Source organism: Necator americanus, chromosome I (genome assembly GCF_031761385.1).
Source record: "Necator americanus strain Aroian chromosome I, whole genome shotgun sequence".
NCBI classification, from domain to species: Eukaryota; Metazoa; Nematoda; class Chromadorea; order Rhabditida; family Ancylostomatidae; genus Necator; species Necator americanus.
The window spans coordinates 31,410,499-31,523,075 of NC_087371.1; the positions used below are offsets into that span (position 1 = coordinate 31,410,499).

The window sequence follows — 112,577 nt, forward strand, 5'->3', positions numbered from 1 at the left end:
CGTTTTACTGGAATTCGTTGTCGTTGAGGTTTTCGAACGCGTGTTGGCCTGTACGATTCATTAGTACGTTATTATTTATATTTAGAAATATTAGACATTTTAAGACACACTATATAAGTTCATTATTTATATATTATTACTTATTATTCATTTTTAGCGGATGTAGTGTAGCGGTTAGATGTTCCGCTTCCTGCACGACCGCTCGAAGGCTCGAATCCGCCCCAGTGCTCACCAAGCCTTTCATCCCTCCGAGTTCCGGATAAATTGGGGTCAGACTTGTCTGGGAGGATAAAAACACTGAATTGACACAAACAATGAAATGAACGTGGGGGCGCATCCCAAGCGGATTGATTAACGCTAGACACTTCATCCTTTTATCCTTTTATTATTTATATTTTTAAACATTCAATATGAGGTAATTCATAAAATAGATGTATAGCCTCACTCATGCATAATCAGGAATAAATAAAAAAAAATACCAAAAAAAAAACGGAGAATCTCGACTAAAAAAGTCCTGTCACCGGAAACAATCACTCTTATGGGTGTTTCTATTCGAATGAACAAAACTAGCGCTCCAGTTCCACTTCAAAGAATGAAAAAGTAATAAAAAGAAAAAAGTGAAATTAGCAAAAAAGAAAATTAAAAAGCACCCAGTCGAATGTGTCAAAGAAACCTTAAAAAAAAGTCGAAAACTGGTCCTATTGACATCCGGAAACTATGAAGTCTTCTCTTAAGTCAACAGCCAAGTTTTTCAATCCAGTCCAAGAAAACCTGGATCAAAAATTCTTTTATTAGGCCATAGGTTTTTTATTGATTAGCTTTCATTGAAGGCGATCATGAAAAGAGAATAATAATACGTGAAAATAAAGAGAATACGTGAAAAATCTGTTATAATTCGTTGGAAAAAAAAACGAACATAAGCTGGTACTTATGTAACAATAACCCTTCCTTTCCCCCCACCCAAATTACAAATTACACTTTTCTGGACGTGTATGTTTCTTACATTTATTCTTCCTTGGTAATCAATAAACAAATAAACTATACGAATAATCTATGGAAGATCTGCGGGAAACTGAAATTTATGATGGCAAGTAGCCACTGCTACATCGCTCACAATGGAAATTTCATTTCTGATACGTATTGATCGTATGAGGAAATTGTAACGATCGCAGCAATCAGGGATGGTATGGATGAGTTCTGTGATTTTAAGAGATCCTCACTGTCAACGATAACGAAGTGTTAGAACTACAACCATAACGTACAAATGCTAGTCATGTTATTCTGATCGGCCACAACAGGAAGAAAACATCCGGGAAGTCTTTTGAAAAAAAAATAGCCGGAAAAAAATAGTTCCTGGTCAACAGTGCTGGAGCGGGAGGAGGAGGAGCCGAGCAAACGATGCGATAGCACTCCACTTAAGCCACACACACAGAGACACGATCGAGATCACGAGCCCAACAGAAGCTGGACCTCCTCCGCACTGGACTTCCACGGGGGATTGCAGAAGCTGGATTTAGTCAAGTTAAAAGCATCACCCCACGAATCTGGGGTGGTACGGATTCCCGGTGGAGTATTCGTATACGGGATCGAGGATTATTGAGAGCAGGGTGATTCCGTCCATTTCTTCATAATTGCCGTAAAAAAACGGCTCGGAAGATGTGACGCGTGCAGAAAGCTGGCGCGCTCCAATCGAACTCGTCGTAGAAAATAGCGCCCGGGAACGCTCGAAGCCGCATCTTCCGGGCCGTTTTTTTTTACGGGGATTAGGAAGAAATGAGCGGTATCGCACCCGTTTCTGCAATCCACAATCCCGCATAGTCTTTGACCATCGAAAATCCATATCACGTCAGATTCGTGGGGTGATGCCTTTAACCTGATCTTGCGTCATCAGACTTCCACTTGTTTCGATCTATTCAAAACTACCTGCGTCGTAAGGTACTCAATTCAGATGAGATTCAGGTTCAGTAAAATTAACACCTTATCTATGTTTTTGCCCGATAAAGACATCTTTCCATTAGCGAGGATTTTTGAAGTCCACTGAAGGACTGAAAGGCAGAAGATTATCGAACAATACGGACAATTGAATGGTGTCTGTTCTTTATTTCTTCTTTATATGATTAAATGACCTTTGAGAAACATTTTAGAAATGCACGTGATGACTTCCGACAACATAATGGGATGTTGAACTTAAAAAAGAACTGGAAGTGTTCAAGAAATTGAACATGAGAAATTGGATCATAAATCGAAAGAGAAGGGTAATTTGCAGAAATTCTTCTCTCAAGGATCACAGCTGTGGGCAACGAATGAAAGTTCAAAGAAATTCAAACATAACTGATACCTAGTGTGTTCTGCGCACTATCGCTATGGAGTTGGCTGGAGATGCGTGCGTCAGTTATAGTCGGGTCAAAACGACATGAAGCACGGTGCAGTTGCGTAAGCGGTTGCGCTCGAAGCGATGCGGTGGAGTGCAGCGGTTAGGATCGAGTGAGGACCCCTGCTAATACCGTTGCTTTGCTGGAGCTGGAGTTCACGATGGTCCCACCTCGACATCTATGCACTATTTCGACGGCGCTGCCTCGAGCGCAACCGCTTACGCAACTGCGCCGTGCTTCATGTCGTTTTGACTCAACTGTTTTGTGTTTTGCTAAGAGCTGCTTGTCCAGTGTAAAAATATATCTCTGCCTGACTTAACCTAGATGACATCGAATGCGTTCCACCGGATGAACGCCACGCATCTCTCGGTATGGAAGCTTTCTCCCTCTGTCTCTCTGTCTCTCTCTCTCTCTCTCTGACTGTCTGTCTGTCTGTCCGTTTGCCTGTTTGTGCAAAATAGAATTTTTTCTTTGTACTTTCCCACTGTAATTGAAAAACGTCTCTGAGAGAAAGGGTAGAGGCTAAAATGAAAGGATGGGTCGTTTCGCCTCTACCTAGACGATCCACGCATTAGATTAGCATCTCTTGAGACTCCTCAGTAGGGAAAGGATGTTAATCCAGAAGAAAATTATTAGTAAAGCAGAATCAAATAAACATTAACATAGAAAAACTAATTAGAGAAAATAGAACACAGGTAATGGAAAAAAATAGAACTACCAACCTTGCTAAAACTATTCTGCTATAATAAGTTGAAGAAGAGAAAAGGTAATGGAGGAAGGAGTCCGAGTCGAAGAAGACACTTTGCCCGAACGCAATCGAGCTTATACAGCATCGACTACAGGTTACTGCGATTTATGTCTCGTAACCGCAGTGCTGTGTAACATGACAGTTTTCTTCATCAAATACTGCAACAATGGAAAAATTCAACGGTCGTATGTCACCGAACTTTCCTAGTGAGACATTTCAGCAACCTTGAAAGTCTTGGATTGCTATCTTATCGCTCAATGGAGGGATTTTCTACCAACCTAGCTAAAACTATTCTGGTGAAATAAGTTGTTATGGTTGGATTGCTATGAAGATCTCTATTTCTCATGAAGCAATCTACATGGAATTTTCCTTCTGAAAACCAAGTGGTGAATAATTATCATAATAATCACAATCTCCACTTATAATCCAGTCATTGGTAATTGAAAATCGCAAAAATTAGTGCTTATCAATTGCCCATGACTTCTTGCCGTTCGTAACACTCTGTGAGCTATAAGATTTTCCCACATGCAGTTCCTTAACGTTATCCAGACACCAGTACTTAAGCATACTCCACAGCGCGTAGATCTCATTCGCCTTGGTGACAATCTATAAGAACGCGGTGGTTCAGCAGCCCCGTTAGACTCGGTGAAACTGGTCAGTTTGTTTTCCTGTTTGGAGTTCTTGCGTGGTGTACTTGAAACGATATCGAGGTTTGGCAAGGAGAGTAAAGGAGTTTGAGAGGTATGCATGGCATCAAAGACCTTAGACCTTTTTCAGGCATTTGATAAAGACGAGTTTGTCGAAACGTCAGGCCATCAATAAAAGTTTCACCTAAACCTCGTTGTCAAAACAAGAAAACATAATAAAGAAAGATAAAGAAACAATCACATATTTTTCAATTGTGAATTTCAGGTGGAGTATTCGTATACGGGATGTTGGATTATAAAGAGGGGTGTGATTCCGTCCATTCCTTCCTAATTGCCGTAAAAAACGGCCCGGAAGATGCGGCGCATGCACAAGATTGGCGCGCTCCAATCGAACTCCTTTTGGAAAATAGTGCGAAGAAACACTCAAAGCCGTATCTTCCGGGCCGTTTTCTACGACAATTAGGAAGAAATGAACGGAATCACCTTCCTCCCCATAATCTATGACCCCGTACACGAATACTCCACCGGAAATCCGTGCCACTCCAAATTCGTGGGGTGATGCCTTTAACGGGTTCAGCGCAGCGTCCCTTTGGTAAAGTTGTTCGTCCCATTGGTCCCTCTCGTAAAAGGTCCCATTGCATCGGCTCAGTCGATACTCGGTCGATCCGACACCATTCAGAGCCAATCAAGCTTCACCGCTTCGGGTACCATTAGTTCTCACTACAGGATAGGTACCTTTACGATTCAGAATTGAAATTTAATCCATTTTATGCATCGCAAACCTGATCTGATCTGATCAATGCCAAAAAAATTACTTTTGTTTTTAATGAGGACAAGAACCGCTGCGAAGGCAAACTGCGGTGAATCTCATAACTTCATCTCAACTATGTTTAATTTCTATGCCTATGACAAAGGTGTTAATCAATCCGCCTGGGATACTCCACGCGTTCGCTTCAACTTAGAATTATTTGAGGTTTACGAACGCGTGAAAGTGTTTTCTGATGTGCTTTAAAGCAGTCAATATAAAAACTGTGAACAGAAAATGTTTTCCTCTGAATAAAAACAGTATTGATAGGTTTGTTTGTCACAATCACATCTGAGAAACTGCGATACTAGGGACGTGTGTGGACAAAAACTACTAAAGTACGTAGAAGAAAAAACACAACTAACACATAAAAAGCATGGATGTACGTTTTGGGAGAAGAGAGTTCATGTGGTGGGAAAGCTATTCACATGGCAAACATATCGAAGAAAAAAGTTTCAAGTTCTCGTTTTGGAAATTGATTGAGAGCCATCAAATTACCAAACAGGATCATACCGATCACAAAAAATTCCCATAATACTGTTCGAGACTAGGCAAGGAACGAGAAAGTGAGGGAGGAGGTAAAGCGTGATTGGTAAGGGGAGGCACTCAGTCGCGCTCTTATTTCTGGAAGTAAAAAACTAAATCAGTCCGGACCCTAAAACTTAAACATTAGTCCTAGAAGATCCATGACTTGCACGTTAAAGCTACAAAGAGAAGAAAGAAGATAGAGGATCCAGAGATAAGACTGCGATTGAGTGGCAGCGTTCCCAACCCGAAATTTTCTCCGAAAGAGGTAGTGCAGTAGCACTATCACCACCGCAAGGTCGTTTTTCGGCTTTGTGTAAGAAAACCTAACTGTTTCATCGTTTACAGTTGATAATTTGGTATAATATTTGTCCTGAATAATAAGGATAATGAGATGGTAACGCGGTTCGCTCTTGCAAGTCATTGGGTCTCATAGACGATCATAATCCTTTGCAGTACAATAGTGTACAACAGTGCTTTACAGTCGAATGCGTCAGCTTATCCCGATGCCTTATTGATTTTCTTGAGATGCAGATTAGCAAGATTGGTAAGGATCTTTATTAACAACTAGCGTTTCGATGTTATCGTCTTCTTCAGAGCGCGGAAAACCAACCACATCAGTAATTTATCCTCTCAAGCGCCTCATCACCCTCCAGAAAGCATTCAAACGACAAATGAACTCAAAAGAAACAGCACATCGGCTTGTACAGTAGAGCCAAAACAACATGAAGCACAGTGCAGTTGCGTAAGCAGTTGCGCTAGAAGCGGTGCGGTGGAGCGTAGCGGTTAGGATCGAGTGAGGACCCCTGGCACAGTTCATTGCTGCAGTTCGCGATGGTCCAACCTCGCTTCCAACCGCTATATTCACATAGTCGCTTCGAACGCAACCGCTTACGCAACTGCACCGTGCTTCATGCCTTTCCGACCCAACTATACATACCTCATTAGCTAGTCGGATCAAAACAAGATGAGTCAGGAGTATAGTTACGCTACACTTGCGTACGCGCTCGAAACGGCGCGACGGAGGCAGCAGTTGGAGCGGAGTTGGGACCGTCGCGGACTGCAGTGGGTGGTGCCGGCAAGGGTTTCACCACGCTCCTAGCCGCTACGCTCCACCGAAACGCTTCGAGAGAAGCCGCGTACGCCATTGCGTACGCGGCTTCATGTCGTTTTCAACCTACTATAAATCTGATAACGCAACACACCACCACGTACCACAACTATAAGTGAAGTCAATAAAAAGCTACGTATTCAACATGCCAAGATTCAAGGACAGTCGAACATGGACACAATCTCAAAGCAGTTCTAAAGCAGTTGCATGTGCCTTGATATTCATCCTCTATCCTTTTTTAAATGTAACGGAAACCACACAAAAAAAGGAGCAGTTGCACGTTACATTCCAGAGTGTCAAAGACTGATCGAACCCGTCAACGTCTGAAGTGTGGAAAAAGCAACAAGTGTGCCGCAACCCAGGTGCAGATAGATTCACCAGTTTCGAATGACCGACTGTACCGCACTGTATTTAGTTGCATTCATGACTGTTGTTCGAAGGTTATTCTCATCGCGTTAATCACATTCCACTGCGCAACCAATGCGTTTTCGATATCGTTATCCATGCAGGTGAATTGGTTGTTTCATCCTTGACCCTCTTGACTCAAAAATTTCTGCTCTATTCATACCATTGGTAGTGTAGAAAAATGATGCATTCAAGAAAATCGGGGAATAGAGAGGAAAAAGAGGTATGGGGCGATAACGCCGAAACGTTAGCCGTAATAAAGTTAGTTAACAATCCTGGCTTTTGCTTAAATTTGACTATCGACAAGGAGAGAAATGCTATCCTTTAGTAGAAAAAAACCAGAGTTAACCGTTCTAGCCTCCTTTGATCGTTTCAAAATAGGAGTCGAACTATAGGGCGGTTCATTTACTGATTTGTGCTACACATTGGAAAAAACGCTTGAGGTTGGAGTTCCTGAAATCTTGTTAGCAGCGATCATCATAACGCAGTTATGAAGTTATCGTCGCTATGTCCATTTATTATTCAAGGAGTGAAGAAATTTCAAAAGGGAGTTTCGGCTGCTAATGCAAAAATCTAGTACGATATCATCCTTCTTAAAGACATCACCTCACGAATCTGTGGGCCCGCGCACAGTGCGCTCCAATCGAACTCCTTGTGGAAAATAGCGCGCCGGAACGCCCGAAGACGTATCTTCCGGGTCGTTTTTTACGCGAATTAGCAAGGAATGGACGGAATCACCCTTCCCTCCATAATCTACGATCCCGTGTACGAATATTCCACCTGAAATCCAGATATCACCTCAGATTCGTGGGGTGATGCCTTTAAATAGTAGCATTCCATATTTTTTTCATATTAGGCCACCTGTAAGAAAAGTCTAGCGTGAGGATTCTAAAAAAATGAATCCAAAATAAAAACCGTTCACAGATGGTAGAGCGGAATTGAACAAATATGTAGACATTTTCATTTGAAATGCGAATTTAGCGAACGAGAGGCTCTTGTGGGGACAACTGGGAACCACTTTATGTCTACTTTGGACTATTTCTTACATTTACTTAAGGTGACTAAACAGAACGAGTTTTCAACAATCGAATCAACAATCAACAGTGAAACAGGATCTTTGAGTTTTGCATTAGGTTTTATTTATTCAAATTGATATAGAAAGTGCAGATTATTCGGTAAAATTCATAACAAGTATTATATTGCAGTGCAATGTCACATATAATAGAAACCAGGGATTTTTCCAGCAACTGGGGGAACCGTTAAAAAATACGCATTACTTTGGCGATCTCTTTCAAAGTAAATCTTTCTCTTATCTCTTTTTTTTTGAGTATCTCTAACTATTTTTCGACGAGTGAAAAGCGAACTGACGCCGTAGGCTGTGATGTACGAAAAAAGCAAATTAAGCACACATTATCGGGTAACGGAAAATAAGGAGAAGAAATAGATCCTTTCAACCATCTCAAAGATATGTCATAGCCATGTCGAACTGTAACGTGCTGTTATAATGACCTATGCTGACTTCGTTTGAGAAACATCACGCCTACTGCCAAAAATTAAAGTTAAAATTTTGGAATAGAATGGCTGTCAAGTTGATTCAGTCGAGTAGCCAAATGTCCTGCGGTGTAGCCGAAAAAAGGCTGTTTAGATAAGTGTTTTGACAAACTCAAATTTATATTTATAAATTTAAATTTTTATACATTTTTTTTAAAATTTATATTAAACAAATTTATGGGCGAGTGTAGTGTAGCGGCTAGAGGTTCCGCCTTCTGCACGATCGATCGGAGGTTCGAATCCGCTCTAGTGCTCACCAAGCCTTTCATCCCTTCGGGGTCGATAAATTGGTCCCAGATTTGTCTGGGAGGATAAAAACACTAACTTGACCCGTTGGCTAGCCACTGCAAGTCATTGTAGAGGCCAGTTACACGTTCGTAAACCCCCAAACGATTCTGAATTGAAGGGAACGTGGGGGCGCATCCCAAGCGGATTGATTGACGCCAGAAACTTCATCCTTTTATCCTTTATATTCAACAAATTTATGTAGATATAATATTCACATGGAGCCCAGGCTAAAGAGTAAAAGATAAAGTGCAGAATGTTGGTCAATCCATATGAGGATACACCATCGCATCGACTTCAATTCAGAATCATTTGAGATTTAGGAACGCGCAACTCCCCTGTGAATGGCCTGCTGGGCAAACGATGTGATCAAGTAAAAATTTCCACCTTCCCATACACGTCTGGTACTTTTTCAATCACAGAGGAAGAGCGTACGTTAAATATCCTGATATTTGCTCGTCCTTGCTTCTTTATGGAATAAGACTTCATACAATTCTATAACTCCTTTCCACTTTTTACAGCGTTTTGTCGCTTCATTTCAATCTATTCTATGCATCTAATGAGTATGAACAGTTAAGTGTTATGGGTAACGAACAGACGTTTCCGTGTCTTCGAGATACACCTTCTAGAGCAATAAATGCAAGCGAGGAATTCTTCACGCTGCAGCAGGCGTTGCATGCCAACTTTGCTCAGCTAACTGTGACAAAATAAATCATTAAAAAGCAAGAAAGGAAAAGATGGAGTATAGCAACGACAAACGAGAGTTTTTCATACATTCTACTTTTTAGCCTTCTGGATACACAGCGTTACATCATACGGGTACTTATGACCGACCCTGAACGAAAAGTGTGGAAAAAGCAGTGGAACGTAGTTTTCAGAGACACCTGCCACAGACGTCGTCGTCAGTTTAGTGTGACTACTCTGTTTGCTCAAAGAGATACGATACACTTCGTCTGAAGACTCCGACTATTTGGGTGTTTCTTGACCTTCTTTTTCCGATACACTGAGGTTTGAGAACCTCTTTCCGGTCGTTTTTGTTCCAAGAAGAAAAAACTATTCTTTATTAGTTGCCACTAATAAAGAATAGTTTTTTGACTACATTCATATAATTTGTTGCTGGTAGTTGTTGCGCGTCAACGTTGCGTTCATCATCGTATACTAGATCGATTTTCTGCTTATGATTTCCCGTCTGGGCAAATGATTCATTTATTTGTAATCCAAACATCATATTTGAAAAGTGGTTTTCCGTAAACTCTTTAAATTCTCTGATTTTCTTCCGAGCAAAGAACATGGCAACGCTGCGGCAATTACAGATTTTGTATCACTAACTTGAAATCCGCTGTTGAGGCAAATAAGATCTCAGAATGGCCCTTAAAGGCATCACTCCACGAAACTGAAGTGGTACGGATTTCAGGGGAGTATTCTTATAAGGGATAGCAGATTATGGAGAGCACAGTGATTCCGTCCATTTCTTCCTAATTGCCGTAAAAAACGGCTCGGAAGATTCGGCTTCGGGCGTTCTGGCGCACTATTTTCTACAAGGAGTTCGACTGGAGCGCGCCAACCTTGTGCGGCGCCGCCGGGCCGCTTTTTTACGGCAATTAGGAAGAAAAGGACGGAATCACCCTCCTCTCCATAATCTACTATCCCTTATGAGAATGCTCCACCTGAAATCTGCAACACCTCAGATTCGTGGGGTGATGCGTTTAACATCATGGATCATCACACTCGAGGATTTGCTCAGGATCGAAGTAGCAAAGCAATATTGCGAAAAGGAAGCGTATTGTGGCTGTGATCCATCCAACCTTGCATTCTCTCGCCCCAAACCTCCCTATCCGTCTTCGAAAGAAATAAAGTGGAAGCGCTAATTGTCACACCGTTAAGATTACGACGGTTTTTTTTTTACAAAAAAGAAGGATAATCGTACAGGTGTTTCACCTGTTTGGGGCACGTCGGCGCGTTGGAACTTAACTCAGAATCCTAGATGTTCATTTACTTATTTGAATTGTAGATGAGTCGGTAGGAGGTTCCGCTGTGACTAGAAACCGCTCTAGTGTCAACCAAGCCTTTCATCCTTCCGGGATCGACAAATTCGTATTAGACCTATCTGAGAGAATAAAAATCACTGATTTGATACATCGCCTGGGCCTCGCAAGTCATTCTATAAGCTAGACACGTGCACGTAAACCTCAAACGATTCTGAATTGAAGTGAGGGCCGTGGCGCTCGCATGATGACATCAGCAGAGTAACTGAACAGGAAGGGTCCCGCCACTACCCCCTGTCTTGCTCCAGTTACAATTACAATTAAAAAATGTTGTACATCCGACTGGTGTTCGAACTGCAGCGGTTGCTCCCTGATTCATGTTATCAAATTAGTGAATAAACTTTCCTGGTACTCCTTCAACACGAAGTGCGTTGAAAAGGGAGGCCCTATGAGCAAAGTCCAAACCGGCTTCGAAGTCCAAAAAGGCCAAGTGCATTGCGTTTGAATACCGGTGCCACATTTCGATTACTCTCCTGACGATGATCCCTCGCTTAGTGAAATCCTGAGAACCAATATCGACTCCATAATATTTATTGAGGAAACTAATTTGGAACCTACTGAGCGTTTCAGTTCTACATTATCTAACATTGGCCTGTAACAAACTAAAATGCACCTAAACAAGCAAAAAAACATCCTTAAAAAAAGACCTTTTTTTTCTTGGCGGAGCTGGATTGAAGAAATTCGATTCGTTAGGAAAATTAATTGATTAAAAAGAAAATAAAAAGACTGAAGGAAGATGAATAGGTGAGGAGATTGATTCCTACACAGAAGAAATGTTACATGCCTAAACAAAAACCTGCACCACTGGTCTAAAAGCGATCATCCAATTAGTAGAACTGACTTTTAAATTAATGTAAAAAAAAACAACTAAGTGCGGAGGTAGTCAAAGGGAATTCCCGTACCGTAATCAGAAGTTTGAAGATCTTCGAGATCCAACGAATTCATGTAACGTCACGACTTCTGAAAACTGACGTACAGCGTGAGAAAGCAAGGACGGGATAGCCGTGTCGTCTTGTAGAATGCGCGCGGCTAATCGAATTTGATACAGATGCTGATTTCTCATCGCTCTCAACATTTGTGCAATGAAGTGTGTGAATAGGAGCAGTAATGGTACATCTTCTCATCATAAAAAAAAACGTGATGTACAATTTCAAAGAACGTGCAAAGCGGACAGGAGCAAAAACCTTTCCTGCACCTACCGTAGTCATCTGCGGGGGAGAAAAATCTTCGAGAAAGGGATATCCATAAGGGAATCTCTGTGCGCGTTCTTATAGGATGTGCTATAGGTGTTCAAATCTTCAGAAACATATATGTACGTACAGTATTCCTTCACCAGCATTTTACTAACAAAGTAAAGGTCATCAAGAAAAGACTTACTTGACTTACTTGAAAAAAAAAACGTTGAGTCACTTTTAATCCTTGTATAAATCAGCGAAAAACGTTCCTACACGTTCAATGTCGTGCTATCAAGACGATCACAGTTTCAAAACCGTTTCTTTAAAGTCAACGTTCTGGAATTTCTTTTTTTTTCTTGCCTTGAGTTCTTGCCACCGAATATGTGCTTAGAGTTCAGGACCACGTTCCAAGGACTTCGACAACAAAAACATGCAAAACTGTTGTTCACAAATTAAAGGATTAAATCAAATCAATCAATCAATCAAAATTAAAGGAAAAATTAATAACAGTAAGGAAAAATTAATTAAGTTAAAGGATTAAAAGGTAGTTTTAAAGAGGAAGTAAAAATAAAAAATAAAAAAATAAATATTTTAGAATAAAAATGTAAAAAAAACATGAGAAAAATAAAGCTATACCGCTAGTTTTCGATAAAGAAAGATCGAAAATTAGTTGAGACCCGTGAAATTCCGTCACACCTCTGACGACGAGAGAATTGGAGACGTTAAATCGCATTAAGCAGATTTAATTACTACGTACCGATGTGGAGAATGTAAATAACTGTTTTATTGATTATTTCGTCAACTGTGAAGAGTGAAGAGTAACTTCATTGGGGCTAGGTTTAAATTCTCTCACGTGCTCCTGACGCAACAGAATTCTGGATTTTTAGGGACCTTTGGCGCGTTTACGCTACGACACTTGCGCTACACGTTCCTAACTCCCACTTACGTACTATACTGGTGGGAAGCCAACACCGAAAATTTCCTTTAAACAAATTAAAAATTAGGCAAATTAATAATAATGAACCTATTCTTCACTTTATTTAATATTTTAGTAATTAATACAGTAATAAATCTACTCTTTACTTTATTTAATACTTTAATAATTAGTATAGTAATAAATCTACTCTTTACTTTTATTTAATACTTTAAAGACTAATTTAAATATTAAATACTTAGATCACACTTTCCTGGGTGCACTTTACTACATACGGTTTCTTTTCTTTTTTTCTTTCTTTCTTTTTTTTTTTGAAATCTGCTTATGTGTTACTACTAATTTATCTCTTAATTATTTAATTATGAAAGTTAAAATTCATAGAGAAGAACTGTGTTCTTCCTCTCTGATGTCCTTCAACGCATTAGTTCGTGAAAAGTGAAATTCATGAAATTCCAGCGCCGAATAACCAGAACATCGTAGTAATAAAAACAAAAGGTCACATCTTAAATGATTTAGAACATCAAAATCATTTCCTGATCAACCTAACCCTAACCAAATGTCCGAATGTAGTTAATAATTCATAATTGTGAGAAAAAATGTCTGTAACTTCAATTTAATTTAATATCAAATTTAATGCATGTAATTATAACTCTGACGAAAAAAACTGTCTGTGATGCAAAGTCCAACCTCCAACCACATCTCTTTTCTTTATATACAAATATAGAAACAGAGAAAAAATTATTTGCAATTTTTAATTTTTTAACCAGAAAAGTCGGAAATTTGATGAGACATACATGGGTAATTCCTCAAATAATGTACTTTCCCTGTGGACCATGAACAAACATTTTAGCGATGACATGAGTCACATGAAATTTTAATTTTAAACATATTGAAATCAAAACAAAAAAAATGTAGTGTGAAAACAAAAAAAAACGTTGTCCTTCTTGCGGTGATGTTTTTCAGGTTTGTGAACGATACAGAACGTTCTCAAATTCATGCAATTTTCTCTATAATTTCTATGTTACAGCTCCTAAACGTATAAGAAAACTAAGGGGAACGGTAAAAGAGTACTTTCAAACCTCTCACCCCTTTCAATGGCTTTTCGATTTGTCATTTTCGGATTTTTCGGTCATAGAACAGATGTGGGAGCATAAAGGATAAAAAAAAATAAAAGGATGAAGTGCGTGACGTTGATGAATCCCTATGGGGATGAACAACATAACTTCAAAAGTTTTGGAAAAATCGTTTTGAAAATATTTAAAACAACTGTAACCAGTTCTTTTAAATAAGAAATAAATGAGGTAAGCACTGTATACAAATTCTATTTCCAAACCTTGTGATAAAAATGCCACAGTATGAATCCATTCAACATGTCGATTTTATTGATTTCGACTTATTTTAGCTTTAGAAATTCGCCTATTGAGTTATTACATTCAGTTGAATTATTATTTATTTATTATATTTATTTACTTATTTATTACTCATTTATCATTGATTTTATTTATTTTTTCATTTACTTATTATATTCTGATTGCGACAGCGAAAACCACTCTGCACAAAAATATGATTTTATGGTTCTGCTGATTTTTATGTGATTTTTTCTGAGACGAGTGATGTAATAATGAAAGTCCTTAACAGATAATAAACAAATTGTCATTATTCGATTTGCTTGGGAAGCACCAGCAGGTTTCACTTAAATTCACACTCATTTGAGGTTTATGGACAAGTGTCTGCCCCAAGCAATGAGTTTTGGGGACTAGCTGATGAATCAAGATATCTTTATCCGCTCAGGCACGAGCTTAGCACCAGTTCATTGACCCCGAACAGATGGAAAGCTTTACCGGTCTACGCCCTACGGCGGTTTTGGATCATCGACTGTGTTTTTCCCAGTGGAACCTCCTACTGTCAGTCCTCTTTAAATAGTATTTCAAACGTCAACAAAAAAAAAATCCGAAAAAAACTTGGCAATTTGGTTCGATGATTCCTGAGCAAAATCGGATACATCGAGTAATATGAGATTTTTGACGTCATTTGAGGAAATTTTGTTTCTTTAAATAACATCAAAACCTTCGCATTAATCAATTCTTTCGTTCAAAAAGCATTTTTATTCTAGAGATTCAGAAGAGTAAATTTGTCACTCAACAAGAGAATCACTCATGCAACAAAACATTGACGGAGGTGTAGAAAATGTATTAAAAAGTTTCTTTGCTTCTATTTTACAAAAAAAAAGCGACATCGCTTTCGCTCGCGATAACCCCGGAAAAGTCCGCCGAGACTCTTGTGATATCTATGTGCGCAGTGGCGCGATTGCTGCATTGCAGGAAACAAAAACGTTATTGTCATCGGAAGTTACTACGTTATCCACCGGTACGATGCTGATGAGAGGAAAGTAGGAGGCTGCGCTATAGATGTAAGGAATGACTACAGCAACAGCTTGGTTGAAGAAATTCGCTAACGCCCGTTAAGATGTGCAGATGAATGGCTGCAGCATCGTAGAGGATTCAAGGATTTGAAGGCATCACCCCACGAATCTGAGGTGGTACGGATTTTAGGTGGATTATTCTTATACGGGATAGTAGATTATGAAGAGGTGGGGAAGGGGAGGGGGGGATTCCGTCCATTTCTTCCTAATTGCCGTAGAAAACGGCCCGGAAGATGCGGCGCATGCACAAGGCTGGCGCGCTCCAATCGAACCCATTGCAGAAAATAGTGCGCCGGAACGCTCGAAGCCGTATCTTCCGGGGAGTTTTCTACGGGAATTAGGGAAAAGTGAACGGAATCATCCTCCTCCCCATAATCTACGACCCGGTATACGAATACTTCACCGGGAATCAGTACCACTCCAGATTCGTGGGGTGATGCCTTTAATGAGGTGGCCTTTTATGATGAGCTTAATGCGTACCTTAAGGAACCCAGCCAGAAGGCAGTCGCTGTCGGAATCACGAACAGAAAGATAGAACCTGATACAACGATGTGTGTAGGAAAATAGTACTGTTGCACAAAGTACACGTTGGACAACGGTAACCGCCTGGTTGACTCATATGAACAAGATGAGTTTCGCCATCGCTTGCACGTTCGAGAGAAATTCTCGACGCTTCACATGCGTATATAGTCAACATATCCAGAATGGTGCAAAAGTACGGGGCTACTTCTTCTAATGAAGGAGGACTTTGCCTTCGTATCAACGGAGACAAAGTTTATGCATAATTTTGGATACGTTGCCAGCAGTAATAGACTTCAGCAAGAGAGAAGGAAGCCACAACGAAAACTGCAGCAAGTTCGCGAAAAGAAATGTGTATAAAAGTGGAAGGAGGAGTTTAAGAACATATGGGAGGACTTCGAGAAAACTCTATGCCTAACAAGAACGTATAACGGCAAGATGAAGAGGTGTTCGCCAACCATCAAAGTAGTCCCTGTCAGTAAGGTAACTCTGAAGACAACTTTCAGCAACTTTGTAAACAGGGACCTCTATCGGCTTTACCCTGAAAAATCGTGCATGTCTAACGACCGACATAGCAAGTGAGGGCTCGCCGACCGAATCAGACGTTCTGACCTGTATTCCAAGTGATAAAATGTGGAAAGTCTCGTAGAGAAAAAAGAGTCAGCGTAGATGTGCTAAAATCTCTTCCTCTACCTGAGGTTTTTGAGAGAACGAAAATCATCAAGAAAAACATGGATGGAAGCGATATGAATCGTCAGGAAACACCATCATAATTTTCTTCTACAAAAAGTTTCCCCACTACAGATCTTACGAACTATCGAGAAAGTCCGCTGTTAAGTGTTACGCACAACGTTTTGGAGAGGACTATCCTGGTACGACTTACCAAGCATCGCCAAGAAACGCACGACGAGCAAGCTGACATTTGGCCTGGCCGATCTGTGACTAACTACCGCATTCTCAATTTCGTAAAGAAAAGACCAAAGTGTGGGAGCAGTTCACGACTTTTTTCAAATCTATGTATAGGTAAATGTTGTCACAGTCCTAGCACCATCACGACGCCTCTTGACCTATCTTGAGCGCCTATGCCGCTCACGGACCAGCAGGATGAAGTGCACGGAAGGAAACTGCTTAGATGGCTCTTTGGCTACTTTTCTTCTAGAGTCTGACACAATGAATACTTTTACGGGGAATATCGATGTGGTATAGCGGGGAATGACACACGGAAAACATCAACATCTTGGATTCTCATTAAAACTGACAACAGAAAATCGTCTTCGCTTTTTCGGTCCACTACTTATGAGGAGACCACCATACTACATTTTGACGTCCTATAGCTTCAAATATATCCACCCATTTTTACTAATAACCAATAGAAAAAGCATACTTTACAGTTTTGTTGATGGTATTGCAAGTTCTGTTTTGATTCACCAATTGGCAATGTGGTAACTAGGATGAAGGATGACGTTTCTGGCGTTAATCAATCCGCTTGGGATCCGCCACCACGTTCATTTCAACTCAGAATCGTTTGAGGTTTACGAATATGTAACTGGTCTATACAATGATTTGCTGGGTCAAATCAGTGCTTTTATCCTCCCAGACAATTCTGGTACCAATTTATCCACCCCGGAGGGATGAAAGGTTTGGTGAGCGCTAGCACGGATTCGAACCTCCGATCGATCGGGCAGGAAGCGGAACTTCTAACCGCTACACCACATCCGCAGTGTGGTAACTATTTACAAAATGGTAACGAATCAACAGAAAACATTTCATGTCTTGAGATTGAAAAATAAAAAGACAGAATTCGTCACCACAGTGCAGCGTTCCGAATTCCGAAGACAGTGCAACACACACAGCCACCAACTCATCGACGCATTCTGCGATGGTCTTGACAGTTTAGGGAAACGGGATGCCTCTGCCGGAAAGAAAAAAGCGACTACCTCGTCTCCGAGGGGTCTCCTAAGGTTATCTCCAAAGTCTCCAGTCGACCTTACAGTTTTTTCTGATTTTTCTCTTTGGAGATACGTGAACGACAATGTGCACGTACCACCTTTTCCCACAACTTATACCTGAACTTCAGGATCGCACTGCTGCGGTAGTGATCGTTAGCGGGAACATACTTGAAGGTACATATATGAACTGAACTTGACCACAGTATAGACATGGGTCATGAAACACGAGGAGATCACATAGAACATTTGTAATAATGTATAAAAAACTTGAAAATGTGTTCTTTCACACTAAGTCTCAGTCGCTACTTTTTGTGTAATATTTTGTAAAGTAAATTCATTCAAAACCCGATGAATCATTTCATCCTCTGTTTGCCCGACATCTTCTGAAAAGTCTCCCCTATTCGCTCTCACATGGTCAAAAGGGGAACCATGGTGAAAGAAGACTTGAGGATCTCAGTAATAGTAAATTGGTAGTTTAGGAGAAAAGTTAGGATTCGAAAAATGTGGAATAGCGAAGAATAGAATGATTCTGTGCAAGCTCTCACTGAAGATCGGAAAAGGTGGGCAGAGCTTTGCCCAGGAGCGACATACCGTCATAATTGCGTCACCCGACAACGCTTAGCTCAAAAGAAGTCCCCGCTAAAATATTCAGTGGGCAAAAATTCGCGGGAATGTGAACATTTTTTCAAACTTAAGAAATAAAAAAGAAATAAAAAGTCTTTGTAAGACGACAATATCATTCTACAGAGAATTTTCCGCTTTACAGCAAAGTACTGCTCTGATTTTATATTTTATCAATTCTTCTCTTTTCTCTTCTCTCTTTCTTCATTAAAATAGACCGTCAAGTAGACAAAATGAAGCTTTCCTAAACTCTTTTTTTTTTGCTTATTTAAAATTACTTTAAGTCCCAAATCGTCAAAACTGCCAGTGATGTTTGTGCTTTGTATGAAGTAAGTCATGGAAAAATTTCAAAAATAACAGAAATGTGTTCTTTTTGAAACACAGCAGAAAAAATAAAAAAAACACATGATGAAGAACAATATGAGGCATCGAAAACCTATTGAATGATGGATGGAAAATGTCGAGCAAGATAGGTAGATAGAGCACATTAGCAAATAAGCTGTTTTTTATCTTCAAAAAAATTGAAAGAATTTTCTTTTCCGAAACCAAGACTAGTGAATGACCGATGTGTGATTCAATTTCAATGCCAAAAATCTCATTTTTGAGGGAGGCAAGCAGGTTGCGGTATTTCCAAGCATTTTTTCCCCCGCTCCATACACAGTACCAATCTTATCCTCAGTAGCTTTGACCGAATGGAAAAAAGAGAGAAAGCGAATGTTGCTGAAAATGCCTACATTTGTGTTTTCAACACTTCATTCTAATTATCTATGGATAAATTGTGGATAGAGTGCCTGGCCTTAATCAATCCGCTTGGGACCCGCCACCACGTTCACTTCACTTCAGAATCGTTTGAGTTCCAGGAACATGTAACTGTCCTATACAATGACTTGCGGAGCCAGCCGATGGGTCAAGTCAGTGTTTTTATCCTCCCAGACCAGTCTGGTACCAATTTCCCGACTCCGGAGGGATGAAAGCTTAGTTGGCACTAGGGCGGTTTCGAACCTCCGATCGATTGTGCCGCAGTCACCACGGAACCTCCTACCGATTGCGTCGCATCGCACGAAGCACCTTAGTAGTGGAAGGAATTCTCCATGTCAGTTTGTTACTACTGTTACTGTTACTTTTATTCCTGTAGGCGCTTTAAAGTTCGAAGCATCTAACGCAATTGCGTATCAGTTTGATTGCGTTAGCATTAAAGTTTTCGCACAAGTTGAGAGCTGTTTCGAGAAGGGATCCGCTACGACCTCCATGTGGACTGTTTGGATTTTCCTACGTCTTCTTTCGGGAACTACTATTGTAGAAGAATTGACAGAGCTGAGGTAGGGGTTAGGGTGGGGCTTTAGCACTCGAGTATTTCCTCCGAGGATAAGGTAAAACAGTTAATTTCCTTTTATTTACATTCAGGAGACCCTCAAACCCCACCTCCACAGCGATCTGGACGGTCTAGCCTAAGCTTAATAGGCCCACAACCACTAAGTGGAATTTAAAGGCATCACCCCACAGATTTGGGATGGTGCGGGTTTCAGATGGGTAATGCCTAGACGGGGTCGTAGATTATGCAGAGCAGGGTGATTCCGTCCATTTTTTTTCCTAATTCCCGTAAAAACGGCCCAGAAGATACGGCTTTGAGCGTTCTGGCGTCGTATTTTCTACAACAACTTCGACTGGAGCGCGCTAGCTTTGTGCCGCATCTTCCGAGCTGTTTTTTACGCCAATTAGCAAGAAATGGACGGGACTACCCCCTCCTCCCCCTCCCCGTAATCTATACGAATACTCCACCTGAAATCCGTACCACCTCAGATTCTTGGGGTGATGCCTTTAATATGAGGCCTTTTTAGGAGGTCACTTTCCTTCTCAAGTCCCCTATAACTGACAGTAACTCTTATCAGCCTTGGGTTTAATTGTATCGTGCTAACACGTTCGTAAGCAGTGATGAAAACGGAAGTAAGCAGAACTGTAATACAGTATTCATTCTTTTTCCGACAATCGTTTAACATTTTCTCCTGCCGGGATCAATATTTCAGTCAAAAACTGGAAGTAACGTATGTTTGATTCCATTCAGCCGAAATCCCAATTAGATCTCAAACATTCCTATTGAGCTAGGAAAGTTCCACTTATTTTTACTTTATTTTTATTTTTACTTTCACCACAGTCTTTCCCTGTGAACAGAATTTGATGCCATCACTGATCGCTTTGCAGAGAAACACATTAATGAACATGGATATATGTCGAGTAGAACTGTATCAAATTCAGGATACGTTCGTTCTATTTGATAGGAATATAGAATTGAAGACTTATATAACATTGAATTCTAACAAAGTTTTCACTTAAAACTACATTTTATGATTATTATTTCATAATATGAAAAATTCTTTCGAATTTTTTTCTCTCAAACAGAAAACACGAAAATCAAAAATACTTAATAATATCTGGATAATATATATCTATTAGATTACTACTGTTGACTTACTAATAATATATCACACTTATATCAAATATTTGAGTAAAACAAAATCAGAAAAAAACTGTAAATTTGTAAATCCGAAAGATGATAAACTATTTCCAAGGAAGAAAAAAGAGGACATCGAAGAACACCGGATACGATATGATCTACCGCTTTTGTTCGCAAATCACCCGCTGACATTTTAGAATTCATATAAAATGAGATTAATCGGTTTGCGGAAATTCTGCTAACGTCGCCTCTTGCGTTGAAAATTTAGTCAAATTTTCTATCCATGAACTAAATTTATAAAGAAATTCCTTGAGAAAAACCACTTATGAGAATTCCTTATGAAAAAAAAAATTTCAATCAGCACTAAAAAGGCACTAAAAATCATCTATTATCCCTTATAAGAATACTCCACCTGAAATCTGCACCATCTCAGATTCGTGGGGTGATGCTTCTAAGGAGTGTTAACTCAAATGAAAAATCTGAACGGAACGGAATAATCCTAAGAGATGACAGCAGTAAAATAATCCTTTAAACTTGAACTCATTCAAAAGACGAGAAATGAGCGCGCGATGGAAAAAAACCGGTGGGCATAGCAGTTATTGCATTCGAACACAGTTATCAAATTAAGTAGTTTTCGGTTTTTTTTCCTACTGTACAGCACGTGTTCCCGTGTCTATTTACAGTATCATATAATCGTTTATTGGTATCTGTATTGAGTTGAGGGAATCCGCAAATTGCGTTCTGCAAGTTCCAAATGACGATTGCGGAACGGAACCGGCGATTGCATTAACAAATTGGGTGTGGATTCCGGAGAAAAAAAAATCAGCGTTCCTTCTCACAACGATAACCGATCCCGATTTGTAATACGCTGCCATAATCGACAGTAATTGCAAATTCCTTAGCAAATTCCTTAGGATCGTAGCGGTCGGTCGAGGCGCGCGCGCAGTAATCGTTTATCATCTGTCATTTTGCTTGCTTTCTAGGAGATGGGTGACCTTGGCCTTAGTCATACCTACACCTAGTGTTAGGAAAGGAAAGAACGGTGATGTCCAGGATATTTCTAGTTAAAAAATGCAAAATATTATCGAAATATGTTGTTTTAAACGATAAAAGATTAAAAAGCATCCAATTTCTAAAGTAGGAGAAGGATTCGAACATAAACATCCACAACAACAGGCGAAACAGAAACGCAACTCACCGGGCAGCGTCATGGCAGCGATCCACAGACATGAAACACCACGACCGCCGGCAAACACGACCTTTTAGAGATAATTATCAATCGCGCTTCTAATGCGAATTTGCGAATCGCCATTCACCACTGATTCGTCATGATACTCGAATAGAATACGCGACGACACTATCGTATCGTATCGTATACGCCTACCGATCGGTACGTACCAGGAAGGGGAATTTTTTTGAAGCTGGCACGGAGAATGGAAGGAAAGGGAAAGACGAAGCACTTGGGGAACACAATTTCTTCCCTAGACAAAGACGAACAACCCAGATTAGTATCTTTCTTAGATAAAGTGTTTTTGTGTCTGACGTCAATCAATCAGCTTAGGATCCGCCACCACGTTCACTTCAATTCAATTCAGAATCGGATCGAATCAGAATTTGAGGTTTACGAACCTAAAATACGATTTCTTGCGCACTAGCTGATGTGTCAAGTCAGCGTTTTTAACTATCCAGACACGTCTGACACGAATTTATCGACCCCGCAACGATGAACGACTTGGCTGGCTCGCGGTGGAAGTCGAACCATCGATCGATCGTGCAGACAGCGGAACCTCGTACCGGCTGCGCTGCACCCGCCCTTATCTTAGATACGGAGACGAAATTCATTGACTTTAATCATCATTCTCCTTCTCAATCACGTCCACATTCATTTCATTTCATTTCGTTACATACTTATCACCATTTTATGGATATTTTTTTATTTTTAAACTTGTTTTTACACTTTTTTTCATACTTGTTACTATTTTATCGATATTTTTAACTTCTAAACTTATTTTTACACTTTTTTTTCATGCATATTCATAACTGTAGTTCTCTAGAAATCCTCCAACTGAAAATTACAACCAGAAATAAGAAAGAAGAAATAAAAATTCTAAAATGTTTCTTAGGAAGCACTGTAATTGTACCAATAATTATCGTTATTAAAAATAAATCACGGAATTTGCACAAAAGTAAAAGAAGTACTGTAGAAGTAGAATCAAAGTATTTATAGGAGTACTCTGACGAGAACACAATCTTCCACATTTCTTAGAAATTCTCTTTTTTCCAGCAACTGGTGAAATTATCTACAGAAAACATAGGGATAAATAATATTAAGCAATTGATAAATAATTCATGGATAATAAACAACAAATATATGTATAATAAATATAATCTAATAAATAAATGTGTGTATAGTATATATATGTGACGTGTTGACGCGTTTCCGCCACGAAAAGGTTTAGTGAAATGAAAAGAAAATGAGTTTGCCGATTTTTTCTTAACTATCCTGACATAGACAAATGTGTTTTTTTTTTCTTTTTGGTGCACTATTTGTGTATGCGAATAAATAAATGAATAAATATAATATAATATAGATAGATATAATAGATATAATATAATATAAATATGTATATATAATAAATATATGTAACAAATAAATGAATTATGATGCAATGAAACAAGAGACGGAGGTAGTTTAGCAAGTTATAATACAAGGAGAAAAAGAGAAATACGATTTTTCCAACGCTGACGCTAATCGTAGAATTGTTTATTGAGAAACCAACACACAGATTGCCCCAACGTTGATGAGTATCCCCGAAAGGAAAAAAAAGAAATTACACCCTAAATTGCACCTTGAATGATTTCTTTAAATGCACTCTGGCGTCTATTTAAAATAGTGCAAAGCAAAAAAAAATCCAAATGCAAGAATAGTTGGTGATAAAAGAGAATTAAATTCAAAGGACGGCCGCCGTACCTGTTCGGGCCAAAATTCGACGGTTTACGCTTAAAAAAATACGGGATTATACGCAGGGTCGACGCATTGAAAAAATGCACGAAAATTTTTTGCGCCTCAGAGCCGTAACTCATTTCGAAAGCTGCATGAAATCATACGTTTTGAACTGCAACTATTTCTTTTATTTATTTATTTTTTTGAAAACTCTAATGGATTTCCTCTAACACAATCCTGTGGTTTTGGAAAACTTCATTGCAATTTTTAGTTGAATTCACTTAACAGAAGCTCATAGCAGAATTTTTTGGAATGAGAAGAAAATGATTCGAAAAAAAAAATAAAACGATAATAATATTTAAACAAATTAAAATTATGGAAAAATGGAATTTTTCTCAATAAAAAATAAAAAAAATAGAATTTCATGAGCATCTATGCAAGTAAAACTTAAATCCAGTAATCAGGATGTCATTAAAGCGTGACGCCGCCAAATGGAAATGTAAGGAAAGATCTCGAGCAAGAACGTAGTACAATAAATGTGTATTTAGAACGTGTCCATTAAAAAATAGGACACCAAGGAGTAGGAAAAAAACAACAGAAGGGCATTTTAAGGTATGCGCACTGTTTTCTTACACAGAAATACGTGAGTCATTACGCTTATCCACATTAGATCGTCGCAAAAATTATCTCTGTACCTCTTTTTTGGGACTTCAGCGAAAAAAAATGTATTAGACTCAGTACAATAAATAGTCATATAGAATGGGACCCGTTGAACAAAAATAGGACATTGAAGAAAAAAAGAAAAAATAAGTAAAAAAGCATGAAATATAAGTAATACAAAAAATAAAATAATATAAAAAACATAAAAAGGCATTTCAAAAAATGTGTGCACCATTTTTACACAGAATTACACGTGATTCACTACCTCACTGTGGATCATCACGTAAATTATAACACTGTACTTTTTTTTGGGCCGCTTCAGCGGTAGTGCATTTCTCTAATTTCTGCCTCCTTTGGAAAAAAAAAACAAAATAGACCCCGGACTGCTTTACGAGGATACGTGAACTCGGATAAGCGAATCCCAAAAGCAGCGACATCTGGAAAAATGTAGTTAGGATGGGACCCTTAGTGGCGAACTTATTTCTCGGCGCTCTTACTGATTTTTTTCTCCTAGTAACTTTAACTTACATGTCATAGATCCTCTTAGACTAATGCTTGGATCTTAGAGCTCCGATTGATCTAATTATTTATCTCGAGAAATGTGGGCCCCATTGAGTTGCCCCACCAACTACATTTTACACGCGACATCCGTCAGAAAAGTGCTTCCGTTATTCCACTTCTTCCGAACGTTTTCATCCACGACCGCCCCCTTCTAGCACGTGGAATGGTGACCGTTTAGCGCTGCACTACGGAAATAAGAAGTGAATATAGGCCGAACATTGCGGAATTCCGGATCACACAAGACAAAGACGCACATTACTGTGTTTGGCTCAAAATGAAGTGTAGACAAGCAAACAACTAGGTTCCGGAACGCTAAGATCGCGTGCGAAGCTTCTACCAACTCGGAAAAAAGCTCCGGCCACAAACGTCGTCGCAGTGTCGAAAACACACTCGGGGCCCCTATTGGAGATGACGCTTCGATAAGTACTGTCACTCAAAGCTACTGATTGCGTATTTACATATATTGTTGTGTAAACAAAGCATGATCTATCATGATAAAATTGCGGAAAAGGTGAACTTGAAGGCATCACCCAACGAATCTGAGGTGGTACGGATTTCGGGTTGGAGTATTCTTATACGGGATCGTAGATTATGAGGAGGGGGGGGTGATTCCGTCCATTCGTACTAAGTTGCCGTAAAAAACGGCCCGGAAGATGTGGCGCACTTTAATCGAACTCGTTCTAGAAAATAGTGCGCCGGAACGCTCGAAGCCGTATCTTCCGGGCCGTTTCTACGGCAATTAGAAAGAAATGAACGGAATCACCCCCTCTCCATAATCTACGACCCCGTATACGAATACTGTACCGGAAATCCGCACCACTCCAGATTCGTGGGATGATGCCTTTAAGAAAAAGATGTCAATTTGAAAGCACAAGAATTTTTCGGATTGCTTTTCCTTTGTAGTGGGAAAAAGTAAGATCTGTCTATAACAAAAATTCTCCTTTACCTTTTGTTAGGAGCGATGTATTGAAGATACCGATAAATTAAAGGATAAAGGACAAAGTCAGTGGCGCATCAATCCACTTGGGGCCCGCCAACGCGTTTTACTGGAATTCGTAATTGCTGAGGTTTGGAACGGGGTCGATCTATACAATTAATTACGGGACCAACCGATGATTAAGTCAGTGATTTTATCCTCTCAGACAGGTCTCGTACCAATTTATCGACCCCGGAGCCGCGATGAAAGTCTTGGTTTGCACTAGGCCGGTTTCGAACCATCGATCACGTGGCTACGATGGACCTCTAACCGACTACGCCATACCCGACATTGATGTCAATAAATTACATTTATAAATTTTGATCGATATATATTTCTAAATATCGATCGTCGATATATTTCTATTTCTATTATCATAAGGATGTGCGTTCTTAGATGTATCTTGGACGACTGTTACTAAAACAATTCTGGACGCTTTCGCTGAATTTACATCTTTTCACTTTTCATCTTGGGAACCACCAATGGGTTTTCGTTACTTTTAAACACAACGATAAAATAAATAAAATAATAAATAATAACAAATAATAATAGGTAATAAAATGTACTGATCCTCTCCGCCTGGATCATTTATTATCCACAGCAAACTCCAGCACAGTTAATCAGAACGACCTGACTTCTAGTGCAATTGCGGAAGCGGTTGCGCACTGAGCGGCGCGATGGCATCAGCTCCGCAAATCAATTGAAGGACGAGACTCCCTCCGTGGTGCTCTTCCCGCAACTGCACCACAAATCAAGTGATTCTGACCCGTCTTTACTCTTGTTGTTTGAGGTTCGCAACGAATCAGAAGGAAAAGCGTCGTACTCTTCGAAGAAAAAAGAAAAATGTGCTACACGCCGCTCCCACACCTTAACTTTTTATTCACAGCACTTTTTTTTGCTAATCAACCGTAGACTTCGCTTTCTTAAATTTTGCGTATTTCGTGCTCCACGACTCACACCGCTATACAATTACTTGGGAAAAATCAATAATTAGAAAATAGTAGCTGGAATTAATCAATTAGAATTATCGATAGGCACAGAATGTGCTTATTATTTTTAAAATTGTCTATAAAAAGAATAAAGGTCAGCAAGGTATCACGAAATTGATGATAAAGGAATCTCTAGGCGCTATAGATGGGTTTTCGACGAATCGCAGACGGGGGCGGGGCGCAATGGTGGCGCATTGGAGCAGAAACCGTCGTAAGAAACAGCGTTCCGGGGTCGTCCGTTTACACTGATACAGGGAGAGATGAACGAAATCACCCCCTTCCCCACAATCTACGAGCCGCTTGAAACCTGTACCACACCAGATTCGTGGGGTGATGCCTTTAATTTCGTCAATATTTTCGTTTATTATAGAAACAGCTTTTGGGGACGAGGAAACATCGGTAATACTTCTACAGCATGAATGAATGAAGTCTTCAGGTTCACTGCCGACTACTACTGTGACCATTTCCAACGGAGATGAGAATACGTGCTGAACTGCCTAGAAATTCCCCATATTTTAACCATATTGCATCGAAAGTCAGTCATTACACTCTCGGATAGGATTTTTCTTGGGAACACCTAAAGATTTGTTTCAAAAGGGTCGAAAAATCGTGAGTTGGGGAGAAATTTCTGCAAAAAAAAAGTCAGAACCGAGCGTCGGGATTAAAGTGAAGGAGTAGATCTCTTGCTACGAATACGCGAGCAACGAGATGCGCGTGGATTTCGTCGGGAAAACATCCACTCAACGGTGGCCGACCTGATTGCTTTTCCGTCTACTATGTTGTCCACTCATCGTAAAAAATAGATCTATCCTAATATAATAAGATCTAATATAATATATAATAATATAATATATAATAAAAATCTAATATATTAATATCTAATATATTTATAATAAAAAATAAAAAAATAGATCCAAAAATCGCATCGAAATCATTTGTTCAACGTTCACAATCAATACATCAACAGCTATATTATATTATATATTATTATATTATTATATCATATTACTGAAATCGCTGATACAATGACTTTCTTCCGTGTTCACAATATTTTTACCGTCGAATTGGTGTTTTACGCTGACTTTTTCTGATTTATCGCCCAACTAGAGGATTTTGAGAAGGATTTCCAACTAGGACCACCCGTGTTTTCTACCAATCCTCAATTCTGTTAGATAAAGAGCATACCGTAAACGGTATCACCCCTGAGGGCATCTGAGGTGGTACGGATTTCAGCTGGAGTATTCGTATTCGGGATCGGCCCGGAAAATGTGGCGCGTGCACACAGCTGTCGCGCTCCAATCGAACTCGTTCTAGAAAATAGTGCGCCGGAACGCTCGAAGGCGTATCTTCCGGGCCGTTTTCTAGGATTATTAGGAATTAGGAAGAAATGAACGGAATCACCCTTCTCTCTCAATAATCAACGTCCCCGTATACGAATACTCCACCGGAAAACCGTACCATCCCAGATTCGTGGAGTGATCCCTTTAATTCACGTGAGTTCTTGATATCTGATCATTTAGACCGAAAAACCCGAAAGGGAAGAAGATCTCATCTTAATAGGAAATAACTGGTTCCATCTCGGGCATCGATGAAAACAAAAACAAATCAATTTGTGAAAATAACATTTTGTCAGGTGTGATCACTTACCGGACTTATAATGGAATCTCCGCCACGTTATGAAACGAAGACGAAAAGGACGGCAGCATCTACGTTTCGACCGCAATAAGCAATAAATCGATGACATGAAGTTTACTAGAACAACATAATGCATTGTTTGAATAAAATTATTATTTAAGAAGCGAAAACTACTCCGAAGTGAAAAATCTATATTATATATCATTATTATAATACCAAAATCTTAAAAAAAAAACAAAGCTGATAATTGTTAGGATCCAGAACTTCATAAGAACTTCATATCTCCAAAAGCTTTTTTTTTTCTTTAATAGATCCCCGATATCCTAAAAGATTCTTAGGTGAAAAGAACTGTTTAGAGTGCATATAGTAGAAACTGAAAAAGTCCTTTATATTTAGAAATCAAGCAGCCGCCCTCTACGATCACACCACTTAACCTTAAAGACTACCCGTTTAAGCAAAATCGGTTGGAAGAGATAGGTTTCTCCTAAGAGTTTCATCTCCTAAGCAAAATCACTTTGAAATCCCAATCCATAGCTAAAAGCTGGAAAATATTCACCCCTACATACATATCATTTACAAGTTCAAATTTCCGTGCGACAAAAGATAAATTTAAGAAAATATTTGTTTGTTGTTTACGAATCGTACCGATACTATCACCTTATAAAAAGGCAAAAACAAACCTAACAGTTGTTAGAACCCAAAACTTCATAAATATCTCAGGAAGTCTTTTTTTTTCTTCAATAGATCCTAAAAAACTGTAAAGGTGAAAAGAATCGTATAGAGTGGATATAGCAAAATCTGAAAAATCGTTTTTCGCACCACTCAACCTTAAAGACTATCCGTTTAGGCAAAATCGATCCAAGGTGATACGTTTCTGCTCAGAGATTCATCTGCTAAATAAAATCACATTGAAATCCCAATCGATAGTTAAGAAATGCAAATTATTCGCCCTCATATCGTCTTAAAACTTCACATTTCTGTGCAAGAAAGATAAATTTTGGAAAAAAAAATTTGTTTTTTGTTTGTCAATCGTACCGATACTATCACATGATTTAAAGGTAACATGCCACGAATCTGACGTGGTGAGGGAATCCGCGGGAGAAACTAGAGTTAGGATTGTAGATTATGGGATTAACGATGGTTGTCCTCACCTCTTCCTGATCGACGTAAGAAACCGCGTGGAAGACGACGTTTCCTTAAAGGCATCACCCCACGAATCTGTGGTGTTGCAGATTTCAGGTGGAGTATTCGTATACGGGATGGGAGACTACGGATAGGGGGGTGAATCCGTCCATTTCTTCCTAATTCCCGTAAAAAACGGCCCGAAAGATACGGGTCCAGGAGTTTTGGCGCACTATTTTCTACAAGGGGTTCGATTGGAGCGCGCCAGCCTTGTGAGGCACCGCATATTCCGGGCCGTTTTTTACGGCAATTAGCAAGAAATGGACGGAATTACCCCCCTCTCCGTAGTCTATCATCCTGTATACGAATACTAATCCTGAAACGTGCACCACCTCAGATTCGTGGGGTGATGCCTTTAAGACGATTTCAATTGCAAGGCGCCACCGCTGCGCACGCGCCGCATCCATGTGCGATCGATTCAGGATCAGTGATGTCTTATCACCAGCCTATTCAAGTAAAACCAATGAATAGGCTGCTAAGAAGACCGGAACGTGTCTATAGAACAGCGTTCTAACGTAGCTCGTAGGAACAAAAGCGGTTCTCATGCCGTTTCCTACGATGATGAGGGTAAGATGAGTGGAACCACCCCTGATCCAGCAATCTACAGTCCCATCTTTAGGTTTTCCCGCGGAATCCCTCACCACATCAGATTCGTGGTATGCTGCGTTTAACCCGAATTATAGATGTTCCCATCGTGACTTCACAATCTATAGCAATTTAGGTTTTATTCCGATCTACTCCAAGTCACATCCGAACCTTTTCTATCCACAACAAAGTCAAATCCTAGACAGCTTCCTTTCCTCGACGAAACCACACCATATTTTATGCCATTCAGTAAAAGAATTCTTAGAAGAGAGCAGAAATGAACTGAGAAAAATTCGAAAATATCAACAAAGTTAATCAAACAAAAAAGAAATCGTATTGCTTCATGTGAGTTGTACACGAGGTTGTTAATTGATTTTAGTGACCAACTTTTCAGCAGATCATCTTCTTCAGAGCCAGAAATCGGCGATTCAATTCAGAATCTAAACGATCAAAACTTTTCACAACTAGATACAACACCGCTACTAACTTGTGTCCCAGAATCCGTCGCAAACCGTCGGAATTCTTGGAAGTGGTCAAAATTAAATCTTGAAAGTGCCATTCGGAAATAAATGAGCTGCTGATTTCAAATATACTTCGAGAATTTACTTTTGACAAATGTGTGGCCTGAAAATGGGCAAAGTTTCCTCAAGCCTCGTTAATTACTTTCTATTACCTCTGCAATCCTGCCATTGGTATATCCCGCGGATACATCTCCATGGAAGGAAAGGGTGTTCATAGGATTTCCGCTTATTTCTCGAAATTGGACAAAATGTTTATTACATCCGTAATAGTAGTAAAACTCTAAGCCTACTTTTTCAAACCCCAACGTAGTGAATATTCTAAAAAGGAAGATTCTAGATTCGCAACAGCAGTGATCGTCGTGATCAATCATTCGCTTTCGTGATCGACCGCTAACTGGTCGCGATGTTAGTGATTGAAAAAGTAGGCTTAAAGTTCGTTTATTGAGAGCTAGTTTAAATTCTGAAGTGAATCGGCCATTTCAGGCACTGAAGAAGGCGATTTGCCGAGGCGTTAACCAATAAATCAATTAAGAAGCTCATATACAACTCATTGACGATCAATACGACATCCTACAATGCCGAGGTTGATTGGAAGTCAAATATATCGACTGCTTCGAGAAAAAGGATCGACAAAAAGTAGTACTTCAGAGGAGAGAAGCCAGGCTGTGGCAGAAGCACCACGAGAGATTGACGCAGCGAAACGTTGAGCGACTCGTGTACCACGTGGAAGTGGAAGAAACTGGACGTTTCTGTAGATCCTGACTGTTTCATAGGTTAAAGGATAAGAAGGATAAAGTCACTGGCAGTCACAGTCAAGTATCAATACACGTGGGATGCGCCAACGCGTTTTACTGGAATTCGCAATCGTTGAGGTTTTTCTTCTTTTTTTTTTGGAACGCGTAAGTTTTCATAGGTTATCGGAGAATTTTCCAACCTCAGAAAAGAACTTTTTTTTGGCGGCCAACGGCTAACAAAAGCAAAACAATAAACAGTCAGCGGACGGACGTTTCAAAACAGTTCGGAATGGAAAAAGATGGTGAAATTGGCATAATATACACAACCCTTTGAAAGCGTTTTCGAAAACCAGCGACCAACGTGATGTTGTCCAGGATTTCCCCCTTATATCATTACATTCGTGTTTCTTTTCAACGAATATTCTCCGGTGAACAATGGTGAAAAAAAAATCCACTCTGATTCCTTCGAATTTTTCCCTCCATGGATTAATTTCAGGTTGGTCCTGCTCTTTCATCAACATATGTGCATATTTATTCCGCTATCGATAGTGTTACTGTAGAATGTCATTGAGATTCCAGCACTTTCTCTTCCCTTGTCTGAGTTTCTAAAATCAACAGAAAATTATGCATTCATCCACAGCGAACATTTAGTTCGACAGCAATTCCATTGATTTCCCGAATGAACGATTAGATGCACACTATGTGACGCATTTCTACAGAATAATCACTAATGGTCAATACACTTCGTTATGCCCTCGCTTCGGAGCCACGTATAAAGATCTGATTGCTGCCTGGCCTTGCTTTCGCTAAGCAAGAACAAGATTAGACATCTAAGTACACGTGTTGGGAGAATATAACTATAAAATTACAACTAATCATATAACTTTTACACGGCGGTAGTTTCCCAAATGTTGCAAAAAAAAAGTGCTGTCATCCGGCGCACCATCAGTGTCCAGACCTTGATTGGCCAAATGCCCGAGAGCAACACGGAATTTTCAGCTCCAAATCCGTCCCAACGTGAGGATACGATTCGATTCGTCGAAAATCCGTCCGGACCCCCGATAGGCGATTCATTTCATTCAGCGAATCGCAGGCGGGGGAGGGGCACAAAGGTGGCGCGTTGCAATAGAGGACATCGTAAGGAATCGCATTCCAAACCCATCTGTTTACAGTGCTGCAGGGATGCAGGGACAGGGATGAGCAGAATCACCCTCTTCCTCACATTCTACGACTCCGTGTAGGTATAACCCACCTGAAATCCGTACCACCCCAGATTGGTGAGGTGATGCCTTCAGGAACATAACAAAGACTCAATTTAGATGAATAATTCAATACATTGATACCCAAGACATCAAGTAAGCAGGCAGTAACTTCCAGAAATGATGCGAATGTGAAGAATAGATTCGAAGAATAATCTGATATCCTTTAAAATGGTATTCCTACACGAAGCAAACGTCGGATGACGGAAATCGTCTAGTAGATTACGAATTACAATCATTACGAATAGAGAAACCTCGTCGTTGCTTTATGTTTAAGAGGAATCATTGACGACATCAATCTACATGGCAGGAGTGAACCCTTTCAACGCCCGAAGAGCAGCGCAAGCGCGAGATGACAATTCCTGAGCTTTAGTTTGACTACATTCTGAAAACGAACACCGATGTTGAATATGCGAGAATCCAAAGCTGTCTGGGACGTCGCATTCGATTCTGACTATCGCCCAGTCTTAAACTCAAAGCTACACTTCCACAGAAAAGAAAAGGAGTCAGCTACGAGGGAAACGTTAACCAAAGATGCGGAAAAGATAGCACCACCTCTATAGGAAAGTGGAAAGATAGTAGGCCCTGAGAGATTGAGAATCGCAAATCTTCAAATAAAAGTAGTCGACCATCCTCCATATTTAAAAGCATCACCCCACCGGAATCATCTCGCTCATCTCTTCCTGCATCAGTGTGAACGGATGGCTTCGAAATGCGATTCCTTACGAAGTCCCCTACTCCAACGCGCCACCCTTGAGCCCCGCCCCCTCCTACGACTCGTCGAATGAAATGAATTGCCTATCCTGGCGTCCGAATGGATTTTCGAAAAGATGGCCGTCTGTTCACAGTGATGCAGGGAGAGATGAGCGGAACCGCCTTTGTATTCATAATCAACGACCCTATATGGGTATACTCCAACGAAAATCCATACCACGCCAAATTCATGGAGTGATGTTTGTAAATCCCAGCAGTTCTTACCCAATGAGAAGTCCCAACTGAGCGCAGTTTAGAAGTAAAATTCGCTGCTGTTGTTGCTACTCTTTTCTCAACTTAAAAATAAACATCGAAAAAAGTTAGTGGTAATTTCTTTTTTCTGCCGACACGATAAGGCTTTTGTAGCTGAGATTCGTCTGGTGTGTAGAGGGCTCAGTGACAGAAAGTTACTGCCGCCCTTTGTCCACGCGTTTTAAAGATAGGAATTTTGATCTCATGGATCAAAAACAGATCGATCACTCGTCCGAGGAAGAAAAACTACTGCAAACTGGTCAATGATATACTCTCCGTAGCTCTTCCCTCTATCACTACCAACGTCTTTCATTCGTCATTCATTCCTCATATGGTTTTCCATCACATCCATCCATCATGTTCATTCGCTCCTCTCTTTTGTTCTTTTGGTGTTTTTTCGTGTTCTCTAAAGCTTCTCATGGGCCGGTGTAGCGCACTCGGCAAGATTTAAACCCGTGACCGCACGATCGATCGATATTTCGAAGTTGCACTAGTGCCAAACAAGATTTTCTTCCCTCTAGGTCGATAAATTCGTACCAGACTTCCCTGGGAGATATAAACACTGACTTGATACATCGTCTAGTCCCCGCAAGTCATTGTATAGGCTAAACACGACTTTTGTAGACCTCAAATGATTCTGAGTTAAAGTGAACGCACTCTCGCATCACAAGGCATTTTATTTTTATATTTTATTGAATTTTGCATGGTTTCATTGATGTCTTCGGTACAGATCTTATGAACAGCTTTAACACCTTCATTAAATGTAGAAAGCAGGTGTCAAAAATGTCCAGTTTCATCTAATAAACACTCATCTTGATAACATTAAAAGAAATCAGTGGAGTTTTAAAATAATCGTGCTATTACTTTCTTGTAAAGCGAGAAATTTGCTCTGAAATGATATTTTACATTTTGGCAATACTTCCAACTTCTTTTTTCATCTTTGGTTTAGAAAAATTACCACGAATTATTTTCCTCAACAACAACAGAACACTAACAATTTTTTGGTCCTTCATTGATAGATTCGAACAAAGCGACATTAACTTTAAAATCAATAATTCAGAAAGCAATCAATCACAAATGATAACCAAAATGAACTATCTCTGATCAAGGCGCGAGAGTGAGCCGTATGCCCAGATATAATCCATGCGCGCAGGCAGTCCTCGCCTCATAAATTTCGCCCAGATACTCAAATAGCAGACAAAATATCAACGGAATTACTCATGAATACTATGAACATGGAAATTTTGAAAAAAAAAAACTATAGAACATCTGAAGAAAAGAAAATCATGGAACCACTGAACGACGAGCAGAACGATAAAACACAAACGTCTTCAGTTTAGCAATGCACAAACATGTCAACAATGAAAACGCAAACGAAAGCTGCATGAAGCACAACAAGCGCAAACCCTACGCATCATCTCGTTGGTTGTGAGTAGACCGAATGTGGGATGGGCAAGGCGGAGAAAACAGACACCGATCGCATTCAACAGTAGAGTACAGCAACAAACGCGCAAGATAGGGCCAAGTAGACGCATCACTGGTCGCCAGCTATATAACACGGCAGTAACAACCATTAGAAGAGCAATCAACAACTAACAACAGTGCACTTCACATCACTTCCGTTGCGGCAGACGTCGCCGAGCAGCCACCATTTTTCGCGTGCTACTTGACCTGAATCATTACAAAGTTAAGATAGGAAGAAATCTTAGTCCAACATACTAAAGATAAAAGTAAATCCGAGAAAAGGCAATGCCGTAGGCCAAGCAGAAATGGCAGATCAAGAAGGTTTGAAGATCAGCAAAAAAAAGTGTTGACTATTCCTCTCTGCTTGGTGATAGGGGTTTAATAGGCTTAACGTGTTTTTGAGCTACCGAGAAGTAATTTCGTTATTACGCACTCAGTTTCAAGACTTCTCGGTCAAAAACCAAATTCATGGTATAGATCCAGTATTGAAATCTTATTCTTCAGGTAGCAGAAATAGGTCGATAATGAGTATTGTTGCACTGCTAACTGAGGATAAAAACATGTTAAAAGTCTTTTTTTTCCTTATAAAAACAAATCGAGAATAACTCATACTCCGAGAAAAAAAGGAACTCGAGGAAATTTGACCATGTTGCACGACATTGAATCCGAATTTTGACGCATCTTTACAGTTAAGAAACTTACGTGAACGCGAAATTAGAGCTCGGTGCTGCTGGCGCTGCGATACCCGTTGCTCCGAAAGCTGAATAGACATTATTTAAAAGACTCAACTTATATAACAGTAATTACTAAAGCAGATAACTGACACGACGCTGCAGGTGCAGAGGGTTGAGAAGAACCAAACTGGAACGGAGCTGGACCTGCGAGAGGAGCCTGCCCAAACTGGAACGTAGTATCAGGAAGAGTGGCATTGAATTGGAATGGCCTAAACGAAGAGTTCTGGGAAGAAGCAGAACCTATTGTGATGGTTAAAACAGACTTGGATGTATCAGGAGCTGTCTGGGCACCACCAAACAACGATGTGGTCGATGAATTAGAAGACAGCGACGGAGCTGCAGCAGATGTGGAAGAAGCAGCTGCACCAAAACCACTGAACGCGCTAAAAAACGTGGATGCATCCACTTTATTTCATCTTAGTATTAGCAGAAGTGTTAGGAATGAGTTATATTAGAGCTCTAAGAAGAAAAAAACTTACTTGTTTGTTCCAAAATTGAAGTTGAGGCCACCGTTAGCAGCGGGGGCAGCGGGCATACCACCAAAAAGTGGCTTGCTGGCAGGAGCAGACGCGGAAGCACCAAACAGTGATGGTTTGGTAGCCTCTGGAGGCGAAGATACTTGGCTAGCGCCAAAAAGTGATGGCTTCGGGGGCTCTGTTACAGAGCTGCTAGAGGCACCAAACAAAGGTTTCGGCGCTTCCACAGAAGTTCCAAACGGTGGGAACAGTGGCTTGTTAGGCATAGCACCGAAAAGTCCAGCACTCAATGTCGACGATGCACCAGCTGAAACACATAAAAACCTCGAAAAAACATATATAAATATAAATATATATATATAATGAAGTAAGTGAAACAATTTTTTCAGAGGAAAAAAACGGAAAGAGGATCAAGCCAGAAGAAGTGAAACGCAAATAAGGCGAAACCTTGGAATAGAATGATTTACCTGATATTTCAGTGCTCGAGCTTACGGCAGTGGTACCGCTGGAGGAAACTTGGGTTTGCGGATTTGATACAGATCCGAACACTAACCCACTTCCAAAGGTGGGTGCTTTACTAGAGAGTGTTGTATCGTCTTTCTTCGGCTCAAACAACCCAAAGGGTTTCGGAGCATTTGTTGCAGACGTAGCACCAAACGTGAACGCTGCTGAAGTTGTCGTAGAGGCAGCCTCCGAGGCAGTGACTGCTGGTGTTTGAGACGTAGGTGCCTGGGTTGTTGAAGAAAAAGGAAGTAGCGAGCCGGTGGAGGACGACGCACTGAACATTGACGTCGATGATGAACCAAACAATGGTGGCTTCGCCCCTGCACCAAACAACGACGATCCGGCACTAAAAGCAAAATTGAACATTACGAAGAGTAATAATGTGAAAACAAAACATACCCTAAGGTAAATGCAGGTGTCTGAGCCTTAGGCTCCTCCGTTTTCGACACTGGTGTGAGAAAAGCAGCTGCAATAACAAAAAAGCAACATCTAGAAGATAGAAACTTAGCAGTCAGAAATTCTTACGAGAAGATGTTGTCTTCAGTAGCGCAGGTTGAGTTTCCTTCACAGGTTGCGTAGAAATAACACTAGCGGGTTTGCTATCAACTGCAATTGCTGGAGCTGCGGAAGTTATTCCAGTACTCGCCTTCACTTCGCTGTTTTCCTTAGTCGTGTTAGTTCCGAAACCGAATTTGACCGGTGCAGTGGTCGTTGCATTCGATCCGGCGCCAAATCCAAATGAAACTGAAATCAGATAGTATTAGCTTGACTAATGATTGTAAAATTGGCCAAGCAAATGCTGTACAACGCATTACTGCGGAAAAATGATAATACTAGTATTATTCTGCAGTAGTACAATGCAATGATACAATAATATTATTTCAACTACCATTAATATAGTATTAATATCTCAAAAGTGGCGGACGCAGAGCAGTAATAAGAGGCCATCACTTCGTTCGCGTAGGCGATGGTTCGACATCATCCAAAGCCACCCAAGTCTTTAAACCCTCCTGGGTCGATAAACTGGTAACAACCTTGTGGAGGATGATAAGAACATTGATTGAATAGATAGGTTGCTCCTAACAAGCTACAGTATAGATCTCATACGCATTTAGAACTACCGAACTACCCTGAATTGAAGTCGAACGCGTTGGCGCACTCCATTAATCAACGCCAAACACAACAAATGTATTCCATCTCCCTTCCAGCACAAATTATTTGATTTTCAGTGTGGCTACGATCGACTTGCTTGAAAAAAAATCGTCGACTGGGTTGAAAAAGACGACGTTATCGATGTGGATTTCAGAGGGAACTTCGGATGCACACACTTCTCACATGAGCATTTCCACACCACACAAAAATCTTTTGAAAAATTTAGACCGCCACGAAGACTTCAAACGGAAGTATGAAAAATTAAGCTGCTAAATTACTGTGCATTCTTGCTAATAGTGAAAAAAGTGAAATACCTCATGAACTGCATTAACGTACATTTGCATAATCACACGTTAAGAACGTCAGCTGGGCTGTTCCGCTGCTATTAAATACAGCGTATCACAGAAACAGCGATGTTGGGATCCTACCACGAATAAAATATGAGTAGCGGTCTCGTTCACGGGTACGAACGTGATCACGCCCACCAAGTTATCTAGAATACAACTTTTGTGTGATCCCGTTCTACGAACCATGCGCCTAGAAACATATGACAGGAAGCATATGTCAACGAAGGGATGGCGTCTGCAATTTATTTGTGTTGTATTAACTGAATGTACGTTGAATGGAATCGTCCACATTCTATCGAGTCATAAATAGCATTGTTTGGGGAGACAGCTTATTATACAAGGCTGCTTCACGCCGTTTTTTTTTTGGATTTTTAGGAGTTGGGGGCGCAATCCCACTCATGCTGGTGAACTACACACTTATCTCCATCCGTAGAGATTCCGACATCGCCTATTTCGTGACAAAAGAATAAAGGATCAAGTGCACGGCGTTGATCAACCCCTAAGGGGATGCGTCTATGCGTTCGACTTCAATTCAGAACTATAGAAGTTTACGAACGCGCGCACAGCTTTACAAGGCTTGCGGGCGCTAGCCGATGTGTCAAGTCCGTGTTTTTGTTCACGAAGACAACCCTTATACCAATTTGTCGACTGTGCAGAGATGAGAGGCCACCAAGCACACTCTCAATTAACCCATACGGCTCTTTAGAAAACTTTTTACAAGCACTGTAACAGACAAGCCAGATGATCAAATTGGGGTGGTTAAAAAAAGAGTATCACACCAATGTGCTGGTAAGTCGTGAATGCACAAGAAGTGCAAGCAGAATAATTAGAGAAATACTCACATCCTGATGATGGAGCAGGCTTGAAAGCACGGTTGCCAAACACGCTGGAAGCAGACGACTCTTCGGAGCCAGACTTGTACTTCACGTGTCCGCAGCAAACACATTTGTCGTCTGTCGCCTACAACATTCATAATTAGGTAAGAGCTAAACGCACGCTGAAAAGACCCTGAATTATTCATATAAGCCTTCAGAGAAATGAGGAGAAATATAGAAATATGCATAAATGATGATTGTTAGAATCTCAAATGCAATTTTGTTGTTCAATATCAATGGACGGCCAGGATGAACGTGCAGGAACAACTACTGAATTTATCAAATATACCTTATTTTGTACCATACAATCTGGGCACTCCCATGCTGCACGCTCCTTGTTTGGTTCCTGCGTCTTCGAGGTATCTGTTGATGAGATGGTAGCAGATTGCTGCTGCGAAGTGATGGAAACGGAACCTGTATCCGTCGTCTTTGCAACACTAGTGGCCGCAGGTTCTGTACTACCAAACGTAGGAGCAGACGCTTTTGCAGGAGCCGCATCACTTGGTTTTGTGCCACTAGGTTGGTCGAAACCACCATTTGACATCTTTTCTGCTGATATCCCAAACTGGATTCCTGTGGTAGGCACAGACTTTCCAAATGTAGATATGTTGGAGACCAGAGTTTTTGTGGTTTTTGATCCATCTTTATTGTGTCCACACGCAGCGCAAACTAGTACGTTCTGAAAGGAACATTTTTTCAAAGATAACATGATCACACTCTTTCTAACTAGAAACACCTTATTTGTGATGAAGCAATCTGGGCATTCCCATGAAGATTCCGGCTTTGTTTGCGGTGAGACGTCCTTTGATGACACCGGGGTAATGCTCGATGAAATGGCAGCAGAAGTTTCACTGTCAGCCGCAGTGGGTGGGCGCGAAGTCTGAAATACCTAGTTGCTCTTAAAATACGTACCACAGATCAGGATATATAGCACTGAATACATTTATAACCATTTTTCAGTAACAGAAATACTGCGCTAACCTTCACATCTTTAGCGGAAGAAGGAAGTTCCTCCTCATCGGATGTCGAACTACTCTGATCACCAGCCGATTCGCCACAGTTACTCTCTTCTCCGTCCGACTCGCTTCCACTTTTCTCGCCGACCATCGCATGAGAGCTAACATTTTGTCCAGGTAACCGCTCAATAGGAGCAGCAAATGAAAAGGACACGTCATCCGTAGCGCCCACAGATGGTGTAGCCTTCGTCGGTGGGGCGAATGTTAGCTCGTCTGACTAAAGGTAACTCGATAAAATACAAGAATTTGAGAGAAAAACAAGAAGACGAACGTCGTCGTTGTCAACACCATCCATTTCCTCGTCAATGAGCTCACATGCGTTGAATACGTTAGATTTCTCTTTCCTTTCATCCTTGTCTAAACAATGATGAGAATATATACATTAAAAAAAGACGAGTACTCCATTAGATTACTTGTTATGTGCCTTTCGTCTTCAAACATCACTCAAAGAGAAAATGAGAAAGCTGGTTCTTTACCGAGTACCAGTATTGGTATTGTATTTGCCCACAATTTTTGTTCTTGGGTGTGGAGGGCTAACATCTTCACCAACCAGCTAAGCTGGTTTTCATGAGCACAATCATCGCACGGAAGTAACAGCCATAGATGCGACAGACGGATCCGGTGCTCTGACCCCCTTCACTTTTGGACGGTTGGCGAAAGAACCCCTTTCACTTGAGCTGCACCCCATGGACTAAACCCCCTTCACCTGAGGAGGGTCCGGCTTCTCCCTATCGCACCTATGGTAACAGCCTTCTCAGTTTTCGAGAGTGTTCGGAAAAGAGTTGAGAGAGCTTTTATGTTTGTGCATTATCTACTTGAAAAACCGCTCGTAATAGTCAAAAACAATTTCCATATACAAAATTTGCGTATGCAACAAATGATTGAGCAGAAACTGCGCAGGAATCAATAAATCGACAAAGCTGGTATTTTCGAGCAAAATGATAACTATATCTACGCTGGACCTACGCTTCCGAAACCTGAGCAATTCGCAAGCAGAAAAAAAACGTGATGAGCGTCATTAAACGGTCAATCGAAAATGTGACGCTAGGAGTATCCTGCTTCGTTACACATTAGAGACAATATATCACGAATCTGACGGGGTGAGGAAATGCGCGAGAGAAACTAGAGATCGTATTGTAGATTGCGGGTCGCAAAAAAAAATTGTATCGTTTGTGGTTAGTGCGTGAGACTCGCAAGACACGATATAAATGTCACTACAGTAGACAAGCTTTTACTACGCAGTTACCAAGAATCTACTTTTCTAATCCTAATTTTCTTGCACTAAAAAACTCTAGTACTAGAATAAAGGACGTGAACTAGACGAGAATGAACAGATGTCAAACTATCAAAGGGTTTGAATCAATGGTAAACAGTTGATGACCAACAGTCAGTGCTGCAACATTTACTTCTCACTTGATTTTGCACAAGGAACACAACACAATACCCAGCTTCTCCTCTTCTCTCGCAGAATTTAAACTACTCTGGAAGCACATTACTTGGGAAGCAGCGACTTTTGGCCAGGATTATTAATTCGATTACCAGAATCGCACTACGTACGATACAGAGAAAAAGTCATGTTAGTGCCGCCTTCGAAAGAATTTTGGAAGCACGGGAGAAACGAAAGAGTGTACAATGGAAGAGTTATTGCCTTAATCCCTCCCAATACGAGCTTGCGTTAAGAACTGATAGGGACATTGAGGAAAATTTGGCGAAAACTCACTTTTTTCTGTTTGTTTTTGCACTTTAACCAATGAAGCAGAAGTGCTCTGTTCCTGTCCTCTTTTCGTAGATACACTGGATACCGCATTAGCAGTACCATATTCCAAATCAAACAATGGATGCACCTAATTGTTCAAAAATCGAAAAAAAAAGTAGGAAAACGAAGTAGAACTGGATTAACAACCAACAACAGGAACTGATGTCTCCTTAGAAGGTTCGCCAACGTCTTTTCTGGCTGAACTTTTCTCCTTCTCTTGTCCCTTTCTCGTTATGTCACGCCTGCAAATTGCATGTCTATAAACTCTGCAAACATTTGCATTTAGCATCGCAATGATCTGAATACTATACAAGCAATTAAAATTTAGAGCTTATGCGATACCAATTAGGTTGGTTATACATCTGAAGTTCGAAGGAAATTGAAATAAAAGAGAGAAGGAACACAAAAGACAATGAAAGACAGAAGAAAATAGCACGCAGAATTTGATTTGGTGTTCGTTAATCTGTCAAACTTTAACCAAGCGCTAAAGTAGGAGCTAAGAACGATGCTCACCAGTACGGCTTTCGTTGAGAAGCAAGGGATGTAGACAGAAGCTGAATACGTGATGGCACCGTAGCACTTGATCGAATTAAAGGAGGAGCAACTCCGATGTGCAACGGCGCCCAGCGTTCTGATGGCACTGTTGAACCACGCATAACCGGCAGTTTACGAGCTTCCTAAAATCCTAATATAATCGTCAGAAAACAAAAAGAAATGAACAATGGGTTTAATCTCTGAAGAAAACGAAAACTTGCACGAGCAGGGGTATTTATTCGTTCGAGATGACTGAGTATAGCTTTTGTTTTAGAGCTGAGGCTGGAAGAATTGCTTCGGTTGCTGCCAATTCGCCTAAAAATAAATGTCACGATGTTACAGAAAAAAGAGGAATTATCGACATTTATCAGTTAGGTGAACTCACCCAATCAATGATCGATTTGAAGAGCTTGGAGAATGCGTAAAATCTACGCATGAAGAAGAACCTCCAATAGTTCTATCCAGCCATGGAGAGTCAAAATGATCCGAAAACACACGCGACGACTGAAAGAATGAGATGACGTTGATGTGATGCTAACTTGCCACGAGACAAAAATTTTACAATCGGCGTGAAGTACTACAGTGTCCCGGATACCTGCGAATCTTTACGTATTTTTCATTTATGCATGTCACTGTCGTTTAGGTAGCGTTTCTTTTTGCTTTCGTATGTGTCCAAGCCTATGTCATCAGTATTGGTTTGAGATTACTCATTTTCATTTTAAAAGTTGACACAAGTGGTGTATCCTATGGACTAATTTGGTTCGTAATGATCAAGAGAATTCTACTTCTTAAACTTCCTTCTGCAAAAATTTGCCCATTAACTTCCTTTCCTTGAGTTTCACTCTCTTTTTGGTGGTTATATGAGTCCTCATTTAGTATCCATACCTTCTTCGAATTTGTTAATTACTATGGTTACGTGATTTGGTTCAATCATTGTATAAAGTATATTCTCATAAGTTATATACTATAAGTAGCGATATTTTACGAAGTAACTACCAATTGTGTCCTTACTAGCATTACTTCTTAGTCATTATTCTACATATATCTTTATTGGTAATCAAACTTGAACTTGGTAAACGAATTATTGCTCTCATTTTTCACCGCATGGTCCTCTGCTTCTCAAATTCTGGTGATCTATTCCAGCACACTATTTTCAAAGGCATTTATCCAACTAACAATGAACACTTTATAAATGACAGTTTTGAAACTACAGCTACCTCGTGACTGTACACTAAAGTTTGCTCGAATGTAGGTATTCGAATAAAAACTTGTGGAGTATTTGGAAAGACTCACTTCACAAAACATTTCGAGCTCGAGTATTCGAGCATACAAATAGCGTACAAATTTTGGATGTGCTGGAATATTCGAAATCAACACTACCGTAACAATTTAAGAAATATTAGCATTCGAACAAGTATTATATCGCATCACAACCTTTTCTGAGACTCAACGCATATATTATTCTCTGTATATACTGGAGACCTGTAAGGCTCAACATATTAAAGGCATCATTCCACGAATTTGAGGTGGTGCAGATTTCAGATGGAGTATTCTTATAAGGGATAGTAGATTATGGAGAGGGAGAGGGAGAGGGAGGGGGAGGGGGTGATTCCGTCCATTCCTTCCTAATTACCGTAAAAAACGGCCCGGAATATGCGGCGCCGCACAAGGCTGGCGCGCTCCAGTCGAATGAATTGCAGAAAAAAGTGCGCCGGAATGCCCGAAGCCGTATCTTACGTGCCGTTTTTTACGGCAATTAGGAGGAAATGGACGGAATCACCCCTCCCCTCCCCAATCTACCATGCCGTATACGAATACTCTACCTGAAATCCGTACCACCTCAGATTCGTGGAGTGATGCCTTTAAGGCAGATACTCGAATCGCACAACAGACCTGAGACTGTCGAAGTCCTTAAAAAGAAACCAGAAAAAGAACAGAGGATTCAAGAATTCTGTGAAGTGGAATTCTTGAACTAAGATCTTTCCTTAAGATCTGAAAGCGCCAACCACAGATGTAAATATTTCGGCTCACTTATAATCCCTTTCAAATGCTTGGCCGATGAGAAAACTTTCAAAAAATTATAAAGATTGGTCCCTTTTTTCTTGTTATTTGTCGTCACCCCAAGAAATACAGCTCCAACACATTTCAAGTGTCAATATGTTCAAACGGGTAGATTTTGTGAAATTTACCCGTATGAATTTACCAAAAGAGAAACCTTGTGTTTAAAATAACAACCATCAAATAGGAGGAGAATTTATAGCGGTAGTACGAAAGATACTATAGATAACTCAAGAATTTAGAAGAACACAAACTCGTGTCGATTCCATTTTGCTTTTTACCAACAATTTCTTTTTGCACTGGTTAAATATCTGGGCGAGCAAATAATTCCAAAGTGTTTCGTTAAAAAAAGCAAATAGTGGATAAAATGAAGTAATAAATGACATCTTGTTATTGTCATCTTCCACAAATAAGACGCACTTTCATTCTAAAGGATGAATACCCAGCCAACGATTTAGAAGAGTGGTACCATTTTTAGCAAAATCTAAGCTGACTTCACTACAAACTTCTGCCCCGTTTTGTTTTGTAGCTATGCTCGTCAGGCTCAGACAATGCTTTGAAAAGACTCCACATCACTGTTCATCTTTGGTAACTTTCTTGAGAGAATTGTTCCCGACAATTGAGAAAAAACCATATCGGAAATTCTGTCTTTTGGAAAAGCTACTAGGAAAGAAAGTAGTGATATGCAATTTAAGTTATTCTAACTAATACCTCATATCTCTAGATATAATTTTCAAATATTATTCAATAATGCTTTTTTGTGAGTATTGAGAACAGAACGCAGAAGTACTTTGTTCTTTTGTTTACGTGTTTTTGTTGTATCCAGACCGATTACTGCCGTGAAACCTCGAAAACTTCAAACCTAGACAAGTCCTTTCGAATTTTAGAGAAAAGACTTTACTGGTCAGACAAAATCTTCATATCGCATACCTCTCTTCAATGAATGTTGCAATAACCTTCATCATTCTGACTTTTCTCTCTTTCTCTTTCTCTAAATTTTGACGTTGAATTCCCTTCTACAACGAATGCTACAGTAAGCTTCATCATTCTGATTTTTCTCGCTCTATCTCTGAGTGTCAGATACAACTGAGATTGAATGCATATTGGCATTTCAGGATTGCAGAAAGTTATTGTAAATACAAGTATCTAAAGACAAAACGATGAGAATAAGAAAATTTGAAAAATATCTCTAGGAAATTATCGTTATCGTTATCAGGAACTATTGGTTTAGAAGGGAACAAATCATGGCTAGTACCTGACAATAAGCGGTCTGAAAGCCAAAACTAGAGTTAAAGCTGACAACGAAAGGAATATAGCAGAAACGAGAGATATAAAACCAGGCAATAAAAATATAAATATATGACATAGATACAAACGTTTAGAAAACTAAAAAGTAGCCGAACCTCTCTAGAACGAAATAATGAGCACAAATTAATTCTCAAGCAAGTATTAGACCAAAATGGGTATTTTTCGAACCAAAACCTTCAACTGCAGCCTAGAAGAACGCTCACGAGTTACCAATGGACCCGCATGAAAACCGGCAAAGATTTCACAAGCGCAATAGAATAAGCATTTTTGGTGTGATTATAGCGCTTTATCCCACTTTCTGTCAACTTTTATTCACTTGTCGAACGATAGCTAACCTACCCCTACGGTGCATACTTAGAACCGCGGACCAGGCTAAGAATTGTGCCTTTTTCATTTGGACGAGTCCAGTCAAAAATGGATGAATTTAACAAGTGAATGTCTTGCAAAGTCAGAACTTTTGACAAGAAACTTACTAAATCCTCGAGCATACTGTGACCAAGGTGTTCCCTTCGGAATCTTTTAGGATTATCACGGAAGAACAGCCCATCCATCGCCGTAGCGGGACGCTCATCTTGTGCTAGCAATCTTTTGCGCTGAAACAAGTACTCTGCGCAATCCAGAGCCAAAAAAAAACAGACATGTAATTTAAAAAAAAAACATTTCAATTATGTTACCGATGGAGTTTTAGAGCCAGTAAAAATGTCTTCGGTTGGAATAGGTTTGGACACACTTGGCTTGGAAATGCTGCTGTCTAACACAGAGGGACTAAGATACCGAAGCCCTCGTTTTGAACCTGAACCATACGATGGGCTTCCTGAAAAGTGGAAGTTTGCGTATTACATCGCACTAGGAAGTCAGAAAGATAACATGTAAGTTGTCTAGAATTTTCATCTCTATATCTTGAGAAAAAGGAAAATGGAGTGCTTCCGGAAGTAGGAAGACATAGGATTATCGTCGTTTCAAATATAAAGGGACAAAATGATTTTACGATCTGGATTATTGCTAAGAGTAACTGTCACCAAACGCCACTTGTATTTGGAGCCACCAAAAAGAAAAACAAAACAAAAGTTTGGAAAGTCAACCAACAAGACCGAAGAATCCAGAACCAATATCGTTGAAAACCCTACCATTCGATGAGATAATGTCTTTCTTAGGAACAGCGCATTCCTCCGGAGGTTCCTGCATCTCGAAACACCTTCTTTCTGGAGAAGCGTTGGAGGGACGCTGACCTTAATAACGACATAATTAAGTTGAAAAAAGGTAATGAAATTAGTGATAAGGGGAACACACCGCTAGAAAATAATTTGCTGACAGCAGAAAGCCAACCATCCTTCTCTGACATACTATAAGTAGTCTCTTTAGTCACGTTTTAGCACGTTTAATATACAATCCACCCTTAAAAGAAGCTTTAAAACTCGATCTTTGAATCAGACGGGAAGATTTGACGGGGAAGCGAAAAAAAGCAAAAGCGAATTATTTGCGTCGAATAAGAATCGGACGAAACCAGTGGCAAACGACCACATCAAATCCCCAAAATTCTGGAATCAGCTGAACACACAGTGAACAACAACCATTAATCATAGATTTCTAAAAAAAAAAGTGTCAGGAAACACACGAAAACTACGAATAATACCGGGAATTTTCCGGTTGAAAATCCCCAGCATCGAAAAACTCAAACGCTGCGCGCGACGCGACCGTTCGCGGCGTGAGCCATTCCCTGCGGTTGGCAGGCGGCCAGCTGAGTATCTAACCGGAGCTCCGCCCCCGAGCGGATGCCGATTTCTGCAGGCGGGATGGCAGTCGGACGACTGAGAAGAAATTTCGGGTTGACTGACAGCTTTTCCGTCGGGATTAGTTTCCTGTCCGATTTCGCTGCATTTCTATGATGCCGCGGAGGAAGAATCCTGACGGGCTTCACTCTTCACTGTCCCCTCCCCGTTGTTTGTTTCGATACGTTGACCTTTTTTACGTTGTACGTGTCTGGCACTGTTGGCTTTATGTGGTGCCATTCAGTTCGTAACAAGATTTCTCGGCAAATTTGACTCATGCATGGATTGAGTTGAGTTTTTATTGTTCCGTTCTAGTTCATTTCACATGTTTCATGTATTACTGTTATACTTCGCATTTCGTTCCAAGCTTTATTTTGCAAAAATCGAGTATTTGACTTCTTCGCTTAAACACAAATTCTTTGATCTGACTTCCTGTGCATTTTCTTAATTCCTCGTTTATGTTAAGATTGTGTTTAATAAGGTCACTAAAATTTCTTCTATCTATTTATCTTATCTGTTTATTTGTTATTATTTGTTCATCTTTTATATTTATCTTGTCTTCACCATACATCGCAGACATCATTTTAAATACTGCAGAGTTTTGCTCACAATAGTTTTCAGACTAAACTCACACGATATATCGTGGCTTCGCATTCGACAATGTATGACTTAGAGTAGTTATGTGATAATAGTACTCGAATTCTCGAATTGGAAATGGTCGCCCTTCGAGGTGAGCGCTTGCAATCATGCTGTCTGAGTTCCCTTCTTTTCCTTAATTATTTCCTTTCATCCTTATTTTCAGGGATAGTATTTTATATATCTCTGTTATATTGTATAACTCCAGTTGTATCACACAAGCGATTTCATGCTAGAAGGGCAGCAGGGCTAAGTAAGTTCACGTTTATCAATTTTTTTTTTGTTATACTGCTTATACACTTTCAAATTTTGAAGTTGATTCCTTTTTTTCTTGTGTATGGCACTCAATCCGCACCATCTGGCTACTCTAGAGCGCTGTAAGATTAATGGGCTCACCATATGAACAGGCTGGAGGTCATTCTGAGGGGTTTATATTGGTTGCTACATTTGCTTCTGGCCACGATGAGCACTGATATAACATTTTTATCCAGCTCTCACATCCATATTCCAGAGGGAAACATAACCTTCCGGCTTTGAGTTATTTCCTACTTTTTCCTGAGATTCCCAGTATTACACTTCCATCATCACTCGTGTTGATATCCTTTCAATTTCTTCATCTCCGTACATTCCTCCTTCCTTCCTATTCCGTACATTTTTTCTCCGTTGTTTATTTGACCTCAATCTATTACTATTATATTAGTTATTAGTTGACCTTTGATTTGCAAATAATTTCTCTTTCCAATAGTATACTCGGTAGTATGACTTTTATTAACCGTTTGAAGTCGGCTGTCGTGTTTTTATTTTTTGCTATCTTCGCTGCTATTTCACCATCTGTTTCTGAACTTTTGTTAACCAGTGAGTGCCATTAAAACAGCACTATCATTGATTTTTGCGCATCTGGTTGATTTCATTTCTCTAAGCACATTTTAGATCAAACGTGACTCTTGTGAAAATAAGCCAATAATCTTTATCAGGGGCAGAGCTTTTGAGGAACGAATTTGAGATTGTGGAGCTCTAAGAGATATGCTAAGCGTTGCTTCAGGGTACTTCTATAAATGGCATTGAGGCGCAGAAATGTTGGTTTCTCCTCATCAATAACGCGGCCAGCCGACGACCTAATTGCGTCTGCTCTGATGAGCAACTGATTTCTCAAATGACCCACATCCTTGCGGGCTTTGGTCCCCCTATAACGTGATATTTGATCGAAGATGTGAATAACTACGGCCTTGTTACTGAAGCAAAACTCTGCTGGAGAAAATTAAGATAAGAACTTTCCCCGCTATGCTTGATGAAAGTGTTCGTTTTCAGATGACTACTTCATAGGCTTCCGATTCGATGATGAGCCGAAAAGTGCAACGGTGACTGATGGCCGTATACTCCTGAACTGTCAATACACTGTTGAAAGAGCTAATATTAAAGATGTTCGGTTAGAATGGAAAAAAGACGGATCTTCGCTCAATGTCAAATCCAGTAGTAGGATGTAAGCTTTTCTTTTAAATTGCAAAAATTTCAAAGTATTGAATGTTTTGAAGCTAGGACTGTCCTCTTTCCCTCCTTTGAGCTCTTGCGTGTGATTCCGCCAGATATGTTTGCTGCAGCAGGTTTCGGAGTACCGAATAGCTTGCAACCTCATCATCAAAATCCTGCAACATTAGGGTCTCATCACGAATACTGCAACATTAGGCTAGTTAGGGTTGAATGAATAGTGCAATATTTGTTGAAAATCGGGTACCTAAGAAGTTTTTCAGAAAAACTGAAACTTAAGTGGTTAAGAAAGTTCTTACATTAAAGAAATATTTATTTTGACGTTCTACGAAGTCCCTATTAATCGGAATTTGTAATGACCTGGTGCGGCTAGTATTTATCTATTAGAATGTAATGTCTTTTCTCTATATGATACTTTAGAGTGTTCTTGAGATCAAATTTTTTCGAATTCGAGTTCGAAAGATAACCGAGCATGTTGGTTGTTTTGCACTGGGCTCTACTGCACATACATATGTGTTGCTTGCCTGAGAATCTGGCCACTTCGTGAAAGAATACTCCTCCTGAGCTTCTGTCCTTTTGCTTTCTTTATGAGGTCGAGAATTACGGCAAAACGTGAAGAAAACAATAATATGGAGGAAGATGTGGAGGAAAGAAACAGGAAAATATTCTTTCCAGCTGTTTGTCTTTGTCCCAAAGTGGTGGCTAACAACGTCCAGCTGTACTAAGTGATTACTGGTGCACAATTTCCAGTCAGACATTCCCCTCTTTACGAAATTAAGCTATGTACGAATCATGGACGTTTTGCAGGCAACTTTTTTCAAATGGCTCTTTGTCGATACACGACGTTACTATTAGTGACACTGGTTCCTACCGCTGTGTCGTGCATGTGACTTCAAACGACGGTTTCACATGGACCTACATGAGTAGAAAAGCTGTGATTGTATTGCCGGACCTACCAAAGTAAGAAATTTTGAAAATTATAATATTTTTTGTGATATGTATGTATCAATCTTCGGCGTTACCCTATTTTTGTAGGTTCGAAGCGCAACCAATTGATCGTCTTGTGGCAAAAGGTCAACCAGTCGTTTTCCAGTGTATTACGGTATATTATTAGCGCACTAATGTCACTGGATTTTGTTGTATTCTCAGGCATTTTACCTCCTATTTTTTTCAGCTCGCTAAACCACCTCCTACAGTAGTATGGTATCATAATAATCAGCCGATTTCTAGTGGAGGTGAGATATTGTTTCCACTCCTTCCCTCCCTCCATTCCTCGATTTGATGAATCATCCTATCTTTCTGAATTTGTGGGTAATTCATGGATGTCTCTGCTTGTAGTAGTTTCCATTCGTTTCCGATAGCGCGGGTTTCGAGATGGATTAGAAGATAACGAGAATACATGCCCGCAGGGGCATTGTCGTTCATCCATGAATTGTTTGCTCAGCCTCGCGTGGGGTCCTCTGATAGGCCTACAACGGCAAGGTCATATTAAGGACTAGTGAGAGGGGATTTATGCATTGATTGCGCATATGTGCTCAATTCTTACCGATTTGTCGTACCTAGAACTGTACTATTCAGCTGTAGCCTTTGTGCATAACTTATCAAGAAATGGCATATATTAGAACGTATAATGTTTAAGTTATTTAACCTGTGATAACATTTATATATACAACTTTGGGTTGAAGAGTAAGTTACAAGCTTTTTCACACTTAAAGGTTAAAATAGACAGCATTTGCAAAATGTTATATTTTTTTGGTGGAGAGTTTCTTTGTCTGCAAAACAGTATTCACCAATTTTTTGCTTTTTATTGGCTCGTTTTTTTTTTCATATTAATGGAACGAGCTGTTAACTAGACGAAACAGAGCGTTTCCGATGCATGCTTTTAGCATTCAATGAAGGCGTTAAAAAAGTAAAAGCGCTATTGCAGCTCTGTGCTTGGACGAAATCGGACATGCCTTGAAAATTTTTAAAATGGAGAAAAAAAACGTGGAGAGAAACAATATGAAGCACGAAAAATTTATTGAATGATGGGTGGATGACGCTGGGAATGGTAGAAGGAACAACAGAGAGCATACTGTTGACTGAATTGCACTGGTTTTTTTCTTTTTGTTCCCAGAAATTTTAAGAACAATGAATTTTCTCTCCATGGGCAATTGCGAGGTCGCGTGTGATTCTTCTTTGAGGTCAAAATTCTCATTTTTGAAGCCTCAGGCCAGGCCCAACGTTGGCGATATTTGCAAGTGTTGTTGCTTCTCTACCCTTTGCAGCAATCTCTACTTCTACCTCATCATCTTAATTAAAAGGAAATGATGTCGAAAAGACCCGCATTGCCCTTTGATAATTTAATTTCATAGAAAAAAGAATAAAACTAAATAAGCAGAGCGCTATCCTATTGTAGGGCTGAAAATTCCTTATAAAATGACTGTGAAATTTTCCCAATAGTTTTTATTTTCAGGTACTTTTTAACTTAAAAAAAACGCTCATGGCTTACTCCTCGACCCAATATTTCCTAACAAGAAGTTTCGACATCGACATGAAAATGAATTGCTTTCTTACTGGACTGCGAACCTTAAAACCCCCATTTGTCAGCTTTGACTAATAGGCGTGCATTGTTATGAACAATGCAGATTCGACACGGTGACTCATTGCGGAAATCCCGTTTATCTCAACATTAACGTTCAGTCCCGTTTCCAAATCTCAAAAATGCTAAAAGAAAATGGGTTATAGCGATAAATGACAATCTTAAAATGATAAAATGAGAATCTCACTGCTTACTCGTTTTGGTGGTCAACTTTTCGAAAATCCTGGCAATAAAAAGTAACTTTGAGGATGTAAGCTTTTTCATTTCCTTATTCTTCAGCTGAATCCATCGGAATATGTCTCCTGATGCCTGGCTGAGTAGCTGCATTTCCTGTTATTTGTTTTGTCTTAGTTCTGCGCTAGTTATTCTTCATCAAACGAAGATGGATATGAGCAGAACTGAACAAAAAAAGAAGTTCTGTCTTTTTTCCCGTAGTCGCTAAGTAAACCTTGCCTTGTACCCTTCATCCACTGGCGAATCAGCTATAATTGCGCAGGTGCATGTACTACGTCTGTTTTTCAGCTGACTACAACGTTCTGCCCGTTTCGAGTTCTCTTGAAATCCAATCCGTGCAACCGCGGCACGAGGGGGAATACAAATGCGTTGTGGAAGGTGCAGGCAAACGAAGGACGAGTTTGAGTGGACGATTACGTATAGACAATGGTAGGACATCAATTCAGAGATAGCTATTCTGTCTGACTTGGTTCATTCTATCATTTATTTTAGGATTTCCATCACAAGAGCTCACCTTCCTTTCGGCTCCTCGGGTTCAAACTGCAAAAGAAGGAGAAGACATTATTCTCGAGTGTCTTGTTACATCCCAAGGTTCTGCGGAAGTGCGATGGTTGGTGTACATCGTAATTAATTTTGCCAGGACGGCTCTGAGTTTTTCATTTTGCTCTATTTTTCATCATTCTTATTGAAGCGGGTAAATCATGCTATTAAGACCACCTCTTGCCTTAGTTTTGATAGAGTTTAGAGCAGGACTCGCTTATCTGCTCGCTTGGGCGCTGTGTCGATTTCAAAGGCGTGCATTTCTATTGTCCCAAAACTGGGGCGTTCATCTTTGAGGAGCTAATTCTCGATGATTTATACGTATTTGCCTGGCAGATCTTGTTCCAATCTGTCAATAATCACTTTCGAAGCGTATTATTCACAAACTGCTACATATCAGAGAACCTACTGAGACAACCGAAAGCTCTTTCCATTCTTAGTTCAAACATCTGATAGTTCCGGAAGCAGAACCTTTACGTATGTTCTAGATTCACCCTTCTCTGGATTTTGGGATTGTAGAGTTGAACAGTTATTAGCCGACCTAAAAGTCGACTGAGACTCTTTGATCTTTACCTCGGATAATGTTTCGGTGTCATCGCCTTCTTCAGAGCATAGAAAATCAGAGACAGATGTTATTTTCCCCCTCGAATCCCTCCTCCCTCCTTAGGATAAAATTTAGGAAAGAGATAGCTCAGAGGCAACGTCAGAGAAGCGGATCACAATATCGCTCACCTTGGTAACCTGGGAAGCCGTGATGTTAGCGGACCATCGCTTGTTAGAGTTGCGCTGCTAGTTCTGACTATTGAGGATCTCTTGTACTTTCCCCTGACTCCGTAGGTCAAAACCCAGAAACGTTTTGGAACAGAGCCAGCCCGTTGGTCAATGCGATGCATTCTTCTATACGATTTATTATTATTTATTTATTTATTTTTATTTATTGGATTTCAGACCGCTATCCAGAACTCTACCAATAATTTGCGCGCAAAAACGTCGGGCTCGTAAGTTAAGGTCTTAAAGGGGTATTATCATGACACTTCTAGCGATGATAATCCGATGGGGTGGATGGTTTTAACTTTACAGGCCCATACAGGTGCTCTTACACTTTGGTGTACCGTACGCTTCTTGCTTCGCCAATGTTCTCAGTCATAATTTGAAGTTGATCAGATCGATAGCTCCTGACATCGTGCAGTCACTTTGATTTCTATTTGGACAACCGGCACAGTTAGTTGTTTCACGGAGCCCCTCATAGGTACGACTGTCAGCTAGCTGGTCCTTCAGTTCACAGGTGGTATGTCCGCCGTCTTGCTTCACATTGATAATCGGCAACGTATGTCCACTTCTTTGGTCTAGTCTCTCAGACCCGCCTATCGTAGGCTTGCTCTCACCGTGCACTTGCTCATATCATCCAAAATATCCAAAATAGAAAGAAGACAAAAAATAGAAAATCGTCTAAGGAATCTTTGTCGTGTATTTGATTATGTATATAACACCGGCGCTCTATTACATTCAAAAATTAAAGAATACCTGGACACCCACTAGACTGAGTGATAGTCATATTTACGGAGACAGCGCGCTCACGTGCATTAGAGGAAACCGTTGCGACTGTCCCGAACATCTCGTCTCAAGGACTGACTTTTTGGTTTTCCAGAAGTGCGCGGAATGGTAATAAGTTAGATTACAACACGGTTTTTGGTACCATTTTGTTATTTCTTCTTCCTCTTGTTTTATTCGGTGGATACCATTTTATCCGCTTAATATTTTCCACAAAAACTATGTTGATTTCAATTTGGATTATGATGTCGATCGGACCATGCGACAGAAAGGAGAGATGGGAAGTGCTTCGTTCTGCTTACTAGGAACGCAAATTTATGGTCTCATGTTTCGAACTTTGGCTGCCGGTCAATAAAGGTTCTCTAAGCTATTCAGGATTGATTGCAGCACTTCATTTATTTCACTTGATCTGTTGCGCTTGGGGACGTGAATCGAAATAGCATCGATGTATACGCGGCAACTCAGTTCTGTTGCAAAATAGAGGTGTCTAAATTTACGGGGATTAGGAGCTACTACAGCAAGAAAAGCCGATTGTTTACCTTCATTTAAAAGGATATCCGAAAGGCAATCTTAGACATTCTTAGTCCCTTCATTCATTGATTTTTCTTCCTGACGCTGAACACCGTCGAAGGTACATAGCGAGTAAGCCGTATAGTTCAGTGCTGCCTTGCTTCTGTGGGATGTGCCAGTGCATTCGAATTTACATTTACAAGAACAAAAGCTAAGCGCAACAATTCAACTCCATGTACCTTTCACTTCAGTTTCTAAAATGGGATTACATTCACACTAAGTATGATAATGAAATCCACATCTTGTCTCTGTAAAAAATCACGTGAGAACAGCTATCTACTTTTTATAGTAGCAGAATTTCCAGCTAACATTTGCGGCGAATTCTCATCATCTATTTATTTTTTCTTCTGTTTTTTTTTGTCTCCCACCACTCGTTATCTCCTCTTTTCCAGTTATTCTTTTTTTGTTTTCTCCATAGTTCGACTCACCTCTAAGATCTGTCACCTTTAGGCTGAAGGATACCCGTCAGGTTGCCATTGATGGGGTAAGAGTGAGGCGTGTAGGAATTTCTTCGCTGCTGCTCTCAAATGTTATGGGCTCTGATTCTGGGCTCTACACTTGCAGAGCTAGTAACACGCATGATTCTCTCGATCGCACCGTCGCCGTACATGTTGCAGGTGAGGTATTGCCAGAAGCGCACAACTTTTTACTTTCTCTCGAGAAGTTAGAAGAGAAGCTTTACTAAACAAAGAACGTCGCCTTGGTCCGTTAAATTTGACCTTTCCGCTAATATGGAAATAACTAAGATGTTTCAGAAGGCTTAATTGTAGGAGGTTAGTTGTTTGAGTGGAATCTCTTAATTGAACTACTCAAATTGAGAAGTTGTTGTAGGTTTGGGGACATGGTTTCGGTAGTGTGGTTATGTGAGTAGAAGAAATAAGTGTTGTCTTGTGTGAGTAAGATACTTACTTATAATATTGTAGTATGACTTATAGTATTGTAGTAAGACGGATAGCAGCATTTCCTTGAACAAAAGCTGAAGTCTTCCGGCTGGTTTTTGTGATTTTCCTTGCCGAAATCACTGTAGTAGTAGATATTAACCATTCCTTTGTAGGTTTAACAAAGTTCCAGAAAATATTTTTTACCCTACAATAAATTTGGAAATTTTAGAAACTGGACAGAAATGTTTTCTCCATTTTATTTTCCTTTAAAAACTGAATTTTTTGCACTTGTTAGGATTACGTCAGATTAGTTCCTGCGTAACATGACTTCAAGACAGACAGGTTCTTTAGTTTATCTAATTTAATAGTAATAATAATATGATCTAATATAATAATAATAACAATAATAATAATATGATACTTAATCTTCTTATGCTGCCATCTACTATACTAGTGCTTCTTGCAAAATAGCGGAAGTTGCTCTAAACGCGGCGAAAAATTGCGTAAGGATAGAGTTGTGGTCCTAGCCATCTAAATGAAGGACAGTTTTGTAGTGTTTCTTAATTATTTTAATTTCGTAACAAGATTATCATCTTCCAGTCGAACCTCGCCTCACTGTGCGTCCTCAGAGTAAGGTAGCTTTAGAGACGGCTGATGTTGAGGTAACTGTGCCTTTGTCATATTTTCCTTAATCACACGTTTCATAACTGCATTTTTCTTAGTTCGAATGCTTGTCAACTGGCAGTCCAAGTCCGACTGTATCTTGGTTCAAGAATGGCGAAACCATCATAGCTAGCGATTACTTTGTTGTCGAACCAACTAAGTATGTTTAAGTGTTCATTTCTCTGTTTCTAAAGGAAAAAAAAAACCTTGCGGATTGAAGACTGCGAATCCTTGGCCTTGTAAAAGCTGATCAAGGCGTGTATCAATGTATTGCGGAAAATGACGCAGGCAGTGATCAGGCATTAGCACAACTTCTTGTGGATAGCGCAGGTACAGTTGCTATTCTTCTTTGTACAACTTCTTTTTCGATTTTCTTTCTTTCCTTTTCTGGCAGGTCCCACTTACCTGTCCACTATTGGTGTTGATAGCAGTACTCTGAGTGCACGAACTAGTCCTATCTCTTTCTCGGCTGATGGTTGGTTTTAGAGTTCCCCCCACGCATTACTGACCCTTTTCGAATTTGATGTGTTAATGACACATATATGCATGGTTTTACGTTGATACGTGTTTTGTGTTCCTTCATGGTTCATAAACTACTTTCGTTGTCTCTAACATCCGATGCGGCACCCATGCTCATGCACCGAGGTTTCCGTGGACAATAAAGCATACTTTCTGAATGAGCGACGAAAATGACTTGTAACATCTTTTGTCTTTAAGGTAGCAAGCATTTTTCTTTAAAAGGTTCATTAGACATGCTGAGATGACAAATAAATGAAGGAATGGAAGTGGGACTAGTTCGGGTGGTAACATTTTAGTTGATTATATGGTCCGCTTCCCTCATGAATTCTCGAACCACTATTAGTTTATATTTTAGTCTTTGTTCTGATTACAGAAGCAAATATGTTAGATATTTTCAATTCACCCCTGTTCTGCGTTTACTATGAGCATGGGCGATGCTTTCAAATGTGGTGGCTATATACTGATGAACATTAACTTCTCATTTTTTTTCCTAACTTTGCATCATATGCACTGATTTTGTTTCAGATTCTTCATCTGTTGCTGCTTCTTCGGGACAGCCGCTTGTTGCTTCTGCTCCGCTTGGAATTAAAGTCGGGTCGTTAGGTAAGTAGTCAGCCATTTCTGTGTGTTCCTCTCTCGGCAATTGTGGGAGAAGTATATTTTGTTGAAGGCAGCCGTTTTGTCAGCTTGGATTGGGATCCTCCGCTTGTGCGACATGGACATATCATGAGATATCACGTCTTTTACAAAGAAGAAGATAGTGATAGGTATTTCCTGAGTTTTGCCAGCTATTGTGAAGTAGGCTGCAGTTGTACTATTGTGAGTTTAGAGAGAGAATGGTGAACTCTTCCTCTACTTCTGTGACAATCACATCTTTGCAACCTGATACGCTTTATTTGCTACGGGTAGCAGCCGAGAACGAAGCTGGAATGGGTAAAATCAGTGATCACATCAAAGTTACGACGAAAAAAGAACGTGAGTTGGTCTTGTTAATTAATATCTTGTCCCGATATCTCTCGATGAGAAAATTTGTTTCAGAGGCTGTACCAGGACGTGTCACGAATTTGGTTGCACGTGCACTCGGTCCAGAGACGATCGAAGTGAAATGGGATCCTCCGCAAGGCGGACCATTGGCCCTTCGATACAAACTCTTCTATATAAGAAACCCACCAGAACCTGACGACAAGGAGACTCAAACAATAGTATGTGATGAATGTGACCATTTTAGGGCAGTTATATTATTTTAGAAACCGCTAGGACTGGATTGACGTCTGGAGAAGTCGTAGCGACAAAACCCTCACATTTTTGAGTACAATTTTCACCGTAGTGTTATCATGGAACAAACGTTAGAAAAATGCACAAGCTTACCCCTTGGTTTTCTTTTCATTTAAAATATTCCTTTATTTTGGAGAAAATAAAGGGAGTTATTAACACTATAGTTGAGACCCACATCTGACATTCACGAAACTTAGCTATCAATGAAGGAGGCAGTGCTCCACTTTATCTCATTTAATTCAAAACTTATAGCACTTCTAGTTCTGCGCTCATCTAGTGCATTGCAGATATCCTCAACGGCATACACTTTACATGGCATGGACAAGTTCACAGAATACCTAATACGTGTAGAAGCCGAAGGAGAAAACGGTAGCGGTCTGAGTAGTGCACCGCTGAAGGTAAATTTTTAATGAGATATACTTAATCGTCAGTCGTAAAGACTATTACGTGCATACAGTTTAAAGGCACCATATCACTAAATAGACGTAGTACAGAAACGTCAAGGAGACCGTAGATTTCGGGCCGTAAATTATTAAATACAGCGTGGGTCCGGTCATGTTCCCCTAATTGATGAGCAGAAAACGGTGAGCAAAACGGCGATCTTTCCTAGGAAATCATTTGCAACGCGCCACCGTTGTACACGTGCCGCGTCATGAACGGTCGAAGACCAATGATGCCTTCTCATCAGCCTATTCGAATAAACTCAATGAATAGGCTGCTAGAGGAACCGGAGCCTTTACAGGGGAACGTTTTCTAACATACCTCGTATGAAAAACGCCGTTCTCAAGCTCAAGTTTTTTTTTTCGGAGCCATACTTGGTTCCGTAACCTACAATCCAAACTATCCTGGTTCCTTGGCGCTTCCGCACTAAGTTAATTTCGTGATACGTTGCGTTTAACTTGGATGAATTCTTTCTACCGTATTCTCTCAACCGCTACAATTGTTATCAGTGTAAAAGGAATTTGTGAAACTCAAAATTCTAGGTGCGTACTTTGTCGGATGTTCCTTCTTCTCCACCTCGAGATATTGTAGCTGAAACAGTGTCAAGTACGAGCGTTAGGATCAGCTGGAGTGAGCCCGATCCAGATAGTACAAATGGGGAGATTACAGGATATAGGTTCGTTGGGTTTATTCAGTTTTAGATTTCAAAAAAAAAAACACTGGAGTTCTGATAAATATTGTACGCTTTAATAGCTGCTGTATTATCAAAACAACAATTTTTCTGTTTTTGGAATTTTCTTTTTGGCCTGATAAGCACGAGTTGATCTCTTTTTGTGTCTTCAACCACATTTCTGTATATGTTGTAGAAGCTTGGGGGTAACTGCAGGTAGCTGCTCTGCAAAATGAAAAACACATTGTTATTTGAATTTCAAATTTTTGATGCTGTAAAAATAGTAAAATCTCAATCATGTACATGGGTTTATCAGTTAGACTTCCCACATTTCCACTGAGCATTCATTGGTTCACTTTCTAATTTGACTCCTCTAGGCTAAAGTACAAAACACGAGTTCGTGGAAGCAAAGGCAACACTTTCGTTCTGGATGCCAGCGAAAGAGAGTACACAATTACCGGGTTGGACGTGAACACCCAATACCTTGTTCGAATGGCAGTTGTCAACCATGTTCGTTTTATTTGAAGCTTTATCTGCATTGTGTTTATAATCTAGGAATAACGGTATACTTAGTTACTGCATTGCAGAATGGAACAGGACCGTACTCAGACTGGATTCCTGTTGCCACTTCTCTTATGGATAAGGAGGAAGCGCTGCTTGGCGCTCCTCGTGAGCTCCGTCCTCAAGCGGGTCCCGACTACATTTTGATCTCCTGGCTTCCTCCAGCTGACGAAACTATTCTCGTTAGGGGATACCAGATTGGTTGGGGTAACAATGTCCCTGACGTTTCAATGGAACGTGTTGGTCCCAATGTCCTACAACATAAAATTACTGGGTTACGTCCTTCGAGAGAGTACGTTGTTTCCTTGCGCGCTTTCAACAAACAAGGCTCTGGTTTCCCAATCTATGAGACTGTCAAGTAAGTTCTAATCACGGATCAATTTAAGTACAGAAATGTCAGTCTTTGGCTTCTTTCTAGGACTCTATCCCATTCCTCATCGTTGTATTTGGACGGTTCTCTGTCTTCTGGGCCGTTAGTTACTCCTCTTGGCGTTCGCGCAGAGGCCCTTTCCGCAACGTCAATCCGAGTCACATGGACTGAATCGGATCCTAACGCTTTCAATGTAATGTACACAGTGAGATACAGTACCAGGTTAGTAATTGTCGCTGTTCCTAAATGTAGCTTGATTGATTGATTGATTGATTGATTGGGTTCATTGTGATTGAAATTGATAGTTCATGACTTTGAGGCAAAAAAAGAGCGACTTTTAGTGCCGATGGGAATCAAGTTCGCTATGTTAACGTATCTGAATCGTGGGTCACGATAGAAGGACTACGTCCAGACACTGAATACGAGTTTTCTGTACGGTCTCTGGCAGCAGGCGTAGGTCCCAGTCCATGGAGTATGGCTGCAAGAAACAAGTCAGTAGTTTTTTTATTATTTCGTGAACCTGTACTCTGCATGAAAATTTCTCTTATTTTAGAACACATGCCTCAGCTCCATCATCTGCACCACGTGATCTTACTATTCTTCCTGCTGCTTCTGGTGATCCACAAGCAGTTTTGTTAAACTGGCAGCCACCAAAATACTCCAATGGAGAAGTAGAAGGTGTTGTCTTTGCCCCCTAAGTATTTGAAACATTTCAATTCTTCATCTTTTCTTCGAAGCTATTCACAGTGAACGGCTTTACCAATGCCAGTTTTTCTAGGCTTCTAAAATTTTCTAGAACGTAGCCTAATACACATATGACTTAAAACAAAACTTAATGTTAGAAACCAGAAGAAAAACTGGTTAATCGTTGTTAACATTTAGTGTTGTTGCGAAAGTAGCTATTCTAGAGTATCTCATCTACTACACTGACCGAGTTATGCAAGCTGACAAGGACTGGAGTATTCACTACGTCCAAGGAGATCGGTTAAGTCATGAAATTCGAAATCTTCTGCCAAAAACCTCTTATTACTTCAAAATCCAAGCGCGGAATGAGAAAGGTATGGCTGCACTACTCTGTCTCGTTGCTTTCGAAACATCGGGTGTACTTTCAGGGTATGGACCTCTGTCTCCAGTCCAGACGTTCGCTCCTTTCGGAGGTTCTCGACCGGCAGGTGTCGTTGTTCCTTCTTCCGGGAAAGGATCCAGCCTGCGTTGGAATGATTTACTGGCGTTATTCACTTCTAATCCGATGTACATAGCTGTAGTGGTGGCTTTCGGTGCTCTCGTTCTTCTCTGCATTATACTGGTGGCTGTATGTATTTTCAGGAGGTAAGACTTTTATAAAAATGACAGAGTATATCACCTATTGCTTCTGTAGCAATAGGTGATAAACTCCAAATCCGCTGAAATGAATGGACTGGAATGAAATGAAACATCTAACGATAATAACAAGATGAAATGCAAGTTCACTTGATACTGATTTGAAATACTGGGCTTTTTCCTTGCAGAATACTACCTTAGAGATTAACTCGTTATTTAATTCGATTCCCATTTCCTTTTTTTTTTTTGCTGTTCTTGGCACTTCTCATTCACTGCAAATAATAGGATGAGAAGAAATGGTTTTTAGCCACTCTCCCACGCTCATATCTTTTAGGAACCATGAGTTTAGCCTGCATATTAGAACACTTTTTGATCTTCAAGGTCCAAACTGAAATTCTTCAGCAATAATCCGAATTTTTCTCGATGTATTCGTAATAGCCAGAAAAATGGGATGTATACTCCTTAGTATGTCTCGCATTCATCGCAGCATATTTCAGACCATTTTCGCCTGCCTTTCGAGTTTTTTTAGTGGAATGACTGACGGATCTGAGATCTTTGTGTAATTGGCTTCAAGAACTATCTTATAATTTCTATTTGATAGTCCCTTCACAATTTCACAAGAAATACAATCAGAAATAACCGAGTCAGACGTGGATGAATTTGAACATCTGGATGGAATATCTATCCTTATTCTTGCAAATTTTATGCTATTGCAGGGGCTCTAAGAACAAAAGTGGATACACGGCAGGAAAAAAGACAAGCACACAACAACCAGGTGCCGATCTGTGGATCGATCATCCCAGCGGTAACCATATACGTGGAGGACGTAAGCAACTTTCAAAGCAAGGTGATTATGTAAATATTTTGGAAATCTTCAGCTTCGGACTACATGGTGAATGGTATTGGAGCATCTGTAGTGGATATGAAACATCTAACTGGGCCGGAAGTTGTCGAATCTCCTCCGCCAAGATATCATGCATTACAAGGTATGGCTACGATTACTAGATTTTAGCATGCCTTAGACAGAAAAATGACACATTGTGGTTGTTACACCTCTGTTCTGTGACTCACTACCTCTCATCAGTATTACGGAGTGGAAAATTGCGCTACATGTTCGTATATTCGTGTTTGAAGCCTGTTCAGTGCTTGTGTATACATCAATCTGTTCCTCCTTGTTGTTGTGCCCGATTTTGTAGTGCTCTCTGTAAACAGATTCTACATATGGATCAGTGTCCATGCGTCATACTCGAACACCGGCACGCCATTCAATATCTTCTTATGATGAAGAGTTGCGACATCTGGAACTCGAAGGTCGTCGCCCTGTCGTTGTCGGCCGAGCAAAGCCGATTCTAGCCTCTGTTGTCGGCTACGGTCCTCCTTCTGAAGAAAGTATGTTGTGTAGCGTTGCACGTGCTTTTGTGTTATAAATAGTGAGGTTCTTCCAGCTCATTCTGTGTGAATTAAAGCTTTTCTCAAAGCTTGCAATTCATTCATCTCCTTTAGGCCAGGGAACTTTGTCACGAAGTTATCACCACTCGCAATCGAGTCTTGAGGGGCAAAGACAGCGAACACCACAGGTTGTCTATACAGGCAGTGGAAGGCATCAGGTTGGCATCTGAGCTTCCGTGGTGTCTATCCCATAGGATGAGTGCACAAAATGATGTTTAGCCAATCGCCAAAATAGAATTCGGAGAGTCACCGTACGGATCAACTTCGGCGTTAGCTTCTGGGACACCTCCTGTGCCAATGCAAGCACCACCACCTGGACCCCCCTCTGTGGTTGATGGATACCGAACACTTCGTGTAGGAACAAATTCAGGTCAACAAAGTCAGGGCGCTCTAAGGTAGGAATAAATAAATCTATTGTATGTATGCTATGTTTTATGTATGTATGTATGTATGTATGTATGTTACAAATGACCATCATCACCGGTCCGGTGCGCTCGATCGACCTGATCAGTCATTTAATTCATTCTATTATCTCGAATTTCTTCTTCTGTGGAAAGCAAAGCTCAAATTAACGTCAATGCATTTTCTACTTTAAAAACCTTAATAGTCCAAAATTGACATAAAAATCTCATGTAGGCAAAAGAACCATTTGTATGCATACAAAATTTCTTCGAGGATATGATTTATACTTTAAGCTCTCTCTTAGCAAAACTATTGCAAGGAATATCGAGAATATTTCTTCAAAAGTTTGTTTTATGTCATCTCAAACGCTGTGGTAAGAGGTTTTGCTGCTTTTACATAGTTGATACTTTAAAGCGCCCAAATCAGTTAACCCTTTCATATATCTAAGATCGACAAATTGGTATTAAACTTGTCTGCGAGGATAAAAGCACTAGTTTAATTGGGTTGGGTGGCCCCGCGGGTCATTGTATAGGCCGCATACGCATTCATTAAGCTCCCTGATTCTGAAAGTCGGACGCGGTGGCGCATCCAGAATCGATTCATGAAATGGAAGTCATCTTACCCTTGCCTCATTTTTCTAGGTCGTTTACACAATTAGCTGGCACGCCTCCACCTCCTACGAATAACCAAGCGTTGCCTCAACAGCAAATCCGACCAATAGTTGTAGCGGCCGGTGGTAGACAGTTGCCTGTTGGAAGGGCAACTGCACAACCGAGAGTGAATGTAACTAACATATACAGGTAAGTATAGAAGTGGATTTTTCATCGATCTTAGGGCTACAATGAACATCCTTTTCAGTCCATACGCATCTTGTTCGTCCGATACAGAGATGGAAAAGAAGCACGCTCAAGCTGATGCGGAGCCTCCTGATAGTTCAGGAACTCTACGGGTAGGGATGCCCGCCTATTTGAAGCTGATGACTCGTCATTCATCCTTATGTGATTTGCAGCCTTCAAACTCAACAGAAGAATTGAACGCGCAAATGGAGAACTTGGATACGATGATTGATGATCTACAGGCGCTTCAACATGAATTTGGAGTAGTGTCTTGAAGTGTCAGCGGATACGTATCGTAGTGGTGATTCTTCTCTCGGTGTCGTAGAGTTATGATTTTGTACAGATTCGTATTCCTAACAATTGTTTTTCTGATTTCTCGAAATCTTTTCATTCCTTCATAACCTCGCAAGTCACCCTTGATCTAGCACTCGATTGTCCTTCGGAATCCTTTGAGGACATCAGTGGCGAGCTCCTTGCCGTTTCGCTTCTGTTTATTTATTCCACTATTCCAAGTTTCCACGTTGATATGTCCATTCTTGGTGCCGCTCAATTCTTCGATTTGAAACAGACGGACATGTTTGTTCTTTCCACCCTCATATATCTTGTTTTCACTTTGAATGTTATACCTTTTATCTGTCGCATATCTCGTCAATTTTGTGTACCCTTTATTTAGTGCTTTTGTGCTCTTCCAAAGGTCTCCAAATCCGCTTAGCTAACGTGTATGTTAATTTCAAATTCAGTATTCCCTATGCCCACAATGGGCCTCACACTGGTAACCCACAGTATTTATAAATTCACTGTATTTCGCTCAGTTTTTGAGATATGGTTTTTAGTTCCTATGAAATGATTGCGTGATTGTCTCTCAACTACATGCGTAATAGATAATTGCTCAATGTACTCTACAAATTGCAGATTCTTCGTCCGCAGTATAGTATACAATTAGTCGACTAATTAGATTGGGGCAGTTTATGGGAATATGGATGGATTCTTTAACGTGAAGAATCAAATCAGATTTTTTAAACTAGAATCCTCGGCGTGAACAATCAAATTTTAACGAAGGAAAGTTACAGGACTAAACGAAGTATAGAGAACAGCAAATTAAAGCTTTTTGCAGTTAATAAGATTAGTTAATAAGATTATAAGATTTCGAATGAAATGATAGAAACCGTGGAGAGGAGCCCTGTGAAGTTTATGTGAATTAATCTGGCAAGTTCGAGGAAATTGTTATCTGTTGCGAAGGAACAACAGTGACGTCAGTAATCTGAAGAAGGAGAAGAAAAAAATAAGCAAAATTAGCTAATAGATGTAAATCCGTCCATATATCTGCGAGCGTTAGAACTCCAACATCACATGGACTTATAATATTCGTTGAAAAAGAAAAAAAAGCTAGAGTTTTAAGGTTGATCAGTCAACCTTAAGACTTTGGCAGCAATGCGATAGCCTTCAGAATCGCAAAAATTCATTAAGGCAATAACTCGCTAAGGACGAACCGATGTACAAATCATTCTACTTACCTGCTTAGCCAAAGGGAGGGGAATTGCAGTATCGACCGTGCCTGAGAGTACAACCTCCTATGTCTCATGGTCGGGTTAAAACCACCTGAAGGTCCATGTAATTGCGCAGGCTGCTGCACTCCTAGTTGCATGGTGAAACTAACGCTTGTATAGTCGGGTCAAAACGAGATGAATCACGAGTGCAGTTGCGGTGCATTTGCGTACGCGCTCGAAACGGTGCGACGGAGACAGCAGTTGGAAGCGAGTTGGGACCGTCGCAAATTGCAGCGATGGGTGGTGCCAGCAACGGTTTCGCCACGCTTCTAGCCGCTACGCTCCACCGAAGCCACTCGAGAGAAGTCGCATACGCAGTTGCGTACGTGCTTCATATCGTTTTGACCCTATTATGATTACCTTGAAATATTTGACTATAACTTTTGCTGTGCAGTTTCATGTAGATTATTCCTCCGCACAAAACTCTACAATAAAACTAACTGTTATAATCATGTACTGCACTAATGCTAAAGGACAATTCAAGATATTCCAGAATTGCAGTTCCTCTGGAACTGAACGTCAAAAATCTACTAAAACATACATGACTAGTCTATATTGTGGATAATCTACTAGAATAATCCTAGAATTTTGTGGCAATCGTAAAACTTTAAATGTGGATCATCAAACCATCCTTGTTTTACGAATGAAGGACGACCAAAAAGTAGCTATCCATTAACTCCTAATTCTTGGGATTCTTTCTGCTTTTCATTCAAATTGTTTAATGGATAGCTATCTTGCGAAAATAACTAACTCTGCAAAAAGAAACGAGCATGCATAAACTCTGGTAATGAGAATGGAATACCAAACAAAGAAAACAAGAAAGTTCATTCACAGAGCAACAATTCAACATTCTTCTAATGTTCCCCTAAAACTTCTAAAATTCCATAATAACAATCTGGGAAATTTCATAGATAAAACTCTGGTAAAATAATTTCAAATAAGTGAATGTGTGAAGTTATGCTTCCTGATAACTTAACAATGCAGTTACAGGAACGTTGGATATTCGTTCTCTTCCTTGGAGGGGTACAAGTTCTATAAGAACAAATGCTTCTGCAACGGTGGCACCAGCTTTCTCAACAACTTCGACCGCCGCCTGTAAAGAAAAACAAGTAATCTTAAAAGTCGTTAAGGTTTTGTTGGAATTCAAGAAGTATTTTCGTAACGAGGATTGGGCTATAAAGAAAAATAACTGGATTTGCAAGAGCCCAAGAGTATCACGCTATATAATGACGGGCTCAGTCTGTCACAAGTGTGGAGCGAATTCCAAGAAAAGGTAGTCCAAATTCGCCAAATTTGGGTGCCAAAAGCTAGAAAGCGGATGAGATGAGATGGGTGTCACAAACTGGTGCGCTAGAAAGCGCGGGAGATTCTATGGTAAGTGACTGGTGCGACAGCGCAAGAACTCAGAATCGCAAAGCTATTGTTCCATTAGCACCGCGCAGTAATTCGAAGCGAATTTGTCGGGACGAGGTAAATGAGACATTTTAACCAGTTTCGTTACCGTTACAACTGGACGCTTCATTTTAATGCACACGTTCGTGTGCCCCCTTCACTGTGCGTTGCCTTTATCACGTTTGCCAGTTTCTTTCTTCAGAAATCACATACGTGCATGCAGACAGCTGCCTTAATAGCAGCTAGCGGTTTACGTGATTTGAAGTACGACCCTATCCTTATCAGTATGATGACACCATCCAAGTCACTACATGGTAGCACATCACCCTATGTTAATTGTTGGGGGAAAGACGAGAAAAAAAGAGCACTTCTAATGTTTTCAAACTGTAGCGGTATCGGTAGAATGTAGATGTGAAGGCAGGTATAAATACTCTTTAAACGTAGTACTGACTGTTTTAGCAGGAAGATTTGGAAAATTTCCATCAGTGGCTATATTTCTGACAGAAAGAAAGATAAAGGCGTTGTTTAGAAAACACTGATTTTAATTATGTGGCAAAAATTTGAAGATAGTGCCCCTTTTTTGAATCTTTATCAATCGCTGAAGGCGAGCGAAGTGGGCCCCACAAGAAGTCTGAAGTCCGACTTTAGCCGGACGTTCAGATTTATTACAATATGTTAACGAAGCTTGAGAAACCAATTACGCATTTGAAATCGTATAATGGAACTACTCTAATAAGATCCATCAAATTTAACAAAGCAAAATAATCATAAACAGTCATTTTTACTTCGAAATAACTGCCTAAAATATAGGAGACATACCTTCATTGTGCCTCCTGTTGCTAGTAAGTCGTCAACAATGACTACCTTCCAACCGGCTGACATAGCCCCTTTTTGAACCTCAACGGTGTCCTGGAAGAAGATTGCTTCAATTTTACTAATCGCAGTAGTAGAGTAGCATATTATGCTGTTGAAAGACGTTAGATATTAAAGATATGCCTCGCCATATTCCTTCTCATAGGATGCCTGGATACAGTCACCTGGCAATTTACCCTTCTTTCTTATTGGAATGAAAGGCACTCCCAAAAACACTGCAATCATAGGACCAAACAGGAAACCTAGAAGGAGTCGAAAACATCAAGAATACATGTACACAAAAACAAACACTCTGAACTAGCGGGAAATACCTCGCGCTTCAAGAGCCGCTATAGCATTGATCTCACCCACATCAGTACGAACATGTTCGGCAATCGCACAACAGAGATCTTTCACAAGCGAAGGGTTGGCGAATAGAGGCATTATATCTCTGCAACGGTAGGAATTGAAAAACATTCTAAACTACGATGTTTTTAAAATTAGTTAAAAATAAAAGTGGTTGCTGTTGGCGCTGCACTAAACCGCTTAAAATTGAATTCTATCAACCATTTCTGTCCCTCTTTGAAGAGAATCTGGTACGAATTACATGTTTGAGATACAAAACTTTCTTAGTATTTGCGGGCTTGTCATTTTAAAATCAAAATACCGAGCATTAAACCCTTCAGGTATTTTCTTAGAGGCATCACTCCACCAATCTGAAGTGGTACGGACTTCAGGAGGAGCACTTTTATAAGGGATAGCAGATTATGGAGAGGAAGGTGTTTCCGTTCATTTCTTCCTAATTGCCGTAAAAACGGCCCGGAAGATACGGCTTCTGGCGTTCTGACGCACTCTTTTCTACAGGGAGTTCGATTGGAGCGCGCCAGCCTTGTGCAGCGCCGCATCTTCCGGGCCGTTTTTTACGGCAATTAGGAAGAAATGGACGGAATCACCCTCCTCTCCATAATCTACTATCCCTCATAAGGATACTCCCCCTGAAATCTGCGCCACCTCAGATTCGTGAGGTGATGTCTTTAAAGCTGTTGTTGGGAAAGCATCTAGTGACGACAAAAAAAGTATCCTGATCCATAAATGTCGGTCGGCAGAGAGCGAAATTCAATCACAAGCAAGCGAAATTCAGCGAAATCCGAGACACGAAGACAGAAATAATTTGACCCACAATTTGTTTCGATATATTTTTCATCTTTTAATATCGTAAAGTGGAAGAAATGCGAAACAGGTTACTGACAGCACTGCACATTAATGTTACGTAAAAAAAGCTTTCGAAAAATTAAACTGAAAATGCAAAAATCAAAGGCGATCCTCACTAGAGAGTTTCGCATCATAAGAATATAATAAAATTGACAAGAGACTTGCTCAACTCCAGATTTTCTCATAAAATCAGTAAAACAAGTTCTTCCACTTCTGTGAGGAATATTTGTGAAAGAAGAGCCGGCGTAGAGCAGTCGGCTGTAGCCGCATGGTGGATTGTTCGAAATCCCCTAGTGCAAACCAATTCCTTCATCACTACGGTGTCGATAAATTGGAACCAGACTTGTTTGGGAGGACAAAAACACTGATTTGATCATAGGCGGGCCCCCACAAGTCATTGTATAGGACAACACACGTTCCAAAAAACCCCAACCATTACGAATTCCAATAAAAACGCGTTGACGCATCCAAAGTGAATTGATGATGATAAATGACTTTTATTTTGACTTTATAATTAAAACAAGCACGACGAATACCTCATGGTGCGAGAGCGGTACTCGACGCACGAGAGACTTAAGGTCCAGCATAAAACCTTAATCCTTAACGCTTCAATAAAAACCTATTTGAAGAGAAAAACCGAGGAACTATAAGAAGTACAAAGATAACCAAGATAACAAATATGATCTCGGCAATGAGTTTTCATAAGCAATTCTTCTGAAATAAATTGGAAAAGTGGAATTCCATCTTCATATAACAACCATTTATAATAATTTCGATACAGTAGGCTGCTATCCTCAACCTCGATCTTTCGAAAAGACAAACAATGAAGCTTGCGAAGAAGAAATTACATCAGTACGAGTAATTTTCTCCACCCTAAAACTTGTATTTTTGTTTATTCCTAACAATTTCATGTGTCTCTGTGTCCCTGGGTATTCGTTTCCGCATTGTAGCACTTCTGATAGTGTAATTCCGAAGTGAATTTGATTCATGCCATTTTTGCCATTAACTTCCATTGAACACTTCAAATTAAGTGCGCTAACTGTTCTAAATTTGATGTGTTCAACTTTTCTTTCTGGTTACAAGTGAATAATCGAGTACGAAAAGCAATATGTTCTTAACAAAGTCATAGTCAGGCCTTCCTGGCATAAACGATACACCCTACCTACAACTATAGTGGGGTCAAAACGACATGAACCACGTTGCAGTTGCGCTCGAAGCGACGCGGTGGAGATATCGGTTGGAACCGACGTGCCTGATCACTACGCTCCAACGCGTCGCTTCGATCGCAGCCGCTCACGCAGATGCACCGGATTTCATGTAGTTTTGACCCAACTATAAAAATTAAAATTGAAAAAATTGAAAAAAATTGGCAACATTCAATGCGGTCAATTTGAAAATATGCGGCGCGACCGATAGGTCACATAAAACCACAAATTGGAGTCATTCGAAGAACAAACCTTTGCAGAGAGTGACTGAGCATATTTTGCGAATTTACAAGGACCATTTCCATACTACTACGAGATCACTTAAACATAAAAAAAGACTGAATACTCCCATTATGCACCATTTCTTAGTTACCGACAATCTCTACATTAACTGACCTGGTTTGAGAAGCAAAAAAGTTGTATTAGTTTCGCGAAGTAATTTGAGCCATTAGACAGACCACGTTCGCCTGGCCTGACAGCCCAACCTTTCAGAATTTTCAAAATAAAAACGGGTCGGCTGATTAGGGTTTACGCATTTTACTGTAGGTCCCACATAACGGCTCCAAACACGAAGAAAAAGCTTTGAAAATTGTCATACATAAGCACACGTGAATGTGATGAGCACAAACATAACATCTACTAGCAAAGACCGTATTTTTGAAGGGACATTACATGCTGTACTGTCGAGAACAAAAGACTATTGATTCGTATGCATCACTTTGAGCATATGCTATAAGTAGACAAAATTAAGGATTTTAGGTACTAAAGTAGTTGGGGAGGGGCACTGAACCTCGGTTTTATTTCTAGAATCTCTACCTTCCGGGGAAAATGTAGTTTGGGAGAGGTCATTCAGTGGTGCCCTTACTTTTCGAAGAAAATAATTAAATCAATCGGATCCCTAAGGCTTAAGCGTTAGAATTAGAGGATCTATGACATGTAAACTAAAGTTACTCAGAGAAAAAGTAAGTTAAAGTCGACAAATAAGCCACTGAGTGCTCCCCCCAACTTCATTTTTCTTCTACCTTCATTTTTTCTCTTAGTAGTCTTAGTCTTCATGTCATAGGTCCTCTAACTACCTTAGCACCGAATTTTGAAAATATTTGCCGAACGTATTATAGTTGGGTCAAAACGACATGAACCACGAGCAAGCATTTGCGTAAGCGGCTGCGGTCAAAGCGCCGCCACATAGAAAACGTTAGAATCGAGGTGGGACCATCTCGAGCTGCAGCGGTGAGTGGTGCTAGCACAGTTCCTCGTTCGATCCTACGCTCCATCGCACCATCGGGGGCGCGGGAGCTTACGAGACTGCACCGAACTTTGTGCGGTTCTAACCCTACTATATTCATTCCTGGAAATGTTTTTTTTAAGAAGTGATCGCGAACCCAACATCTGCTATGGCAGAAAGGTGAATTTCCGTAGTCTTACGCAAAACCTACTGGTTGTGACCTTACAGAAATGTGTTCACTGTGGAAAACGGTCATAAGTCATACTCTTGAGAACTCGCTGCGGAAACACTTATCAGAATCTTAACTCAATGGCTAAACTGGCACATGTCGATAAAATCGATACTGATAAGAGGTTGTTGCACTCGTCATCACCAACACCTACACTAGTCCATATAAGTGGGCTCTCAAAAAATTGCTCCTTCGTGTTCGGGGCCATTAAGTAAGAGCGTTGAAGTACATCAATACCGGTTTGTTCGAAGCACTGGAGCGGAGGTTAGAACTCCTATAAACATAACTTCGGGGGAGGGATCATCTGGCACGCCGTGTACGACTCGCCTGAAATTGATCCCTTTCTTCGGGAAATCCATTATGCTACGGATATGACGATCCACATCTGTCCTCAGCTCTTCTAGACGCCTCATCTGTAATCTTCAAAATATTCCAGTAACCAAGGGCAAACAAGGAAATACAAAATAACAGTGAATAACATAACAAAGAGCCAGGATAGGCGACGAACGGCCACTGATAGGACGTTTGCGCTTATGCGGTAGCAGGTCCCACAACGATTCCTGCCAGAGGCCCATCAAAGGCCTTGCAGGCACTTCAAGAGATTGAATGCCTAGTGGTTGGCGTTGGTGGGATTTCGTTCTTTGTAAGGTTTACGGATTATTTCTTGCATAACTGGTAGTTCTTAGGAACTACTCCAGAGTTTAATTCTATTCCTTCCTCGTTCTCTGCTCTGTTTATGTCGAGTGACGTACCTTGTAACTCGTGTTTTTATACAGAAAGGGAGGAACCAGAAGAAGAATTGTCTGTGATCATTCATTCAAACACATTGTTCTCCTAATGTGCAGCCTCGTCATTCGATTTCCTCCCTATTGTTCAACGTTTTCAGGCGGAGTTTGTACTTTATTCTAGGTAGAATCTGGGTTGAAGACCTGCCGGCGGAATCGTTTCCATCATGAATTTAAATGTTTTAAAGCTCATCCTTTTGTCTGTAATGATATGTGCGACTCTTGTGGCTGGATTAGCCCCTTTAAAGGTACGTCTTCCATATTCGGAATCATTTTCTTTTAGTCCTTTATGCGTTTAGGTTTTGCGTTATCTACGTCGTAGTGCTGCCCAAGCATCGTCCTCAAAACAGCATCGGCATGTCTCGCTAATATTATGTCTACTCACATGTTTCTCAGGAGGTAAATGAGTCTTAAAAGTGATATTAATTGGATCAGTTACGTTAATATTTTTCAGGTGTCTTTTTGGCAACATGTTTCCTCCATTTATTTCCGGAACTTGCTGAGAACGTGCGAAAACTCGATGAGGTTACAAATCTTTGATTTTACATAGCTATGTTCAAATTCATGGCTCTAGTCCTTAGAAAGGAGTGAAAGTGGTTGCTCTGTTGATTAGATAGCAAACGTTTGTTCTCTGAATTTCTGGAAATAGAAAAAGAATGCATTGCGTAAAAGTTAATGAATTTGTGCCTTCCTGATAGGGTCCCCACTCAAATGAAAAAAAAAAACATAAAGTTGTTGGATGGTTATGACAGAATCAACAGCATTATTCACTCAAAGTGAGTGACGTCAGTAGAATTAATCACGCTCGTCACTCTGATGGTGACGCGAATGGAGCATTCTGCTAATTTACCATGCGGATGTATAAGTGTACCACTCGGGATTTTTTTTCGCTTTTTGTTCCCTACAGTTGTTTTCTTGTGAGAAATTCCTAGAATGTGAACTTCCTTGCATTTGCATACCCTATAGAAGGTGGTGCTAGCTAATGGAAACACTTTTCCTAATATATTCAGTTTCGTAGTCGCCTAAGTTGCGTCACGCAAACATAAAGGCAGATCAAAGTCTCTGTTGTTCTCGATGGAATTCTTGATTTCCATTAAAGCTTAGCAGGAGCAAGTTCTTTTTTTGTAAAGTTAGGAATGGAAAATTTCATCCTTTACCTAAACTTTGTATCATTAACGTTCCAGAAGCTTCTTTTATTTAACTCAAGCTCAAAATGCGTTTCTTTGCTATTTACAATCGGTGCAATGCTTGCTCCGAATGGTGATTGTTGATAAATATTGGCAGAGTGTTAGCAAATATTTTAATGGTTGTATCACATTCTATTATTAATATTATTATACTTTATCATACAGCTTGATCACCTTGATCACCTTGACTCCCGTTGATCTTCGAACTGGTCGAGCGGGCGCCAGTAATTCTTCCATTTGTCCCGATCGCGTGCCAGAGTAGCCCAGTGGTTCCTCCTTTCGCGTGGGACACGAAGAGCGTCATATTTTTCTTTGAAGGACTTCGTGAAGAAATCTGACCATCGGATCGGCGGTCTTCCTGTAGTGCGCTTAATATCGCGGGGAACCCAGTCGCTCACGGCTCTGGTCCAAGGGTGGTCGTTAAAGCGCATCACGTGTCCGGCCCACCTTATTTTACTTTCCTTGGCAAACGCGGCGGCGTCTCTAATCTTCGATCGCTGACGTAGGAGAGAACTTCGAATCCCGTCCTTCACTTGCGTGAAACGGGATACTCCTAGCATCACTCTCTCAATTGCGCGATCAGTGACACTCACCGCGTTTTCTTCCTGCTTGCGAAATGCTCAGGTTTCCGAAGCATAGGTCAAAGCAGGAAGTACGGTGATGTTGAAGAGGTGAGCACGGAGCCGGGTGTTCCTGGTCTTCTTCACTACATCCTCGATGCTCTTGTACGCTCCCCAAGCCGCTCGTCTCCTCCTGCCCAGCTCGGGGGTCAGGTCGTTCATCATGTTCAATTCCCGACCCAGATAAACGTAGCTGGTGCATATGTTCGTTCCGTTGAGCGTGAATGAGGCATCCGAGACCCATCCGTTGCGCATGAACATAGTCTTTTGCAGATTCAGCTGAAGACCGATGCATCCACATTTCTCGTCGAATTCGGTCAGCATTCGTTCCGCTTGGCTGATGCTCGATGTTAGCAGTGCGATGTCATCAGCAAAGCGCAAATGGTGTAGCTGCCGACCATCAACCTTCACTCCCATGTCGTCCCATTCCAACTTTCGCATTGCGTTCTCGAGGGTGGCTGTGAATATTTTGGGTGAAATTGTATCACCCTGTCGGACCCCCCTCTTCACGTCGATGATGATGTTCTTGTAGAATGGCGAAATTCCGGTCGTGAAGTTGCTGTACAAGTCTCGAAGTACCTTTATGTACTGAGTAGGGACGCCTTGGTTGTCTAAGGCTTCCACGACCGCTTCCGTCTCAACTGAGTCGAAGGCCTTCTTCAAGTTGATGAAGGTGAGACAGAGCGGCATCTTTTAGTCTCGTGATACCTCGATGAGTTTCGAAACAGCGTAAATGTGGTCAATCGTGCTGAATCCTTCTCGAAACCCTGCTTGCTCGCATGGCTGTCCTTCATCCAAGACTTTTTTAATCCTATTAAGGATCACTCTTGTAAAGAGCTTGTAGATGACGGACAGTAAGCAGATTGGACGATAGTTGCCGATGTCATGTGGGTCTTCCTTTTTATACAACAACACGGTTTTGCTGGTCTTCCACTGTTTAGGAACCTTGCATTCCGACAGATAACGTGTAAAGAGCCTCGCCAGGGTATTGATGAGTACCGGCGGAAGGTTCTCCAGGTGTTCTGGTCTTATTCTATTGGGACTGGGTGCCGTACGATTTCTTATCGACACGATAGCATGTCGTATTTCGGACGGGAGAACCTCTGGAATGACTTGTCCGTCTTCCCTCAGATGGTGAGGAGGCAAGTGGACATGGCTGTCGAAGAGATCAGAGTAGAAGTCGTAGATGATTTTCTCCTTCCCCCTTCTCGATACAATGGCTGTTCCCTTTGGGTTCCGGAGAGCAGTCATCCTCGTCTTGCGACTGGCGAAGTCTCGACGGGCATAGCGGATGCTTTTCCCCGCCTCTGCAGCTTCAGCCAGCACTTCTGCTCTTCTCTCTTTAAGGTCTTCCTTTATCGCCTCTCTGCAAAGCCTTGCGAGCTCGGACGTGAGTTCTTGGTTCCCTGCGGCTCGTGCTGCTCCACGCTGGCGTATCAGCTCAAGAGTTTCAAGAGACAGGCGTCTCTTGGTGGTTTTAAAACTCTCAGCCTTCTTCGCGCAGTAGTGAAGGTGTTCAACAAGCCGGTCATATTCCTCGTCGATGTTGTCCATTGCGGAATCTTCCCAAAAGCCGGCTAGAGTAGCGAAGAAATCCCAGTTGATGATAGTCCTGGGATTTCTCTCTCTCTGAACTTGGCGGCTTTCTCTGCTCTCCTTGTGAAGCAAAATCTTCCTCGGAGGAGGCGATGGTCTGATCCCGTATAGAACTTTGGTACAACAGCGACGTCCGTCAGGCAGAATCTTTTATTGACGAGGACGATTTTATTGAACGTGGTCTATTTCATTACGGTACACTCCACCGGGTGACTCCCACATCCAGCGTAGAGAGGAGGGCTTATGGAATTGCGAGTTCCCATGGATGGTCTTAGTCGTCATGATGAACTCGGAGAGCCTCTCCCCCTGGTCATTCCATTGTAGGCCGTTGGTCCCGATGTGAAATTCCTCCGGCGTTCTTCTTGGGCCAACTTTGGCGTTGAAATCGCCAATTATGACCTTGTAGAAGGCATGATCTTCTCTATAGAACTTCTCCAGGTCCATATAGAAAGCTTCGACTTTTTCTTCTCTGTAGCTTGATGTTGGAGCGTAAGCGACGAAGATAGTCAAAGCTAGTGTTGGACCACATTTTCTCATCCGCAGACGTCCGATTCGGGTCGTAAGTTGTTCGAAAGAATCGATGTTCTTTGCCATACTCGTATTGACGAGGGCGCCAACTCCACCAACACCTCTACTGTCGCATGTTCCTAAGAATAGTTCTTCTCCAGTTTCATATACGGCGTTGAGAGGGTGACGTCGTCTCGTCTCGGTCAGTCCGATGACGTCGTACTTGATCTTCTTGGCATGCATCATCAGATCTTCGATGGCCGCTTCCGATGCAAGCGTACGTGCGTTATAAGTACAGATCGTCATCCTAGTCCTTTTCCGTTTCGGTAGCCTACATGACTCCTGCAACCCCGTCCTACCTGGCGCTACCGTACCAGGCTTTCCCCCGGAATCAGGAGACTCTTTTCTATTACTGTGTTTTGCATAAAAATTTTAAAACCCATGGGCAGGTTGCAAGCCTCTAGTCCCATGAGTTTTTGGGAGAACTTCCGTTCTCCCGGAGTGGACATGTGGAGCTTATTTGTTGGAGGTGACTCCAAACCGCCTCCCTTGCACCTCCCAGTCACTTGATTGCAGGCTTTTGGTCGGACTGACGTGCGGGATACAACGATGTCATGAGTCAGTCTTGGCTCAGCAGAAACAGGGAGTTCATACCCTGAATCCACCTGCGTCTCTGGGCAAGCACAAGGTCGCTTTTGGTCCGCGATTAACCCCCTATCCGCCACCCGGGGACGCGCCACGTAGCCTCGCGACTAACCGGCTGTGATCCCTCCAGTGAGGGAGATCCGTGGATCATACAGCTTATATAAGAATATCGTATTGTCTTATAGCTAAGTTGGTCTCGTTACACAACAGAGATCAGGTTATGCGCCATAACGATTAAACGAACGTATTAAATATGCATTGTTACGGTTTCCTCGTAGAACACCATTGGTTCCTAGTTTTCGCGTCTTACTTTTCCAGTCTTTGTAATTTTCCTTTTTCGCCGTAATATCTGTCGAAGAACTTTAATATCTTATCCTTTTTCAGTTATACAATTTCTACATTGACTATCCGGTCGCTGAACTTCTAAGCTGTGCTGGTTTCTTTCTATTGTTCTTTCTTGAGGAGGTTAGTTTTGTATATAGGACGCTAATCAAACTTTGACCTCAGGTTAAATATTGCATTGCAGGTAGTGATCATGGCCATACCTTCCCTTGCACATTCCCATTCTCACGGTGGACACGGTCATGGGCATATACCGGGAGAAAGGTTTGGTTTTCTTAACCTTGAATATGTGTGTAGATTTAATTAAATCTTATTTTATTTATAGTACTCCTCTCACTAAACAAGAACTAGGCGGTTGCTGTATGACGGGCAGTTATGTTCCACCGTTGCCTGCAGCTGAAGCGAACGAGCACTCTGGTTTGTGGAAGTATTTCTTTTTAAAGATTTGAATGTCTCCTTGCGAAAATCTGTTTTGATAACTCTGTCCACAAACCTTAAAGGAGGATATCGCCACGTTATTGAGTCCTTTTCTCCAACACTTGCATAATTGTTGGGAAAGTGGGTGTTGAAGGAATTTTGAACAAATGTTTTAAAGGCAGCATACCAGGAATCTGGGGTGGTATGGATTTCAGGTGGAGTATTCCTATACGGGATAGTAGATTATGGAGAGGGGGTGATTCCGTCCATTTCTTCCTAATTGCCGTAAAAAATGCCCGGAAGATACGGCTTCGAGCGCTCCGGTGCGCTATTTTCTACAACGAATTCGATTGAAGCGCGCCAGCCTTGCGCACACGCCGCATCTTCCGGGCCGTTTTTTACGGCAATTAGGAAGGAATAGACGGAATCCCCCTTCCCCTCTCCGTAGTCTCCCATCCCGTATAAGAATACTCCACCTGAAATCCGTACCACCTCAGGTTCGTGGGGTGATGCCTTTAAATGAGCTAGATATGGGAGACAAACCACGAGCTTCTAGATGCATTAGACATTACATGTATCATGATTTAAGATTTGTTGCCTCGCGAACAGCATTTTTTTATTTCTCTGCTATGAGAAGTTTCTCCTGTGTGTTATAAGCTCCAATTTACACAAGTGTTATGCAAAAACACTTAAAACATTTAGTAACATACACTTCCCAATATATGAAGCAGTTTAAGAACGAAATACTTCCGAAAAGACTGAAATTTCAAGTACTCATGGCTAACCAAAAACAAATTTAGGTCAGGCCACTTCTAGTTTGGTTAAAGAGTACGAATTGGAGAACTCTGGTGGTGAGGAAGAAGGTGCTGGACACTGTCAGAAACACTGTCCATTGACGGTGCATCGCGTTAAAAAGAGCTCTGAACCTCGAGAGACCCAATGCAAAGCATCCAACGAGTGGGTATCTTCGTTTCTGTTTCTATTCGACTCCGTTAAAAAACTTCACATCGATCAACTCAAAAATAATTTTTTTCGTAGGGCCGAGTTGAGCTAAAGATTTCTTCTTCCAGTTTTCAGTTCAGATCAATACATATAGGTCCACACCACTATTTCAACACCGCCTTCAATCTTACGATAGCATGAGCGCTTTGAGAGAAGTTAAAGAAATCAGCAAAACTTCCCCCAAAGATCCATGCCCATGTGAGAAGCATTTAGGGTGAATCTTGTGTAGATTTTATATGGATCTAGGAACTCCTATGTCCCGTTTTTACAGTGATCTTAGTTCATCGTATCTTACTCTGTAAAATCCTACGTGTTGTAGTTGAGATACTTTTCCTTTGTTAATTGTCCCTTTTGTTCCTCATTCAGCACCTGACTTTATACATTGCTTTTCAAATCTTCCACCGAACCGCTGTGCTCAATGACATCTGTACATTGTTTTGTTTTGTTATTGTACCATTGTAGCTGTTTGTCAGCCCATTGTGGCTTCGACTGACGTAATTTTGCTGCACATACAATTGTTGATTTAGAGTATTTACTTCGCTTGTGTTTGCTGAACCGGAACGATGCGAGACGAATTGCGAAAAAGGTATGTGTATTCTAGGCTTCGAAACACATAGTGACAATCCCCTACCGTGAATATAGAGGATAAAGTGTCTAGCGTCAATCAATTTGCTTGGAATGCGCCAACTCGTTTATTTCAATTCAAAATTGTCTCAGGTTAACGCGGGTCCTATACAGTGACTTGGGAGAGGGGGGGGGGGCTAGCCGATGAATTAAGCAAATGTTTTTATCACTCCAATGTCAGTCTTACTCTTGTACTAATTTATAGAGATGAAAGGCTTGATCGGCACTGTAGTGGTTTCGATCTGTTGATCTATTGTGCAGTCACAGTGAAACCTCCTATTGACAGCTTTACACCCTCCTCATACGTTACATTAACCTAAAAATTCCTCATGCCGCAGAGTTTTGCTTTGCTTGTTTCCTTTTTATTCGACTATTTTTCAAAGATTTGAGACTATTAGTAATTCCATTGGAGCTATTTGGCGGTGTTTTTAAAAACCCAAGTGGAAGTACTCTTTTTTTTATGAACAAGTCAACGATTTTTCGTACTCTTACAGAGTATTACATGTTCATACTGCGCCTCATTTATCAGTGTTTTTTTTTAAGAAAAAAAAAACATTTGAACAATATTTTTTTCGCTAATTCTTCGGCAGTCGGGAAGAGATTACACTGTGACTCCACGATCGATCTATGATTCGAAACCGCCTTAGTGCCTCCAAAGCCGCACGATCCTTCCTGGATCGCTGTATTAGTGTCAGGGTTGTCTGAAAGGATAAAATACACTAACTTCATAGAAATTCATAGATTGATTATCGGCTGACCACCGCAATTCATTGTATAGGACAACATGTGCGTTTTAAACGTCAACGATTATAAGCTGCAGTGAAACGTGTTGGAGCATTTAAAGCGGATTGACTCCAGACTTTATCCTTTATGTATCTCTATTGACGGAGCGAAGAAGCTCCATTAGTAGGCTAAGGCCTCTTTGCGTACTTTTCTTGTTTTGACAGCGTTTTTTTAGTTAATGAAGATCCCCCGATTCTGATGAAGTCATCTCCACATGCGCATTCTCACGGTGTCCGATCTATCACTTTTGTTCTTGCTCTATCGATTCATTCGGTTATCGAAGGTGTCGCTCTTGGTGTGGGGGTAAGACAATTTCAGAATTTGGTTTTTTTTTTCTCTCTTGCATTCTGCTGTACGATTTCCAGTTGTATAAATATTTGATTTTTGCTTATCGATTGATTACTTTTTTTCTTTTCTAGGACAACACTTCTGAAACGACGGCATTGTTTTTGTCCCTCCTCGTCCATAAATTGATCGTCGCATTCTCTGTTGGGTTGCAGTTAGCCCGCACCCATGCTCATCAACTGCAATGGGTTAGTCACCACGAAAAGTTTATTCTTGTCTCAAATTTGGTTTTCAGGTAGTTGCTTCGGTGTTTACATTTGCGCTGATGTCTCCGTTGGGAGCTGTAATCGGGATGGCTGTTCAGTCTGCTGCCTCGAATAGTTTCAGCAAAGATGTGACCATCACAATTTTACAAGGATTAGCTGTCGGCACATTCCTCTACGTCACTTTCTTTGAGGTATAAATCTTTGTCTAATCTTCTTTTCACATTTTTGCTGGGATTGTTTGCGATTGTAAATGTTGTAGGTGCTTCTTCATGAGCGTGACAACGAACATCCCAATTTGTTAAAGCTGCTTGTGATGCTTGTGGGATTCTCATTCATAGGTCTCCTCCGTCTAGTCGACAATCATGAACATTCTGACTTTTCACAAGTCCTGGAAAATTCCACTCATATTGGAGCAATGCGAGGAGCTCATTTTGGTAATCATCATCATCATCATGGTCATCATGATCACTCGCATTGACCATCTCATCGATTCCACTTAATAATTAATGAAGTCCTGTTGCCCCTTATCATGGCTTTCTTTTTTTTTACTATATTTTTTCCTAACCAAACGAACTTTTTTTTTTGTTATTTCAGCTTTACTAGGACTTTCTTAATACGTGTATAGTTCCTGTCTGGACATTGAACTGATGGTTTCGGTGTCAATTGCATTCCCGATGATTTCTTTGCGATTTGTTAGGCTAATTACTCGGTACTGTATGCGAGCTTTATGATCAATCAAACAAGATCAAATTATCTTTACTAAGTTTGCAAATTCACCTACACCTACATTTTTTCGGGTGGTTTTCCACGTTGTGTACAGTTCGTTTCCGTTCGTTTGTTCCATCACTTTATTAGCTCTAATAAAGAAATGACGTTTTGAGCTTCTTTGTTTTTATACGGATGAATTGAGATCTTCCTAGTTGAACTTTTTTAAAATATTACATACCCAATTTGGTTCTGCCTAGATCATATATAAGTGGCGTGGTTGATGATCTCAGATATATTCGTTTAGACAAAGTTTTTTTTTTTTTGCTCTTAGATTGTTCTAAATTGGTCCCAATTGGAAGCATGAGGCTATTTGCTCTATAATTGAAATCAAGTCATAAATTATTGTAAAAGTTCAGGGACAAATGCATCGTAGTTAAACATATTAACTCTATATTGATTGGTTCTTTAGTTGCATACTGGAGTGGTGAGCGAAATGTCGTTTGAATGTGTAGTAAATTTGGCCATAAATGGAAATTCTTGCGAGAGAGCTCTTCTCTCCATGACTTTCGTAATTAAAGGGGCCACATTTACGAAATTGACGTGGTAGGAACCTGGAACCCATAGAGAAAACTTGGAGTAAGAGCTGTAAATTACGGGAATGAACACCACTCTTGTACAGGCTCCGGTTCCCTCAGGCTATTCGTTGGTTTTACTTGAATAGGCTGATGTAGAGACCTCATTGATCATCGGCCGCTCGCTCGTGGACGCGACGCATGTACAAAGGTGGCGCGTTGCAGCTGACTCCGTAGGAAAGATCCCCGTCTTGCACACGGTTTTTTGCGATGATTAAGAGAAGATGAGCGGATTCACACTGGTTTCCGTATCTACAACCCTTACTCTACGATTTCGTAGTGATTTCCGATCCACGTTTATTCTGTGATACGCCTTTAAGAGATATGTTTCGCATGATCCATCTACAATTTTTGATATATATATAAAGACCTAAATTATTTCCTAAAAACGGAGTTTACTGAAGAACTGCGAGCACATTCTACACAGCCACACATATTGAGTGATGTAAAAAGTTCTGAGCCTTTTTTCGCTTTATTTCGACGATGAAATTAACACAGTTAGGACTAACCGATTTAAATCAAATATGAGCCGTTTTGTTTGATAACTTTTTTTCATTCTAATGGGAATTTTATAATTCCACAATCGAAGAAGTCTTCGTTTTTACTTCCAAAAAACTTGACCGCTTCATTTTCGCAAACCTCTCTTGAGGCCAGTCTTGTACCATCAAAAAAAAAAAGAAAATGAAAATGCTTGAAAAAGTGATAGTCGCTGGGTGCCATGTCTGGACTATAAGGCGGTTGAACCACCCCATCCAAGCTCTCGGAGCTTCTGACGCGTCGTTAAGGACGTGGGCAGCCTGGGGTTATCTTTGATAGGAGCACTAAATCTTTCCTATTGGCCAATTCTGACCGCTTCTTGTCGATCACCTGCTTCAATCTGATCAATTGTTGACAGCGGAGGTCCGCATTGTTGCGTTAGTGGAGTGACTGGCGCGATGGGAGGAGTTCGTAGTGGATGCTTCCCTTCCAATCCCACCAAACACACAGGAAAACTTTCTTGTCCGTCAATCCTGGCTTGGCGATCGTATATGCTGGCTCACCGGGATTAGACCAGGTCATTTTTCAGTTTTTGTTCTGGTGATGTCACCTTGAAATCGCCGTATAGTATAACCCGATATGATGTTTAAAGGCAGCATACCACGAATCTGATGTGGTACGGATTTCAGGTGGAGTATCCGTAAACGGGGTCGTAGATTATGGAGGCGGGGATGGTTCCGCTCATCTCTGCCTGCATCACTGCAAACAGCCGCCTCCAGAATGCTGTTTCGTACGACGCCATCTATTGCAACGCTCCACCCCTTGCACCGCCTCCGCCCGGCGATTCGTCGAAAATCAATTCGGATTGCTCCGATAGGCGGTAAGGGACGCTACGCGTGCAAGGGTGGCGCGCTGCAATTCAAGGCATCGTACAAAACAGCATTCAGGGACCCGCTGCTTGGTGATTCAGGGAGAGATGAGCGGAACCACCCCGGCCTCCATAATCTACGATCCTGTATACGGAAATCCGTACCACCCCAGATTCGTGGTATGCTGCCTTTAAATCGCCAGATATGCCTCACTAAAGAAACTAGCGAAACCTCTTAGAACTTATTACTTCACCTAATATCAAGGTGATTATTTGCCCTTGTGATTCTACAAGAAATTGCTTTTCTTCAGGTGTATAGCAAACAAAATCTACAAATTTATTCATTTCTATCGATCAACTTAACTTACATAAAACCAATTGGTGCATTATTGCGTGAAAGGTATATGTGTGTAGGGGCTATTCCCAAGCTTGTATCGATCGAAGTTAACCGGAGGTTTTGCTACGTAGGTCACACTTGGAGGTTCCATCGGATTCCCTCCTTTGCGCTCTCCATACGTATAAGTGTTTTCTTGCATTTTCGGCGCTTCTGGTTGTACGTATGAATCCTGACGAGTCCGTGGAGGACACGCACAGTATGCAGCATCTGAACCAGGCGCACCTGCAGAGCCTTGTGGCCCAGCGATTCCATCCCTTCCAGGATTTCCAGGTGATCCGGGTGTACCAGGTGGTCCCGGTGGACCAATAGGAGGAGGTGGCACAATCGCTGCATCTTCCCCTGGTGGACCTTGACTTCCTTGTGGTCCTGGTGGCCCTGGCGGTCCGGGGATGCTTATTCGTCTGATTCCATTTGATCCAGGAACTCCAGGCGTGCCAGGAATACCTGAGCTTCCTGGAAGGCCTACTGATCCCTGCAGCCCTGGTGGACCCGGTGGTCCGGCTATTCCAATGCTTCCATCGAGCCCACGAGGACCAGGATTTCCTGGCAGCCCTGCTGATCCAGGTGTTCCCTGGATTCCAGGTGCACCTTGCATGCATTTGATACACTCCTTTGTCTCCATGTTCAGTTGATCGCCGCTAAGTCCATGACTTCCGTCCGGACCTGGAATTCCAGGGAAGCCTGGGATCCCTTCGGGTCCTGCGGGTCCTGGGGGTCCTGGTGGACAGATTTCTGAGCAGGAGCATCCTGCAGCTTCTTCTCTTTTTTCTCTGACGGATTGTTGTGAATCGGTAGTGATTGAAATATAGATACGTGTACGTAGTATTTCCTTCCATAAATCATTTGCATGGATCTGAAATTGTTAGGGGAAGTAGAGGACGAGATAAAAATATGATTTTAAGGTACTTTAGCGAGAAAAAACCTTACCTTAAATTTCCGTAGGTCCTCTGTGATTTGAGACTGAAATTCAGTAGTTTCTCTGAATAAGCACGTAGATAAAAATATTGCCATGAGAAGAAAAAGGCAGATAGACGTGTAAGATCCTACTAGAAAACGATTTTTCCATGAGATTAGCACAAATGACGGGGAATCCTGTAACGACATAAAGTTTTCTGGAATTACTGGATAACAAGCAGTTGTTAAGGACTATGTGCATGTAAATCTTACCTTGTTAGGGAAGTCAGAAGAATGACACTTCATCCTAAATGGTAATGACATAAGAATGACTTCGTTCAGATTTCGTTTTATACTTGAAACATGTAACTAGTCTTTCTAGATTAATTACCACGATAACCGCGTGGATCGGGAACCGTTCTGTGTCCGCGATAACGGTACACATAGTACAATAGTGGACCACGGTAGATTTCATCTTACGAAACCTCCGAGTCCGAATGAATTGGTCTTTTTTCTGATAAGGTTTATTCAAATCTAGGGTTATTTAGGAAATTCCACCTATGTATTGAAGGGTGCTTAAGATAAATGTCGAATATTCTCCATGGCGAACAGATTCAGTTTCTTGTTCACCATTGTGAAGTCGTAAAAGTAAACGTCTTCTCATGTATAAGATGGCTATAAAATTACGTGTTGCGTTCAGTTTGATCTACCTTAAATCTTGACGTTGATGACGACGCTGAAATGTTAGCCGCAATGAAGAGTGTTAAAATAAGAGAAAAATGAGTAGAAGAAATTAAAACAAAAAAAGAGAAAAGAATAAAGAATAAAAAGATAATCAAAACTAAAGAGCTCTTTTTGCTTTTCGTGCGCATTGGTTTTCCAGAAAAGTACAATTATTCCCACAAAGAATAAGTGAGAACAAATGAATCAACGGAAATTTGCGCACGAGGAGATACTCTTCTACAAAAAGCGCTTTTTTGAAATGAATCTTTTGCTTCTCGGTTGCCGCTTTGCTTCAGTTAGGGAGCAATATTAAAGTTTCAGTCATACGGATAGTAATCGACGATTAAGCGCAATCGATGAAAGCAGAGGCGCATATCCGAATCCTGTGGATCTCACGGGAACCAGTCATCAGTTTAAGAAAGTTTGATTCGATTACCCATGCATGTTCCTTGCTTCGGTTTCGAAAAAAGAAAGGAAAAAAAAAGAAAAAAAGAAATCATCCATGCTAAAGCAGAAATTGTCCAGCGATGAAGGATCACACAAACAGGTGCGATGCCTTCAGTTTTCTGTGATACAGTTTTCTATATAAGTGAGTCACGCTTCTTTTTCAGTTTTGTGCTGAACTGGAGGAGAACGGTGCTTTTTTCGGAGTTCTCGTGTACTATTTTTAAAAGTAAAGCATCAAGGAAATAATGATTGGTACCTTTCCCAAAAACAGCTATCCTCGACATTGACTGAACTGGACTGAACAACCCTTGTAACCCTTGTAACTGGACCTTTTACCTCACAGCTTTGATCAATAGGAACTCATCGTCAGAAGCCCAGAAATTATCACGTTATAGTATTTTATTTCCTGATTTCAGATTAGATCAGTTTTCAGTTAGGTGAATTCAGGATCATCACCTCCTAAATGAACCTGCAATGTCCAGTCTGGTCAAAGGAATATCACGAATCTGACGTGGTAAGGGAATCCGCGGGAAAAGCTAGATATGGGCTTGTAGATTGCTGGATCAGGGCTGGTTCCGCTAACCTCATGGAAACATGGAAGATTCCCGTATTTTACGATAATTTTAGTTGTGTCCACCCTTGTGCACGCACCGCATCCAAGTGCTAGCGGTCGAGTACCATTGATTTCTTCTCACCAGCCTCTTCAAGTGAAATCAATGAAAAGACTGATGAAGTCCCGAAAAACGTGTATGTGGATGAGCGTTCTAACGTAACTCGTAGGAGCTAAACCGGTTCCCACACCGTTTTTACGACGATTAAGGAGAAATGAGGAGAACCATCCGAACCCTGCAACCCATAACCCCATCTCCAGCTCTCATTGAGGATTCAAGAGGACTTAACCACGTCAGATTCGTGTTATGCTGTCTTTAAATAAGTAGAAATTAAGGGTCCATAGTGACAGATGTCAGAAGGTTAGTAAGAAGAAATATTTATACGATTTTTTATGAAATTTTTGTATGCATGTCATGTCTTTTATTTCCACTGACATCAAAGGAACATTGAGAAATAATGAATTCAATTTTGAAAAGTGTGAAAAAAATTGGATTTTCTTTCACGGAAACGGCTTGACCTGTGTGACTGGATCAATAATGAAGATGGACACAATGCAGACGATAAGCAGAATACCGAACAAGTACAAGCACAAACGATCGAGCGCCAACGCAGCAAATTTCCATTCTTCCTGAAAAGACAACTTCTAGTTTTGAAACCAAACTAATCCTTATTGAGAGCAACGGGATTTTCACACATACACACATTGTCTAGAAGGATAAGAGGTACTTGGAGGATTGGCTGGTGATTAATCGCGAGCGATTTAATCCACAGAAACTTTCGCCCTACTTTAGATTTTCACTGATCAGTGAAGTCCAGCGAGGAGGGCTCACTAGAAGTCTGAAGTAAGACGTTAGCTGGACGTTCAGGTTTGCTTAAATAAGACGAAAACCAGAAAAAAAAGGTGCAAAAACGGTACCTATTGAAAGTAATATATTTTTAGTAGATAAGAAAAATCTTCCTATGTATTTAGTATTATTGTAGTAGTAGTTAGTATTTATAAGGGATATTAGCCGTACTGGTTCCTCTTGGTACAATACTTACGCATATTTGCTTACATGCTTTCTATAGAATAAAAAAATTTTTGTTGGTATGAATTTTGAATTTTGATAAATTAAAAGAAGTCGTGCTTCAACCCGAATGTATAACTCACCTTTAGGAAGGAATTCTTCTAAGAATGGCTGAAGAAACGAATTTCTCCACAAAATAATGTTTGCTATCCTTCGCCCAAATATTCCCGAATCCCCGACGGTCAAAACGACACGAAGCACGGGCAGTTGCATAGGCGGCTGCGCTCGAAGCGGTGCGGTGCGGGGGTAGCGGTTGGAATCGTGTAAGGATTCTCGTTACCGTCACCCATCTCTGCACTTCGAAATGGTCCCACCTCGATTCCAACCGCTGCGCTCCACCGCGCCGCTTCGAGCGCAGCCGCTTGCGCAACCGTCCGTGCTTCATGTCGTTTTTACCCAACTATAAGTGTGTGGTAAATAAACTCACTATTGTTTCACGCTTAACAATGTTGTCGTCGAGGCGCTCCCGCAGACCACGTAGTCGACGCGATATCAACACGTAGAGATCGAGGATCAGCATCAGATGTTGTGATTCTGTCGTTGCTGAACTGGCTAAGGTTTAACCTCTCACGCCTGATCGGATGGTGACGTTCCGCGGTCAGCTGGGCCGATTCCAGACCACATCACAAACCTGCGGATAATTGCTTGCATTTGTTCACATATCGTTCGCAGCGTTCCACTCGATGTTTTCGTGAACTTTCGCATTTCCGTGGCACAAAAAGTCCCTGAAAAAAAAAGCGAAACAGGGTAACTCTTGCTGCTGGGACCTTCTATAAAATCGTTTTATTTTATTTTATTGTCACTACTAATTATTTTTATAATTTATTTTATTATTCATTATTACTTTATTTCATTCATTTTATTTGTCTATTTTTGACGAGATATCCACCACGAAAAGGAGTGCGCCAGGTTCCACTGACAAATATTGAGTGCCGATTTTATTAAACCATCGCATTTAAGATTTTTTAAACCATCACATTTACGATTTTTTTATATTATATTTTTTAAACGTTCTAACTCAAGCAAAGCGTGTTTTCTTTCTTTTTGGTCCACAATTGGTGAACGTAAATAAATAAATAAACATCAAAGCCATCATGTGGGACCAGTCATAAACAAGGCATATATTTTTCGGCGCAAGCTCGACTTTACTTATTTTTGTTCTTCTGGCCGTTCCGATCTTTCTTCACCCCCTACGACCGTGCCCAATGAATTGAATTTCGGTCAATTATAATGTTTTCGTTGGGAATTATGTGTTTCTTTTAACATCAGAATGTATTAACACAATATTTTTTCCATTAAAAATAAAGCATAGCATTTTTTCTGGAAAAAATAAAAGAAAGAATAAGAAAAAATAACAAGAAATAAAAATAATAAGAAGAAAAATAAAGAATAAGGAAAAAAAAAACAGAAATCTCCTCACCTCTCCTACTTTTCGAGATAATTCTAACTTCTCGCCTGGGATCGTCTGAAGCGTTGAGTTTAGAACCTCTGGATTATCCACGTCTAACTCACTGCAGCTAAACGAAAGATCACCACCATCTCGCAAAGCGCACTAAAACACACGGGTTTCATTGAGACTCATCCCAGACACGAAGTTCACTCACCTGTACACAATGCGAATCATTTGAGCTATCCTTACTCACTCCTTTACCGGAAGAAAATCTATATCCAGGTCGTTTCATCAACAATAACCAAGGTATTAGCTCGATAAAAACGTAGCGCATCTAAAATTATGAGTTCATTAGTTTTTGCATGTGAAAGGTGGCAGCGGGGAAGCAGCGGGAAATTTTGAATGTGGTGGCGGTAGCCCTGAGGCTGTTGGTAAACACGGATCGGAGTGGAATCCTTCAGTATACAATTATTTGTCATTCAGTAATCATGGATCAGCAGATCGGTCCACAATGTGCATTCACTGTGAAGGCATCTTATAAAAATAAAATATAAAAAATATAAAAGTTCTTATAAAAATGGTGATAGCGGGGCTGCTGCTCAACGGGAATTCCAACGTCATCTTAGTAGAGTCAAAACGACATGAAGCACAACGACACGACAGTGTAAGTTGCGTAAGCGGTTGCGCTCGGCGCGGTGCGGTGAAGCGTAGCGGTTAGGATCGAGTGAGGACCGCTGCTACCACAGTTCATTGCTGCAGTTCGCGATGGTCCTACCCTGATTTCAACCGCTGTCTCAACCGCGCCGCTTCGAGCGCAACCGCCTACGCAGCTGCGCCGCGCTTCATTTCGTATTGACCCGACTCCACAATTTAGGACGACATTCCAACTTGCTACACCATCAGTATATGGGTTAGGATTTTCGAGAAGACGAGTTCAGCTCTAAAAAAAGAAACCACCAGTCTACTAACACACTCACCAAACCTCAGAAAACACTGAAGCAGTTCGGCCACACGTTTGAATCGCCATCATCTTACAGACATTGTTTGTAGAAATTAGAAATTGATTCTTTTGTGTTGCTACTGATGTTAAAACACTCATTGGAATGTATTTCATTTCTTGTCTTGAACAAACAATAAAACTCAAAATATAAAAGGATAAAGTAACTGGCGTATCAATCCACTTGGGATGCACCTACGCATTTTACTGGAATTCGTAATGGTTTAGGTTTTTGGAAGACGTGTTGGCCTATACAATGAATTGTTGGGGTCAGCCTATGATTAACTCAGTGTTTTTATCCTCCCAGAGAAGTCTGGTACCAATTTATCTACCGCGGAGGGATTTAGGGGTTTGGTTTGCGCTAGGGCGGTTTCGAACCCTCGACCGTGTGGCTACAACGGACAGCGCCACACTCGCTCAAAATTCAAAATATAACAAAATAAATATATAGTAAGATTAATTTTTCTTAGTATTGTGAGAGCCACTTCAAAAGTTCCCGTTTTCCTGTGCCATCCCGTGAATAACGTTCGTAATTACCGTTCTTGGCATTTTGTGATTTGCATGGTCTCTATAACGAACGTTAAGCACAGATACAGTAAATGTTGTCGACATAGTTACGACTAACGTCACCGACGAGAAGAAGATACCTAAAAATAATGACCTAAGGATTTTGAAAGCATTGAAGAAAATTTATAATAGCAAAATACTGAAATATTACCAATTAGAGATCCAATTATTGACTATCGATTGCAAAATTATGAGCACGAAAACGTTATGCACACATACCTAGCAGAGGGATCGATTCCGATGTGATAGGTGTCATTTCCGATAGGATTGTCAGGAAGAAACAGACTGATAGTAGGATAGTTGTTTCTGGAACACTTATTGACGCTATGCAACCGAGTTACCGCAGTTATTGACGCAGCATTGGTTAAATTACGTATATGAAGATATGAATGAATAAAAATAAAAATGAAACAAAAAATAATCACAGTTATGAAAAAGTAATTCGTTTTCATAGAATCCTTCACAACGATTTCCCGCCTAACACTGCCGTGGAAGTGATTCTAGGCGTCGAATTGCGATGCACGGCTGAGGTACGTACTCTGAAAGGGTCCCACAAGCTGAGAAGGAGTTCGACACCTTCGACACTGCGAGTTCTAGGGATCGGAAGCCTAGCTAGGACCAAACCACTACTAAGCTTCATCAAAATCCTGGCGAAATGTCTCAAGGTGGCCCCCTGATCCATACAGGTTGGCGACGAACTGTTGTGAAAGCTAGGATTTCCATGACAGAGCTATTTAGTGAGGAGAAAGACTACTTGCCACTCCTGCATCCAGAAAAGAAAGGAAAGCACAGAAAAAGAAAAGAAAACACGGAAAAAGAAAAGGAAACGCCGGAAAAGTTTGTCGGTTTTAGAAATGACAATTATCACTAATATAATACAGAAACTCCTGTATACGTAGAGAAATGAAAATTACGAAGTAAAAATTCACAAAAGAAAGGAGAGAGATGAGAAGAAATAACGAAGTATGAGAAAACAAAACGAAAAGAAAAATGAGTCAGTTTAAAATAGAAGACTCACTAACAAGAAAAGTGAAGTGGAGATCGTATGAAATGTGGAGAAGATGACAACAGAACAATCTTTAGCTTTAACGAAAAATAAATTTTCGAAGTGAATCGGATCCCAACAAATGATGTGCATATGGTGGAAAATTCTTGCAATATTAGAAAAAAAATTGTGAAAAGGTTTTAGATTATGAACATAAATTGAAATTCTCGAAGTCTGGGCCTATGGTAACCACATAATTCGTGGTTTTTCATTACAATTAGTGGTAGTACTCATCCGAACGTTTCACTTCTGGAACTGAGATAAAATACTCTCAAATTTTTCCCTCAGTCATGATTTTAAACATAAGTTAGCGTATCAGAAAAATGCTAGTGAAACGTAATGATAAAACTCACGAAATCCAATTTTTTCGCTCATATCATGAGCTGGAAGACAAAATCCGAGAACTGTCATTCCAGAGATCAATAGCGAAGGTGTAATGATGTTAAACATATGGTAGAGAGATCTTCGTTTTAGGTGCATATAAAATCTGAAGGGTTAGAAACTTTGTTTATATTTTATTTTTTCAAATTTCCATGCGAACTTGATAGTTGGATAAGGTTCAGGACAACATTGATAGTAGGTCACTTCTTTTCTCGCCGGAGCGTTCACCAACTGCCATTCGCCATTAGAAATATACGTGGAGATGTCCATTGATGGCTCTGAGTGGAATCTCAGCAATTTTTAAGCGTTAGCTACGGTGGCTCAATAACGTACCACTGTTCTCTTGGTCTTCAAGGCTGAGATCCAGCGCGAAACCATGATATGTCCACGATCCGAACTTTAAAAAACAAATCTGAAAGGAATTAGAAAAATTTTCGGAAGTAGAATTCGTCGAAATTGATCAACCACACCTGTTCATCGAATGGGAACATGGTAATATCCATCTTACAAGTAATTCTAAATATTCCTGGAGGAATCCAATTCACTTGCCCGTTACTGTACACCACCAAGTTGCTTTTGTACGTCGAGTCGAAGCGTTCATTTGCACTGTAATGATCGTAGTAAGTGGTGAAACAAAAAGAATGAAAAAAAGATTTAAAAAAGAATAAAAAAAGAAGAGAATAAAAGAAAATGCACGGGGTTACAATTGTCAAATAAACATGGAAATGAATTTGAAGAATCAAAAACAACCTATGAAAAGTAATATAAATAAATACAAATGAATAAAATAATATAAATAATAATATTCGGAGGTAGAATTTCTCTTCTCAAATGAATTATGTGACGATTTTTTCTTTCGAGAGAAATTCTCAGCTGAACAGAATATTTATTTATTTATTTATTTATTTATTGAAAACACCTACAGGTGTGCCATAAAACAAAAAAAAAACAAGATGGAACAGAGCTCACTAGGATTTAAGGAATATTGCAATATAACTACGCTGGTAAGGTTTAGATATGACAAGAGAAGCATCAAACCGAATCATTAATCGATCAATCAAAAATCAGATCAACATCAAATTCCTTAACTTTTCAAAGATCTTCCCTTCATAATGCTTATTTCTATTTCTGTATCTATGCAGCTTTATGTTTAGAAAATTACCCAGAATCGTAGTGTTCACAGAAAGCAAATAAGGAAAATATTTACTCAGAAACAAATAAATAAATACAAATAAATGAAACAACTTAAACAATAATATTGGAAGGCAAAATTTATATTCTCAAATGGACTATGTAATAAACTATTTTTAAACTATTAACTATTTATATTTTATTCTATAGTTATTTTATTTTATTTTTATTTTATTTTATTTTTCTATTTTAAACTATAAACTATTTTTCTGGAAGAAATTCTCAGTTGAACAAAATATTGCAACATAACTACACTGATAATATTCAGGTGAACCATCAAAACTATAAATTCCTTAAATTTTTGAAAAAATTTCCTCACATTGCTTCCCTCTATTTTTGCATGCCTTCGGTTTCATATTTCGAAAATTATCCATGACCGTAATTGTTCATGGACAACAAATGAGTGAAATATTTACGAAAATGACGTGCCTGTTGTAAAGTAGAATATCTGGCTGCCATATTTGTTGTTCATCTCCAGGAAAACGTACGGATGTTATATTCTCGTAGGCAATCGGACGCCATCGTAATCTATAGTCGTGCCAGATCTGAACACCTTTGGTTTCAAGGAATTTTTTTTTTTGATGGAAATCTATGGCGTAGTGCGTCTTCTGCGTATGGATACGTTGTCAGGAAAGTGGTGATTCAAAATATTCGTTTTCCTCAGACTTTTATTGGATAATTTCAGCGCCTGGATCTGCATTCACATGCTTTCGCAGCCAAGAAGAAACGATTCCCAAAATGGATAATCCCAAATTTCTTGCATTTCTTTGATTGAGATTGAATTTAAAAAATTGCGAATGGAATTTCAAGTACAGATATCCTACATCGTCACCGATCCTAAACAGAACTGCTTTCATAGATTTCAATCCCGTTCACTATGCAGCATTCGTTATCAGTTAAGTTCGTCTTAAAGAAATAAAAACATCAGAAATTTTGTGAAAAAAAAAACAATTATATTTTTGAACTGCGCGACGAAATGTTGCAGAAACTGTCATCACTTTTCCTTTTCTTCTCACGGATGTTCCGGCTTTCTATAATGATTTACAGAACAGAAAGTTCTTAGAGACTTGACAATACATACGTCTCAACTGTTTTGCGTTTTGTGAATGCTCAGATTATGGTAGCGTGAAAAAAGGAAAACATAAATTTAAATTTCTCTTCTTAGCCCTGAACGAACGGTTCTGCAATGGATATGAGTGCAAAAAGATAGGATAAGAATCATGGTGTATATAGTTGGTTTAAAACGACATGAAGCACGAACAGTTGCGTAAGCGGCTGCGCTCGGAAGCGCTGCGGTGGCGACAGCGGTTGGAATCGAGGTGGGACCATGGCGAACTGCAGAGATGGGTGGCGGTAACGAAGATCCTTACACGACACCAACCGTTACGCTCCACCGCGCTGCTTCGGGTGAGCAATTTGCGCGGTAGTCCGTGCTTCATGTTTTGAACCCACTATATAAAAGGGACAAAACTGCGCGGAACACTATTAGTGAATCTGAAAAATCCGGAGAAATAAGCATATCATAACAGGGCGTCTGGTCTGGCCGTCCATAATGGTTTCACTCACATATTTCAGCCAAGCATTCACTTCGATCACTTGATCCTGCTCATCAACGTTGAGGATTTGTTGGAGGAAAATCTTCATCGAGACGGTGAGAACCTGATAAATGGCTTAGCAATAACAAATAAATGACGAATAATAAAACAAATAGCAATTAATAATAATACAAACATGATTTATTAAACATTATGAAAGGTTTAATCGTGTTTTATTAGGTATAACACACCCTATTGGGATTCCTCACTGGTCTCACTGCAGCGCTGTAGTTCTTAAGCAAATTCCTGGAAACAGTTAAAGCTGAGATGATATCTTTAAAATCCTATCATTGATTAATCAATAATAATCATTTATATTGTATTAAACAATTCTGTAGATCTTATTCAAAATCGATCTGATTTTTTTCTCAGCACCGGTTTTAATTTTTTTTCAGCGTTAGAGAAGTGAAATAAATGCATAAGATAAACTGATATTATGGACCTTTCGGACGTTTACTCCTGAGTTTTAGGGAGAAAACTTTAAATTCTTCATATTTCTATAAGCTGCACGTGTGCAAAAGTAAAAAAATTAGCTTCATTGTGGGTGCAAATATTAAGTTATATTTAAATAAAATAAAATAAAATGGTATAAAAATAATATTACAAATAAAAAAATAAAATAAATATTAATTTGAAGTTTTTCTAATAATAAATAGCTACAATAAAGATTCTCTGCTCGAGATGAAGCAAAGTGATTTGATTCCGACGTATGAATCTTACTCTACAGTATTCAGTAGTCTCAAAATTTCCCCTCACACACACTCATACACAGAATTTGGGTCCCATAGCTGAAACGTTCCTTTGATATAATGGCGAACACCATTATGATGAAGAAAAAACTATCCTAGCTTTTAATTGATTTTCTAGAGCTGTAGCCAAGATTGGTATTGATCGTCTTTATTAAACAACAGCTAAAACAATTAAAAACTACGTTTCAACATGCCGAGATTCAAAGACAGTCGAACATGGGCAATACATCCTAGTTTTTTTTTTCAAAGTTTATTTTCACTGATTTTCCTACTAATTTCCTCTATTATTGTCGTACCAAGTTATTGAGGCTAACCTGTAGAGTTCAGCTTCGGCATGGCTTGCTTCAGCGCAGTTGACCGTAATGATTAGAGGAATTAAGAGGTACATGGTGTTGTTCGTGGTCGGCCGGGTGAAGTGGCTAACATTTCAGTGATGTTCGCGCCTCTCCACTGAGCTGAATCGGCAAACAAACTCTTTCGTTCACTCACACACACACCCTCATACACAGATAACCTCTCAGCTAGTCTATTTCATGTCAACTGTCTGCTAAAGTACACACACACACACCTATGAACAGTTTCCCTCTGTTGCTCAATTGAACGGATAAGTTCACGGAGGAGCAGCAGTAGAGGATTTGTGTCAAAAAAAAATGTGATTTAGCACTACCTTACCCGAAATTTGGGCTAAGCTTTAAAGGTTCCAAAGAAAGGGTGCAATGTAAGTGCAAAACTCATAGTTAGGAGTTTGTCGACATACGTTTAAAGGCAGCACACCACGAATCCTAGATGGTGCGGATTTCAGGTGGAGTATCCGTGCACGGGGTCGTAGATTATGGAGACGGGGGTGGTTCCGCTCATCTCTCCCTGCATCACTGCAAACAGCCGCCACCAGAATGCTGTTTTGTACGATGCCATCTATGGCAACGCTCCACCCCTTGCGCCGCCTCCGCCCTGCGATTCGTCGAAAATCAATTCGGACTGCCCCGATAGGCAGTAAGAGACGCTACGCGTGCAAGGGTGGCGCGCTGCAATAGAAGGCATCGTACAAAACAGCATTCAGGGGCTGGGTGCTTGCAGTGATTCAGGGAGAGATGAGCGGAACCACCCCGGTCTCCATAATCTACGTCCCCGTATACGGATACTCCACCTGAAATCCGCACCACCCCAGATTCGTGGTATGCTGTGTTTAAGTAGAATGATTCAATGAAAAAACCATGGCTTCATCCACCAACGAGAACGGAAAGCCTCTACCATCGAACTGCTTCTGTAATAATACATTGTTTACAATTTCTAACAAGCCATCACTCAATCAACTCGGCTTATGATGATAATAAGAGCTATCGAACAGATTGCACTGCATCATTTCCAGTTCTTAATTCTTCTTTTCGCATGCGGTTGCAATTAATTGTTCTTTTCCTCATTACACTCCCTGCTAACTGCATTTATCCCCCATTAAGTCCGGAGCTGCCACCCAACGCTACATGTACGTATGTTGATCCAATGGTTGGGTCGAAACGACTTGAAGCTTGATGCAATTACGTGAGCTGCTGCGCTAGATGCTAGATAGTGATGGTCCCGTCTCGATTACAGCCGCTGGCTTTACCGCGCCGCTTCGGACGGAGCCCCTTGCCCTCAATTGCATTAGGTTTCAGGACATTTTGATCAAACTATACCGCAGGAATTAGCCTGGAACGTACACATAAAGGCAGCATACCACGAATCCGATGTGGTGAGGGAATCTACCAAGGATCCAGTAATCCCCATCTCAAGTCTATACCGTGGATTCGCTCACCACGTAAGATTCGTGATATGTTGTCTTGAAGTAACGGTTAATTTTTCCAGCAATTCAGTCCGAGATTCACAACGGAAATTATTCGGTGGATAATCGACGTTTAAGCGGAAAAACAGGCAAATGGAAACAATTCAACAAATTTATTAAGAAACTAGTAAAGATTGTGGAGAGTATACACGGTAGGTTTTTCGGTATTCAACAAGAAATCCATAAATACTTCGGCACGGCATTTTCAGTGACTAATGGTTCAGAATGTTTGGCCGATCTATTGTCAACGTTAGGTGGTGCTAGCACAGTGCTAGCAACAGCGCCCCTATGCGCTTTCTATCCTCATCACCAGTGTCCAGGTAAATATTTAGAAAAGTAGCGGTATACAGTGTTACGAATAGATTTTTCCAGAGAATCTACCATATTGGAAACTTTGGATGATTGACTCGTGGCCACGGTTGCCATCAGGTGTGACTCGAAAAGGACCGATGTTCTTCCTCGGAGACTATGATTTGTGTTCAAGTCTTTGGATGAAGGATATTGAAGCAACAGGGAATATTACATATCTCAGGCCGCATTACTGTAGATCACGAACGAAAGTGCAGTTAATGGAACGATTTACGTCAGTGACTAGTGGTAAGCTTGGGTAAAGTATCGTTGGGTGGGGGCATTCAGTGGCGTCCTTATTTCTCGAAGTATATAATGGAATTAATCGGGGCCCTAAGGCCTAATCATTGGTCCTAGAGGATCTATGACATGTAAACTTAAGTTACTAAGAGATTCGGGAAATAAGAGGTGCCCTCCCCCCTTCGCCAAAAAAATTTTCCCCGTAATCTTTACGTAGCTGCATATATTGCATATATGAAAAATGCATGTTGAAACGAGACCAGATGTAAAGAAACCTGTCTCGTAAATCCAGATTCTTTTCCACTAACACAATTCATGAGCGGCACTAAGAGTGTAGTTACTATGGCTGCATATTCTGAAGCAGACGAATTGAAATCCTCCGATTTGTAAACTATTTCCTGGATTTCAAGACTGTCACTCAATTGAACCAACCTGTGCTCTTGAAAAGTGTCACTCAAGCGCTGAAAGTTGCTACTACTACACTTCTGGGAAAAAGTACTGGCAATGGCGGCTTCATTTCAATAGGATTGGCTGTGAATGCTAAAACTTTTGCCGTGAACACCATCCATAACCAATGTCTATAAAAGAATGAAATTGTCATACTAGTCTTCAATGACACTAACAACTATGGCGAAGCAAAGCGTCTAAAGACGCAGTAAACAACCAGAAAAATCGAACCGCATTGGGAAGAAAAACTACAAAACTTTCCCTCATTGACACCAAATCCAGACGTGAACAAAATGGTAACTTAGTATACGGCCGTTTTTTACGGAAATAAGAAAGAAATGGACGGAATCACCCCCTCTCCATAATCTACGACCCCGTATACGAATAATCCACCTGAAATCCGTACCACCTCAGATTCGTGGGGTGATGCCTTTAGCAACTCTGGCGTTTATGACGTATATACAGTCGGGTCGCGGTACATTTGCGTACGGGCTCAAAACGGCGCGGTGTAGGCAGCAGTTGGGACCGAGTTGGGACCGCAGCGATGTGTGGTGCCAGCCAAGGCTGCCCGCAGACCTCAGCGCGTGCCTACGCTCGCTGGTGTGACACGTTGCTTGGTGCCTTGTAGGAAAATCCGGATAGAGGGACATTTCCCTCTGGTTTTCCAAAACAGTAGGGCGAATTGAGGGTGATTACGCTCATAATCATCTACTACACCCCTAATCCTATCTTATGCTGAAGAGATCCCAACGTTGTCAATTTCTATGCTATGTAGCTTTCAAGGAAAAACGAACAGCAACGAAATTTCATTTTTTCTCGAAAGAAGGTTCTTGTACGTTTTTGCCGCAGAGATCTCCCAGAAGGAGAATTTCTGGAATAAAACAATCCATCTTAAGGTTTTTGCCTGCCTTCTTCATGTGATGAAGTTGTTGTAAAGTTGGTTGCGAGTCGCTTTATTGATGAGTTCTTGGAAGTCTCTGGCAAATTTGATACAAATGTCTCTTTAGAAGAAGTAGCTTGCCAAAGCTGGAATGAGGATTGGAATGCTTTGAAGGTTGGTGTACAGTTACAAAAAAAAAAAAAACGTCTCCGAAGTACTTTTCTCTTTGTTTCAGCGAATCCTAATAGCTCTGTCGATAGCGGTGCTTTTACTGCTGCTTGCTGGAACATTAGTTGAATACTATATTTTGGATAAAGGGAACGAAAACGTTGACGTAAAAGCTGACGATGCACTCACGTTCCCAGGAAGCGAATTGACAATTTGTAAGCTCTGGACTTTATTCTTTATGTTCTATATTGAAAACCACCGCTTATTGTGGAATTGAGAAATAAGTCATTACGTTTTTACATTTTTACAAAAACGTTCTTTTCAAATAGGCGTGTGTTGCGTAGTAAAAGGTTCAGCTGTGACTACACAATCATTGGTTTTCAACCGCCCAATGCCAACCATGCTTTTATTTTTCCGGAGTCAATAAATTGGTACCAAACTTGTCTGGAAAGATAAGAGCTTACGTGACACATCGGCTGGAGTCCGAAAGTCATTGTAAGGATGCACATTTGTTCATTAACCTGAGACATTTCCGAGTTGAAGGTGAATTCGTAGGCGCATCCCCATAGGGTTTGATCAATGCTGTGCACTTTAATCTTTCAGTTTCCTTCCCAGAGTTTGTTTTCTTCTGGTGAGGGACGTATCCAACGATAAAATTTTTGTGGTTTTTATATCTTGTAAACATTTCTGTGGTTCCTAATCGAACTCAAATCTATGATCGAAGCAGTGGAGTATCAAATTGGATAAAGCTGCTACAACTTGTTTTTTTAAACATTAGTTTAGCTGCCGAAGAAACTGGAGACATGAGTTGTACGCTGAAGTTGTGAACTCAGTAAAAAGCTGTCCATTGATGACAGTTTTTTTTTTATTCTGGCACCAGTGATATTTGTTGAAGAGGCTTCGGTAGACAGATAGAAACAGGGGAGGTAATAGTTTAGAAGAACAGTAAAACCTACCTGGTCGACTTAATCATAGCTATTTTCTCTGGAAATCGCATAAAACCATCTCAACTTCGTGGATGACTGCCTATTATAATCTGGTATTATTTGAAGGCATCACCCCATGAATCTGGAGTGGTACGGGTTTCAGCCGGGTAATGCCCATACGGGGTCGTAGATTGTGTGGAGGTGGGTGATTCCATTCATCTCTCCTTGCATCAGTGTAAACGTTTGCCCCCGCCTCGTCTGCGATTCGTCCAAATGGGTTTTCGACGGATCGCAGGCGGGGCGGGACGCAACGGTTGCGCATTACAACAGAAGCTGTCGTAAGGAACAGTGGTCCGGTCTTCCGTTTACATTGATAAGGGGAAAGATGGACAGACTCACCCTCTTCCCTAGATTCTATGACCCCGTATAGGGATTAGCCGCCTGAAACCCCCAGCTTCGTGAGGTGATGCCTTCAAAGCGCAAAACTGTGTGCCCGCCGGAAGGGAATCCTCTTTCTTTATTAATAAAGTATGTCTGATCGTCCTTCTGGATGAAATCGGAGCTGGTGCTCCGATACCCTTCACTTTTAGACGGTTGGCTAGGGAACCCCTTCACTTTAGCCGGTTAGCGAAGAGGCCCCCTTCACTTGTGCTGTACCCCATGAGCTAGACTCCTTTCACCTGAAGAAGGCTCGGCTCCTCCCATGAAACTATTGCATAGGCTGCTGAGGGGATCAGAACATGTACAAAGAGCAGCGTTCCAACGTACATTGTAGAAACTAAAGCGGTTCCCACGCCCCTTTTTACGACATTTAGGGAGAGATTAGCGGAACCACTCCGGATCCCTCAATCTCCAAGCTCATGTCAGAGTTTTCTGCCGATGCTGCTTTCCCCTCACCACGTCAAATTCTCGGTATGCTGCCTTCAAAAGTTGCTGAATACTTCTTTCTGCCACGATGGGGGACATGATCTCATTGATTTCCCTGAAATGTTGCAACGTTCAAATGAGCAAGAGAAAAGATGTGGATAAATTTTGTTCTATAAGAGAAAGTTCGAACGTTCAATCGAAGTCGAGAAAATTATGCTGAACTAGAACATGATGGATTTTTCAAAGCGCTTTGCTTTTCGGAAAAAGAAATGTTTTTTTGTTCTTGATTTCTTTTTTCAATTTATTGAAACATTCGATTGAGAAGAATTTCTAAGCTTTAAGCACTTGGCGGGAACGGTGCATTGAGAAAAATGAACTGTTTCAATGCACCATCAGTGGCGTTAACGTACAAAAATGTGCCTGACCTTTCACAGTCTTTCACAAAACCAACTGTTCTCCTTGACATTGTGAGTGATCCTTTTTTCGTGGCTTTTACTCATTTATATCAGTTGGTATCAAAGTTATCGGACTAAGCTAATTGCTACAACTAATTCAATACTGATTGATTGATTTTCAGTTGTGTTCCTTCAGTATTCGAATCTCCCTGAAACATCTCTGTCGGAACACGGCAAGAGAGATACCATGTCTGAATGGTTTGAAAGTTTTGAGCACCATATGGGTGAGCATTCATTAAAAGTAATCCAAACAGATTAAATAGGCTGCCTTAACGCAAAGATACAAACTATGTGTGTACAGAGTAGCAATATACTCTGCCTCACTGGTTGTTACTTATTTATTAGAAACCCTGGGTAACTTTTATTAGGTCCACGTTTCGACACTTACGTCTCTATCAGAGGCCTGAAAGTGCCGTCCTATTTGCAATTTTGCAAATATCTTATCTCTTATCACAAACTTGACTCTGAGGTGAATGAGCACAGGTATATCTGAAACTCTTCTTGGATACCTCGTAGGGAAACTCAGTCGACAGACTCGTTTCCTCGTCATTCTACAGGGCAAGTAAGGGGAAATGAGCACACTGATACTCGCGATCAGCTCACCTAAACCTACTTTTTCGTGAAGATCTCAACATCGTCAATTTCGCAGTATGCTACGTTCAAATGCAAAGAACAGGTGTTGCTCCACTATTTCCACTCCTTTTTAATAATCTCAACAAAAAAGGAACAAGAATCAATAAACTTGGACTGTCTGAGTCAATTCTTCTAGGTAAAGAATTGTTCATCAAATGACATAGAAAATGCTGGGGTAAAATGTAGTTGGGAGGAGGGACTCAAGTAACGCCTTTATTTCTCGAAGTAAATAATTAAATCAATCAGGGCCCTAAAGGTCAAAGCATTAGTCTTAGACGATCTATGACATGTAAGCTAAAGTTACTCAGAGAAGAGGTAAGTTAGAGCGAGAATCCAAAAATAAGAGCTCCACTAAGTGTCCCCTTCTCCCCCACTTTTTTTTAAAGCGTAAAATGTACATAGAAATAAAGAAATATTTCTAACTTTCTCTAAAAACTGGAGATATTTCCTTATTTCTATGTATATTTTACTCTTTAAAAAATGCTCACAGCTTGTTTCCTCAACCAGATACTTTTGAAGGCGCTAATCATTTGTTTCGACTTTAGATGCATATTTCTACTGCTTGTGTCTGTCACAGTGAATCATGAGATTTTTTACGAGTGGATTACACAGAAAAGACTCGATACATTCTTCTGCTAACAAAACTGACTATCGTTGAAATGATCTACAATTATTTAAGGTTATACTCGGTCATTCATGTTTATTCACACTGCCGTATATGGACAATCTCACTACTTTCCTTCCTGAACTAGCCAAATCACGATGGGTTGCTCCATTGCTGCTTAACTCCTCGTTGGCAGTTGACACATTTCTGTTTATTTCTGGATCAGTTGTGGCTTCAACCATACGCAAACGAATGTTTTTCAGGTACTCTAAGGATCAGATCTATCATTTTGAACTCTCCATTATATCAACTTTTCAGAGAAAATGATAGATTTTCGCCTTTTCGGTTTATCTACCGTCTATTCATGTTTTACTTTCATCGCATCTCTCGATTATGGCCTTCACTGTTGATGATAACAGTATTCATACGTTTTGTATACAATCATCTTGGCGACGGTCCAATGTGGTCAACACAAGGTGAGGTCATTTCCGCCATTTGCGTTTTATTGCAAAAACATCAGAGGAATACTAAATTTAGAAGTGCTCATAGAAATCAGGATGAATCGGGTTTTAGTTCCGGGTTTCATCTATTTTTAGTATATTTTTTGAAAGTTACAAAACAGAGCGATTTCTATCTTAATTTCAGGAGTATTTGGCACTATGTGCTCGTCGGAACCAATTTGGCCTCACCTGTTGTTCCTTTCAAATAGGTATCCTTCTCATTGCCTTCCTTGGCTCTGGTACACAGCTGTTGATGTACAATTACACATGGTTAGTTTCTCGCAGTTAAAGGTAGCGTAATTGACGTGGTACGGGAACCACAGGGAAAGAGTAGGATTTGGCTTATGCATTACAGAAATGAGCGTGGCCCCGATCAATTCCCCCTAGTCGTTCTGAAAAACGACGTGGGAACCGGTTTATTTCATACGAGGCACGTTAGAACGCGCATCCTTGTATGCTACCTTCAGTCTCCTCAGCAGCCTATTCGCTGATTTTGAATAGGATCAATCTTGAATAGGCTGATGAGAAGACTTTGCTAATTTCGAATTTCGCAATAAGTATATTATAATAATATAATAATCTATATGCTTAACCACATACTTAGTTTGGAACTTACCTTAGAACCTTAGTAGCCTTGAATTTTCACATATAAAGCTGACTGAAAACGTTGTCTTTGCCAATAGTTTTTTTTTCTTCAGTTTTCACCGCTTTTCTTCATTCTTCTTCCCCGATATCGCCGTGCTGCTTTAATCATTGCGGTACTGTTAATCGCTTGCTCGCTTCTCTACCAAAGCGCCGTCTACGCTCTATATGCGTGAGTGCTTTAAATTCTGATATAGCCTTAAATTCTGTTATAAATGCTGCTGTTCAGGCTCCCTCCGAACATTTTCGCAAGTGTTTTTATCGGGGATAGTATTGAGACTGCAGAGTCGTCGCTTCGTCTGTTGTATGCGTCTCCTATTGCAAGAAGTTCTCCGTTTATCATAGGTACCTGTTTTCTAGTAGTGCACCGCCTGTGCAAAGGAATCCGTGTGTAGGTCTTCTCACCGGTTGGACCGTCTCCGTTAGAAGTACGAAGCGATTAAGTGCAGGCGCCTGTGTTTTCATGAAAGTCATCTCCATTTCGCTCCTTTACTTTTCTTTGTTTGCTCCCTTCTGTCGTGAGGTGAATCGTTTTCGGCAGTAGCCTTTTTCTTTCTGAATATTTGTTCTGCGCTTTGAATCAATGTCTTGTATTTATTACATGACATTAATAAACACGCTGCTAAGGGTTTGCTCTCCTATGTTCACGCAGTTCTCCACCGATCCGCTTGGTCAGTCGCTCTCGCTATCCTCGTATGGTTATGTGAAAATGGTTTTGCTCCGGAAGTATCCTTTGTTCTCTCTAGCCACCGACTTTTGTTGATTTCAAGGTGATGTTTTCATTGAAGAGGAGCTCAAAATTTTATTCTTTAGATTACCGGTACTTCATTTCAGGCTGTCATTGGGAGTCTTTCTCACTCACGAACCCATTCTTCTGCTATACGTCTGGACGTCAAGGCAGCCTCACGCACCACATTCTTTCGTACACTTTGTGGTTTGTACTTTCGCTACGTTCATATTTTCCCTGCTTGCTGCCTTCATCATCGCACTTGTTATAGGTATGTTTCTAGAATTTATACACTTTTATTTGACACTTGTCTTTTCTTTTGTAGAAATTCCTTTCATATCTATGGAGAAAAAAGTCTTCAAAACAATCGACCAACGATTTGACGACGATGAATATTCCAAAGGAACATGGTGTGTATTGTTTCCTCTCCATAAATGGTTTACCAGTTGTTTGGCTTTCCTTTTACTTTCGATAATCATCATTGCCGATATCAGTGAGGAAACCAACGGATTCTTCGAAGGGGCTAACATCCAGGAAAACACAACTGCGCCGCTTCGTACAGCTGATTTCGCAGAGGCAAAGTTTTGACCAGATTTAAGTTGAACTCATCACACTCGATGAGAACCAGTTTCTTCAGTTAACCAAATGATTCCTATATTATTCGTTTTCAGAAACGATTCTCAACAAACGGAACAACGAGAAGAATGTTGGAATGCTCGTCAGCGTTTTCTATGGACTCTTTTTTCTGGTACGGTACGATAGGATTACTCCAACTGAATAAACTGCTGTCGGTAACTGCAGACAGAGCCTAATCTCCTCAAAAAAAAAAAAACAGTACAAGCGCACCTTTATGAGAGAAACCACAAAGAGTTCCTAGGACCGGATATATGTTTTTCAAAACGTATCTGTCCTTCTGTTAAGAAAAACCCGGATATTTATCGTTGCCATCACATGGAATTCAAGACCAATCAACCAACAACCTGCTACAAACTAAAACCGTAATTGTTCTTTTAATTTAGGCAACAGGAAGATTGGAGTAGAGAGCAATCTCTCATTGGAAAAGATGATGGGAGGACCGAAGAACATCCTATGAGGAATAAATCCATAGACTTGGAACAGTGGGAGAAGTCACTTTACAGCAGTTGTTAATATTCTTTTTAATTAGTCGTAATCCGATAAAGATATATCACATGTCTTTATAAATGGATATTTATAAGGAGATTTAGTCTGCAGGGTAGAGGTTGAAAGTTACAGCTTAGGAGAGTTAACGTAACACTTCTCCCCTAGCACACTGTGTCGTTATAGAAATAAATGTCAGAGAGCAAAAACAGATTGAGATTCTTTGTCTTTTGTCAGCAGATTCTTTGTCATTTCCCACCATCTGCAAAAAGTAGCCTAACAGTCGTCTAAACAGCTTTCTCTCCATACAGTCAAGCCTCTCCATCACCGTCGCGGCGCTGCCCAAGTCCGTACATCACGATACGATGAATTGCTGAATTGGCTTCAGCGTATCTTAGTTGAATATCCCTGTAGTAACTGCAATCGTTTTCCGGCACATACCTTAAATAACAGATCTACTCCACGAGTTCAGTATTCAGGTTGTCCACCCTGATTCCGTTCGAGGTCTCGAGGAGCCACATCAGCTTGCATTTTCTCAAGTGGAGAGTCGCAGTCCGTAGGCTTCAGCTGATTTCTATACTGCGTTAACAACATGATGCAAATTCGCGTTGCTAGAAATGAACACTACTAAATCGTCGGCTTATTCGAGATGCAAAAAGGGACGTCCAGACGGTGTTAAAACGCAACACTGCTCAACTGTCTTTCGCATGATGTCATCGACGGCAAAGTGGGACAGAAATGATCCCGCCACGCCCTCTTGTCTCATTCCAATTTCAACTTCGAATGGTGCAGTACATCGAACTAGTGTCCAGGAATTGTTCTTCTAATCATGAGTTTAATTAAACGTGCTGATTTTGTTGGGACTGCATCAGACTTTATCGGCCCTAAGCGCGTTGAGAAGACGGTCTCGATAAGAACAGCCGAGAACGGCTTGGGATTCCAGAAAAGCCAACTGCAGGGGACTCGAATACCCCTGCCACACTTTGATCACTCTCTTCACAATAAACATCTAATCAATTGTCGATCGACAAGGGCGGAAGACGGCTTGTTCTCCGCCTTTGTTTTATTGGCCCATAAAGGAGGATCAGCCCCAAAACCTTGTAAATTACATGCAGCTGTGATATTCCTCGGCATTTCCAGCGTTCGATGACGGATAGCCTCTTCTAAAGAGGGATTATGACAGCCTGCCTCCTGTCTCTGGGTCAAATTTTCGTCAATACTCATTGAACTGATGATCTCCGTCATTTTACGAAGGATGAAGGATGAAGAGGTGCATCGGTGTATGCATAGACGTGCTCGAGTTCAGGGACCAGCGGGGCTCGTCAGTTCAGCAGAAGGTTAAAATACTCTCTTAAAATTGGCAGGGTTGCCTCTTCGACAGAGACTCCATTGTCAGTGTTGGGAATACGTAGACAGGTGAGGTGATAATCATAAGTAAGATGACAGATCATGTCTGTCATCTTACTTATGATTATCACCTCACCTGTCTACGTACGAATACGTAGACAGGTGAGGTGATAATCATAAGTAAGATGACAGATCATGTCTAATATGTTCATATTATCTCACTTATATATGAATCTGAATCTATTAGACTGATTATAGCACAGCACGTGAAATAAAAAGTAACGAGTTACAAACATTTCATGTTATGAACTGCCGTTCGTGACGTAACTCGTTCACAAATAGAAGAATATAGTGCCATAGACTTCTGTTATGGACGCAAATTACAGAACTCAAAGGCGGCATACCACGAATTTGGTGTGGTACGGATTTCAGGTGGAGTATACGTGGTCGTAGATTATGAAGACCGGGGTGGTTCCGCTCATCTCTTCCTGAATCACTGCAAGCAGCCTGCTGTTTTGTACTATGCCTTCTATTGCAGCGCGCCACCCTTGCACGCGTAGCGTCCCTTACTGCCTATCAGGGCAGTCCGAATTGATTTTCGACGAATCGCGGGGCGGAGGCGGCGCAAGGGGTGGAGCATTGCAATAGATCGTACGTCGTACAAAACAGCATTCTGGAGGCGGCCGCTTGCAGTGATGCAGGAAGAGATGAGTGGAACCACTCCCGTCTCCATAATCTACGACCCCGTATACGGATACTCCACCTGAAATCCGCACCATCTCAGATTCCTGGTATGCTATCTTCAATTCGCGCGAATGGGTATCGAGCTGTTTAGTCGTTAGAATACATCACCCCTGTGTTGTATCAAGCGAATCAAGTAAACTAGAAGTGCAGAAAGTTTTGACGGCCGCTGCAGTGGGTGATGACCTTCGAGGAACGCTATAAGAACAACAGCTACAGTTGTGTTTGGTGCCTTTGTACATCGATCGCGTAGCAACTACTCTGAGTTCTCCGATAACTGAACGGAAACTCGTCATTACATAATTCTATACTTCTCTACAGTTGTCTCTTATTACGCCTTCTCTTCTTCCTTTCCTTCTCACTTTATCTCAATCTCTCTCCTTCTTTCTGTTTAAAACCTCTCTACTTGCGAGTATGTAGCGGATGGCCCGGTAAAAGAACTGAACGTGACAGCGGTTTTCAAAAAAATAGGCTGTAGACATAGAGGATCACTCCAATTAACGCTGATCTCCTTAAAATCATCTTATGCAGATGATCTCCTACATCTACAGCAAATAAAAAGCAGTAAGATCGATTATAACGACGTGAAAAGTAGGATTTCCAAAATATGGCCTCTTCTGGTGAACGAAGGAGGTCTGTTTAACAGCCACGCTCGGTGTAATTAGTGGAGTCTTTGCAGAGTTATATTAAAGGCATCACCCCACGAATCTGAGGTAGTACGGATTTCAAGTGGAGTATTCGTATACGGGAACGTGGATTACGAAGAGGGGAGTGATTCCGTCCATTTCTTCCTAATAGCCGTAAAAAATGGCCCGGAAGATGCGGCGCGTGCACAAGGCTGGCGCGCTCCAATCGAACTCGTTGTAGAAAATAGCGCGCCGGAACGCCCGAAGCCGTATCTTCCGGGCCGTTTTTCACAACAATTAGGAAGAAATGGACGGAATCACCCTTCTCTCCATAATCTACGATTCCGTATACAAATACTCCACCTGAAATCCGTACCACCTCAGATTCGTGGGGTGATGCCTTTAAATTACATAGGATTGATTTCTACTCTATTTTTTCTTTTTTTTTATCGCCACTCTGAACCCAGACATGAAATCTTGTGAAACGGGGCTCTCGCACATCTTAGTGATGCGACGAGCTTCGGAATTAGTTCAAGGTCATACGCCGGATCTCCGACGGTTGCCGCCATCTGCGCGCAGTTCGAGTTCAGTTTCTGCAACTTTAATTTACTCAATCGCCTCCGTACTCTTCACTCGTTCTCTTCTCTCTTCCTTCGTTCTTTTGCTTACGGTTTTTGTGGTACAGGACAAGGATCTATAGAGAGTAAATAACTTCGTTTTCATACTTTATATGGAATTTCTATCATCAAATTCTCCTGAATGGACTTTGTTGCTAGAACTACACTGATGATGCATTCCATCGTATATCATCATAGTACTGGAACAACCTTCATTGCATCAAAGAACCGGTTCAGTTCCACACGAATAAATGCTTCAGAATTTTCTTCACATTTCAATTAACTTTAAAGTAACAATTCAACTATACTACTTATCAGTTTTACCTTCTTTTCATCTTTAAGCTGGTCGTTTATTCCTGGATTTTATTCTATCTTATTTATTTATTACCCAAGTGAATTCGGTGATGCCCTGAGAACCCAAACACTTACTTCCACTGTCATTCTACAAGGATTCTCCTGGGTGGATTATTAGAAATAAGTTAATCAAACATATTAAATGAACTAGAAATAAAATAAATGATACTAAACGCATCGAAAAGACATTTTTTAGGAACAGACTCATCCTCTAAAAGTCTGTCATTTTATTCTTTTCAAAGTTCTTTCTACGAAAAAATGAATACAATTAAACAATTTTGTTTTACTTGTGATTGTGACTTTTTCCGTTTTTTTTTTAATATTTTCTCCGTCGTTGGTAATCCCTTCTTCTGTTATTAAAGTTTTCCTTCGCAGTGGTCTTGATCGCAATCTACGTAGTCATTCGCTAACATCATGCGTTATTTGGTTTACAGTTTTTTTTTTCAGATTTACTCAGTAGTACATACGTCAATTATTCAGCAGTTATCCAATTTTAAAAATTTATACCACATTTATATCGAAAAGCTTTCCTTTGAGCACATTTGAGTGGGCAAGGTTGTTTTGAGGCCCTACCCTAGAACAGACCTTTCTCCGCACGCCCCCAAATTGCCTATTCAGCGCCTTTGGGCACATTTGAGTGCGTAACGTTGTTTTTAGGCCAAGAAAAGTTCTCTATGTTAAAGGAAAAAAGGTCTATTTGATAGAAACCGGAATCCTTGTATAATTCGAAATATACAAGGGATTAAATTCTGCCCGGCATCCAGTTCTGAAATTCTTACAAGCACCGCTAAATCCGTCCTGTTCTCAATTAGGTTGCTCATCCATTTCATGAGATTTCATGAAGTTGGTAGTTGGTTGGTAGTTCAACCGCATCAGTCATTTCCTTAAAGGCATCACCCCACGAATCTGAGGTGGTACGGATTTCAGGTGGAGTATTCGTATACGGGATTGGAGACTACGGAGAGGGGGGTGATTCCGTCCATTTCTTCCTAATTGCCGTGAAAAATGGTCCGGAAGATGCGGTGCCGCACAAGGCTGGCGCGCTCCAATCGAACTCGTTGTAGAAAATAGCGCCCCGGCTCGCTCGAAGCCGTATCGTCTGGGCCCTTTTTTACGTCAATTAGGAAGAGGTGTACGGAATCATCCTTCTCTCCATGGTCTACGATCCCGTATACGAATACTCCACCTGAGATCCGTACCCTAACCCACGCACGTATTATCCACGCAACTAATGGTCCTTTTAAAGAGTACGTGGAGTCGTTGCGTTGAACTCCACATAATGGTGGTCAACGATTACGTAGTCTAGGTCTTCCATAAATTTTTTGAAAATGTCTTTTATGCCGCCAAAGCCCCAGCCAACAACAGTGACACAGTATGCTGGGATGCATGAAAGTGGCATAGGTGTTTACGAAGGTGTTTACGGATCTCCGACGTATGTCGCCGACCTACTTTTTAAATTCAAAAGAATTGTAAACAATAGAAAACGCCATAGTCATACGTTATTTTACAAGCCCTAGATCCCGCTTTTATTTACGAGAATTTTTTTCTCAATTAAAAAATTCTCAAGCCAACTACTCTTAAACATTCAAGAACGTAATCTTAAATGAAAATACACTCCAACGAAGATTGATCCACTTGAATTTGCTTCAATCCGAGAGATCCTTGTTGTTTCTGTGAGTTGTCAGTTGTCAATTTATCTGTCTTGCCTCCTCTTTTACTCTGTCTGTCCTGTTTGTCTGTCAACTTGTCTTCCTCTCTTTCGATCTATCTTCGACGTTTAGCCTTAGTTTCCGCAATGGAGGGAGGAGCCTTTGTGGAGATTTTCTTTTTGTTCCGAAAAGGCTGTTGCATTCCTTAATGTCCTTGCATTTAAGGGATAAACGTACTTTCTGCAAATACTAAGTTCTGCACTATTGCAATTGCTACCCGCAAAACTATGGGAAATCGAACAACTTAAAGTGATTTTACGTGGTCACCGTAACCTTTGCGCTGACTTCCACCTGATTTTCACGATTTGATTTTATACGATCCATTCCATCCATTTCCTAGGAATTTAACGCTTCGAAGGATTCGAAAACGTTCTATACTACTCTTTTCCTATATTTCAATTACCTTCTTTATTTTTTGCTCAGTTTTCTGCTTTCCTTCTTTCTAGACACTACCTCCGCCGACAATTATTTTTCATACGGAACCTTTCCAACATGCTCCTCCCATTCAATTGAAATATTGGTTTTAAAGGCAGCATTTATCACAAAATTAACGATTTTCTTGGTAATGTGGTACAATATGAAGTTCGGGTTGCAGATTATGAACGTCGTCATACCCAATTCCTAAGAATCATCCTGGAAAACTCCTCTAGGGAATAGTGTTAGTTCGTTTGAGGTACGTTAGATCGGACCATCCATCTACGCGATCAGTCGAAAATCGGTGAAGCCTTCCCAGTAGCCTATTGAAGTAAATCC

At 40.6% G+C, this 112,577-nt stretch overlaps 11 protein-coding genes across 20 annotated transcripts; 4 read left to right on the forward strand and 7 right to left on the reverse strand.

Annotated features, from left to right (window-relative positions):
- Positions 1-30,488: 30,488 nt before the first annotated feature.
- On the reverse strand, positions 30,489-30,815 carry RB195_007416 (uncharacterized protein; the record flags this gene model as incomplete). Its single annotated transcript, XM_064181023.1, has 2 exons — positions 30,489-30,722; positions 30,786-30,815. 2 exons carry the CDS (start codon positions 30,813-30,815, stop codon positions 30,489-30,491), a joined length of 264 nt encoding a protein of 87 aa, XP_064037847.1.
- Positions 30,816-35,230: 4,415 nt separating this feature from the next.
- Positions 35,231-47,183, reverse strand: RB195_007417 (uncharacterized protein; the record flags this gene model as incomplete). 2 transcript variants are annotated; one of them, XM_064181025.1, is made up of 23 exons in its annotated part: positions 35,231-35,288; positions 35,784-35,841; positions 35,906-36,024; positions 36,079-36,198; positions 36,295-36,598; positions 36,759-37,141; positions 37,195-37,261; positions 37,321-37,539; positions 39,137-39,254; positions 39,459-39,532; positions 39,584-39,848; positions 39,906-40,049; positions 40,151-40,402; positions 40,457-40,542; positions 41,906-42,029; positions 42,093-42,183; positions 42,455-42,614; positions 42,693-42,790; positions 42,861-42,979; positions 46,315-46,434; positions 46,516-46,655; positions 46,969-47,070; positions 47,132-47,183. In XM_064181025.1, the coding sequence occupies 23 exons, from the start codon at positions 47,181-47,183 to the stop codon at positions 35,231-35,233; spliced, it is 3,273 nt and encodes a 1,090-aa protein (XP_064037848.1). The 2 variants fall into 2 exon arrangements, with proteins under 2 accessions (XP_064037848.1, XP_064037849.1); XM_064181024.1 differs by having other exon boundaries at positions 39,459-39,848.
- Positions 47,184-48,324: 1,141 nt separating this feature from the next.
- Positions 48,325-64,869, forward strand: RB195_007418 (uncharacterized protein; the record flags this gene model as incomplete). Of its 2 annotated transcripts, XM_064181026.1 has the most annotated exons (33): positions 48,325-48,340; positions 48,413-48,499; positions 49,555-49,726; positions 50,539-50,691; positions 50,767-50,833; positions 50,906-50,966; positions 52,835-52,975; positions 53,039-53,156; positions 55,658-55,824; positions 56,689-56,750; positions 56,811-56,911; positions 56,972-57,081; positions 57,796-57,873; positions 57,941-58,037; positions 58,100-58,245; positions 58,309-58,472; positions 58,833-58,943; positions 59,529-59,662; positions 60,034-60,166; positions 60,244-60,575; positions 60,636-60,809; positions 60,929-61,078; positions 61,141-61,265; positions 61,496-61,645; positions 61,700-61,916; positions 62,624-62,733; positions 62,786-62,893; positions 63,120-63,296; positions 63,411-63,514; positions 63,576-63,751; positions 64,400-64,558; positions 64,617-64,707; positions 64,768-64,869. In XM_064181026.1, 33 exons carry the CDS (start codon positions 48,325-48,327, stop codon positions 64,867-64,869), a joined length of 4,293 nt encoding a protein of 1,430 aa, XP_064037850.1. The 2 variants fall into 2 exon arrangements, with proteins under 2 accessions (XP_064037850.1, XP_064037851.1); XM_064181027.1 differs by lacking the exon at positions 63,120-63,296.
- Positions 64,870-67,096: 2,227 nt separating this feature from the next.
- On the reverse strand, positions 67,097-72,669 carry RB195_007419 (uncharacterized protein; the record flags this gene model as incomplete). The annotated part of the gene is made up of 5 exons (XM_013437546.2): positions 67,097-67,234; positions 68,353-68,442; positions 68,530-68,648; positions 68,718-68,836; positions 72,584-72,669. 5 exons carry the CDS (start codon positions 72,667-72,669, stop codon positions 67,097-67,099), a joined length of 552 nt encoding a protein of 183 aa, XP_013293000.2.
- Positions 72,670-73,208: 539 nt separating this feature from the next.
- RB195_007420 (uncharacterized protein) lies at positions 73,209-73,654 on the forward strand (the record flags this gene model as incomplete). 2 transcript variants are annotated; one of them, XM_064181028.1, is made up of 4 exons in its annotated part: positions 73,209-73,289; positions 73,341-73,440; positions 73,496-73,566; positions 73,616-73,654. In XM_064181028.1, 4 exons carry the CDS (start codon positions 73,209-73,211, stop codon positions 73,652-73,654), a joined length of 291 nt encoding a protein of 96 aa, XP_064037852.1. The 2 variants fall into 2 exon arrangements, with proteins under 2 accessions (XP_064037852.1, XP_064037853.1); XM_064181029.1 differs by lacking the exon at positions 73,616-73,654 and having other exon boundaries at positions 73,248-73,289; positions 73,496-73,581.
- A 753-nt stretch (positions 73,655-74,407) lies between these two features.
- On the reverse strand, positions 74,408-74,788 carry RB195_007421 (uncharacterized protein; the record flags this gene model as incomplete). The annotated part of the gene is made up of 1 exon (XM_064181032.1): positions 74,408-74,788. One exon carries the CDS (start codon positions 74,786-74,788, stop codon positions 74,408-74,410), a length of 381 nt encoding a protein of 126 aa, XP_064037854.1.
- Positions 74,789-74,848: 60 nt separating this feature from the next.
- RB195_007422 (uncharacterized protein) lies at positions 74,849-76,402 on the reverse strand (the record flags this gene model as incomplete). Of its 3 annotated transcripts, XM_064181035.1 has the most annotated exons (2): positions 74,849-75,505; positions 75,557-76,402. In XM_064181035.1, 2 exons carry the CDS (start codon positions 76,400-76,402, stop codon positions 74,849-74,851), a joined length of 1,503 nt encoding a protein of 500 aa, XP_064037855.1. The 3 variants fall into 3 exon arrangements, with proteins under 3 accessions (XP_064037855.1, XP_064037856.1, XP_064037857.1); XM_064181033.1 differs by lacking the exon at positions 75,557-76,402 and having other exon boundaries at positions 74,849-75,289; XM_064181034.1 differs by lacking the exon at positions 74,849-75,505 and having other exon boundaries at positions 75,542-76,402.
- A 210-nt stretch (positions 76,403-76,612) lies between these two features.
- Positions 76,613-77,257, reverse strand: RB195_007423 (uncharacterized protein; the record flags this gene model as incomplete). Its single annotated transcript, XM_064181036.1, has 1 exon — positions 76,613-77,257. One exon carries the CDS (start codon positions 77,255-77,257, stop codon positions 76,613-76,615), a length of 645 nt encoding a protein of 214 aa, XP_064037858.1.
- Positions 77,258-77,392: 135 nt separating this feature from the next.
- On the forward strand, positions 77,393-81,793 carry RB195_007424 (uncharacterized protein; the record flags this gene model as incomplete). 3 transcript variants are annotated; one of them, XM_064181039.1, is made up of 12 exons in its annotated part: positions 77,393-77,460; positions 77,528-77,639; positions 77,981-78,061; positions 78,123-78,202; positions 78,264-78,355; positions 79,156-79,312; positions 79,452-79,571; positions 79,885-79,943; positions 80,940-81,067; positions 81,184-81,297; positions 81,345-81,506; positions 81,575-81,793. In XM_064181039.1, the coding sequence occupies 12 exons, from the start codon at positions 77,393-77,395 to the stop codon at positions 81,791-81,793; spliced, it is 1,392 nt and encodes a 463-aa protein (XP_064037860.1). The 3 variants fall into 3 exon arrangements, with proteins under 3 accessions (XP_064037860.1, XP_064037859.1, XP_064037861.1); XM_064181037.1 differs by lacking the exons at positions 77,528-77,639; positions 79,452-79,571 and adding an exon at positions 77,782-77,813 and having other exon boundaries at positions 77,393-77,480; XM_064181038.1 differs by lacking the exon at positions 79,452-79,571.
- A 2,593-nt stretch (positions 81,794-84,386) lies between these two features.
- On the reverse strand, positions 84,387-96,443 carry RB195_007425 (uncharacterized protein; the record flags this gene model as incomplete). 3 transcript variants are annotated; one of them, XM_064181042.1, is made up of 17 exons in its annotated part: positions 84,387-85,250; positions 85,325-85,357; positions 87,591-87,701; positions 88,568-88,683; positions 88,772-88,865; positions 89,561-89,692; positions 89,745-89,864; positions 91,065-91,174; positions 91,314-91,400; positions 92,493-92,626; positions 92,681-92,798; positions 92,854-92,932; positions 92,991-93,126; positions 94,141-94,256; positions 95,278-95,370; positions 95,498-95,552; positions 96,370-96,443. In XM_064181042.1, the coding sequence occupies 17 exons, from the start codon at positions 96,441-96,443 to the stop codon at positions 84,387-84,389; spliced, it is 2,472 nt and encodes an 823-aa protein (XP_064037862.1). The 3 variants fall into 3 exon arrangements, with proteins under 3 accessions (XP_064037862.1, XP_064037863.1, XP_064037864.1); XM_064181041.1 differs by lacking the exons at positions 84,387-85,250; positions 85,325-85,357 and having other exon boundaries at positions 87,573-87,701; XM_064181040.1 differs by lacking the exons at positions 87,591-87,701; positions 88,568-88,683; positions 88,772-88,865; ... (10 more) ...; positions 95,498-95,552; positions 96,370-96,443 and adding an exon at positions 85,565-85,597 and having other exon boundaries at positions 85,325-85,489.
- A 1,001-nt stretch (positions 96,444-97,444) lies between these two features.
- RB195_007426 (uncharacterized protein) lies at positions 97,445-106,460 on the forward strand (the record flags this gene model as incomplete). Its single annotated transcript, XM_064181043.1, has 20 exons — positions 97,445-97,538; positions 97,898-98,026; positions 98,084-98,194; positions 98,247-98,471; positions 99,806-99,963; positions 100,025-100,172; positions 102,093-102,217; positions 102,328-102,429; positions 103,518-103,705; positions 103,761-103,918; positions 104,088-104,212; positions 104,641-104,756; positions 104,814-104,929; positions 104,980-105,107; positions 105,212-105,354; positions 105,419-105,582; positions 105,637-105,721; positions 105,806-105,887; positions 105,983-106,059; positions 106,331-106,460. 20 exons carry the CDS (start codon positions 97,445-97,447, stop codon positions 106,458-106,460), a joined length of 2,604 nt encoding a protein of 867 aa, XP_064037865.1.
- Between the last annotated feature and the right edge of the window lie 6,117 nt (positions 106,461-112,577).